At 41.2% G+C, this 144,179-nt stretch overlaps 2 protein-coding genes across 3 annotated transcripts in view; both read left to right on the top strand.

Moving 5' to 3' along the window:
- gpc5c (glypican 5c) overlaps positions 1-42,608 on the top strand; it is a 111,451-nt gene extending 68,843 nt beyond the window's left edge. For both annotated transcript variants that reach the window (XM_078264230.1, XM_078264229.1), the window contains 2 exons: positions 17,667-17,808; positions 40,267-42,608. In XM_078264230.1, coding sequence (XP_078120356.1) covers positions 17,667-17,808; positions 40,267-40,454 — 330 coding nt within the window. In that variant the 3' untranslated portion in view covers positions 40,455-42,608. The remainder of the gene's footprint in view (positions 1-17,666; positions 17,809-40,266) is intronic.
- A 16,206-nt stretch (positions 42,609-58,814) lies between these two features.
- Positions 58,815-133,056, top strand: gpc1b (glypican 1b). The gene is made up of 11 exons (XM_078263729.1): positions 58,815-58,900; positions 59,034-59,586; positions 97,893-98,051; positions 112,063-112,290; positions 112,500-112,663; positions 121,241-121,406; positions 121,566-121,696; positions 125,580-125,702; positions 126,028-126,161; positions 128,501-128,676; positions 129,583-133,056. The coding sequence occupies exons 2-11, from the start codon at positions 59,427-59,429 to the stop codon at positions 129,786-129,788; spliced, it is 1,647 nt and encodes a 548-aa protein (XP_078119855.1). The 5' UTR covers positions 58,815-58,900; positions 59,034-59,426; the 3' UTR covers positions 129,789-133,056.
- Positions 133,057-144,179: the final 11,123 nt, after the last annotated feature.

Genomic DNA, 144,179 nt, shown 5'->3' with positions numbered 1-144,179 from the left:
GTTAAAATGAGAATGGCTGAAATTCGGGACAGTGAAGTTGCAGGGTTGGCGGGGTCCCGCCAGTAATGCAATGTACTCCGGTACATTGCATTACATTCATTGTCACAGTAACAGTAAAAAAACGCGAAACTCAACACTAACATGTCTTATTTGTGAATATAATAATATAGTTCAGCACTTTTATGATATAATCATGAAGCTGTCTGTCTGTAATTAGGGAAAAGAAACACAATGACTGTGTTGTATACAACAGTGTGACGTCTGCGTCTCCTCGGTGCAAAATGCCAAATTCTTTCCTTCAAGCATTGCAAAACACTTTATTTGGATCTCGTAAGGAAGCAATGATCCACAGGTATTTCCCTCCCCACTCCTCCCGGTACCTGCAGTAACAGCTTTGCTTTTTGGCTGGATGTTCCCCAGGTCCCGCGATACCGGGCTCCATGTCAACATTGAATGGTTTAATTTCCTCTCCGTAAATGTTTTAATTCATCAACGGCATATGCGTAGTCACTCTGCGTAGTTGTTTATCAATTTCCGGCACTACTGTACACAGCTTTAAAAAAATCTCCAACAACCATAATTAATGTAGGTTACGGACATAACAGTGCTCGTATGTGGGTAACACTAAAATTGTAGTTTCACAATGATCAGTATTTCATGTTTTAGTAGGCTATAACTAATCAAAACTCAGGTTTACTCTAATTGTCAGGACAAACAGGACAGGATTCAGGATTCGGGACAACTGCTGAGAATTTGGGACTGTTCAAAATCTTTCGGGACATATGGTCACCCTATGGTCCTTAGTCAGATATTATAAATATAATATAAATAATTGTCAGTTTGACCTTATTAAACGGGAGGAAATCACAGTCCTGTCCAGAATGCTTTAATAAAACCCTCAAGACAAATATCAGCATAATGATGTCACCTGTCTTGTTGTCTACTTTTCCGAGCAAACAAGGTGGCCACTTGTCTTTTTTTATCCTTGCTACAGAGCCCTTAACAGATGTTCGGAGACAGGGCCAATGTATAAGAATCTTCCAGGTGGGTGAGTCAGTTTACAAAATAAGGTCCTATTCAGATTGATTTTGGCAAGCCCATCTGGATCCCTCTCCAAATTGCAAACTTTCCTAGAAAGATGAATTGCATTTCAATCAGGAGGGAGTAGTCTACAGCTATTAAGCTTTGTTGATCCATACAGTTTATGAAAATGTGTTTGCGCAGACTCCATAACTTGGCACTGACTTAGCTTTGTGATTGTGAACATGAGCTCCATAACTTGTAATATAAGTCTGTAATATAACCTTAAACGATATTGACAAATCAATAATAGAGCAATAATGAACAGCAATTTCTACGTGGAACCTGTGTGGATAAGTGAGAGGAGTATTTTTTGGCTTAGTGAACCAGAAAAATTGTTAAAGTTGTAGAATAAAAGAGGGAGGCAGGAAAGTCAATGTTTTAAGGCATCAAAATTTTTCAGAGTCCGCGTTAACATGCGACACCGCTCTTCTCTCTGATTTTTAAGAAATGAAAGTGCACTGCACACAGTAGGTAGTTCAGGGGGGGACTGGGAGTACGGAGAATTCCTAGCAAATATACAAAGCTGGTCCACACTTGAAATATCAGTAGCCATTAAAGTTCTTGGCTCTGATCAGGAACACCTGCAAGCCCCTGCTGATACAGTATGTCAGGGCAAGTTAGTGGAAAGAGTCGGAGAAGTATAACTGATTACATCTTTAAATAAATGTATTGCTTAAAACATCTGATCTGTTGTTATTAAAAGGCAGGACACTTTCAAAGTCTGGCAACCCCACACTGAGTATAAGTACAATACCTGACCTTGACTATAAGAAAAAGCTTAACAGAAAGGAACATTGTTAACTAATGCATTTGCTGAGATGTCTTCCATGGACTAATCAAACTAATGTCTCTCTACAGTTGTTACTTTTAGTTCTTAGAGTGTGTGTTTGTGTGTGTGTGTGTGTGTGTGTGTGTGTGTGTGTGTGTGTGTGTGTGTGTGTGTGTGTGTGTGTGTGTGTGTGTGTGTGTGTGTGTGTGTTCCTCCACATACTTTTATCCTTGCAAAACCACTTTGAGTTACAGATGTTGGACATGTTGGACACAAGTAGTGAAGACCGATACAAATGACTTATTTGGGGTTAAGGTTTGAATTGTCTGTAAGTGTTAGAAGTAAAATAGGGCATCTCTGTATGTTTGTCCTATCACCCTTGGAGCTAGTTTTGGTCATATTCACTCAAAGTAAAAAACATTTTTTTTTAAACACACTGGACTGATTTGAAATTGTTTGACTTTAAAGGTATTGCAGGTATGTCAATGAGTCCCTAATCTGAGCTTTTCCAGATTATAATAACTTCCATTTCTGGCGTTAGTGAGGTTAAGACGTTTATATTTTTACCTACTGGAGAGTAGTTAGAGCCAGAGCACTGTGGCAGTAAGAGGATTGGGAAACTACTGCTAATGTATCACAGACTCTGACTCAGAGCTGCATAGAGCTGCATCAGAGCTGCATACAAAATGTGTGTGTGTGTGTGTGTGTGTGTGTGTGTGTGTGTGTGTGTGTGTGTGTGTGTGTGTGTGTGTGTGTGTGTGTGTGTGGTAGACAGGTTAGAATGGTGCAATAGGACAGAGGAATCAGTTGTACATTTGCGTTCAACACATCTTCATGCACATAGACATACAATACATACAAGCTGGAAATAACACGCTAACACACACACACACACACACACACACACACACACACACACACACACACACACACACACATGACAAGCCTGATCTCTTGACCTCCTATAAAATGTATCTCCTCTGACTATCCTCTCTCTCTCTCTCTCTCTCTCTCTCTCTCTCTCTCTCTCTCTCTCTGCCTGTAAATATTGCTAATGTGGACAATAAATGTTTCAAAGTAGATTTTTGATTCCCGGCCATCAGTCCAGCTGTTTTTGGGTGGGGATCTTTTTCACAATGGTCTATCTGTTTCCATGTGAGTACTAAGGCCAGATCATTTGTCAGTTTGTCAATTTGCACTTTGGTTAAATGCAAAATCAGCAGTGCAGGAGAAATACACCTAGACACTTATTCTCACGCTTTATTCTCGTCTTTATTTACACACACACACATACACACAAACACAGAAAGTATCATTACCTCCTCCAAAGATTATGGAAAAATTACCAGACAGCTCTGTTTTCATGAAACTTGGTGGAGGGGTGTAGCTTGGGCCAAAAAAAAAAACATTACATTTTGGAGCGGATCCGAATCACAAGGCGGATACATAAAATTATGTTTCACTTTTGTTAACAATGTGAGATAAATACCATGCATCGTAAAATCCAGTAGATGGTCGTACATTTTAATAGTGACAAAACATACCCAGTTGTAGAAATATGATGACTCCATATCAACAACCCACATTCACGGGTACCAGTGATCCTCTGGGGTAGCCTACACATGTAGTTGCTCAGACTTCATACAGAAAGCAGTCGCTATGGAGCACTCAGGGACAGTGGTTTCATGAATTATTTCCCTATGAGTGTAAGAAAAATGTCTTCCTTGTGAACATACAGTTTTTGTAACAACAAGCTGCCATGTTCCTGATGTTATTTCCATTTCGTCATTATTTCCAATTTAGAAGTACATAATAAATGCACAGCTAAGATGATGACATAATTCAAATAGTTTTCCAGACATATATGGTGGTTGCGCTTGCAGATTTGAATAACATAGAAGACTGGACTATTGGGGTTGGCGGAGGTCTGCACTCTCCCAAGTGCCCTTTTACTCAGAAATGGTGAAAGCTGTGGTCGATGGAGTGTTGGAAAGACTCCAGCATAAAAATCCAGTACAGAGAAGCCAGTTGTATGCGTGATTGATGGGATAAACTACTGCTTTGCTGTCTGGCTTGGCCAGTGGCCCGGTCAGGTTCCCCATCAGAGAAGCCTTACTTGAGTTTAACACACACTCAGCATATCCCCTCTGTGGATCTAGTCAATCCTCAGATCTATCAGCTACTGCAGGGACTCTCTTGTTAGTGAGGACAGTTTGTGCATTATCTTTAGAAGACCATAAACAAAAACTAAATACAATGTTTTATGTTAATTCCTAAAAAGCATATAATTTAGTCATATGAGAAACCCCCAGTTGGTTTTGTGACTTCAATATGCCTTCACAGTATATGTCTCTTTTACTGTATGCTTTAGCAATGTCTGTGGCAGTCAGAAAGCGTTTGTGCTTTAAAGAGTTAGTGGAGTCCAGGGATGAAGAAAAAGTTGGGGTTGAGCTGGCAGCCTGTCACAGGGAGGGGAGAGATTCTTTCCACTTGAAGAAGATGATGGAGTTGGCCTTCACAGGAGCTCTGCTGCTCTTTGCTGCTGCTGTGGCAACGATACAGCAACAAGTCTTGCTGCCTACGGCTGTCTGTCAGCTTGGCAACCAAACTTCATGAACCCCGACTGGAACTTAAGTATACCATTTTTTTTGTACCATCATAATTAGATGCAAAGCTCATAAAAATCCAGTGAACTGCGACTATTTTTCCACATTGGGTCATATTCACTCTCCCCGTGGGTTTCACTTCCATACAGACAGTGATTCTTGTCATGTGGAGAAAATATGTGACCTGTTTCTGTTATTGGCACACAGTTGTGCAAATCCCCTTCTTCAATCTGATATGGTGTGCATTTGTTAAAGTAAAGTAAAACACCATGTTCCAAAGGCTCATGTGTCTTCACATATTTAGTAAACATTATTGAAGGAAGAAGGGGGTTTTAGTTTTTTTCTTCAATAAAGTAAAATATTCCATTTGGGATGATGGGCTACAAAGATGTTCTCAATTAGGGCTTACATTTCTTTTTATTCCAAAAGTAAGGAACTATCAACTTTTTATAACTTCTTTAAGTTTTTTTATTAGCCAAGCATAAGCCCTGGGATCATGCATTTGGTTGTGTGCGTGTGTGCGTGCATCTCTCTGCAACTCATTTTTTGTGCACATTTATGACTGTATGTTCAAGGGCCTCTCATGGTGATTCACAATTTTTGTAAAACCTATTTTATTGATGGCTCTGTTGTATACCGTCATTGACTGTTTCAGTAGCAAAAGGCATTTCCTGCAATCTAGGCTAGGCTAAAAACAAGCCTTACCTAGTCTGTTGCAGACCACATTTTACCATACCCGATATGTTATGATCAACTAAAGTTAGGCACGATACGAGATGAATAAATTCCTGTTTTAATTGTTGCCACCATCTTGACTGTAGAGCTGTTATGGGAGGCTGGAAATATGACAGTGGCACCTAGCCACCTCCGATGTGGTGGTGTACGTGCAGTTTGGACACACACCATTCTGCGGTGGTATTTCTTGGCCTTAATGTATTCAACTCTTCCTTATTTGGGTAGGGAAAGAGAGACACACCTGGCAGAGATCTGCACTCTACCGAGTGCATTTTTTTAGTTTGTATATGTTGTAATACATTTATTTTTTAATAATGGAAACATTTTGCACACTGGGAATCCCTAACCGTACCCTTTATAAAAAGTGAATAGTACAGTTGCATATAAAGACTGATCTTGCAATTTTAAGATCAGTAATGTACTGTATCACTCAACGTTTAACCTGAAAGTCGTTTTAGTTTTAGTTTTTTTGGGCAAAGTCCAGTTCTGGATAATTAGATAGTCCAAGGAAAGGTAACTTTCATATTCTTCTTGTTCTCTGTCTCACCTGCACTGTATTAAAGTTGTATGACTAATGCAGCACGTGGGTTGACGATAACCATAATGATGGACGTTCATGGGGAGTGACCTAGAGTGGCACCATATCACGGGGGCTCTTCGAACCTTTTGTGCTGCTGCCGTGTAAGGACTTATGTAGCCTAGTTTGAAGTCTGTTAGACTTTTGCTTCCAAGCAACACGGCAGCAGCAGAAGCCTTCACTGTCTGTTGACCCTCACATCTCACACAACAGAGGTTTCAGTAACCTGGTAGCTGTTGGGACATGCTCTTAGAAAACTGATGATGTCACTCAAACTGTCATACATTTTTTAACAACAGCTCCATCACTTGCCCGACAAAAGCCAAAGTTTATTCACTCGTACATATACATTACACAAACACAATCTGCCTCAGTCAGTGCCTGACAGGAGTAGGGTGTGACGGTCCAACGCCACAGCGTGTTGTTGTGATTGACTCATGAGGGTTACGTGAGGTTATGGCCAATAAAGTGTCACTAACTGTTGTTGCCTGTACTAGCTTGCAGTGCAGGGGCGTGTGGCTCTGCCATTGTTTAAAAAGAATTATCAGTATTACTCAGACCTCTTGGGTAAATGTGCTTGTTTATTTTCAAAAGTACAAGCAGATTTTTAAGATTTCACACAGATTTCATGAAATGTGGTGGGAAGTAAGGCCATTGGCTGTAGAAAACACAACCATGCGGCCATTTAAAAAAAAAATTGTTGTGATGTAGAGGCAACGTTTTCCTGCATTCCTTGGTTCAAGACAAATCTTTCAGCTTTTGTCCAGGGACATTTCTGCCTAAACAAATAATCAGCCAGTTCTTTTCAATGCTGCTTTTCTGTACTTCCCCTATAAATTATGTCAAACCTGCATTTTGTAATTGCAACCAAACTTAAATGACCAATGTATATTTCTACTTCAAGTGGTCTTGGAAAATGTCATTGCATATATCAGTAAATCATGAGTAACTCTTTTTGGAGACAGGAGTTTGGTTTGTGTAGCTTTGGCAGAGGTGCATGTGGTCATAGAATGAGTGTGTCCACGCATATGTTCATTGTTTTTTAACTGGATTGTTTTGACTGAGCTAATATTTTGTCTAGAGAGGATAACTGCATTAAGTCTGTATGTTTTAGTGTGAGGTGCCTGTTTTGTCAACAGATCCCTGACCACCAGTGATCTGTTGAGAATGAAACCTTTCACATCTAAAAGTCAACAAGGCAAAAGATCTGGCTGTCAGCTTTGGATGAAGGGTTTTTATTGGCTTTATCTCAAACCATGCAAAAGGACAACAGTAAAAAAGTACTTGGCTTACTGTGTTGGTACGCCTTTCGGTGGTGGTTCCCATTTGAATCACTTTCATGTTCATTTGTTGATGGCAATGCAGACATTTGCTGTAGTCCAGACTCTGACCGCTAGCATTAGTGTCCAGTCCAGAAGTAGCTTGATCAGACAGTTAACATATATCTGTTACTTAACAACTGTCTGGAAACTTGTTGGCCATAACATGCACTATTAATCTACACAAACAACTCGTCATATCTGTTCCAGAATCAATTGCTATAGTATGAATGGCTGAGCAGGGCAGCTAGCTACAGTTACTTTTGTTTGCAGTCGGTCACTCTTCCTGGAAGTCTCCATCTTTGTCTGTTACTGTATTTCTTTTTCCTCTCTCTCTCTCTCTCTCTCTCTCTCTCTCTCTCTCTCTCTCTCTCTCTCTCTCCCTCTCTCCCTGCCACGCTCCTATTTGGGAAAAACACTTCTTTTTTTTCTCATTTAGCCACCTTTTCTTGGTCAGGCAATCTGAAATGCAAAGAAAGTTGCAGCTTCTTCCTCTGAAGCCAGACCTATATTCACATAGATACAGTAAATGCTTACTCTCAGCTGATTTTTGCTTTTACACAAAAGCATTATGCGCCTGTAATGTATGTGAGAGAATGGAGAGAATTTTAATTTAAAAATTTGGGAGGACTTCTGCAGACTGTTAGCGATTACCACTGTCACTTTTTCCTTTAGTCTCCTCCAGGTTTTCCTTCCCCTCTCCTTTTCCCTGTCCACAGTTTTACCACGACTGCCCTCAATGAGGTGATACTGTTTCAAATTGTCAGGGAAGATAGAGAGCACATGTCTCAATGTGGGCATACAAAGGTTATGACTTATGATTTGGATTCACTACTTTGACAGTAGTATCCCACATAATACGCATGCACAGATGTGTGCACAGAAACACACACACACCCACACATACACACTTACACAACAACTGTGACAGTTGCAGTATATATATCCCATCCCTGGTGACCACATTTCACATTTATAAATTTCATAATCAGATGTTCAGTTTCCACATAAAACTGGAATGTGTATCCACAGTAGCTTCCTGGTTAAGCCACACACACACACACACACACACACACACACACACACACACACACACACACACACACACACACACTTACTTTTTTACCCCTTCCAAGTACCTTCAGAAGGTGTTTGGTCATTCCTGGCAGTAAAGATTTTAGATGCACTCAAATACATGCAGGAATTCAGCCCTTGATGCTCTCAAAACTGCTCCATCATCCTCTGACCGAGGAATGCTTTTGAAACTAAAGAGAGAGGACAATGAGTTGGCAGTGTGAGAGAAGAACTAGAAAATATTTCATGATTTGGGATTTTGTTCAAAGCCTTATGGGAATACCTGATTTGTCTTTGGATGCCAGGGTAATTTCAAGGCGAGCCTGAAGCATGAAGGCTGGCATCTTGTTTTTTTCATCCCCTCACCTGCTTGCACAACTAAAATCTCAGTCTTCCTGTCTGAATATACTCCTTTTTTAGTTGTTTACTCTAAATCTCTCACCCCTTCTGCCTCTCCTTCCCCCCCTTTCTCTGTTTGTGTCTTATCTGTCTTTCTTTCTCCTCAATCCATCACTATCTGTTTGTTTTACTTGACAGGTGCTGTTTCAAATCAGCTAGATGTAGATCGCATTTTTCTTGATTCTGTCCTCGTATTGTTAGTTATTATGAAAGAAAAATCCACCCTAAAATACTAAATCTAATTTTAAAAAAAAGTGCTTTGTACTACGACGTCAATGAACATTGTCATTTCACCTTGAAATATTAACATCGAAATAATGGTCTATAAATGAAGAAATGTTCAAATCATCTAAAATGTCAGATTTCTATGGCTGACTCTCAGCAGTGAAGAGAAATGGCTTCACTTTAAATGTGCTGTTTAAGCAAGAACAAATCATAAAAGAGGCTGAAAAAAGCCATTTGTCAACCAATAGTATTCTCAATATTCTCAGCTGCACTACACTTACATGTAACAGCAACAGGTTCTATCGGAGGACGAAAATTGTTTTAGAAGAAGTAGATTAGACAGGTACATTACAGTTCACCAGGGTGCATCGTATTTTAAGGAACATTTAGTTCAGACCGGTTTTATAAGTATGAAAATAAATATACCACTGTCAATTTTAATCAACCTTAAATAGCTTATGTTTATTTTTATTTTAAAGCATGAACAGCAAAGCTCGATCTAATGCAACAGCCGTGTGATAGGCTGCATTGTTTTACATGTCAGAGAGAGAAGAAGGCAGAGTCGTGTGAGAACAAAGACATCTGTCCCTGTAGGGTTAAAGGCACAGTAGATTTCTGCTTTGTAGGTTACATAAAGGCTGCTGCTATTGAAATATTCTGCCCACTTGCTCACATTTTCCATATGGTACTGTGTGACAGACCAGGAGGATGACTCTTTGATGGCATAAATGGACCATCCTTTGTTATGTTAATCGTACTGCGGTGTTCATCTATGTGTCCAATGAGTCATCCGATGCTAGAAAATATTGTTTTCAGACTTTAATTATCATTATTTGAAATTAACTTGCACAGCTTAGCATATAATGTGGGTTTTGCTTCTACTCTAAAAAAGACAGAAAACTGGACGAAAAAAAAAGCCAATTTGAGAAACTACTTAAGACAATCATTGAAACCCAGACCTGGTCCTCAGTGCAGCAATAGTCAATCAGAAAGCAGATAGGGAGAGAGAGAATATTCACCGCTTATTGTTATGCACTCAACAGTCTTTAAGAACAACTCATTTTGGAATATTATGTATCGCTCTTCCTTTAGATCCTGGGACAAATTAGATTTGCTCCAACCTGGTCTCACAGAATTCCGTGAAATGAACACGGCCCCTTAAGTCAAAATCTGTGGCAGTTTCACGGAATCGCCGAAAATTCCGTGATGGGCCCACGGATCCGATGCCTATGTAAGTCAATGACAGGCATCATCCGTGGTCTACGCACAGATTCAGAGACAGAGAGGCTATCATTACGTTAGCAGTAGCATGCTGCTGCTGGTCTTGCCGTGGGATTAACTGTACTAATAAAACCGTTGAAACAACGCAGCCACCCTGCTCTGAAAGCTCCCCGAACGTAATTTATCAAAGTCTGGTTGTTACCCCTCCCCGTGGCAGTCTTCTCCAATCCATATCTTTATAACGGAGCTAGCTAACTGGAGCTAACCGCTAATCAGAGCTAATCGTTGCTAACCGAGCCTTCAGTTCTGCGTGCCTGTATCCATTAACTGCATGTATGGACTCGAGCCCGAATAAAACCCTTCATTTTATTAAAATGGCTGTAAAAGTTTTAAACTACAACTCAGAGTTGTTTGAATGACAGAAATCTGCTCAAGGTACGGCGTAGCGTTAGCGTGCTAAGTTGATGCTTTCTCTGCGGGTGCAGACTGATTTGATCTTGCGAGTCACGTGACCAAATCGCAGCCTTTGCGATTAGGAAATCGCATATCGCGATTTTATCGCAAATGCAATTAATCGTTCAGCCCTAGTGTCATCAGATTTTAAAAATCTAACCGTTGAATAGGTGAAAATAGCTTATTACCATATTTGACAGTGCTTACAGTGGGTAAACTTTGGTGACCATGTCTACATGACAGCTGAGGTCCAGAGCTTTCTATAACAGCTGGTCTTATGTGTTTAGCACCTTCTGCCTTGAGTTCAAATGCTTCACACATAACACTTGACATATTGTTTTATCATACAGCTGACATATACTTACAATAAAAAAACATAAACAAAGTGATATGCAGCCAGACTGAAGCACATTATCAGCCACAATCTATTGCTCTTTCACAAACAGTGACAAGACCTACACACAACTCTATATGTATTATATCATGAAGCTATTCCACAACCAGCCTTAAGCAACATTATTTAAAGTTTTAATTGAGGTAGGTCCAAATAAGGCCTATAGTTTAGAAATATTTAGTTTACATTGGTGTGCCAGCAGAGGATAAGAGCTACTTGGCATGGAGAATAAAGATAGATCAGACCATATTCTCTGTGCTTGCCTGGAGAGACTGGTTTCTATTCCTCTCCACAACCTTCATGACAGTCACCTGACAACCAAACTTTAAATGAAATGTTTTTAGATATTGTCATGCTTTCTGACATATGAATATGCTCTGTAATGCAGCCTTGTATAACATAAACCCTCTGATTCACTGTGTGCTCTAAATGATAACACACACTTTGAACACGGGCCTTATAGCCAGGTGTTGTCCACATAAACACAAAGGTGCCTATAGGAGCAGAGCCGATTAATTGGTTCATCATTTATGACCTCTGACACCCTCTGACCCATGTCACAACCACCTCCTCAGTTTGTGAAACAAAGCTACATCTCTGTGAACAAAAACCTCAACAACAATCTGCTTATCCTTTTAATTTCCTGAAATGCTTCCTAAAACTAGTCCCTTCTTAATTTTGAAGGCTATATGGCTACAAGCTGTAACCACGGTGATTGATATGAGGATCATCTTCTGAATATAATAATTAATATGTTAGGCCTACCATAAATTGATATTTCAAAAAGTCAGTTATTTGCTCATTTTGTGTTTCTCTGTTCTGTGCACCATCCAATATTACCAGGTTCATATTGTGGAATCTGTTCTGTATGTCTGAATGATAAATGGTGCTAATACAAAATTTAACTAAACAATTTGTATTTAAAACAACTAATAATGCAGTGTGATGTTAAATCAAAGTAAGTCCCACACATACATATGCTCATGTTTTTTCCCCTTTAGTCTTTGCTATTAACATTCATCAACCACAAAATTTGAAAATTGCGTTTTTAAATAACGATGCATGGTAAATAAAATAAAAAATGCTTTTCTTTGTAAGTAGTTTATTTTTTTGTTTTTAACAACAGAACAAGTCAAAACAAATGCAAATAAGTCAAACATAAGCATAAAACACTATTTTTTTCATTATTGGTATATTTATTGTATATTTATTGTACAAATTCTCACGTAGGCTACAACGTGCAGCATACTTTCACAGACGCCGTGCGGTAATTACTACGTCACTTCTGGAGTCTCCAGCAGATTGTTTTAAACGTTATTACGGTGTATAACTTACTAGAACAAAATAGAGCAATGTGTTGTTGCTGGTGACTAAACCACTGATTATATATGTACATTGAAGCGATACTGGCGTTAAAGACCCGGTGATCGTTGTCTGATTCTCTGAAATGAATGCCCGCATTGCATTGTGGGAAATCGGCTTTGCATGCGCCCAGCTCGGATCATATTGTGTTCTGTCTTACAGCATACTGTAATATTTCACCGGTAATAAGACCAAAATAATAATATTAAAATAAAGAAATGTATACTATGATAAGATCTAAATAAATGTTGATAGATGTAGCATTATAGTTTTAAAAATATCAATAAACAACAAAGCATCCAGCTTCCCTGGCCGAAATAGACCGAAATAATAACATTAAAAGAAATACAAATAAACCATAATAAGATCTGGTGAATAAATGTTGATTAAAACAGCGGTTATTGGGCTAAAAATACCAATAATAGCAAAGCTATACAGATTCTCTGCGGCAGCCCGACTGGCAGAAAGAAACGTGCCGTGATCAGGGAATCTGTGCGTAGAACACGGATGATGCCTGTCATTGACTTACATAGGCACCGGATCCGTGGGCCCGTCACGGCATTTTCGGCGATTCCGTGAAACTGCCACAGATTTTGAGTTAAAGGGTCATGTTCATTTCACGGAATTCGGTGAGACCAAGTTGATTTGTTCAGTTGGAATACCACAATGAACTTCCCTTACTTTTGAAACAGAAACCCCTGGCTGTTTTGAACGTCAGTTGTCCTGACAGTCAACAAAAACTGAATTGGACAGCAGGCAACCAACAGTTCTACAATGGCTCGACTGTGGTTTCCACAGCAACGACTTAATTGATTCCTTCTCTAATTAACATGCTTTAAGGACAGCTGGGCCAAGCAGAATTGTGTTAAACATCCCCTGAACTGCACAGTTATTAGCTTAATACCCAAATGGTTATCTGGATGGTGTTGGTATACAACATTGTGCTGTTCAGCATAGCATTTCCTCCTAAACTCATTGAATGTGCATTGCGTTTATTGAGTTGCTTTACATAATCAAAAAAGGTTAATGGATTTGTCATGGATACTGTCCGGAGCCAAGGTAGATGTTTTCCATCTTTTGCTTGCTGTCTATCTTCCATTATCACTTATCTTTCCATTGCAAGCTCCTGCTATCATATTTGGACTGATGCAGAGGATAGATCATTACATTCTAGCTTACTCTTTTGCACACAACTCATTGTATTTTTTCCTGTAATTCACAGCAACAGAATAGTGTCCTCAAAGTGTAATGATACCTACCAGTACCACACAGTAGTGTTAACGGCTGAGGTAGGAAATAGGATTTTCACAGTGCATCCTCCAAACAGGCAGAAGAAGTACAGGACACACAGAAAAACCTGTCAACAGGTTGCAATGTCAGCCAATCCATAACTATAAAATGCACTACTGTAACCAGCATGTAATATTGTTCACATTTTTTCTAAGTAATCCTCTTGTATCTAACTGTACATCTATGGAAACTGAGCCATCCAGCTATTGTCAATGGCTTTCACTTGCGGTGAGCATAAGTGATATGTTTTAGCTGCTTCCACTAAAAGGCCCACTCCAGTTTCATGGAGCCCGGCCTTGTATTATGGTTGTACATGACTCATTTCACTGTAGCACTCATTTCACTCACTCAGGCCTGAGTGAGAGGGGGTGCATTCACATTAAGTAAAAATGTAATGCACAACCGATGTAATGAGTTACAATATCAAAAAGTACCTGTAATGTCAGGATCCGCCTGGTCTCCTCTTCCACTCTCCCTTGCAGACAATGGGAATCACTGCTCTGGTAAGAATGACAGAAAGAATACCTATATTATTCATTATTGCTCTTCTGATGAATTTGACAACAGTTGAGCTGCCACAGAATTACTGCTGACAATCAAACATTTATACTTCAACATCAGGGTTGAGTGGATTCCTCATTATTTCCCTTATTATTTGTACTTCAGTTCAAGACCTTGACTGTCTGAGCATCAGACACACAGATAGAAGGACAGATATTTACGGTGTCCAGACAGTACCTCTTAACTTCCTAATATGTGTGAGTGCAGGTAAAACCAGGTCAGAATTGTCCAATACTTTGGTTTATTACCAAATACTTGCAAAACTAAATGACATTCCCATCAGCCTCAGCTGCACTGTTTGAAGGACTATTTAGCAAACTTTAGCATTCGAAGACGCTAAACCTAGATGGTAAACAGGGTAAACATTATACCTGCTAAACATCAGCATGTTAGCATTGTCAAAGTGAGCATGTTAGCATGCTGATGTTAACATTTAGCTCAAAGATCAAAGTGCTACATGGTTGTAGACTTTTAGTCTTGTTTCAGGATTGTAGCTTACATTTAGTTTAGCATTTTCAGTATACATATAGTAATATATATAATACATATATATAGTATACAGTGTACCTAAGCCTGTCTGTTTCTTTTGGGGTTTTGAAGGCTCAGGAGTCTGCATTCACACAGCCTGCATCATCAGGCGGTGCGGCAAAAATGCAGGTCTTTCCATTCATTTTGAATGAGGGTAGTGCGTTTAGGCTGCGGCAGGGTTTGCCATGGGGGGGGGGACAGGCAAAAAAACAAAGCAGGCCTGCGGCGAAAAGTTGAGACCAACTCAACTTTTGGAGAAACGCCCCACGTCATGCTGCGGTGGCCAATCATGTAACCGGCGATCAGAGTTGTCAGTCAGTTTTAAGGTGATGTGAGTACAGTACAGTAAACAGGAAAAAGGAAATATCACTGCCTCTATCACTGCCACAAGAAAGTTTAAAAAAACGAAACACTGAAGCACTGAACTGCCCAGAGGTTTGTGTGACAGCTGATGCTCGCCAAACTACGAAGTCTCTTTTCTTTCTCTCTTTCTCGCTCTGAAGCTGCCTTCAAGAGCGGTCGGAAACATTGAGATCTATAAACGATCTGACGGTAAACATTAACTGTGAAATATAAAGTCTACTTGTGCTACATTGGGGGGTTAAAGAGCACAACAGGACGTCACACAAATGGGCCGTTTCAGTGACACTCCCACACTGCCGTACCACCCTGCGACAAATAGCCAGATCGCTGTTTCCCGGTCTGAACGCAGCATAAAGTTCACCGTTTCTGTCAGGTGTGTTGAGTGACAGACATAGTGTAGTGTCAATGGCAAGGAAATTAGTCATCCCTCAACACCCCAAAGCCCACCTTCCTTTCAACGTATCTTCAGTGGTTGTTCCCTCCAAATGAAGGTCAGCTGTGCACCAGGATTGATCTTGTCAGCTTTCTCATGAATGTTTAATTTTGTGTGTGTGTGTGTGTGTGTGTGTGTGTGTGTGTGTGTGTGTGTGTGTGTGTGTGTGTGCGCGCGTGTATATGCGTATATACAACCTAAAGGACGGTCAAAATGAGCAAGTTTGAACATGTGTGTGTCTCTATGTTCTACAAATATGGTATTCATGCCACTTTCTTACCCTCATACTCCAAAGGATCATTTGTTGTTGTGTCAGGAGAGCTTCCTGTCAGACATGGTTTGATGGAAGAAAGACCACCTTGATGATGGTGGACAGCAGGAAGAACCAGCAGGTGGTCTAATTAGTTGACCCCATGCTGAGAGGGAAGAACATCATAAGGAGCAGTGTTTCCCGCTCCAGGCTGAGAAAGTCTTCATGCAGAACTGTGTCATAGTTAGGGAAGGGTATCATTTGGATTTTTACGATTCTGATGCCGAACCGGTACTTTTAAAACGATTCCGATTCCTAAACCGATTCTTGAAAAACTGAAAAATGACATCAAAGATGTAATATGTTTACTAGCGATCGCGTGCAGTGAATGGTTAATATGCTTTTATGTCCGTTTTGTAGTAGCCTACATTTATGGTATCTAGCTAAAGGTACACTACAGAGAAAGTGTGATATTTTTACGTCCGTTTCGGAGTGACAGAGGGAAAATATTTCAATTAAGTGGAACCGAAATGAGGAACCGAAATTTGCATTCTAATCCGGTCCGATTCCTACTAGTTCCATAGTGGAACCAGTTCCGGTACCCAACCCTAGTCATAGTACAGCGTGATATGGTTACTATAGGTCCAGGTGTTGGTTACAGTTAGATGCAGAAGTGAAGTGAAAATACACATGACGATGATGCAGATGTTTGACATTCTAACTCCCATACAAAGAAACCACACACCTAAAAGATCAATAGTGTTATAGTAATTTATTTGGTTTCTTGTAAACTTTACCAAGTAGAGTATTATATAGAACTTAACCCCAGGATGGAAGAGTAAATTGAGCTTTATCCAACATTTATATATGTTGCTGTCCAAATTTAATAGTTCATAGATATAAAACATTCTGGGGCTCTTTCTCAACCTTGCAATCAATGCTGGTTGTAATTAAATGCAACGTGTCATCTTACCACCCATGGCCCTTACTGTACACCACCCACACTGCTCTTGTGTATGCTATGTATAATCTGTTGGGCTCTTGCTGACATTTACAGGGATTTTAATGTCAGAGCATGATGAGGGACACAGGAGACATGAGGTTTATAATGTTCCACTGGGAAACACTCTCCCGCTTATTGGTTACAACATCTATAACTTGCTTTGCAAAAGTATTTCACATGAGCATTTTAGTTGCCTCCGTTACATATGAGTAAAGGCCTAGGCTACATCCAAACGTCTACGCCCCTAAAACATTTGGAAACGCTGCTGATCCCAGTTTAGTTTGAAATGTCCGGGGTTGCATTGTAGTCTGGACAGGCAGAAACGGAGACATTTGGAAACTATGACGCACCTGTCCCCTTGCGACGTGTCCTTCCCTGATTCGTCACGCCCCTATCATGTGACCCTTTTTCAGAGGGAAACAGACGTCACCTCAACTACCAGCGGTAAATTCAACATGGATAACTAATTACAGGCGTTTCGGACCTTGTTGTCAATGTAAGCAGCTGTTGTGCTGTTAAATGCTGCATTTTATAATGCTACTACTGCTTACATGTGCAGAGGCAAGCTATAATTCGAGTAATTTGTGACAATTACCGTGTCCAGCGCAGTTACAGGTGTTGTTCCACATTTTTGCATCCCTGCCGAGAATTGCGCTTACAAGGAAAACTAATGCTTTTTAAGGCAAAGTACATTTTTACAACGATATAATCTTCTTTGTCATGTACATCAATGATGATAAATGATATGAAGTCATCAATGTTTAATCAGACTCAGTAGTAGGAGCTTTTCCTGTGCCAAAACGCTCTTGAGGACAGAGACTGTTTCAGTTTTAAAACGCCGGTTTAAGATGAAAACGTAGTAGTGTGGATGCAGCTTGAGCTCATATATGATAACCAAAGGGTTCTTGAAGACCACTGTTGTACCAGGTTGAGAATCAGGTTTGCTTGTAAACATAGTGGAATTGATTTTCTACATACACCAGTGTGTGATAAACTTTGTATTTCTGTGTTTGTGGTTCAGGAGACCCAGGAGAGGTTTCCAAAACTGGGCCAGATGGAGGCCTGGGATGAACTGGGCAGTGGGGAAACAGAGGAGAGCAGCACCACAGACTGTGATGATGAAGATGGATGTCAAGCCTCAGGAGATGGTCAAGACCAAACCTGTAAGTAATACATGCCCATGTCCACATGCACAAACACTTACATATACACACAGATCCTCTTTCCTCTGTTCATTGACCAATATTGTTGGCAAAAGTAATAGGTTTCATTCACTTGGCATGTAAGAACCCCACTCCTTAATCACTCACCTTCCACATGATGTCAACTCCAATTGTTGTGAGGATTTATAATAGCTCTGTTATAATCTTAATTGCGCTCTACCTTCAATCACCTGAAGGATAGATCTGCCTCTGACAAGGCGGTGTCCTTTCTCTCTTTAGTGTACCATAATGAGCCTTGAATAATTATTTACACCTTCTGCATGGCAAGGGAAATTCACTTTAAAACACAATCTCACACTCTGCCATCCTCACATGCTGTGTCAAATAGAGGCTACAACAAATGTGGTAGCACAGGAGGTTTCTCAGATCCTGAGACAACAAGCCAGTTTAGTTCAGTGGGCACACACACACACACACACACACACACACACACACACACACACACACACACACGCCACTGAGGAGCTGTTGGGGCTTGTGTTGGCTTTGATGAGAACCATTTGATCTCCTGTAGACACTTCTTGTTAATCATCCCTTATTATCATGTTGTTTTTTTCCACCTGCACATTTAAACAAAGGAGTCGGGTGTAAAGCATTGTCTTACTAGCATGGAAGGAGTAGAGGAGGAGCAAATATGCACTTATCCTTGCATACACTAGCCGCAGGTGCCAGGTTCGGTATAATGGTTAAGATTTTTTTCTGGTAAAAAGGCCATCAGGGGCCTGTTTCACAAAACCAAGATAAGGGATTAAGCCGGGATTTCCCCGTTATCCTGGATGAATTTAGCCTTGACTCGGTTTCATGAAAGCGGAGGCACATAGATCACCATGGAGATTTATTCTGTGCAGCTAGCCTGCTCCCGACCAGGCTAACAGACAGGATTTATTTACAGTTTTTTACAATGACTTTGCTACTAATTTCAAGACCTTGGCGTCATTTTTCAAAACTCTAGACACAAAACTCAAAACGATCATCACTTGTAACACAGGCTGTCCAATGTTCAAAACATTGCATTGTGCATTCATATCTTTAAATAAATATTGCACTTGCACAATCATTGGTTCAAAAAACAAATTTATTGTGAAATACCATTGAAACGTTACTTTAGATCACCCACACATAAGCTACCCATAGTTTCACTGGGTCATCGTTCGTACAATCATTAAATATTGTAATACAAAATAGGTGATACATGTTTCATAATGGTACTAGATGTAAATACATCCCTGTAAAAGTACTGCAGTAGTAGAGAGAATACTACAGACACAGTGGAATCATTGAACAAAACCTGAAATGTATTGATGAAGAACAATACAGTACGATCACAACATAGGTTCATTTGAATCAAAGCAAAATAATTAGCTACAAAATAGAAAAGAAAAGACAGTACTGTAAAACATCAAATGCAGTGTTCCTCAACTTGCTTGTACTGTAAAAAGCAAAACAAAGAAGTGATTACTGTACTTCTACATATTCATCAACTCTGTCTTGTGGATTTGGCCGCAGGTTCTCATCTACATTGCAATTAGCCAAACATCTTGGAAAAAACCTTCAGGCATGGCGAACAATGTGGTACGAGTATATATGTATATGTATGTATACAGTAAATATATATATATATATATATATATATACAGTATATATATATATATTTATTTTATATATATATATATATATATTTATTTATATATATATATACTGTATATATATAAAGTATATATCTCAATCATCAGTAACGAGTTGGCAGAATTGGACAAGCAATTCCAAGGGCCTGCATGCATACAGTGCAGTACTGTCAATACTGTAAATAGTCTCAAAGGTGGTACATGGGACCATAGAAACAGTGTCTGACAAACAGTAAGTAGTACATTACAGTAAAGAATGATGATGAAATATTACATCCATAGATAATGTAGTCTAATCGGTTCATGCTCCACACTAATTGGTGACAATTAATCTTAACTTTCATGATCTAAACATGGAATATTGTTTGTCTGTTTCCATACAACTATGCATTAAGAGAAATGCAACAGTTACTTATCATTTGATCTGATAGTTAGATCATTGTGATGAAATGAATAGACAATCATCTGAAATGTAATGTGTGAATTGCCTTTTGAAATAGTAGTACTTTGATGTTAAGTTGTGTCATATTGAACAGGTGATCTTTGTTAAATGAACAAATGATCTTTGGTTTATGTGTATTGTATCCAAGCAATTGACAAAAGTGTTAGAGTTTTGAAAAATGTGTATTTTGATTATTGGTTGTGAGTTTTGTGTCTAGAGTTTTGAAAAATGACGTCAAGGTTCTGAAATTAGTGCCAAAGTGATTGTAAAAAACTGTAATCCTGGAGCCTTTTCTGATCACCCAGCATTTTTTGTTATCAGCCTGGATTAAAATACAACAGGTGCATATTGCTGTTCATTTAAGTACTGTTATCATTTAAAGTTGGGAGCATTATTTCTTTTAATAGTTATTCATGTGACAGTCATTGTTACTGTTATATTGCTGTATGAAGACTGCTGTTCATATTGTTGTTAGAAGTTTGATGAATATATTATGGAAGTTGTTGAGATAATTAGAAAAGGCTGATACAATTTCAAATGTGTTTTAAATGAAGTCTGTTACTAAGGGCAATACATACAGTGCTGTACATTTCTATAGTTGACCAATGCACCTTGAATTATTTTAGTTGATTAATCTTTCTTTAATTCTTTAACAATAAGGATCATGTTTGTTCCGCTTCCATGTGCATTGTATTTGGCATTCTTAGCACACAAATTGTGTTGTCCAGTAAACTGGGACTATAATTTGGGAGGATTGTACAATTTAAAGAACATATCCTAATTGTACAATCCTCCCAAATTATAGTCTTACTTCACTGGACCAGTAACTATCTAGTGATGTAGACTACTGTACATTCATGTAACAACAGGGAGAGGACACCCCAATGGTTTCTGACCTTATATTTTGCTGGGGCAAAATAACTAATGAATATACTCTGTTCCATTCATGTTTACAGTGCGCATGGAATTTATCACTTAATTATCTTTATAGTTTCTAGATTTTAGAGTCCAATTTCTTCAGTGTCTTTATTTTCTATGTCCATATATACAAGGGAGCAAGGCATATAATATGTAGAGAAGGAAACTCGTCTCCTATAAAAAATAAAAAATAAAAAAACGCGTGGCAGATAATAGCGGACCGACTGAATGATATATCTAAAAATATACATTTATGAACTACTGCTCTTAACTGAAACCATTCAATGAGTCACTTGTCATTTGCAAAAACGAACAGTTGTACACTTTGCATTAAAAGCGAGCAGTGGAAGTTAATATGACTTAGGAAATTTATATTTTAGCCCATGAGAGAGAGGGAGAAACAGAGTGAAAGATATTTATACATCATATTCTAGCATTGTAGAAAATGTATCTTTTTTATCTTCTGCTTATTTTTAAGGCAAAGAGTACAACTGTTAATTTGTGCAAATGATTAGAAGCCTAATCCTTGAATGGAATGATTATGACGGTTTCAATTCAGAGCAGTGGTCAGTTAATGTATATTTATATATTTAGTCTACTTACGCATTCCTTTTGAGGAAAGCCATGGACGCGCATCTATCTGAATTACAGCCTGGCTCAACCTAGTCGCTCCTCCTCAGCCTGGCTTGGCCTTCATGATACGCACCATGCCAGGATGCACAGATTAGACTAGGTCAAGCCTCGCTTTTTCAGTTATCCTGGATTGATATATTCTGCTTTTGTGAAACAGGCCCCAGGAGACTGTGCACTGATACATGCAAGCAAGCAGACAAGCAAACACAATGAAGACTCTTTATCTTCCCTAATTCTTGTGCTGCAGAAATGCCAGATGCTGATTCAGCAGTCTCTTCATGCGTAACATGTACCATGTTTACTCAGTCCACAGAGGGCTAACTACATACATTAACAGGTACCTCAAGATGAGTACGCAACTGATATACAGTTGGCCTAGGTGTTTAAGATCATGTAATCGCATAGACCCCTATTTCAAATTTGGCCGAGGACATTTGTTGCATTTCATTCCTTCTCCTTTTCCCTTCGTTGCCTGTCACCCATCCACTCTCTGTTATTAAAATAAAAGCAAACATGTCCCCAAAAGATCCTTAAAAAAGATCCAAAAGGTAATTAAAAGTATTTTCACATACCAACAAACCATTTAACTCTATTGAGTTACTTGGGTTGCAGCATCATCAACTTTTGCCACATCATTTACTGTAAATGGCAACAATATGTTTTTTGCTTTTTCTTCATTTTTTAAATTTGCCCCATTGTGAGTATTGCTACCTAGACACAAAAGGCATTGCTGTTTTTCAACAGCCTCTCTTTGGCCACCATGAGGTCAACACTGACATGTATTAAGTAGTAATTTCACTTTGAATATGTTAAATATCTGTCAAAAATATTGTCCCTATCCACCTCCTGCTCCTATCCACCAATGCAGGAGAGGCAGAGATATTGGGAGGCCAATAGTCTCTCTTTGCCAGACCTAACTCCACAGTGCTGCGGAGGAGGGTCTGGCTAGTCCACACAGCATTCTGGGTTGGGAGAAAAACATGCTCTGGTTTATTGGCATATCTTTAAACGAATCACAATCGTCTTGGGTGGCGCTAAGACAGAGCCTCGGTGCCGCTGCAAAATAGCCTCGGGAAGGAACTTGTTTTGGTGGAACGTGTACGTTCAATGGTTGTTTTAGTCGTGCAACAGAAAACTCAGATTGGACAGATAGTAGAGTTTAAAATAGCAACACAAAGAAAGCGGAAAGTAACGGACATCCGGCCGAAAAGAGTGCATCCGGCGGAATTTCCGGCGGCAACAGACCAATCCCGGAAGTGGAACGTCGTGGATAGAGACTAGGAGGCCAACAATCCTCTGCAGCTCCCTAGCTCTGTATCTGTAGCCACTGCATTACACTGTACGTATGTGCAAAATAATACTCACAAGGCATTAGGGCTCATTCAGCATAAAATAGACGACTATGGCCACTGTGGCTTAGTGTGCTATCGGCACATCGTAAAACTACTGGTCTAGTTTTACAAAAGCGTAGCGAGAAGGCTATCCACACCACAATGCAGCTAATACACCAATCAATAGCCATTACATTCCTAGTTACACACAGCTCTGAACAGGTCCTTTCTGCCCTGCTGCTTGTTGATATGTGGATAAAACATGCCATCCTTTCTAAGAGCTCTGACGGCAGCAGTAGTATCCCAACAGCAGGGGATAATCAATCAAAACCACTGTCTGAGATTTACAGAACAAAACCCATTAGTCTGTCCTCAAAGTATAAATCCATATCCTGGTGAGCCCTGTTGCCAGAACAACTGTCCTTTAGCTTTCAAAAGAATACTTGTCATCCAGTAACAAAATCATATCTATAAAGAAATTACAGCATTGACACTAGTATTAAACAACAATGACTGATGCCATGACCTGGGCAACACTTTTTTGGCACATCCTTCGTTTACACCAGCCAAGCACGGCTTTTTAAACTCGGTTTGTGGGTATGTTTTAGCCTGACGTCGTCATGCTCAGATTTTAGACAGAATATGAGTCTGATACTGCTCCATTGGGCTGTGATCATGGGGCGTGTTTCAACCGAACCAGGAAAGAAAATGCCTCTGCACTCACTTGGATCTAGCTACAACCAATCAGAGCAACGGAGACAGACATCACAGAAGCTGCAAGTCAAAGGCAGGCTTCGACAGAGCAAAGGCAGAGGCGGCAGTTTCCGTGTTGTGTGGACGAGTGTGGCAATGTGTATACATACGTGATCGCGGTTCTCTGTTCCTCATTTAAAATTAATGCACTGTCGATATCTTCTATAACAAACGCGATGGCAGCCATCTTTGTTGTAAACACATTCAACCCAAGCGCTCTTTGGTGACGTGGTTGATTACGTTACTGTTGATCATCATCCATCATCGTATAAAGCCCACCCTGACAATTTGACTGGTCCGAACAGCATAGTTGCTCCACTACGGATCAAGTCCAGACCGAACTTCTCAACCTCAAATGTTGTGGGCGGGGCTAAGTTCGGCTGGCATCCAGGCTAGGTATGTTTAGCTATTTGGCAATTTCCAAAACAACTTTGGTAATAAGCATGCTTTAATTCCGTTTTACAGTCACAGGCTGTACTCATGCTCTCCCTTGTAGCTCTCTAAAGTAACCAGATTTAGATATAGTTTTTTTTTTTTAAACTGTTTTAAAACACTTTTAAAAGTTGGCATCCCAATGCACTATTGCCTTACTGGGATTCACATAATATTAAAGGGGAAGTCAGCTTAAATTAAAAAAAATGTTCATGCTCATTCTCTTATGACTTCATAAATATTGGTTAAACTGTCGATCCAAACATCAGCTTTGGTAACTGTCATGAATTGTAAGGGTAGGATGCATAATTTATCCTCCACCGCAGTCTGCCCTAGTTTGCCTCTGTGTAGCTGTGGCAGAGCTCCCAAGGTCCATGTTAAAAGGGGGCATGACCACCCACTGTTATGCTAAGAGAGATGTCATTACCAAGCTAATGAACAGCACTAATCTCCAGAGAACAGACTCACTGTCTCTATCCGCACTCAGATGTGATGGAACTCCAGCAAGTCCTACTTATGAGATACGATGCATGTGTATAGCCTCCTGCATGCTGAAAACATTTTTGAGAATGCAGATATGGATGCTTCTACATACATATCTAAGATCAGTTATTGCTTAAACGAAATAATTAATATATGCAATCATATACAAACTTGGCAGTTTGTTACTATTTGACAGCACGCCCACCGATAGGGGGGGACAAACGGGTCTGTTGTCCCGGGCCCAGGGTGGGGGGGGTCCAGAACTGGGCCCTCATTAAATTATGGAATAATTAAAATAGGCCTATTTGTGGAAAAAACAGCCTATGTAATATTTGAGTTACATAAAAACTTTTATTTGTTTTCTTCCTAATTGTCCTTGAAATAGTGGTCAAGAACCCCCCCACCCCCAACACAAAAATGGTTTGGCCACTGATCAAAATTTGATGTTGTCATTTGTTTTGAAATTCAGTACGCTTAAAATGTCCGGTCAGCACAAGTCCGGTAGTCAGAAAAGGAAAGAAAAGAGAAGAAGAGAAGAATAAAATAGAGGTCTTAGAGATTTTCTAAACAAAGATTTAAAAAAAAGGTAGTGACAGTGAAGCTGGAACTAGTAAAGTCAACGTAGAGCAAGGTAAGAAACAGTGCAGCCAACGTTTACGAGCCTTGTAACGTAACCTAACAGGCCAGCTCTAATGTTAACGTCCATTAGCTTGTATAAAAGCCGAAGCCACCCCAAAATGTTCCTAAGCTACCCCAAATAATAATATGTTTTATTTATATTTCACAAACTGTCAGCTGGACAAGGCAGAGACAGAGGCTCAACAAGCGCCCGCATGCACACCTAACGATTGTGGACGAGCGAGGTAGAGTGACTGAAGAGAGAGAGCGCCTGGCGGCATTAAAACAAAGCAATAAATCAGAGAAATAAAACGTTTTCGCAGATTTCTCACTCGAAACGCAACTCTAGCAAGCATCTCACTATCGCTCACGTTATCCACATTCATATTTAGAAACAACACAAAAGTCGAAAGTTAGACAGCTAAGTACAAAGAGTCAGTGAATATGAAGATGATACACCGTCTTGTCTCGTCTCATTGGTGTAAACAGCGTTGCAAGTACCTGCAGGATTCACCACATCGGGAATCTTTGGTCTGAACTTGCTACTGCACACACAGTGAGTGATGCAGAGTGAACAGGAGAGGAGAGGAAGAGCAGAGGAGAGGAACAGGAGAGGAGAGGAAGAGCAGAGGAGAGGAAGAGCAAGGGAAAAGGAGAGATCTGGGCACGAGGGGGAAGCATCTAAGATTATCTCGTCCCGGGCCCAGGCAAGACTGTCAACTGGCCTGTTTGACAGCGTCAGGCAGAGTGACAGATTACAGATGTAGTGCAAAGAACTACAAAACAAGAGTTGGAAAAGTCAGACTATTTTCACATACTCCAATTAGCTCTCCACTTCTAAAGGAAAGTGCAGTCTGATTGCATGATGTCAGGCATATTTAATCTTGGTTCAGATCCTGCTCCCCTTGCCTGGAGACATGCTAGTGTACTTTGTGTGCCAACTAAACAAGGCCTAGTCATGTACGAACTGCCATGACCACAGCCATGAACAGGAGGATAAATCAGTGACTCTTAATGAACCATATCATCTCTCTCCCCCTGCAGCTATGAGAGCCTCTTCTGTGGTGCATTCGGTGGCGTGACTATGGCTTATTAACTGTTTTAGCCCGGAACACTTATGGCTACTCCATCCAAAGAAGCTATTCATTTGTAGCTAGCTCGTTCACGTATTAATCTCTAAAAGACCCACAGTGGCACATTAGACCACTATCTTTCCATTAGGAAGAGAGAGGAGACTCCAAATGTCTGTGCATCAAAAGGTAGAACAGTACTTTATTGTCTTTATAGTCTGTCTGTGAGCCTGACTCTCTTGCAAAGTAGGCAAAGTCTTTTCTGCTCTGGCCTTTTGTGCAGATCTGGAAAAACAGACATAGGAAAAGAGATGTTTTTTTTTCAAAAGTTTGCTTTTAGTTTTTATGAAATCTTAAAGATGTTTAGGATGGTACGTTGGAGATTTAAAAGCTTTCCCACTGCTACAGTTCACCTTTTGAATTAAGATACACCTTTATTGATTGCCAGCGCAGAAAAATGTGGTTGTTGCAACAGTACAACAAAAAACAAAAGACATAAATGCAGGTAAGAACAGAAAGTAACAAAAAAAATAAGAAGAATAGAAACTATTCAAAAGTGGAGTATAGTGTTGTTTTGCGCTGCTGTTGAGGCAGTCTGCCTGACAAAGGTGTGAGAAGTCATAAAAACAAAAGGAGCAGAAAGCAGGTTATACACCTCAGAGGAGGAGGAGAAGTAAATGCATGGATAAACACTTCCTGTGATTGAGCCGCAGGGATGTGCTGTGAAGAAGTGTGAATCGCACAGCCATGAAACTACAATTCTCTTTTGGTAACAAACACCATCTGTCAGGAACACTGGTGAGCTCATCAAGAAAGTGAAGACACCCCCGGCATTGCTCACCCACTCTGCACTTCAGCGGCTAAACCTCTCTATTAGCATGAAGGAACATAATTATCTAAATATGACAAGATGGAAAGATTTAAGACTGGAGCTGTGTGCTTCTTGTTATTCTTGAGTCAAAGGACACATTTATTAACTTTTCTTGTCTCTCCTTGCATACCCCAAGGAAACAGCTGGCTGTAAATGTTTGTGTGGGCGGGGGGGGGCGTACATGTGTGTGTCTGTATGAGTATGTGGTGTGGTGTGTGTGTGTGTGTGTGTGTGTGTGTGTGTGTGTGTGTGTGTGTGTGTGTGTATAAGTGTAAACCTGACCCCAAAGGAAGTAAACTCTCAACACTATTTTAAATCCACAGCTGCTAGTTTTGTGTAGATGTTTTTCTTAGAAAATGGAGTGTCATGTAAGTGAATTTTACTCGTAGAGAGAGAGAGACACACACACACACACACACACACACACACACACACACACACACACACACACACAAGAGAAAGGTGGGTCCGTATGGCATGAGAAGGCTCCAATCAGCAGTTTTTAAATTTAAGGCTAAAGGGCACTGGAGCAAAATCTGTGCTCGACATCTATCAATGTCCAATGTAATATGCAGTTTATATTTTGCTATCCACGGTTGAATAAAACACTTCTGTGGAGATCTCGTTTCTATCACTTGACTTTTCAAAAGACTTGCATAGTATTGTATAGATAATGACCGTGAACCTGACCATGATACATTGATTCAACTTTGACATATATTGGCCTCATAATGTTCTTGGGTTGACGGTGTGTTTGTACCTGAATGTCAAAGGCCTGGAGAGAACTTCTCTCCAAAGCCAAAAAGGCCATAAAGGTGTGCGGCAGCTGTTCACCCTGGCAGGGGAAGCACATTCCTGAAATGAACGGCTGCTTGGGCAGGATATGGCTTACCTACACCAGTGTTAGCAGGATAACACTGGATCAGCCCCAAGACCACTACAGCCTTCTGTTGCCCTGGAGACAGCACACACCTGCCTTTCATGTAAGAAAGCTTGCATGATGGAAAGAGTGTGAGATTAAGAGTGAAGTGATGCCAGTCCGGATCAGAGAGAGAAAACAGGATCAGAGGTAGAGGTGAAAGTAAGTGGTTACAACAATAGAAAGGTAATACCATAGACCTATATGATGTTACAAGGTGTAACAGAGTAACAGAGGCATGAAAGTACAGCTGACATGAGAATAAAATGTTGAGGGCTGAGGTTCAGAGAAGACAATTGCAACATGGAAACCAATGATTGAATCTACCGTGAGAGAAGGCGGTTAGGAGAGCGGGTGGGGGACTTGGTGCTTGTGTACTCCGCCAGGTTGGGTAGGACCAATCCCAACCCCTTGATCTTCCCATCCTAGGTCCTGGACTGAGCCGGGGCCCTTTGGGACTGGCGTGCGTAGAGGCCGGCTGGCCAGCAGATGTAGTGGCTGTGTCCCGGTGCGGATATTACCAGTAGGACTGCCATTTCCCTTAGCCTTTCATCTGGAGCTCAAGGGGCTGAGAGAGAGCTCCACAGGGCAGAGTAGGGTTGGAAAAGAAGGAACTAGAGGATCAGAGATGGCTTTGCTGGGCAGGAACATGGTCTGGTTTGCGGATGGATGTAAGATTAGTGAGTCACATTTTTACTCAGATATGCAGAGTCATCTATTTGTTCTATATGACGTTGTGACATTGCGTAATTTTCTCAACACTTGACTTGCTGTGAATGATTCTGAGACATTTCAGTATCATTAGCTATGAAAGAAGTATTGGGAAAAACACCCTACAAACAGGGATAATCCTTTAGACTAATATGTACCCAATCCCATTTGTTAGCACTTAAACTACCTCACAGATATTCTGTTTTATTATAATCCCTGTATCACAACTTTTTATTGTACATATCCGCATTTGTGATCAACTGTCTTACATTTCCTGCCCATCCGTCCCTTGTTATACCATCTTACCACCTTTCTTTTCATTGGTATACTTTTTCTTCCTAGCTTGGCATATTCTGCCCTGTGGTTTTTATGGCACTTTGAGAGCATATTAGCTTGAAGGGCTCCCTAGGCACACAGTCATCAGAGGAGAATGGTTCTCATTAGCCAGCATCATCATTTCCTTTCTAAGCAGTATCAGTGAGGCCTTTATGATTTAACCTCTCCAGCACACCTTTGGGACGTTTAGAAACACCAAGAATCTCTGGTGGGGCAACAGGTTATAAATGAAGTTTACCAGCAGAGAAACAAGGACTGCAAGTGACTCAGTGCTCTCATACCGTAGCCGCATAAAAGTTTTAACTACACTGTCGCAGAAGGAGCTGTTATTCACTAATATAACAAGAAATCCTTACGACATGTGCAGGTTTCCAAGCAGTAAATGACATTTTAAAGACGGTGTCCAGACTCATAAAGTTTTCTTTATTGAAAGCTGCAAATTCAATGGATATGATTTGAATTTTATTGTGTGCAAAACACTCTTGCACACCACTCTTCCACCCCTGCCCCCAGTCAGGCTATGACCAAACCTTTTGGTTGTCATTGGAATTCAATTTAATCAATACTCCATGAATTTGTGGAAATAATCAGTTGCTGGCTACACACACTAACAGGCAGACCTACAGATGAGGCGACTTAGTGTTGGCACTAGTTTGTTTGGGCTGCTTTATTAATGCCCATACCTGGGCTTCTCTGCTGGGGGTTTGGGATGGGGATTGGTGTGAGGATGGGGGGGGGCAAGAGTTGTGTGAGTGACCCCGTTGACTTTCTTGACTCGCCTGGAGCCCAACCCTGGCTTCCAACACATAAACTGGCATTCCTGCTGTAACACAGCACTGAGCAAATAAAAGCAGACATTCCACTGATATTGAAAAATACAGTAGAAGGATAAGCAGGGATGAGTCTGATCCTCTTTGTCTCAGCTCAGCCTGGTATGCAGGGGGAAATACAGACTAGGTGAGGGGAGAAGGAGAGAAAGCATGGGAGGACTTGGGCTGGGATTTTCCCAGACAGGCACTTCTATCTCAAGCTCAAAAGATGCAAACTTTTGTTTTAAAGGCAAAACCTCGATCAGAGTATCTGTTTCAAATAACAGAGGTGCTTTAGGATTGCATGAGTGCGCAGATAATGAAGGTTGGTAGCAATGAGCCAATTTTTGTATTGACTACCTGCAGTCCAAGTCTGTGTGCAGCTTTATATATGTGTATACATCAAAGGGACGTGCATGCAGGACGAGTCACTACATTAAAGGCCTATCCTATTGACCAGGGTTGAGAGCGACAAAGCCCTTCTCCTTTATCCATAATTGATGTGGCAATTAGAGCTGAACCTGGAACAGACTGTCAGGCCTGAGGGAAGGAAGAGGACTGACCTCTCCCTGCTTCAGCTGATTACAGCTCAGACTAGGATAGGGTGACCAGATGAGAATGAGTAAAATTCAAGACAGGACGAGACGGGGGGGGGGGAGGTAAACATGAATTTCAAAACCAAAGTGATTTATTATTTTTATTTAGGAATTGAACTGTCTGTCATGTAAACCCGAAAATACAAATAAAAAAATCATTAAAATCATGACCTCAAGTGTCATTATGAAAACAAATAAAAATAAACACAATGACTGCGCTTTAACATCAGCAACATCCAATCCAATCACTCCTTCTCGTGGCTGCCTGCACTTAACATGAATTTCAAATGATTGATTATTTATTATTTTTATGTCTGCACTTGCACTTTCCCTGGCCTCATGGCTGCAACTTGCAGCCATGAGGAACTTGCAACTTTGCTCTTCATCTACTCTATAACATGAAAAGGGGACAAAAAGGTTGTATTTTCTTTGTGCGTATAAAATAACAGAAACAACAAAAGTTTAAATGCACTAAAGCTATACCTCCTAAGATTGGGTTGCGCTGGAGGCCCGGCGCTGGCATATTTCGCGGAGGATTTCACTGCTGCCGGCACTCTCGGCTTTCTCATGATGAGTTTGTGGAATTCTGCACAGCGCATTTCATTTTTACTTTAATTTCACTGCGGACCAGGTTAAATGAGCATCTGTTTCTCACATCAGTCCAGGCACCCGCAGAGACGTTTTTGCTTTTTAGCTACGTGTTCATCGGGTCCCGGGACACCAGCCTGATCCTCCATTTCAACAATGACTGAATGAATGAATGAAAGATAGCAATGTGTGTTATCAAAATGTGCGCCTAGCCGCCTACGTGGGGCCTACATACTGTTGCAGCCAATGTGCAGCTGACGGGAGCTGGCTGCAGGACGACTCAATCACCATGAACAGTTTTTAATGTTCTATCAGACTATAACTACTCGAGAGTCTGCTCTCGAGACTTTGCTCTAATTTTCGGGACAATTAGGGCAGGATTCGGGATTTCGGGACATCTGGTCACCCTAGACTAGGAAGGGCCACTGACAGCGTACTTTGTGCGCCATTCTGAGTAATTTGATTCTAAAGTCAGTTATGCAACCAAGAGTTTACATCAAAGTATTTGACTCACCCCCACAAAATCAAACATTTATAACATATAACTTTCTTTTTTTTAATCCCACACAGATTTCTGGCTTTGAAGTTGAAACGGCAAGTATCACTTAGATCAGTTTAATTGAGAGGGGGCTAATCACATGGAGCAACACACGACTTCATTCTATTTTCTGCATTTTACTTCTGTGTGGGCACTGCTGCTGCTCCTTGGTGTCACTGAGCAGGTAGCACCCTAATCATAGTTTGCATACACTAAAGCATCTTTTCCGTACTCCAGGCCGTACAGCCCTTAGTGTCACTTGAACATCAACAGCAAGCTCTGAAGGGTTGAATGTGTCATTTTTCTATTCTCGATACTCAAGGCAAGACCACACACAATATCACAGAGAGAAACCGTGTGAGAACAGGTGAAAGCATGCAACTTGAGACTTGTGTACTGCTTGGCTGATTCCAGTGGCAGGGCGGAGGGATCCATGTGTGAAATGTTATGTCAGGAGACACACGTTGACAGCGTCTCTTGACTGCTACCTGATTAGCGGTGTGTGTGTGTGTGTGTGTGTGTGTGTGTACGTGTGCGTGTGTGTGTGTGTGTGTGTGTATGTGTTCTTGTTTAACTATATTCGTGGGGTCCAAAAACCAGTATACTTGTGGGGTCCGAACAACTTTGTGGGGCCAAAATGCTGGACCCCACAACTTTAAAGGGCTGTTTGAGGGTTAAGACTTGGTTTTAGGATTAGGGTTAGAATTAGGTTATGGTTAGGGTGAGGGTAAGGGTTAAGGTTAGGCATTTAGTTGTGATGTTTAAGGCTAGGGTAAGGGGCTAGGGAATGCATTATGTCAATGACGGGTCCCCACAAAGATAGTGAAACGCACTGTGTGTGTGTGTGTGTGTGTGTGTGTGTGTGTGTGTGTGTGTGTGTGTGTGTGTGTGTGTGTGTGCACTGATATCAAAAATCTGTGTTCTGGTGGGGAATGTGATGTGCGTGAATCTGTGTGTGAGACTGAGGAGTTGTACTGGGCCTTTAACTTCTCTACTGCATAGGAGCTGCTTTCTCGTCAGGATTCCCCTCCATCTCGAGAGTCTGTCACATTGACTGGTGGAGGTCACTGTCCTCCCAGGGCCCCGTTCCCTATTTGTTTCGGTGTGTATGTGTTTGTGTGTGTGTATAGGGGAGTAAATCTTAATCTTGCAAAGGAGCTTAATAGTCTAGTACAGCCAAGAATCGCACTGGGCAGATTCCATTCCACTGATCCCTGCTCTGGAGTTGCCATGCTGCTGTGCCCGTTGCTAGGTTAGCTGTAGGCTAAGATGTGTTCCCTACTGGTGCCCCTGTATTTTTGCCCCTTGAGTGGCCTGCCAGAGACCCTGGACCAGTCCTGGATTCCCTATATAGGTTGCCTGTGAACCAGAGGGACAGTTTGTGTGTGTGTGTGTGTGTGTGTGTGTGTGTGTGTGTGTGTGTGTGTGTGTGTGTGTGTGTGTGTGTGTGTGTGTGTGTGTGTGTGTGTGTGTGTGTTAGAATACGGAATAGGGAGATTAGTTTGACGGGGCGAGGAGCCCCTGCCTGACATGGCACCACATAAAGAGTAAGTCGTGGACAAAAACAGCACAGAGATGGATGGCTAGTAATGAACTGTGTGAATGCATCCTCCCCTTTTCTTCACCCTCTAACCTTACCCCTCTTTGTAAGAAAGTGTGTGAAAAGAGATAAGGAAATGTGTGAGTGCTCGGGAAGGTATATATCTTTGTGTGTGTGTGTGTGTGTGCGTGTGTGTGTGTGTGTGTGTGTGTGTGTGTGTGTGTGTGTGTGTGTGTGTAAGACAGTGAAAGAGAAGCCTTGGAAAACATAGTGACCCAGAGAGAGTGTTAGCATTCTCCAGCTGTACCAAACAATGTCAGGACACCCGTGATCCATAGCCACCAAGAGCAGCATCAGTCTTTTATTGGTGTCCAAAGGTCTGATCGGATCAGACTGATAGCTCTGTCTCCTAGTAATGCTGGCTTTACCCAAGAATGAAAAGAGGCTTGTGCATACCCCTTGGTGTGTATCGGACTCCTCATGCATTCAAGTCTTGTGTTGTGTGAAAATGATGATAATGTTGCAACCAGAGAGTCACTGAATGGATGCGTGGTTTAAGTCCTCTATGTATCAGTATTGTATAACTTAAAATTCTTGAAAAGCAAATAGGGGCCAGCACACAGTCTGTCTACACAAAGTGGCATACTTGTATGAAATTACTTGAGTATAATCTACCCCGAAACTTTAAAACATCTTTGAAATATGTGCTTATACCAAAAGGGAGTAGTGGACCACATCTGAGTCTCTTCTCTCTCTTCACTTGGGAAACAGAGACCCTCTGGCTCTCAAAGGGATAGATGGCAGGTAGCAAATATCTGGCAACAGTGAGCTGGCACCCACGCTTCACAGACATATTGGCTATTGCATAAATATCTTGTTTTACAGCAAATAAGGATTGATCTAGCAAATCAACAGTGTCACTATTCAGCCCCTTGGCAGAGCCGTCTCAGTAGAGGAACAGTTGCTCAATCTCACAAGTCTTTAACTGGAACCGAGCACAGTGTGGAGAGGGGTGACTTCCCAATCACATATTGTCTCACTGCTAATTTCAAACACCACGCTCGTCAGTGTGTGTGCATACACCATGAGCATGCGTAAATCCATGATTACATTTATGTCTGCCTGTGTGAGTGGTGAAAAAAAATGGTGTCAAAGGTCTGCCTCGCTTAATGAAACATCACTGTGAGGCAGATCAAGTGGCCTTGTCAAATCCCAGGCCCATGAGCTGCTTTACAACCCCACCCCCCAACCTTGCATATGTCTCCCATCAACTGCTTAGCAAGGAGCAGACCCTGAAGGTCCAAGACAGGGAGAGAGGAAGATAATGAGAATAAGAGTGAGGAGGAAGTTACTGACCTCCACCCACCTCCACCACACTCCCTTGATGTGCCATGAATCAACCTCAATCCACCTTCTGGCCATGTTTATATTTGTACAGAGCAGGCAGACGAGTGAAAACTGCCACAGGAGCTTTGAAGCATATGATAAACAGGTTAAACTCTTCTATTTACAGTACACATGTAACTTCTGCGTGGGGTTAAGTTACACTGGACAGAAGTAGGTTACATTGTAATTAAACTAAGGCACTACAACACAATTCTGGGCCGATCTTATGTCAGTGAAATAAAAAAAAGAAATGAACACAATTGAATTGAATAGAACACACATTGATGTTTGTAATGGATATAAGTCTGTGTTGAGCCTGGAAAAGCTGTCTTGTCATCTTGATGGCATATATTGTGGCAACTTGCTAAGCCCCAGTATACAGTAGCACCATTCCTCACTGGATTACAGCTCTGCAGCTATGTGTTCAGTCAAGAGTCCCATGCAAGCTTGCACAACACACCAGACACACACACACAGCCATGCACAACACATGTGGACCATAGTTTCCAAGGTTGACTCATTGGGTTTGTCCCCGTTGCCCTAGTACTGCTTCTCCGGAGTGTATGAGCATGCTTTCGTGTGTACATGTATATTGTGTACATTTTTGCTGTCTCTGTGTGTATTCTCGTCTACAGTGCAGTATGTATGACGCGCTGAGGAAAAGAGAGATTACATCTTATCAGTTGAAGACAGGGAGGATTGTTTGCTTCTTCCCTTTGCATAGGTTTGAGGATTTAATCTGTGTGGCAGCAGTGGCTACGTGCTGGCTAACCAAAAGAAGACGAGAAGAGAGAAGGAGAAAGAGACAGAGAGGGAGGAAAGTAGAAGTAAAACAAATGTACATGGTTGCCCAAAGAACCATCCTGTAAATTTCTGTCCCTCAGAATTGTTCCAAAGAATGATGGCCAAGATGTTTATCATTCCTCCCACTCACCTTCTAACCCTTACTCCTCCCTTCCTCTCTCCCTCCCTCCCCGCCCGTCCCTCCTTCCTCTTGGCTAGAGCCCGAGGTCCACCTCTTCTTCAGGGCTGTGGCCAGGCTTGTTAGAAGCAGCTGTTGTTGCTCCTCAAAACACACAAATCTGCCCATCTGGAGAGGCATTAGTGGCAAAGGACACTATGAACCATTTCTCACACACTTAGCCAACAAAGAGTTCAACAAGGTGGCAGAAGACAGAACATCCCTCTAAAACAAGCTACAGGCTAGGGTTGAGCTGTGTTGCTTTCTTGGACTGTGTGTAGTTACTATACAGTATATCAGAGTGTTGGATGTGCAAATGTAAAAAGTGACATGAACCCCCATCCTCTTCCTCTCTGTGACCACTGCAGGCTTTGATGAGAAATGAAAGATACCACAACCCATTCTTTATGCTAGTATTTGATTCACACACACACACACACACACACACACACACACACACACACACACACACACACACACACACAAATACACATTACACACTTCTTCCCAGACATACTGTAAAGGTCTGTGGTCTTGTTCAGACCTCTTAGCACTCCAGTTCTATTTGTCTCTCGGGTTTCTGTTACCCTGTTTTTCTCTGTCACTGTTTGTCACCTATTATAAAGCTTTTTACAAAACAAATCACATTTGTCTTTTACTGGTGGGAAACATATGATTGACTGTTGTTGTAATGGGAGAAGCATGTCGACGTGCCATCGCGTAGCCTTGAAGTTGCCCGGGGTGATTGATTCCATCTGTTTTGATACGAGTGACGATGGATCTTCATCCTCATACTGAAAAGCCAATCTAACCGTTTCCTTCCTCTTCTAACCCTCTCTGTCATTTTTCACTCCCGCCCGCCCTCTGTTTTTCTGTCTTGCTTGTTCTCCCTTTTTTTTCCCTCACTATATTTGGGGAATTTACACATGAGCCAGCTTATGAAGCACAGCTTATGTGCTAACATTGTCTCATTATGACAACAACATCACATTCCATTATCCTCCTGCCCTCCTGGTTTTTCATTTCTTTGTACCTCAAGTGGTTGCTTGCTTTTAGGGACTTAACACAATGCAATATTATTTTTCTCAAGTTTCTACTGCTTCTACTTTTTTTTAAACAATTAAATTATTTTCAACTTTTGCTGGTTGATATGGTTAAACATTTCATGATGATAAACATATCCATATTATGTGATAGATATTATAATCACATAACTTTCACACTTATCGCAATATATAATATTTTTGCTAGATCTCAAATACAAAAGAGACCAGGCATATATCATGTCAGTAAATGTGTGTGTGTATATATATATATATATATATATATATATATATATATATATATATATATATATATATATATATATATATTAGGACCAAATAGCTGAAAAAAAAATAAGACAACAAATCTTGGCCTTTATCAAGTGTGTGACCTCTGTGTGGACATCTTAGTTTTTTCCTTGACCTAAAAAAGTAAAGAAGTTTGAGGCTTGTCCCACATGTTTGGACAAACAACATCTGGAGAATTGTTTAATGATTTTGTGTTCATTAAAAGTAATGTATCCACGTTAAAGTGCATTATTGCATTACATACGCAATTAGTATAAAGTGATACTTGTATCTTAAACTTTACGGCATCTGTCAATGGCAGGGCAGAGCTCTGTCATGGAGCACCCAACTGTCCCTATTTCACAACAGATGTCCAATCTGTTTTCAATACCTCAAACTACTGACAATCTTGCAAACAATGTCGTCTTTAAGAATGGTTTAAATCTATTTATAAGTCTTATCCTCATTCTCAGTGTAAGACATACTGTATGTCAAACGGATCTATCACAGTACCACTGCAACCTTCATCCATCTATCGAATTCTGGACACTTCTTGGGGTCCAGGTCACAACAGCAGCGTATATGACAGTTCAAGCGTAATTTTCCCAGGCATGTCCTCCATCTCATTGTGGGGGATACTAGAACATTTACTGGTTGAGATGCATTATCTTTTGTACATCGTCTGGGTCTTTTCCAAGGTCTCATCCTGGTCTAATGAGTTCAGAATACATCTTTACACCCCTTTGTGTAGTGTTCTGTGAGCTGTGGTTGGAATAGGCGTTTAAAAGTAAATTAAACGGTAAATGACTCAAATATCTTTTTCATTTTGTTTCTTTTATGCCCCTCCCAGCTGGTGGCATTCTAGGCAATCACCTAGTTTTGCTTTGCCTTAAAATGGACCTAGTTGGATGATTACTAGTTGAATGGGTATACTAATGTAACTTCATATTATTGCATCCAATTTTATTTTATTTCAAAGATCACAAAGCAGTCCAACTTCATGCATTCCAAAACGCCTACCTTTATATACATATATATTTATACAAAAACACGTTAACAAGTTGGCAGGGCTGTTGTCTCTGTCGTTATTGGTTGTTCTGGCAGGTCCTGCTCCATTAATTAGCCAGTTGCTTAGCCTGCGGTGGAGTAGTGTTAGTGTTGTGTTGGCCCATTCAAATGCTGTTTTCTGACATCTCCCTGATGAGATGCAGCCCATTTCCATTGAAACAATAACAGCAATCTGATTTGGGATAAATGATGTCTTTGTCTATTGTCTACTGGAACAACAAAAACCATTGGCACGGAAAACACAACTCTCTCTAGATCCCTGCCTAGCCCTATTCACACATGAATACACATGCATACATACAAACCCAAGTGTAAAGTAGGGATGGGTTGATATGCATTCTCAGTTTTACAAAAGAATACATTCTTAAAAATTAAATACATTTGATCATGGAAGGTATGAAAGGAAAAAAAAAATCTTATTGGATGACAGCTTTAAAAGAGCAATACATTGTCTACTTTTATATCGGTGAAGAAGTGGGCATTAAAGCTCTTGCTTGGAGTGCTATATATTTTCACATTTCATATGGATGAAATATCTTAAAACGTATCACACACCTGGCTGTCAAGTTGCTTGACAGTGAAGTCAACTGAATGCTAGACAGATCAGTTTTACACACACTGGTGAGAATCACTGCAGACTTGGCCGTTTTTTTGTGACAGTGACAGCTTAAAAAGACATTTTGACACAGGGCTTTGGCACTGTCAGTACTTATCACAACACACAGTCACAGTCAGTATCCTTCACCCCTGTCTCTATTGGTTTCTTTCTGTATCCATTGGGACCAGGCCTCATTGATTTCACCCTGTCCCTCTCCAGGAACTCACACAAGGTATGCAAAGCCCCTAACTCTTGCACATGGGCCCATACTAAATGTATGACACCTTTTAAGGTCTTAGTGATGCAGGTTAACTTAAGTGGTGACTGAGAACGTGTGGTGCACTCTGCTGTGCTGAGGGTTGTAATCTGTTTAATTGATGTACATAGCTTGGGCTGGGTTGGGTCCTTCTGGGATTCATGAAGAGGAATGGAAAGACGGATGGGTAATGAGCAGAAGGAATAATTTCCTTTTGATTTTTTGAACACACTCTCGCATCCCAGAGGGAAGTGAGATGAAGAAAGTAAAGAGATGCGTTCAGAGCCAGGGTGATGATGAAGTTTGAGAGAGACTGTAAGAACAGCAAGTGGTAGAGACATGAGTGAAGTCCTCTTTAAGGGAAGCTGGGATTTCACCGATGTCAGCAGAAAAGCGTTTGTGTGTGTAACTTTATATGTGTTTGCGGGGGACTGTGATAAAATGGGTGCTTAATGTCTTCCCTACCCTCATCGCCCTGATTTATCTCTGATTGGCTGTAATGACACAGTTAGGGCTGTCCATCATCCGCTGCTGGAGATTAGACACCCAGTCAGTCCTCCATCATGATATGTGGGGAGATGACAAAGTGGGAGTTCAGTTTTTATTTTATCATGTCTCATGGGGCAGAAGGACAGTGGTACAGGTTTGTCGCGTGTAGCTTAAACAAAAGGATTTAAAAGTGAGCTGGTAGCTGAACAGTAATACAGTAGCATTGCATTTAAATGCATCCATTCCAAATATTTTAAAGCACTCTTTGAAATAAATAATTGGTGCTTTCGACTGAAACACCCACAGCTGTAGCCTGACAAGCCAGACCCACATCAAGATGTTGGGTCTGGGAACTCACCAATGGTAGGGCTCAATCCGAGGGGCGGGATAAACGGTTGTCTTTCAAATTCCCTCTGCACTGATAACCAACCAGAGCAACGCTAGTTGATAGATAAAGCTTTTGCCATATCCGGTCGGCAAAATTCCGAACACATCTTCCTTTTTTAAGAATGACTTCAGTGCTTAACTCCAAGTCTTCCAGAGTAGCGGCTAAAGCCGATTCGAAAGACCGCTGTTCGCCAGCAGCAGCAGCCATCTTCTTTGTTTTCAGGTAGCAGGGAATTCACGCGGAACCGTCACAACTCTGCCATCCTTATGTTAAGCCCGCCCACCGACTCTATACACTACGTGATGGCCTGACCAGAATTTGGTTTTTCCAGCTTGCAAGCCAACGGAGAGTTGCTAGACTGACCCTGGCTGCAAATTACATTTGCTGCCGCTAGGGTGCGTCTAGATTTCTCTGCTACCACAGCTGTACTTCTTCTGTATGAACTCATTTTGAATCTGTAACACACATAATCAGACATCATTTCTATTTTCTGATTGTTTTTGAAAACCCTTGGAAGGAGATGATGGGTGATGATGAGATGATGGGTGATTGGATGATGATGAGCCCCTTATGTACAATTTTACAAGCCTAAAGGACTTTAGGACATTAAAGCAGATTACCATGATTACAGCAATGAGCCAAACCATTTATCTGTGTCTGTTTCTCTCCTCCTGTTTCTCTCTTTCTATCTGTTTCTGTTTCTCACAGCACATACAGAAGCTTCCAGTGAAGGAAAGCCCATTGGGAGACAGCCTGGAGGTGACAGCCCACATGAGAACCCTTCCAAGCCCCCCCCAGTAAAGGTGATAGGGGGCTCGGCGTCTGCCAGCTGGGCACGGCCCTGGAGCCTTGCGCTGCTCTTTGCTGCACTTTGCTTGCAGTGGACCCTGTTCTGATGCCAGCGACCTCTGTGAATCCACCGCCGACCCCTGCCCCCTTTAGGAACCACATACATGCACAGAGACACTCATATCATATACATATCACGCATAGTATCCTTACTCCTGTCCTCAACGTACTTGAATGGATGGTAATGATGGAAAAGCAAGGCAAGGTGTGGAAGAGAAGAGGACAACGTTGTAGGAGACTGTAGACGGGGGCCTCTTGCAGCAACTTGTAGTCCTGCACCAATGTGGGTGTGCGCACAAGCTAATCTCATGCACGCTCATCTACGAAGATTAGGCCAGCTGCTTCTTCTTGGCCGTTGGGGCTAGACGTTTGTGTATAAAGACGCCAATACAGCCCCACCACTCACACAATCACACCCTTTGTGGTTCCTGAATGGGACTGCATCATTCTGTTTTTACTTAAAAGCGCTTACACATATACAGACTCATATTTTGTTTCATATATAACGTTACAGTAAAAATACAGCCATCTTCTTTTTCTGCTGTACTTATCCTTTAAAAAAACTCCTCACGGCCACTGCACCATTCGCCAGCCAGGCAGAAGAATTCAGCTCATTTGAAAACTCAACTCATTTTCTTTTCGAGGATTAAGGAATGCATGATAGATTGATAGATCAATCCCAGGTGCCTGGCCCAGAACAGACGATTTGATATACTCTAATGACTGTGTACCTTGGCGGGGGATTAAAATGTAATGAGTTCACAGGTAGAGCACGGGCGGGCACACTTGCACGGCTGAACACATTGTGCAGACAAACTAGGTGTGTATAGTATGTAACTGTATATAGGTGGAAAGATTTGATGGAGTGTATGAGGTTCTGATTCAACAAAAAGCTCTTAACTGATTGAGCTGAATGGGGGTTTCTTTTCCCTTAGCTATGAACGGACTGTGCTTGTCTGCTACATATATAACGATGCAAAAAAAACTATAGAGATTTAATTTCTGTAAGAAATAAAGCAGGAATTCACATCATTGTCCAGCTCAAGCCATTGACATAAATGGATACATTTTGGATGTAGCCTGTACATTGTTGATTTTACTAATGTTTATTGTGCATCCAGTTTTGTGTGTTTGCTCATTGAATTGCACAATAATGCATGAATAACCTACCGAGTTATCAAAAAATGCTATAGTAGGATCAGGCCCTTCTTCGGAAAGCATCAAAAACGTATATATTGCCTTTTCCATTACATCTCTCTGATAGTGTAACGTCAGGTATTATCTTCATCTCTCAAAGGACGGTTTGGAACTTGAAAACAAGAGAAAGGTTGGGTTGCAGATCCAACACATGGAGATTCAAATACAAATTAACACACGCACACAATAAGACATACGTAGAATATTTTTTTACAAAAGTTGGGTGCATCTATTGTCCAGTATGGTGGTAGCCACTGTGTCCCACAAGTCCCTCTTTGTGGATTTATCATACATTTTGCCAAAGAGCTCTAATGTCTCTTCACTCACTGTTAAGCAGACCATTCCTTGGAATTCCAACAGAATACATCCTTCTGTGTTTTAAATGATTCCTCTTGGGGATAGAGCAAAAGGGAAGTAAAAAAAAAAAAGCTGTGTGACTATAATAATGGCTTCCTCTATATACCTGTTTTCTCTCTTGTGTAGAAGTGAATGGTTTATGTACTGGTACAGTCAAGTACCTGTGTGAATGAGAATGAATGCATGGTCACTGCTATGCAGATACAGTATTAAACCTGATAATGCCTAAAAGCTACACAGATACAGTATCTAAGCTAAATAGTTCTATACACTTACATGGGTCTATGTGCAGTGAAATACCTCTTCCAATAACAAGCCTGTGTTGTAAACTACTCTTCCTCTCCCGACTGAAAAGTAACTCACCGTTGACTCTGCCTAAAAGTGGAAGAAAGATGCTTAACTACTTGCATATAAATATATGGTAATTATACATTAAAGCATGGCAGTAAATGAAGAATGGAGATGACTGCAGCTATGTAAGGTTTTAGCAGTTTTAATGTGTCACATCTTGTGTTCTGTAACCACATTTGTTTAGTTCATATGATTTCCACCATGTATGTTTTGTTCATGACTGTCGTTCATTGCACCCACAGATCACTTACAGCCCTTTACCCTCGCATGTGTATAAATGTACATATTTTAAGTCACTCGCAATTTGTTTTGTGTCTCATTTCGTCTCTTTTGTATCAGTATGATACAGTGCGGCTGAGCTCTATTAAAGCTGCTCTGTTTCTTTGCTTGTCTCCACAGCCTCTCCTTAAAGAGTATCCGTCACAATAGACATTGATAAAAATCTGATCTGAAAAATTGATTAAAAAAAAAAGTTTTGCTTGGAAAATATCCTACACACCTATGGCACTATGGTCCTCTTCTTATGACTGTGTGGGCTTGTACAGACTGCTTGATTGACAGCTCTAGGTGTGCAGGCTGTTAAATATTTCATGCTGACATCACTCAAAAAGCCCCTGTCCTCAAAGTGGAATATTAAACAGTGAGGTGGCCACATTATGCACATCCAGTGATACTTTCTGAGCCTTTTAAAAGAATAATTTCACTCAATTTGAGAAGTACACTTAATTTGCTTTCTTGCCAATAATTAGCACCTCTAATGCACAACACATTGTATTTCATTTGAGACATAAGACTCCAGGAAGTCACTTGCGTCCAGCCAAGAAATAATAATTACAGCATGTAACGCCCTGTAAAATCACAAAATGTATTTATTTTGTTATATTGTTGCATATTTGTGTATGGATTAAAGAAACAATATCAGCATGTTAGTGAGCATTAGAGGTGCTAGAAAGTGTATTTTTGAACTAGAAAGAGCCAGCCATCTGTTTCTCTCTGCTTTAGTCTATATGCTAAGCTAAGCTAAACACCTCCTGGCCTGAGATCCATGGTTAGCTAACAGACATGAGAGTGGTATTGATCTTATCATCAAACACTTGGCAAAAACGTGAGTGTGATATTTTCCCAAAATGTTGAACTACTTGAAACCGAGAAGACCTCGTAACGATGATTACATTTCACTGGCTTGCTTCCTGTCCCTGAAAACACATCACTGTTTCATTGACCATACTGGACTGTGAGTTATGAGGGCATAGGCAGGGATAGCCTTCTCAGTCTGACCTTCTCTATTTGCATCCAGGAAGTGCTCTGGCTAAACATATCAGTCCATGTTTGCACCAGGAATAGAGGCAGAGGGGAGTGTGAGAGTGCAGAAGACGTGAAAAAGTTTGCTGCTGGAAAGGACAGTCAGTCGTGATGACAGCGGCGTCGACAGTGACAGTTTGCTGCCTCAGCTGATGTGTGGCTGACCCGTTGGCTGTTCCTGCAGGGGAAACTTTGCCTATTTGTGGGCTATAATTGCCCTGAATTAGTCTGTGCTGTCAGCTGCAATGTTAGCACCAGTATAAGCCTAGCTTAGCTACTGTAGGACACAAAGCAAGCATGAAGGGGGCCACTGTTGGTGAGAACAGACACATGGTTGTGGGGTGACACACAAACAGCTAGAATGCCCACAATGAGATTCAAACAGAGTGAGGTTATGGCCTAAATCAGGTGTATGCTATATTTATTGCATTAGCATCACCAGACAATGCCAGATACTGTACGTACTAAAGTCTTGCAATGGGACTGAAGCAAAGTAATGTTTATAATTTGTCTTCAGGGCAACACTGGTCTTTTTTTCTTCCACAGTGATTATAAAAGCATTTGATGGCAATGTATCAGGCGACAGTGGCCCTCCAAGTCTCACCACACCTCCCACTGTTTTAGCCATCAGCCTGGGAGCACATAACTAATAGCACTCTTCTGGCTAAAGCACACAATGTCCATGAGCTCCTTCTCACTCTCTTTGTCTCTCTTACACATACACACACACACACACATGCACTTTTATGAACACAAAAATCATCACAAACACACACCAGTGATCTCATTCGCACACCGTCTCGCACAGTTGTACACTTCCAATTGCATGCAGTCTGTATTTGATCCTTGGAGTCTATTTCATGCTTGTTGCTGTGAAACTGAGTGTCTGGCTGGCTGCAGACGAGAGCAGAGAGAGTGCTCAGTCCAAGGATATCGTGCCTTCTCTTTGCCTGAGCTGTAATTGGACTGCATTGTCCCTGCCTGACAAAACCAAAGCCGTCTGTCGTCCTTTAATAACCTCCACTGACTGACACAGAAAGCCATGAATGACTTAAAAATATAGACAATAATGGGAGCACACTCAGACACTGAAAGAGAGGTAGTCTAAAAATGACTTAACTGCTCTTTCTCTCTTTAGTTAAACTTTATAAAGACAGTGTAATGGGAAAATGGGTATGGATGATTCAGTGTATCCTACTGTAGGTACAGACTTACACACATTGCAAGGAGCAGTGTGGTCAGTGAGTGTAACTGAGAGTTCCGGGGACCTCAGGTCACAGCTGCTCAGCTGTCTGTCTGGGCTATTTTAATCGGTAGCACACATCAGCGCTTCTGTCCCACTGGCTTGGCCGAGTCCACAACTAAGCGTCCTCTCACACACACACACACACACACACACACACACACACACACACACACACACATAAATATTTCTTGCCTCAGGAAAGAGTAAATCTAACTAAGTCTCACAGTCAGAGATGAGCTACAGTCTACAGCGTCACACAGCGTAATAAGAGCCTTAAGATGCATAACTGCATTTTCTAACATCGTCTCTGAAGTCAACCTGTGCTGTAGCTGGGTAACAGCAGTGGAGCACCCCCCCATCCACAGATTGTCTTACCTTTTCAGCCTGGGATCAGGGTGACAAGCTTGAACATGGGCTCGATGGTGTTTTAAACCCCCAACGTTTCCTTCCAGGTAGTGCTGCGACCGTTGACTTCAAGGCACCTAACCCTAACCATAACCATTGCCTAATCCTAGGAGACGTTGGGGGCTTAAAACTGCTATAAACTGAACTAGGAGGAGGGAGGCACTGGAAATAGCTTTTCAAAGTTGATCATTTGGGGAAGGTATAGGGTAAAAGGAAGGGAGGACCTAGGTCTTCTGTTAACCACAGCTCTCCTTCTTGAGTTTCAAGTTGTCAATTGTATCCATTCCCCTCTACGCAGAGCTCCCTATGCCCTCACAACAGGCTAACACAAGCTGTCACTTCATTCTACTTTCGGTCACCCTGTTCCGCTGGCCAATTAGCTAATTATGCACAATGAGCTCTTGAGCTGACTAATTTAGTCCAATTAAACACATTTTCGACATGACAAACCATCAAGAGGAGCCTCAGCAACACTGACAGAGATCAAATCTGAAATAGGGACACAAGAACTTTTGCTTGATTCCTCCTACTTACTGATCGGCCTCACTTGTCAGTTCTGTTTCCCATCATGCACTGTGCTGCTGGCAGAGGGCAGGTAAACAGTGTTAAAGAGGTGTAAAGAGGTGTTACCTTCCTGTCAGCTACTGTGAGGTTGTTGTCATTTTCTGTCTGGAAAACTGTTGTGGGGCAATGCACAGTTTGTTGCTGACTGAGGACTGTAATATTTAAAAAAAAAAAATACGTATAGAACTTCCATGCGTACCAAAAATTGTAAAAGTTTAACATTGCACAAGTCATCCTGTCAGTAGACAGCTCCCTCTGGCAAGTCCTTCTGGATGTGTATGAACAGTGCCGAATATAAACGCAATAACGCAGAACAGCCATTCAGCTGTGCAATAATCTCAGCTCCCACAGGAATCCCAATTTATTCTGCCTGTTATGAAAGAAAAATAGAGGCAGACATGAACCTCAACACCACAAGCCCGAGGACTGGGCGTCTGGCATGGACCCTTTTCTAACTACACTGAGGTGACTCAAAGGTGAAAAGGTTTTCTGGATTTCACTGCCCACCACTTACTGTCAAAATCATACAAGGGAAGGTGGAGGTCAGGTAAAGGGATCTGCTAACACATGTATCTAACATGTCTCAAGTAGGTGAGAGTGAAGCATCTTTATGGCAAGCTACGGAACATCACATATGCCCTATATCTTTTACTGTTGGGGGTACAACAGTAGCAATGCCAATACAACATACGGACGATTGTTTATAGGGCATCACTGTGTTCTCATTTGCCAGCTCCTTATACTCTACAGACTAATGCAGGTTCTTGGCAGAAGTAAACATGCCGCCATTACTGCGGTGGCATCTCACTTGTAAACCTACCCAATAACACTGAATTTTATGCAAAGGATCTCACTTTGTAATTTGTATAGCTTTTGCCAAAAAAAAAAAAAATGAAAGGGAGATCATGTAGAACCTGCTACATGTAAAAGCTATAATTGTCAAAATGCAGTTGAAATACACTGTATGTAATCCAGATGTCAAAAAACATTCCCCATAAAATTAAGCCCAGTTTTAAAAGACACTTATGTCTTTTCACCTGCAAATACCCAGAAAAGCTTACTGGGCTGTGCTGTCGGCTGTAGCAATAATAAACTGTATTTGTCTGCTCTGTCTAAAATTATACTGTACTCTATGCGTAGTTATGTTTCCTGCCGCAACGAAGAGAATTCCACTTCCAGATTAATTTTTTTTATTACTGTATGTATTTCATTTATTTACAATGAAATAAAACATGCATTGCAAATTTGTGGAATTGTAATCATAAACTACCAAATCCTGAAAAGTAATTTTGGATAGGGCTTAATTAATTTAGGCATTATAACAAAAGTATTAATGCTAATGTTGTTTTTCTCCCCAGTTACTTTGTTACAACAAAATGCAGACAACATCCACATTAACATGCATTTGAATGGACGATTGCTGACAGTGACCAGTCCCAACCATTACTATGTTTGCTGGGCCATTTGCTACTGCAGTAATAGTGGCATTACAAGAGAGTGCAACATATAAATCAACCTGCAGATTAAGTCTATATGTTTGACCAATACATGCAAATGATTGTACACAAAGTCAACAGACAAGTCAATAGTCATGCACATGCCCACACAGACTCAAGTTAATTCCTGGCCTGTAAAAGAAACAGAAGTGCTGGGCGAGGACGAGTTGTCATTAGAATGTATTGTGTCTTAATAAGGCCATGCAGAGGGGCCTGAACATTAGTCACCATGAAAGTCTGCCTGTTAGGAAAACAGATTAACTATGTCACCACATGACAATAGCCAGCCGGAGAGAAATGTGGCTGCCCGCTAGTATGAGCCCCCATTCCAATTAGACCGGTGGGGTCTGCATCGGTGTGTGTGTGTGTGTGGTATGAGGCGTCATCGAGGAGTTTAAGAAGGAGTGTGTGTACGTGCGTACACGTGTGTCACACATGTTCAAGGCTGGCCAGCATCTGAATTCTCTGTCAGGCTCGCTCTGTTTGGCATGCTATACAGGCAGCTTCCTTCATCATGTCGCGGAGATGGATGAGCACTGGTGTGAATGTTCCATGGTTCCCTTGGGTGCCATTCCACCTTTCCAACTCTCTCTGCTTCTCTTTCTATCTCTATCAGGCTGGAACAGAATTTACACATTCTCCTGTGTGACTATTATATTAGTTGATTTTATTTCATCCTACTTCCTTTTGTCCCGTCAGGATTTTTAAATTGTCATCTGAATACCTGATATCAGTGTGTTGTATTTACATGAATGAATGAGCGTGCTGGTCGACAGGAGCATCACTGATTGGGACTCATTACAGATTCAGAGATACCTGCTGCTGTTCAATTCTGCAGATCATGAAAGAGAGGAAATCAATGTTGCAGGGTCACTAGGCCTTCACCCTCATACCTACGGTATAACACATATCCTCCCTTCCTCATACCAAACGGGATTTGGATTACATGAATGACACTAAAAACACATTGCTGGTTGACTTGACTACTGTTGGACCAACAAAAGTCCACTGCATTAAATAGGCTACAGTTGACCTGGCACAGTACAACCTGGAGAAAAGATGACCACACAGGCGTATTCTCGTGTATTCTAGTTTTGCTTTGAGTAGCCTATTATGAATGCCCGAATGTCTGCAGCAAATGATTGATAAAAACATAAGCATTTCATAGACACTGTAACATATGAGACATGTAGGCTATGCATTGAAATGGTTTGCTATTTTTTGTAAATAAACATTCACTTAACGTTAGTTCCGGTCTCTGCACGCAGTTTACGACTCCTCCTCTCATGTGCTTGGTCCAACTCGGGCCAAAACGAGCAGGCCTGTATGTAGGCTTAGTGACTAATGTTAACGTACGTGCTTACTAAGAAGCCACAATATAACGTCAGCGGTATGAAAACTTTGTCGTTTACCCGGGAGTCTCATCTCTTGCTAACCGCCTCCTGTAGTCCCAAGCTTACACACTCGGCTGGTCTCTCCTCAACACAGAAGCCCAAACTGCTGTCAGTCATCCATCAATCTCCCGGTAAGACAGCGAACATGCCGACCTCCAACAGTCAAAGTAACGCAGTGTTAGATTACAGGAATAAATAACTTTTAATAACTATTAATTACTGAATTTTTTTATTGTAATCCATAACAGTACCTCGTATGTTGCTGTAATTCTAATGGTAACAGGGATGTGGTTTTACTTTATTTTAAAGTTCGTAAACCTATTTTCAATGAAGCATTTTTTTTTTTTTGCTAGTTTTCTTCACAGCAGACGATTTGTCATAACAGGAACACCACAGGTGTAGTTAATGACATTAATTACTGTATGGCTGCATGTTAATTGGGTCTGCAGTTCCAGGGCCCTGCTGAATTCTGGCTCACTGGAATGGCTTCCTGGGATATTATAGTGCATTGGAGCTGTCGTTAATATTAAAAATTACACAGTCTGTGCTTTCCTTCTGTTACAAGTCGAAATGTCTATTGTTCAAAACTTGCTCAGGGAGCAGAATATGAATGGTGTAAATTTTCACAAAACAGCAACGGCGATAGCACTAATGCTGTGCTGATATAATGTGCAAGTCCATTTTGAATCCAATGGATTTGACTTGACCTGGCTTCCGATGTTCTAATTAGGGGGGAAAGGTCTGTAAATACTAATATGGAAAAAAGTTTGACCTGATAAAGATCTAGGAGTCAGAATTTCAGTTGAATAAATGTTGAAGACTTTGTCAATGTGGTCTCGTCTAATGGTAGCCTATTTCAAATATTCAAAGTTCTTTGCATATAATGATTACAGCCCTTTCCTTTCTGATGCCCCTCGAAAAAAGCCTCTCACTATAGGCACCTTGTAAAACATGCATCACTGATTCTGACAAAGATACATGCTACCCACAACCTTGTTATATTTGCTGCTGTAAACGATGCACCAGTCAAGAGGATATTTTACGTCAATGAGCACACAGCATTTTTCTACTTTGGGTTGCAGGAAACGTACACACAGCATTATAGCTTCATTTAAAACCCAACCAAAGACAGACTGTTTCTCAGCCGTCAGATTTACAGGCTAGATTTGTTTTACAATCCAGTTTACAATGCCATATGAAAGCAGTGCTTAGAGAACCATCCGTCTAAATAGCAATTCCCCATTAGCAGCTTCACTCTGATCAGAGAGGGGTGATGGAAACAGCTTGAGACTAAACCATGCCAGGACCAAAGCTGGGCAGCTTTCAAAAGTGGGTTGTTTAAAGTAAAAAAATAACTGCTTGTGAAAACTGGCAGTCTATATCAGTGGTAAGAATAATTACTCACACAGTCATTTACTGTATTTGTATCTGGTGATTAAACTGAGTCAGCACTGATACATTACACTTTTTATGCAGTCTCATTAAAAACAAATTGGAGAAGTGTGAGGAGGAGTAATGTGATAATGTGCTTCTGTACAGGGGAGGGCTGAGGAATGTTGAAAGGAATGTGTGGATATTGTAAAGTGGCAGTGGGAAAATAATGAAGCACTCCTCATAGGGGGCTGAGAACCACACAGAGACGTGGCCTCCCACTGTTTCCAAGGTCCACGTGGAGGGAGACGCTGCCAATCTGTCTGAAGATCTGCCCTGGAACCACATAAAACCTGAACAGAGTTGAGGTTAGTTGACTCTGGACCATTTGCTTGCATCGGAATTCAGAGAAGACTTGTGGCCAGTTTCAGTGTTTTCATTTCTGTTATAATGCCCAGGTCACTGTCAAGGTTGCTCTCAGGAAAACATTATCCAGCAAAACTTTTTATTATTTATGTAGCACAGGACAAGGAACTTACCGCCACAATTTTAATGATTATATGGCTATACATATTAATGCTCAGCAAATTACTGGTGTGAGAGATGGTCATAATAGGTCATCTGAGCTTTTCCTGAGGAGAGTGGATAATTTATCCTCCTAAGACATATGACATGGAATATAGGAGGTGAAATATTTATATGAGACCAGCATGCAGGCAAATGAACAGAGTAATTGGATGAAATTGGTGCAGAAATAAGGAGAGGCCACAGCGAGAGGGGTATGGTCTGCCATTGTATATGAGGGAAAGAGTGATAGAGCGCAGTCCTCTTATTTGATAATGATAAACTGTACATAAATGAGAGATCAGTAGCTACATAAGCTACCGTAAATGAATTCATATTAAAACACAGCATTCAGTGGCTGTTATTGAAAATTAAAGGGGCGTCTCTGTTAGATTTCTTGCTCTCCACCCCGCTCCATTATGTGGTAATGTCTGAGGAAGTAGTTTGTAGTGTTTTTGTATTCGATTTCACTGTTCTTTTTAAGATGGACCTAAGACTTCTTCTCCTCCTGTGTCCATGCTTGGAGAAGACTGGAATGTACGCCGATTTCACAACAGAAAAAAAAAGTGCCAGGATGCCCACAGAGATGTACAAAAGCACAACACAGCACACCACAGGGGGCATTTCTCCTCCGCGACAGCGCCTGCTTGCAAGAACAACCCCAAGAATTCAAAGAACAGACCACGTTGGCCATCGGTTGTTTTCACTCCTCTCAACTGAAAACTCTTATCTCCAGTGCTTTATCCTTTCCACTTTGAATGTACACTACCTCCCTGCTACTCCCCCCCCCCAAACTCACTTTTCTGTCATTCTCTCATGTCATCCATCATCATATTCTCTCTCTTCTTATCTTGCCTCATAAGCTCACCCCACCTCCTCCCAGTTTCCCTCGCTATTTTCTCATTTCTCTCAACAATACTGATCTGTTTGCTACCCTTTGCTCTTACCATCAACATTTCTCATTTTTCTGTCATCATCTGTCTCTGGCAACTGGGGAGACATGCAGATTGACTGTTTGTGGGGGCTGTGTTTGCACAGACAGACACTGGGGCACATGTGATCAAGGGTAGATGTAGCATCGCAAAATGGCAAACAGGCAAGAAGGGAAAGGCAGGCTTTAAACTGACTCTTACGTGTTATGCATGACTGTGTTTTAACAGGCAGTGAAGGCATGATGATGTGTTCTCATGAGGCTAAGATAGGAAGTGGAACAAGAGACAGAAAACCAGAGAGTGTGTGTACAAGGGAGAAAATAGTTACAAGATGGACTGAAGAGAAGACACAATGAACGAGGAAGGAGAAAGGGAAAAGAAAGACCCGTTGAGCAATGTTTACACACTCGAGCACCCTGGTGAATGTGCTGAACTCAGGCTAATAGTCGACATAAAACCCAGAAAAGAGGCAGAATCGATGCTATCTGTAAGAGCCCAGGATGAGGCTGGTTTTGGGGAGAGGACACACTGATCTCCCTTGAAAGGCTGATTACATCTGTTGAAACAGCACACTGATATTTACATAGAAACCCTGCTGAGGCCCGGCAGTGGGCCCTGCACGCTGGCCAAGCTTGCTGCTCCTGATGCATCACTAAGTGTGTGTGTGTGTGTGTGTGTGTGTGTGTGTGTGTGTGTGTGTGTGTGTGTGTGTGTGTGTGTGTGTGTGTGTGTCTGTGTGTGTCTTCTATCAGATCTGGCTATACCCTGCTCTTTTTGTCATTAATGTCTTCATAAACTGTACTTGTGGGTTTGATGGGTGGGAGCACTCTGTACTTGTGCATTTCAATGCCACATGAAAATGATAATGACAAAATCCTTCTTTGCACCATTTTCATATGCTTATATGAGCTTAAAGCTGGGGTAGGCAGTTTGTTTTAGCGTCATTGGGCAAAAGTTCCATACTAAACTTTTAGCATATTGTAATTCAAGTGGTCTTAGAGAAAACTAGCCTTCTACACCTCCTTTTGGCATTTTTGTCAGGCTTTAGAAAATCTAGCTAGCTAGAGCCTTGAAAACAGGACGGTAATTGTCATAGAATTGCCGCTGTGTAACTTTCCTTACACAGGAGCTGGATTCTCGCGACATCACGGCGAGATCTTACGGAAATCCATCTTGTCAGGCATCAAGTAGGCTTCAAATGCCTTTGTGTCCGAGCCACCAGTCAGTGTCCTGTTAGGACCTACTGGCAGCCATGGCTGTGGTTTAGGTGTGTGTGACAACATGGGAGAGGCGACTGTAAAACAGCAATGGCGGCTCCTAAAGAGGTTAGCGTAGATGCTGCAATAGCATCAGTCATATCAAAACTGGAGAGTATTTCTTCAGTGAAAGCGGAGCAAAGAATGGCACTGAAGGCTTTTCTCAATGGAAAAGATGTTTTCCCTCTCCTGGCTTCTGCAAGAGTTTGAAAGACAGAGGGTTCATCTAATCGTCTGACAAGTATTTTTTTGCCCTATTTCCAAACAGTTTTCAATGCCGGTTTCTCAGATGGCACAAGGTTACTAAATAGCCATATTGGGATCAGAATCATGATTGGGTTGATTAAAATTGATGACTCGTACTCATACAGGTTTCTGTATGAAGCACGTGCATATGTCGGTGCTTGTCTGGTGGGAGGGGCTAAGGACAGAGAGGGGAGAGCTGCAGAGGAGGGCTGTGTTTTCAAATTTTGGCAGTTGTTTTGCCTTTTCCACAAAAAACTGCCTACCCCAGCTTTAAATAGAAGGATGTCATCTCTCTATATATGTTTGTATTACTGTAGAAATGACGTAAACGTTGCAGAATGCTCTAATGTCAAATTTCCATATGGGGTATCTGTCCAAGTGATTCCTACAGTATATGACAGGAATGACATCATAAAAACTTTTGCTATCACCTCCGTGTGTTAGCATCTGCTTTTGCCATTCCTCCCAAGAAATATCTCAAACTGATCTGAGAAAAAAAGTTGTCCAAATCTAGACATGCATTAATTTTAATCAACAACAAGGTTCCAGTCCTTGAACCTTCCCTGTAGCTGCTTCACAATAAAGGCATTCCAGTGGCTAGGGAGAAATGTTCAGTTGATTTATTTTTGTATTATGTTTAATACAGTAGGTTTCAAAACTATTCTGATTGCACAGAAAAAGAGAGAAAATGAGAAAACACTGAAGTCTTTACTGTCACAGCAGTGAATTGGTGCAATTAATCAGCCAGTGCGACATTTGGGCGGAAATCCTGCTGAGTTTATGTTATGAATATTTTCACCTGTAGAATATTCTACTGATAAGGAGTAAAATTACAGTTGATGTATATCTGAAGCCTTCAATGCACAGAAACAATAATTAATGTGCTTAATTGTTATGTCGAATTTGTTAAAGGTCCTATGACGTGCTGCTTTTTGGATGTTTTTATATAGGCCTTAGTTGTACCCTAATACTGTATCTGAAGTCTCTTTTATATAGACCTTAGTGGTCCCCTAATACTGTATCTGAAGTCTCTTTTATATAGACCTTAGTGGTCCCCTAATACTGTATCTGAAGTCTCTTTTATATAGGCCTTAGTGGTCCCCTAATACTGTATCTGAAGTCTCTTTTATATAGGCCTTAGTGGTCCCCTAATACTGTATCTCAAGTCTCTTTTATATAGGCCTCAGTGGTCCCCTAATACTGTATCTCAAGTCTCATTTATATAGACCTTAGTGGTCCCCTAATACTGTATCTGAAGTCTCTTTTATATAGGTCTTAGTGGTCCCCAAATACTGTATCTGAAGTCTCTTTTATATAGGCCTCAGTGGTCCCCTAATACTGTATCTGAAGTCTCTTTTATATAGGCCTTAGTGGTCCCCTAATACTGTATCTGAAGTCTCTTTTATATAGGTCTTAGTGGTCCCCAAATACTATATCTGAAGTCTCTTTTATATAGGCCTCAGTGGTCCCCTAATACTGTATCTGAAGTCTCTTTTATATAGACCTTAGTGGTCCCCTAATACTGTATCTGAAGTCTCTTTTATATAGACCTTAGTGGTCCCCTAATACTGTATCTGAAGTCTCTTTCCCGAAATTTAGCCTTGGTGCAGAATTACAGCCACTAGAGCCAGTCCCACAATGGGATTTCCTTAGGATGTGCCATTTCTGTGTCTGTAGCTTTAAATGCTATTGAGGAGGAGAGAGGGGGGGGCAAGGTGGAGGGTTGGGGTGTGGCCTTGACCAACTGCCATGCTTCGCTTGTTTTCAAGCCATGATGTCTCTCTCTCTCTCATGGGCGGGCCAAATTCTCTGGGCGGGCAAAGCAGAGAAAGGGGAGGTAACCTTCCTCCTTATGACGTCATAAGGAGGAGATTCCAGATCAGCCCATCTGAGCTTTCATTTTCTCAAAGGCAGAGCAGGATACCCAGGGCTCGGTTTAAACCTATCGCCATTTTTAGCCACTGGGGGACCATAGGCAGGCTGGGGGAACTCACATTAATGTTAAAAAAAACTCATAAAGTGAAATTGTCATGCCATGGGACCTTTAAATAAGGAATAATGTGAGATCATTTAAAGGTGAAGGAGACGTGTTTATTTTTAAGATGCTTTTGGACCCAGTGTTTTTCCTTGGATTACCATTCTCTTCATCCATGTGTTAAGAATAATAATAATAATAATAATAATAATAATAATAATAATAATAATAATAATACAGTGGTACAATGATTGGTTAGTCATTTGTAAAACACAGTGGAAAAGCAAGGCAGCACCTAGAACCAAGATCTCACTGGTTCTTATAATTGAAGGTTTTCTTATGGTTATGTTACAGGTCTTACGTCCCTGTAGTGTAAAATTGGGACCCGGACCCCCTGTTGAAGATCTCTGTGTTAGATTCTACATTTTTCTCCCTGCCTTGCCTTCCACTCTCTGCCATCTGTGCTGTCTGACTTACTGTCAAGTACACAGAGGTTGCTTCTTTTTTCAGGTTGGCAATCAGCGTTAAGGTGCATTACCACCACCTAGACTGCATCTGTTGATCTGCGAGGTAGCTTTTAAGAAACCCCATTGACAGAAAAAAGGAAACCCTGTGAAAGTTCTGATATTGGTAAGTTCTTACTTCCCCTCATCTGGGGAGAAGAGAACGTGTCATTGGTTGAATTATTAAGACCGAGATAGGTGTAAGACTATAGACATTGTTGAAGTGTCTGAATGTGCTGAGTGTTCCCTGATGACATACATGTAGAAGAGCATAGGCCCATGTGCCAGGGCAGAGCCCCGGACAGCACTGGCCCACTTTAACCCGTGCGTAGTGGAAAACAGCTAATAGAAATTAGGCTTACAATACTTAACCAACAGCAAAGGCTGTCATTGTTGTAGTCAGCACCAGAGGAACACAAATCACTGCATGTGAAGGTCCGCTGTGGTGACCAAGCTGGAGCAGGAAGAGCAGTACTGAGACTGAGAGCAGTCTTACTGACGAAGCTATTCTTGGCTACGTTAGAGTCACTGTCACTAAAAGTACTGTATGTGGATAAAGAGTGGAGCAGCCACCCTTTAGAGTTAGGCAAGTGTTGACTGAGCGTATCCTGTTCTCTATCCTTTATCCTGGCTGAGTAACTTTTACAGATTACAAACTTTTAGTGTGCAAAGTTGTATATAGTATATAGTATAAGTGTATAGTGCATTTAGAGGGAAATGGCTGTTACTGTATATTACATGTTCTTCCATCTATCTACATTGAAACTAAGTGTGAGTGTTTTTGCCTGAAAGGAGTGGTAGAACATGAACATCTGTAGTATTTCTGTATAGAAGCAATGTCATTTTCACTAGAAACCCTCATCACTCCCCCAAAAAATGCTCACCACATAATTACGACATGTTTACACTAAAGTGACAGTTTCTTACCCCGTACTCCCCTCTCTCTTTACTACCATTCAGCCTCCCCTCTTTTGCTCTCTTCGGTCTCCCTAACTTCCCCTAGCATCCTGCTCCTCATTAGAAGGCCTTTCATGGTCAGAGCTAATAAAACTTCAATGGGAGGAAGCCTGATGAAAACATGGCTGTTCTGTGGCTTTACTGAGCGTTAATTACATGATCTTCACACCAGACAGTGGAGGGCCAATCAGTCAAACAGAACTGTCAACCTATAGCCACATGTGGGACACAGTCAGGCTCATAAACACACACACACACACACACACACACACACACACACACACACACACACACACACACACACACACACACACACACACACACACACACACACTAACTGCCTCTGAAGAAATGTGCACAGACACACATACATATAAAGGTCATACATACACAATCCCATATAAAATACCAACACATTTTATTACACACACACACACACACACACACACACACACACACACACACACACACACACACCCCCGCTTTGAGGCCACTAGACTTATTAACCTCTGGCCACATGTGCCCTGTGTTCCCCCACAGCAACAAGAAAAGTGAAGAAATGATAATAGCGTCCATAATTAGAAAGTGGTTTCTGTCTGCTCTGTGGCACAGTTACACAACTCTCAAGTTTAGCAGAATAACCGATGGTGTTGTGCCAGAGTTGCCCAAACGCATGCGCAGGATGAAAATTACACTTGACATTGCAGAACGAAGGTGTAATTCACTACTCATTTCAGAGCAGTAATAATAGGGAACAATTGTAGCCATTTGTCATTTAGTGTGAGATGCTGTCCTCTTTGTTTGGACTCATCCAGTCATGAGGAACAGAGTAATTATAGAGTAAGATTTCCTAATGTATTCATAAACAATGTCTGCCTTCATAAAAAAGAGTAATTGGGAGGCAAGGATATGACTGTTCTTGCCATGTGGCTCACTCCTCTCCGTCTTTGCTTATTACTTTTGTTTGTCTATCTGTCGTGTGACGGATGGTTATTTCAGGCTGGAGTTTTTCCCATGTGTCACTGTGATAATGTGCGGTGGCATCTTCTTCCGCAAACAATCCTTAAAAAGCATCTCCCACAGGAGTGACAACATCAAACACTGTCTGATTCAATTTCACACACTGATATGACTAAATAGAGTATTTTCAGTAAGAGAACTGACCTGGATGTCTATTGCTATAACACAAATGTACTGGATAAAAGGTCCTCTACACCACAGAGTCAGTTTGGGGTTTGTAATGTAACATGAAACATGTAACACTTTTCACCTAAATTTATGATTATGCGTGTTCATATGCATGGCTTCTACAGGATGCATGAGCCATGCACTCATGAAACCACTGCAATACCCAAAGTGTAATCAGCTCGCTCATTGCAGCATATGACTTCAAATGTTGCCTCAAGCAAGAGCGTCCCATCCTGAACTGAGTGAACTTTCCCCTCTCACAGACAAAAAAAGAAAAAGAAAAAAATGCATTTGTCGTGTACATATCACTGCTGCAGCTGGGAACCGGAAGTCACTGATCCTTTATCAATTTATGTAAATATATCCTGCTTTATAAACATTGCATTTCCTTTAGAGATGTAAGAAGAAATAGAAATGGCGTTTGCCAAACGCCATATAGGTAAAAATCCTTTATACAGGAAAAGCTACAGTAAGACACTAGGTTAGTAGAGAGACAAAAACAAAGCGAGGGTTGCGTAAGACCACACGTGCAAACTTATTTCATACTGAAGGTGAGCATAGTAAACATACAAGTACAGTAACTCGCATAATGAAGGCATTCAGCAGGTGACAGTTAAACTCGCAGCACTGGGCAGGTAGTGACTTGTTTAATTGCACCTTGAGGAGTGATATGGCGCATGTGTGCAGCCACACTGCGGAGTGGAGGAGAGGTTTTCAGCATTGACCTGTATTAGTGGGTGGGTGCGTGGGGGTCGAGTGCACGCCCACGGTTCACCTGTGACACCTGGCTGGAGGAGATCACGCTGTCAGGACGCGTAGGGCACATTCTTTCACTGAGAACCAGACCACCTTATGATAAAGCAAAACACCACATACAGTACAGTACACACTTGGACTGATAAATGAAGATGACAGATTTTTCCAAAACCTACGATTCAAACCTGTTAGTAATGTTATTCTGAAAAATGTCTAAAAATACTATTTAGATGAGACAGAATAAAACGTTAGAGGAACGCGAAACCTATACTCTCTCACACTCTCACTTAATATCTCTCTCTCTCTCTCTCCCTCCCTCCCTCCCCCAGCCTCCTTCTCATTTCCAGAGTGGCAGCGCTGGCATAGCATCGTTCAGAATATCCTGAGCCGGGGACGAGCTGCGGTAGCTGCCTGTGCGCACCCCATATATCCGGTAGGCGTGTGGCGAAAGAACCTGGCTGCACAGCGTCAGCTCAATACAGTGCTATTTTCTGACACAACCTAAATTATTTCCGCTGTAAACGCGTAACCTAATTCTTTCATGTCTTGCTTCTCCCTCTCTCTAGGTGAGCCTAAACCCACGACAGTGGATATATCAGACAGGGGGTCTGCTCTCATCTTGGGCACAGCGTGAGAAGATTCAGTTGTTTGCGGGGAAATTAATAAAGCTCCTGTCCTGTCCACATCGGCCCCTAGGAGTGGGAAGACACGGGACCTCTGCGCTTTGAAGAGTCGCTCCTGTTCCGTGCGCGGAGAGCAGCCACAGACTCTGCAGACGCACCAGAAAGGGCAGCAGGGATATACAGTAGGAAGGTGGAGGATATTTTACGCACAGCAGCACTCAGTAGCCCTGTTTCACACGCGGCCACTTACCGGGAGTCTCCTGCTCCGTTTCAACACAGTTGCTTCGTCGGATTTGCACTTGACTAAGTCAACATAGCTTATAGCAGTCGGCTGTGATGGATTCCTTCATCATCGCGGCTCTGGCAGTGTGCTCTCTAACGGCACCAGCCTATGGCGACAAAGGGACCAGCAAAGCCCGGAGTTGTTCGGATATCAGGCAGTTTTATAGCGGGAAAGGATTCGCTCTGGATGGTGTCCCTCAGTCTGAAATATCAGGTAAGCTCCTTTAAAATACCGCCTGACCAAAGTCTGCTGCTGTCATGTGCGCACTCTTTCTGTGAACAAAATATTAAGATATTTTCCCCTGAAACCAAACACTTTCAGGAACATCTACCTGTCCAAATACAACACACCATTTTGTTCAAATTATGCCATAACATGTTCAGCACACTGTGAAGCCCCATACAGTTGCTATAAACTCATTGCCACTGAGAACCCTAATCCCTTTGCAAGTCCCCCTCGGAATGTTAGTCTATTTTTGGGCCAAAGTGGCACCTGCAGTAGCAGTGTATAAATGAATGATTGTGGGTATGTGTGCATTTGGTTCACAAACTGCACACATCAGTGCAGAAAACTCTAACTTAAACATTTGACTTGTTCACCACAATCTTACAAGGATGAATTTTTGTATTTTGTTTTGTCGTGAGAGTGAGTAAACCCAGTTTTCTATCTTTTTAGCTTTTTAAACCTGCAGTACACTAATTTCAGGTCACATGGTGAAGTAGAGGAGCTCTAGCTCTCGGCTGTTTCTCAAGATGAAACGCTGCTTTGAAAAGATATTGGGACAGTACAGACATGTCACAGACAGTCTGGCTGTTTGATCCCTTATCAGAAATATGAGAAAGCCCCTGCAAATTCTCTGACATGTGACATTTTCAGAAACACAGATGCAGGAACAGCAACTCTGTTTCTGTTCTCATTTCTGAGTTTCCCTCTAACTATAACTCTAATAAACAAAGGTGCTACTTTCTGAAGACACTCCCTAATCTTTCCCCTTCTTTAAGCTGTCTGGTCTTTGTGTATGGGATTCTTCCTCATAGATTGCCAGTCAGTCACTTGACCATGTGCTGTACCCACGCAAATGTGATATTATGTTGTTCACGGTGTCATTCATGGTCTGATGTCAGATAGTCACAAGCCCCACTGCAGTTCAGATGATTACACGTGTGCCTCCTCTGGAATTCAGTGCAACATTTTCACACACATGAACACACACACATGAACACACACACACGCACACACACACGCACACACACACACACACACACACACACACACACACACACACACACACACACACACACACAAACACATGCAGTTACTGCAATTTCAGGTTCTACAGTTACAGCATAGTGCATGCATGGACAAGACAGGAGATCGTGATGCTTACACAACCACTTTTCTGTGCCCAGATTAAAAGGATATAAAATCACTATTTTCCAAAAGTAAAGGAGCAAAAAGTACAACACTATACAACAGTACACATTTGAAGTAATCTACAGTCTTTTATTAACAATAAAGGAGCGTGGACGTGCTCAGTGATTCTGACTGTAACATTGCCACAGTCCCTCCCAACCTGATAACATAACCCTTTCCTCGAAAAAGCCCCTCTAGACTCTGCGTCAGTTACCTTCTCTATGTTGTCCAATTCATTTTCCACAGAGTGCCACACTACTGTGACAGTAGATAAACTCTTCTCCCATGTGAAGACAGAGATGTCCATTAGCACAGGCCGAATGGCTCTGAGAAATTCAAGGGTGACTCTCGGCAGTATTCACCTAAAGGTCACACACACTCATAGTGATCCTATAGTAGAAACTGCTCTATTTTCTGAACACATATGGGCTTTCACACAGCACGGCACGGTAGCAGAAAGAGCATTGTGTCGTGACAGAAATGGCACATTTATAACGTGATGTGGGTTTTGCTTTTCGCCCTACAGATTTGAGGTGTTTTCCTCGTGATTATCTAAAGCTGCGACTAAGATGCCTTAAATGAGCTTTACTGTAAGAGTAGGCTTATGAGGAACATGATATCCGATGCGAAGGCATTATACAGTAGATCTTTCCTAGTGATTACACTGATAGGATAGGAGAGATTATAAGATTTGAGGGTGGGGCAGTAATGTGATGAAACTGTTAGCTCATGTCATCACGCTATACATCATAAGGTAGTGAGTGCCAACTAGTAACTGGACACTTCTAATTTAATTGATGGACCATACTGAATAAATCATATGACAGAATTAACGCCAGCCCCGGCCCCTTAAAAATCTTCTTTTCTTCCAAATGTCTGTAATCCATAATGCTTTAAAGATAGAAATCTGTCTTGTCATGACACCACCTATTCCTCTTGTTTCAATCAATGATGTGGAGCTTACTTAAGTCTGGGGTAAGAGAAAAAATAAGGGAGTTGGACAGACACTGAGTGCCAGGAAGAGATAGAGAGCTGAGAGAGAAAAAGAGAGATGCAGCAGTGGGTGGATGTGAGACAGAATAAGAGAGAGAGGAAAGGGGAGATTTGGCTTTGACAATATGTCTCCTCGTGTCCCTGTCTCTCTTGGCTCTCAAGCATAAATAACCGCTCATCCGCTCCAGTCTGGCATATTAAACACCTTAGTAAAATATGAAAGCTTTAATTTATGCCTCCAAATTATGAGCCACCTGAATGTTGTGCATGATCCCTGACATTTGCAGAAGGATATTTCCTGCTGTGACACCAGAGCTTGATCAACTGAATATATTGGCTGGCCCTGACTCAAGGTGACATGCTGAGAACAACAGCCCGATTCAGTACGGGAGGACAATGAGAGATGACCGCATCCCCAAGTCTAAAAATGATGTCCAGTCGCAACCCTTTCAAATGCTTTTCAATGCTGCGGCACAATATACTGTACGAGGTTAAATCCCTTGGCACACAAGGTTGCAAATATACTTCTGAACTTAATATTAAAGTTAATTTCCAGATGTACAAGCATGTATACTCAAACATGACAGCATATGCAATTAAAGTCTCAACAAGGTCTGCAAGTAATATGCTCCTAAACTCATTTGATTTGTTGTTCTCATTAAATTCAAAGTGTTTGAGTTTTAAAGATATACTTTTATACATCTGCTCTTTACATTTGAATTAGGTACATTGTAAACACAACAGCTTAACAGCCCCATCTCATATCACAGTTCCTGTTTGATTATGCTCAGTCAGCGGCAGAAACAGATTCCTATATGTTGCTTTCACATGGATACGCCTCATATAACAGATTGGATAGTCCCCCGGCCTTAAGTCATTTGCCCTAGAGAAAAAGCCACGTGGAAGAAAGCTATTGAGTTAAGGGTATGCTGTTTTGTTATTGTGTTAAAGCTGTGTTTACTGGACCATGGGAACAGCATCAGTTGAGCAGAAACGAAAAGCGATGGTTCGCAAGTCATCAAGTGTGATGATGCTAGTTTAACTCTGTCTAGTGTAATCAGTTTTGGAAACTACTTTTTTGTTAGTATTTACTAAAAAATGGATGATTGATTTTTATGAGGCTCATCTGTCTCCTCCCTGCACTGCCCCCTCCCTCTCCCACCCCATCATTACAGTCTTGATGACAAATCTTTTTGTCTTTCAGGGGGATGACATTCTTCATCTCTCTGTTTCTCTCTCTCTCTCGTCGGCTCTTAAAGGGAGAGGCGCCAGACGCTCTTTGAAAGCAGCTGGCAGCCAATGAGTACGAGATGCTCAATGACATATAAGTCTATACAAAGAGACAAGCTGCATGAGACATCTGCACGAAGGCTGGTAACATTTTGGTACGGCACTGGCTTTTCCCATGCTGTATTTGTGTTGTTGTTGATTGCTGGTTGCTACAGGCTGACTGTGTGAGTCTCTCCGTGCTCTGAAGTGTCATCTCTAACCAGTGTTTGGCTAATGATACAGTGGGAATGCTGCTCACCAGGCTTGCTAGGAACTGTTGTTGACTAAAGACGGGCTTGTGGCTGGAAATATGGGCTGATCAGTATGGTAGCCCACAGCGAAAAAAAAGTATGGGAATGTTTTGAACTCAACAGCTTGACTGTGAATTTGTGTACGAGTCTTGGAATGCACAGTATACAGTAATAGCAGCACTGTAGCTAAAATAGAGCATGAGTTTTCACACACTGGGTAGGAAATCTCCCCGGGCAACTCTCTCACCTCTTTGACTCTGGGTAATGATAAGATAATGGCTGCTAGTGGGTTTGCTGCCCGCTACAATACTTTCCAGCAGGAGGTTAAATGGAGATAGGAGTCCACTGCCAGAATACAACATAGCTGGCCAGCCAGGGAGAGGCTGCAAAACCAACAAAACAGCAAAAATATATGAAGGAGTCATACTCATTTGACTTTTTATTTCACTGTCAGTGGTTTCAGAATCTGCATGATCTGCAATTCAAATGGCCCATCTACTTGAGTGTTCATGGTCCAGAGTGAAATGCAGACCATGTACACTGTTGTATGTGTTAAAGCTCTTAATCTCTGTTGAGTTTTACAGTATCTCTATAGCTACCACCAATTGCTGTAAGCTTAAGACCCTCCAGCTCCCCTGTGAGGCTGCTTGACCTGTGGTGGCACCTCATTATTTTCCCCTCAGCAATGTACTCTAATGCCAGTTAGGATTATAAAAAATATATTCACAGTGTTATCAATTATTTAGTAACCTTCTAGTACTGGCATAACACTGTTAACAGTGTCTCTGAGCTAAATTGTTCACTCCATAGTACACAGAGTAGGGCACAGAGACTTAATCTGTGTCTCATTTCAGGGAGGCATGTTAAAAAAGTCCCAACTGGATGTGAACCTAGGGCACCAGGACACCCCTGCCCAGGGTCATTTTTATGTATAAAGCAATATCGCAAGCTCGGACATCATAGGATTTTCCACAACACTCCAACATGGCAAAAGTCTGAATGTCATTAATGTACAGGCTAAACCAGAATGAGGATGAATAGGACCAAAAAGAAAACCACCGTAATAAATGAGTCACTTAATTATCATCTGTTATGCACAAAGAAAATAAAAATGGTCTAGTCCCACAAAACACAAAACAGACATTTTCATTCATGCAAGCCGCATGGATGATTGAATGCTTATTTAGCAAAACTCTAAAGCCATAACAACATTTGCAAATTGCACACCTACTGTATGTCCGACTGACAAAAACACATTACTTAAAACGCATAAAGCCAGCAATGTTACGTATTCCATTTTTGAAAAGGGCTCTTGACAGATAAAGGGACAGACCAAACCTAACCATAAATAGTAAATACTGTGTGTGTGTGTGTGTGTGTGTGTGTGTGTGTGTGTGTGTGTGTGTGTGTGTGTGTGTGTGTTGAGATAAGCTTGCAGGGTTGTCATTGTGGGCATTCTGGAAAGAAGCCTTATCTCCATCCCATTAATAACCCTGCTGATGTGGGGTTCTTATTCTCCATGTGGTGGATAGCTAATTGATCACACTGAATTACACATTGCCGCCTTTGTGAATGGAACTAATTAAAACCGTCTTGGAGATAAGAGGGCCAGCGCTTATTTGAAGGTTAATGTCAGCATAAAGTCCCATGCATCTGTTGGTCTTCCTCTACAGATTAAAGCAAAAGCAACAGTTGTTTCTGTATCACAGTGTGCAGGCCCATAACTCTCCTGCAGTTAAAGTGTGTGAATCCCTGCATCTGTGCTCCTGTCTGTGCCTGTTTATGCGTTTCTGTGAGCGTGCATGTCTCTCTGCGTACGTGTGTTTGCCTACCAACTGAATATGCTAGAGTTGTTAAAACGCTGAAGTCAGTAAGAAGCCTCTTGAAGCATTAAGCCATAATGGTCTGCAGGGAGCATGAAACAGACCACAGTGTGTTTGATGTTCACCAAAGAGAGAGGGGGGGAGAAGAGGGGGGATAGCGCAGGCTGATGGACTGCTGACTGTTACTTGGGCTGCCCTGCTCTGCTTGGTTTTTTTTCTAGTCCCTGCTCCGCCCTATGACGGCTATATGTACTGTAGGAAAAAAACAACACAAAGAAAAGAGAAAAGATGGAGCTAAAAAGGCTCCATTTAAAAACGTGCTCTGCGCTGCATTTCCTTATGTAATCGTTTTCAGTCGCAGGCCTGTTAGAAACTTACATGGAAATCTGGAGGACAGTCTGTCCAAACATGTTTAGTCGCTCTGAACTCTTCATAGTGTGTGAACAAGGACGGAGAAACCTTTTCACATATTCCACTCTTAGCTGTTTTTTGAGTGAGGGCGATAGTAGTCGTCGTCTTAATCTAAATCATTTTTGAGCAGACAAGAGGCCACTCTACAATTTAAAAATCACAAGTCAAGAAAATAGTTACTCATTTTTTGACAGAAAGACGTAAGGGCTGACAAACATGTCACTATTTTACTTTCTATTTCCTGTGTTTAATTTAAAACTACAGCAATTTACCTCAGTGTAAAAGGTAGGAAATTGAGGCCCAAGAGACATTGCTTTTTAGAATACAATGCAATACAATACCTTAGCAAGTATCAGCTGCTTCTTCGCGGACCAGCATGCACTTCAGCTGCTGCCGCCCCTCTCTTTTCTCTCTTTTCTCTCTTCTCGCACTCCTCGTGTCTTTTGTTCCCTGTCACTTGTCTAATGTGAGAGTAGGAGTTCACACGTACACCTCTCCTTTGACACGCACGCACGCGCACACACACACACACACACACCCACACACACACACACACACACACACACACACAGATGACTGCATAGTCCAGTCTTTTTATGTCACCACAGGGGTATGCAGTGTCATTGCAACAGGTGTGTGTGTGTGTGTGTGTGTGTGTGTGTGTGTGTGTGTGTGTGCGTGTGCGTGTGTGTGTGTGTGTGTGTGTGTGTGTGTGTGTGTGTGGTAGTGAGGGGGATGTGTGTTGTTCCTCTGAGAGCTGCAGTGTGTTGGAGTATGACTCCTCGTTTGTCTTCAGAGGAATTGGTTGTGTCAAAGGAGAATTATTCCCTCGTCACAGCAAGCCCCTTCACTGTCTCTCTGCCCCATACATTTGTGTGTGTGGCACAGATGTGTGTGGACTCTGCATGACTTCTAAAGCCATACTTTGAATGTTATTAAACCGCTTCCTTTCCATTTGCTGTCATTGTCATACATTTGGATTGGATTGTGTGCAAAGTGTGTGTGTGTGCATGATTGCCAGTGTTTTTTTGTTTTGCCCTTTCGTCAGTTATGTAAATGCAAAATACGTGTGCCATGATGGCAAGCTGTTGTTGCTCATGTTCCCTCTAGCAGCGCTTTCTGTAGACTAGGGGGGTATTTGAAGTGACAAGGAACTGGCTTTAGCTCTCAGCGGGGCTTCGCTTCTGCTCCAGCTACCTCTCCTCTTGCCGTCCCGCTGCTTGACAGATGGTACAGACCCAAACCTACTACCATATTAAGTGAGGGCACCCAGTATGACATTTACATGGTGACACGCCCTACACCAACACACACATACGCACTGTGTGCAGTTGTGGACTGGAGTATTTGTTGGGAAATCCTGTGGCTCTGGCACTATGGCAACAAATTCAGGATATGGGGTTGGGTATTCCTTAAATGTCATTGATTGTGATAATAAAAATATGTAAGTAAATAAGATGTGAATTGTCTGGCCAATAGCCCAAAACTTGAATATATTTGATTAAAAATGAAATAAAGCAGAGAAAAGCAACACATATATACTCAAAAATACTGTTATTCAAAAGAATCAGCAAATATTATGCATTATGCTTGACAAATAATTTTGATGATTAACTGATTGTCAAAATAGTTGTGGATGAAATTCCCATCAATCATCTATATCATCTAATCTAATCAAATAATGGACAGGTTTTTATTTTGTTTTTACTTAACGTGCCAGGATCAGCTGATTCTGGGGCATTACGACTTGAAAATACTGTCATGTCTTCAATGATTGAAGCAGTTTGTGTACAGCGACTACATTGTCCAATGTCTTATTTTTTTAACGTTTCCCCATCTTCTGATCCAGCTCGCAGATATAATTGCCAAAATAGATGGATATTCTCTGATGGAGACTGCCTTCAGGTTCCTATCTCTCACATATGATAGAGATGAGAGACTGGGCCTGTATATAAAACGATTGGAATAGATGATAAAATCAGTAAGGTGCCGTCTAAGTGTTGAATGCCTAAAATGTGTCCAGCAGCTCGCTGCTCAGATGCCTGGCACACACAAAACAGATTTAATAAAGATAGGACACACAGGCGCAGCAGTACACCCATCCTTCCACTACACACTTCCCTTTGATAAGCAATCATTTCTGTTCGGCTCTGTTCAACAGTGGCCCTTTCTTCCACACATGGGTTTTTATTAAAAAAGCACTACAGCTCACATCTGCAGAATAAAACAGTGCAGGATTAGCTGTGAAAAACTGGACTACAAGTTATCAAGCATGATGGCGTATGTGTTTCTGCATGTGGGTGGGAGGCAGATATCCCAGGTGTTTCAAGACTTATGAATATCTTCTTTGTCTCCAGTTTCCCCTCCTATCTCCCCAGAGGAGTCAACATTTTTCTCCACAATCTCTTCCAAACTACAAACATGTTTCCACACTTGGGTTGCAGAACAGTTGCCACTTTCTCTTCATCTTCATCCAATCTGCCGCTCTCTGACACCCTCTTTGGCTTTTTTTTTTTAAATTGGTCATTTTGGAGGATTTAGTTTTTTAACCGCTCCAGGCAAGTGGCTCCACACAATAGTTATTTTGCTTTATTGTTACTTGACGTTCATAATTTCATGCAGGTTTTCTCTCATCGAGATAAACTGTTTCACACTAGTTTCCATTATCGTAATTATTTTCTCCCCTCGTTTTCTCTCCCTAAGTAGTTTCTGCCTTTGAGGCTTTATCTCTCATTCTTCCCCTCCTATCTACTCCTGCAAACCAAGTTGGGAATTCATTAATTCTTCATGTGAAATTTACTGCATGCTCACAGATGCTCTCCAAAGACATTGCTAGTTTGTTTCTGGTACTTGTCTGTGTTTTATATGACTCCATATTTTAGTTTACCACCCATTTTATAGCCTGAACAACAAAAACATATGTTTGAAATCTAAGAAAATCTTCATTGTTTATAGAGCTACACACGATGGCACCCGGGGACTCCTCTGTCTTCTGGGCCTTGGGAGAGAAGTGTGGTAATAAGATAAATAAGTTCTTAAAATGTTGCCATTATGGAGCATCCTGTTGTTTTTTTTCAAATCCTACTGTGGGAATCCATTTTCTCACACTCACTTTAACCGTCCCCCCAACTTCCTTTTCTCTGAGTTTAAATGTAATTACAGTGAAATCTGTGTGTTGTTTTATTGGCTTCCTGGAGGCCTAGCAAGCCCAGTTTTTTTCCAGGCTTTAGTGCTCTGTGATCCTACTGCATCTCTTCCTCTCCATCCGGTACATTTTCGGGATCTCCACTGTATAATTGGCTTAAACGGCCGAGATCCTTGGTCCCCCATAACATTAGTTCTTCTAGCAACCAGAATACCCAAATTGGTTGTTCGAGCTGTGCACTGCAGCCTCTTTATATCTCTCTCTCCCAGTTTGTGGCGAAGCAGCTTTCTTCCGTTCTCTCTGAGTCCACTCCAACTCTCATCTCCTGTTGGATTTGCTGCTTTCTAAGCAAATTTTTCTGTAATTAGATAGTGAGATCTGGTTTAATGTGACATCATTTCTCATAGTTATTTGTGGCTAAGGAAAGCCCAATGTACTTAATGGTGGTTTGCTTATTTGGCTTGACCACGCTTGGCTATTTAGATCTGGAGGTAGAGTGACTGTCTGAAGATGGAGGAGCGGGAATGACCAGAGGATAAGGCCTTATGAGAAGAGGGGTGCACAAAAAAAGCTCATAATTACAGGGGGCAATATGTAATTACTGTCAATTGTCATCCTGTTTGCTGGTACAGGATTAGCTTTTTATTACCTAAATCCTTATTATGTTTTATTTTTTCCACTTTCTCTTTAGCAGCCCCTTTCACTAAGTCTAGTCTGCTTTTTAATGTGTCCATTTCTGGAAACCATCTATAGATAACCCTTCTTTACATCCTATGTAGCATCATGTCCTCCACATACATTTAAACCAATTAATAGCAAGGTGCTGGTACTCTCTCTAAAAATATGGAAGAATAATCGAAGAGTAAAGAAATGTTGTTTCAACATATACAATTTGGTTTGTAACTTAACATTTCTTGATACATTTGTTTTTGGCTACACATTTATTGCAGCAATTGACTGAATTATAGATAGCCGTGTTTATGGAACTGGAAAGGCTACAATGAAGGATTTGCCATTAAAAAAGTGTAATCGCTGAGTTTTCTTGTGTAGAAAAGGGAATATTAAAAATACAAGCTTAAAACTCATAAAGCAATCTTCAATATGAGTTTATATTCCATTGTACATAAGCTCAGTTTTTTTTTGCTACTGTACAAATATACCTTTCCCCCGTCTCTCCGTCCTCCCAGGAGGGGATGGCACGCAGTGAGCTAATGAACTTGAAATGACATTGACTTATTTAGCTTGCATTTCTTCCGCTCAGCCGTAACAGAGGACATTTGAATTGGGCTCGCTTGTCATCGTTTCATTTGTCTCGTTATTTGCTATCCCTCCGTTGCTCCCTCACTATTTTCATCTCTTCTTCCTACCCTGCAGAGTCTTCCCTCATAAATATTTTACATCTTCCGAATGAACTCCGTCAACTCAAGCTTAGCGCATGGCTGGCTGCCTTGTGCGTTTCTAATCCATATAATGTGTTTATATATAGCGTGTGTATTTGAACATATACTATGTAAAAATGTTGTTCATCTGTGTGAGTGTCTTGCTGCGTTGCTCTACTGCGCTGTTTCTGCGTGCCTGTATGCACATGAGACGTGTTTTACATAATGTTTATCATTTGATTATTTAACTGTTATTCCACCAGACAAGGTGACTAAGAACGTGCTATTTACAGCAATGACCTGCTCTCTTGTGCAGGAGTACATAGTTGCACATACTGGATACATATACTGGGAGTATGCCAATCAGCGAGCGCTACAGTGTAATTATAGGCAATTCATTGAAATAGTTGGATGCTAACTGCTTCGTTCAAGCTCAGTTCGATAATAGCTGGTGGGGAAAGACGAAAGCTTTTACCGTGAACGTTCTCCACGTCAACCTGTCTCAGACCAAATGTCTGGATGGCCAACATTATTGTTGACAGTGCATGTCTTAACCCCTTATACATGTTTAGATGTGTCTGAGCTGCACTTGCACAAGGCGGTACAGTAAGTGCAGCATCTAGCAGCACTGTATTTCAACTGTGAACTCAACTAGGGCTGCACAATATTTATCATCATCATCACCATATCAACTCGTGCAAAAACCACATCGTGATAGGCTGCGACATATCGCAAAAGACACTCAGAGATTTTTTTGTGTTAGTTGAAAGAAAATATCAGTAGAAAACAGCACTTTAAAATGTAACTGTCATTCTTTTTTTAGTGGTGCCATTCAATTCAATGTTCAATTTGTTGTAATGTGTAATGGTGATTTCCTTTCATTTGTTTTAAATTCCACAAGCAATTTGTTGTATTTTAGCAGAATACTGAAAGCAGAAGAAATGCAGAACGGAGTACACTTTAATTTCTGTTTATGTATTGCTATGTTCAACAACGTTATCGCATACTTTCCTCATGTCGTGCAACACTAGACTCAACACTGTCATATTAGAAGGATTTTATTGGGCCTGAGGCATACTTGGTGTTAGCAACTGTCTATGTGTTTGGATGTTACAGTTTTTACCCAGGAACTCTATCGATATTATATTAACAGTAAGCTTTATAGCCCAGTATTTCAGTCTTCTCTGTCCTGTGTCTGAGTATGCGTCTTCGAGCCAGGCTCTGGTTTAAACTAAAAGCCTTCTCTTTAAATCTTTCATGCTCTCGCTACCTCCCTGCTGAGATGAAGTGAGAGACAGAGATGACGCGTAGAGCTTATAAAACAATAGTAACTTACATCCACTTTGTTTTCCTGGGTCTTGCTTTATCTGCGTTTCACCTCAGCATTATTACTTTTACTCTTACTACTCCTCCTCCAACCAAACAACATTAAGTCTAAGCTAGCTCTTAATTTTTTTCAGTGTACAGTACAGTACTTATATCACAGTCAGTGCAGCATTTTCAAAATCATTGTCCATCTCTCGCATCTATTTTTGTATGTCTGTGTTTATGTCTGCTGGCATGCTTGTGTCCTTTGATAAACTGGCTACGCACATCTGCAATATGTGACTAAATCTCTTCCTCGAGCAGTGCGGCAGCAGTAGTGGGTGCCCCTGTTACACTGTCTCCTGTGTGTCCCTGTTCCCTGCACCCTACTTTCCCAGCAAACCCCAGTAGCCTTAGTTCTTGCCCGTGGGGGGGGGGGAGGGCAGGACATCACTCAGTCAAATTGAATCACAAATCCTGTTGGGCAGACTGTGAGGCTCAGGATGAATGGCTCGGGTCTTGTGAAGCCTGCTGATGAATGGCCAGGGTCTAGAGGACAGGATGGACTGAACCAAGGAAAGTAGATCTGGTGTAGGTCTCTTCACAGGAGGATTTGTAGTGTCGAATATTTAACAGAAATGTCTTGATTTCATCATTCAAACTTGATATTACCATATCAAAAAAAATTTAATATTTAAAAAACTTTGAAACACACATGTTAGGGCTCCCATCCTGTAGCATTTTATATAATTGATGCTCTTCCCCATGGAATAGATGTAAGAAAAGCAAAGCACACTGCTCTTCTTATTGAAACTACAGTGGGTTGATTGAGTGGAACAACAACTCCCTTTCCTTGTCTTGGTTCTGGCAAATGTACCCCTCTTAGCAGGGTGGTGGTGATGCAAAAAGAGAAGCATCAAAGCTTTCATGCTTCATATGTGGGGTGTTTTGTCAAGAGAGTTTTGCGCTCACAGGGTTGAACTCTCCGTGCAACAGCCCTTCTCTTCTTAAATCCTCCACCCCTTTTTCAGGCTCTCAGTGTTTGAAATATATGGGTTTGAGAGTTGAGACTTTGTTCCCTTTCAACAGTCTTATATCCCATCTTCCTCTTTTTCCCCGAGCTCTCTCTTCCTCCCTTCAGCTTTCTTCACCTTCTTTCAGGCCTTCTGTGTCCGTTCACATCTCTCTTGGCTTAGTTCCTGTGATTAAGCACAGCTGTCGCGCTCATCGCAAAGCCCCTCTTTTTTCACATTGTTATATAAATTGGCTGTCTGTCTTTCTCAGGCCCTTGCACTGTTGATTTTGCATGACGTCAATAACTGTTGTTTATGCCTTGGACACAGTGCCAATTCTGCTTTCTCCTTTGACTGCTTTGACTCAGGTCATTCAACCAATACATAAATGTGTGTGTGTGTGTGTGTGTGTGTGTGTGCATGTTTATTCGAGTTACAACGCGGCATACTCGTTAAATTACACAAATTGCTTACCAAATATCCCTCCCCTCAATTTCTTATAACTGACTTGATTATTATCTTTCTATCTTTAGCAGCCAAATGAAATCAAATTCTTATTAATGGTAGTGTCTGCTGGGTGGATGAGTAGGAGAGCAATACATCTGACTGGCGCTGGAGCACTGCTCAGCTCCTCTGAATCACTGTGTGAGGCAGAGATGTGTACCTGCAGGGTACCGAGGCAGTCGGGCCATGGCAGACTGGGCTGTGACATTGAGGTGACGGGAACTTAAATCATTTGCCATTGTCTGTGTTTTTCCGCTGCTAGCTGGGCAGGGGTAGAGCTGAAGGGTGAGAGGACCTCTGGAACGGGACAGTATGCTGTGGCACACACACACACGCACACACACACACACACACACACACACACACACTTGCACTTGTTGGCCCTCAGTTTTCTATTTTCTATACTCACTGAGCATACCAAATATGCTTCAACCCCATCTAGGCCTGATAAAACAACTAAACATTGCGTTCAAGAAAGCATGTTACTAAGATGAAAAGGAGTGGTTAGTTGTATGGTTTTGCCACTTTCTAAGACAGTTATGTGGTGCCATTATGTAGCTGATATGGGTTGCATAAAATACTTTTTGTGGTGTAGTATGCAGGATATGGTGTATATGTTTTGAAGCATTTTGTTAAATGCTAAAATGATAAGTCAAAGAATAATTAGTTAATAACGAGAAATTTAACAGATTTACTATTCGGATTATTGGATAAAATCTTTGAGTAAGTAAACCTACCAAACATTTGCTGATCACATGTTGATGTTGATCACAAATTTGACGAATTAATAACCAATTATTTTTTAATATTGATTGATCTGTCTACTATTTTCTAGATTAATAAATTAATCATTTTGTCTGTACAATTTTTGAAAATAGTAAAAAAAAGCGTTGGGCAGTGGTGGCTTAAGGTTAGAGACGCAAGCTTGTGACCAGGAGGTCGTCGGTTCAATCCCCAGACCGACAGGATAAAATCTGGGTGGGGAAAGTGAAAGAACAGCGCTTGTCCTTCCCTCATTACCACCACTGAGGTGCCTTTGAGCAAGGCCCAACCGCTCCAGTGGAGCTGCTCAGTGGCCAGCAGATCAGACTGTGTTGTACTGGGCAGTGTCCAGGTATGAATGTGTAACTGTGTGAATGTGATCAGGGTGTTCCTGCAAAAGAGAGGCTTCCTCTCAATGAATCTGAATAAATAAAGGTTAAAAAAAAAAAATGTATCTCTGACAACCCTCCACAGACATTGCTCCATTTTGATAAGAAAGCACTTCAGCCCCTCCTGAGATTCTTCTAAGATCTGAGATGCGTTAACTGTCAAGCTGCAATATCTGCCCCCCCCCCCCCACCCTTTTACCATATTGTTACCTTTTCTAAAAGCACTTTGCTCTTTTACTCTCAGTTTGCTTTCCTCTAACAGGCATATCAAGTTATTCTATGTGACGGCCTACCAGCTCTTCTGTAGCTAAATGACATGCAGCAGTTGTTAGAAGAGGCTGCTTTAACTGTTCCCACACACCTCACCCATTTTGCAAATTGTAGCTAGGCCCCTTCTCTCTTGGGAACACAGTTCCTAATGCACCATTACACTGCTATAAATACTCTTTTCCATAGACCATGCTCACACTTCCATTGTTATTTGATTATTATTTTATTTCCACCTACTGTCACAGGAGCCATGAGAGTGAAAGTGGAGTCTTGCTGTTCAAATTGTAGACAGGCAGTTAAGTTAACTAATTGTGTTACTAACAGTAAGCAGCGCTCTAGTGTGAAAATAAAACGTTCCTCTTATTTGTGAAAATAGGCATGTGACCCGTTTCAATTCCATCCCTCAAAGAATCGGAATCGAGAATCGATAAGAACTGGAATCGAAAGGAAGAATCGGAATTGGAATCAGAATTGTTAAAATCCAAACGATGCGACCCTACCAATCGGCTATCCTAACCTTAACCACTCCAGATAAAATGCCGGGTCTTGGCATGGCCATAGCGCGATTCGTAATATCGCCGGCAGGTTGTCGTTTCAATGAACGTTGGCTGGAAGATGAAAAATACAAATTATGGATTAAACGGGGACAAACCCCACGAGTTGCCTCTTGTAAAGTCTGCAAAAAAGACGTGCAGCTTTTCACAATGGGCGAGTCTGCGCTCTCGAGTTACATGAAGGGTAAGACATAGACTTTTAAAGTTAGCCAACTGAAGTAGCCTACGTACACGTTAGCGCCTATTTGTTTACGCTAGTGACTGAGAGTACTTGGTGTGATAATGTAACGTTAGTGTAACCAAAGGTTTCTTATACCGTCTAGACTCAGGTTTGGCTGTAAAATAAAGACACAGGCTTCCAATGCTGGAACCAAGATGGCACTGCACATCTCACTTTATTCAACCCCGACACAGTCAAATGTCAGAAAATACAACACTTTATCCACTTCCGTTTTTCTTGTCACAATAAAAGCTCTATGTTTACTGTAACTTCCTCTTAATGGCCGTTTTATGGTTCTGCGGAGGCGCCACGCAGAGCTTTCGCTGTAGCCTACGTAAGTGGCCTGATGTTTATACTTGTGCGCTGGTGTGTGCGTTGAGCCGGCGTGTGTGTGTGTGCGTTTGTGTAGGGAGTGTGTTAGAGCGAGGGAGAAGTGAGAGAGTGACGGCGATTAGCTTCGGAGCGAGTACCGACTCTAGAGTCATAGTGAGAGAAACAAAGTGTCTCCCCTGTGTTTTCTGACCAAGGTGGGAAATCTGTAGCAGGAAAAGTTAACCCTCTCCTTGATTTCATGTTGTTTATGGAGAAGAAGAACCAGGAAATGAGTCGGGAAAATGCAACGCTACCAAGCCACGGCCGATCCTTCTGCTATTACGAAACACAATTTTGGCTGTTTATAGCATTATCTCTTTTAATGTGATAAAAACACAAAATAATAATTTTGACTATGTATTGGTATGTAATTCACGCGGTGTAAGGTGCTGGAAAAAAGCTTTAAAATGGACCTTGAAAGTGGTTAAAAAGTGCTTGAATTTGACCTTGGAAAAGGAACCCTGTATACCAATTGATGAGATTTTTTTTTTCCTAAGATAATGGAAGAGATGACCTGAAAAGGTGTTTTTTTTGTCATGGCACAGGGAGTCATTTTCCTCGTATTCCACACGTACATTTTGGACTTGGTAAAGCTAGTCAATCATCGTTGTTATTGGCTGGGGGTAACACACCCACATGGCCACATGTGGCCAAAAGGCTCTTTGCTGACGTCATAAACGTCCCACACACAGAAAAATAATAAGAAAAGAAAAAATACAGGCAGAGGGCAGAGTATTAGAGACAGACACCACCACACTTCTAGTGGGTCATGAGTGATGATCGAGAGGAACTACTTTTGTATTAGTCTATACATAGTTTTTAGTAAAATTCTGCATATTATGCTCGTCTTGTGCCAATGTATTCTGCCTTCTATCACTCTTGCAGTCAGATTTGTTTTTAAAGATTGTTATCCCGGCGAGATTAATTCACGTTTAATAATAAAACCATGATGTTTTCGTGATGATGAAATCAGCATTTTAATCTGTTTTTTTTTTTTCTCGTTTTAGGTCCAGTAAAAGTCCTAATGATATTTACTCTCTATCATTTCCGTATGAGTAAAAGGATTTGCACAATTAGTTAGCGACATTAAGGCATCATCAATTGCAAACCCAGCACAAGGTTAAAATTCTGATGTTTAATTGTGGCTCATTCTAGGGCTGCACAAGTAATCGCAATTTTATCAAAATCGCAATATGGACAAGTGCAATATCCAAATCTCAGGAGGGGGCGCAATATTTGTTAAAGGCAAACTATGTGTCAAATCATTCTGAATTAGGTATTGGTCCTGCAGAGACGTTCCATCCTGCACATCATATCCTACAGACTAATGAAAAAATCTTTGTTTGGTATAGATTCTCGCATAAATCACACTATAATCATTTAGAAAAAATATTTTAATATTTTTCAATGAAAATGAGAATAATGATCCAAAAGCGATTATTCTCTCCAATATCGTGAATCATGTCGCAATCGCAGTATCAGTCAAAAGAATCGCAATCGCATATTTTCCTCATATTGTGCAGCTCTAGTTCATTCTAGTCAGGAAGTAGAGTATCCTCTGTAGCAGAGGTGGCAAATCACAGATAAACAAAGCAAGAAAATGAAAGAAAGCCAAGGAAGCTGCGGCTCTACTCTGGCCAGCGATTGTTTACTCACAGATTAGATCCCCATCTCCTCTAATTGAGTTCCCTGGGATTGGCACACTCATAGCATGTCTACAAACACAACTCTAGTCTCCCAGCGTCCACATAAACCCGTGAGCATTTAATGTTGTTTTTTTTCGCTCGGGAAAGATGAAATGTATGAATGAAATACAAGGCCGTTCGTTGTGCCTCTGTGTGTCCTTGTGGAGATACTTCAGAGGCTCATCTGTCTTCTTGTCAGAATTATATTGTCTCTGTCTTGTTTAGCAAACAGAACCTGTCACGGTTTAAGATTTTTTTTTATTGTACCTCAAGGTGTTTCTGTGGTCTGTATGCAGTGGAGGAGATACCTGTTTTTATGAGCAGGTCTGCCCTTGTAGTTAAGCCAGCCTGTAGCACTTGGTTGTGTACGGCAGCAGTATTTCGTGATACAGACATCTGCCCTGGCAGTTAACTGGCGACTACCCCTGTAGTTATTATTGTACTCTGTAAAGGAAACCTAGCATGCTGTCTGGAGACAGCCACCTTAACAAGACTCTGTCAAGTTCATGTTCCTTTCCTTTTACCTTTTCTCTTTCACTCATTCTCTGTCTTTCTTGGTAGTGAGTGACCATTGGCTGTCAGTTCTCGCTGCCTCTCCACCGTCTTTTCTCTTCCACTATATCTAGCCCAAAGAAGACTTTGATCTTCATTGTCGTTACTCTGAAATAAGCCTGTTCTGCTAAAAAAGAAACACCCCATATCTTCTTCTTCGTCTCTCTCTCTCTCTCTCTCTCTCTCTCTCTCTCTCTCTCTCTTTCTTTCTTATTTTTTTTTAAACACTGCAGGTGAAAAGAAACCTGCTCTTCATACCCTGGAACTTTTTTTTGTGTTCAGCCAGCTGTTAGATAGCCGATGTTTCTCTCTGAGTTAAGGTGAGGTTCTCCTTTTCGTCCTAATTTTCTGCTTGAGGCGTGAAATCTCGACCTGGCTTGCGATTCACACAAAGCCAAGGAGACAGGTAATTAGGAGAAAAGGTTGTTTCCAAGCTCCCTTTATTAAATTTTCACCTCCAGTGACAGAGGGTAATAAAAATAACATAATACATTAAGGTTAATACAGTAGTAGCACAGGACCAAACACTAAACCAAGTTACTGTAGACCTGTACCTTTACTTTCGGTTCTATTTTAAAGCACAAAAGACAGATATTATACTGTCAACGCTTTTTTCCACCCCCAAATCTGTCATATATGAACTGAAGCTTGTATCGTCATAGCATCCCGGACTTCCTTTGATTTCTATAACAGTTTGTACGATTTGTCCATAAACAACATTTAGTTGGTCTTCATTTATAAAAAAAAACAAAAAAAAACTGGTTAGATCAAAACAAAATCTAACATCTAGACAGATTTAAAAACCCATGTCTTAGATTAGCAGTTGTAAATACGGGGTTAACATCTTGGCCTGTTCGTCCTTTTGAGTTTCAGAGTTTCAGCGATAAGAGCTGTTAGACCCATTCCTCTCTAGTCAGGGCATGTAGCTTAGAAGCTTACTGTACACAATACCTCAGACACAGACACGCGCACACACACACACACACACACACACACACACACACACACACACACACACACACACACACACACACACACACAAACACCTGTTGTATAACTGCACAAGGGTGTGTGCATGTAAAAGATGAAAGGGGACTTGTATCTCATGACGTCTGTTTGCTACTTGTGTAAATATCTGCTAGTGTTCTATGTTGGCTTTTTGCGCTTTAAATTTTGGGAGGAAAATCCCCATAAAGATCAAATGGGGCATGATCTGACATGTCTGCTTTGGCATGGCTCAGTGGTAGCTGACAGATTTGAAGTTAATTAAAAGTGCCCTTTTGTCCGTTGACTGATGCCAGTGCAGTGGGATCTGGGAGGTGTGACGGGCGTGGGTGGAGGCCACACAATGCTGGGCTTTGTAGGTGGCTGTGATGTAGGGAAAGGCTACATGATGTCAGGCAAGTGCTGGCTTCAGTCCAATGGTTCTCCTCAGAGCATTTATAACACCTTCACACAGCTGGATGAGGAGGAGTGGGAAGAGCAGGTGGTGGAAATCTATCCTGTAGGAGGAGCTGCTGTACAATGGACTGCATTCCGTGTGAATAATATGTATTTTAATAAGTAGTTCAAAGAGGATTATATGTTAGAGGTACGCATACCCTTTGCAGCTGCAACAAAGAGCCAATCATTCAACTGGACTAAGAAATCAGTAGGAAGACTTTAGCTTGTACACAATGCAGCTGCCAGAGTTTGAACCAAAACAAGTAAAAGAGAGCACATTACCATTTTAGCATATTTGCACTTCACCACTTTCTCATTTAGAGCAGATTTAAAAATATTATTCTAGTTTACAACACTGAATAGTTTAGCACCTCCTTACTTAGTTTAATATTCCTACATCTATATGCTAAATATGTAGCTACCACCAGAAGCCAGTTAGCTTTTCAAGCTTCCAATACTGGAAACTAGGGGAAACCTGGCTCATCAGACTGCCAGAATATTCTGGACTATTTCCTGTACTGACTGTGTCCTGTCTTTGCAATACACAAAAATAACTGGCTGCTAGCAGCAGATTTATATGTTTCCTACAGACATGAGAGTGATATCAATCTGTATCATCTAACTCTCTGCAAGAAACAAATAAGCGTAAATCCCAAAGTTTTGAACTATTCCTATAAATGAAACAGTTGAAGAGGTCGTATGTCATACAAAGAGCCAATCTTTTCTTATTATCGACCAAATGTGTGCAATAGCTTGGCCATTAAAACTAATTATTGTGATTATGGGGACAATAATGAAGAAGAATGCATGTGTATAATAAACCGATTTTCCTCTTAAGACCTTTTAAGGACTGATAAAATTAATAATAGGCTCACATTCCAATAAAGATGCCAGCTCTGCAAATTCAGTAGCTCACGTCTCTGTGTACCATTAGCCTGGAGGTTGTGCAGTGATGCTGCTGACTCAAAGCCATCCTGTGTCTGTTTTTGGCTGGCGTCGGGACCACAGATAAGACCCCGAGTCGCAGAGGACTGGCATAGATAACCACGGAGAGCCCTTCAGTCCTTTTCTCTGTTTCTCTGTCTCTTACTGTGTGTCTCTCTCTCTTTCTGCCTGCACCCATACTCTGTAAATTCTCAATCTCTTTTTCTACTCTCAACTTCTCCCCCTCCCTCCCTGGTTGGAGGGATAACCATCTAGCCTTTCAGCAAAAGCCAGTGCCCTATCCGTCTCCCTGTGGCCTCGCGCTCAGCTCTCTCTCCCTCCTCATTTGCCTTCATCTCGCTCTAGGAGGATAACCATCTAGCCTTTCAGCACAGCCCAGCTCTTTCTAATGACCGTTTCCAGTGAGGGGGGACAGTGCAGAAGCTTTGTCTTACTTACTCTGGTGCATTTCAGCAGCGCGGGGGAAAGGGGAAGTCATACCATTTTTTTTTTTTGATTTGGACAGCACCACAGAGAAGGACATTTAATTTAATGTGTTGGCAAGATGAGATGAGATAAGATTGCTGCCTCTTTAAATCTGACCCTTGCTTGTTGAAATGATATATCAGCTGATCTGACACCAGTGCTTACATGGCTCACTATGTTTGCTAATTTGATAGTTATGTGAACCTTTTTTTTCAAGGGCCAGCAGGTCAAAGGTTTAACAATCATAATCCACTTCAATTAAAAAGAATTTAAAGTTTGACTTCACGCAAACAAAACAGATGTCAATGGTCCTATCAAAATGGAAAATGAGTAACACAACTGCCAGTGTATCGGAGCCATCAGCACAACATCATCTCTTCTTTTCTTTTTCTTTTTTTTTTTGCACCAAATGATGAAATGCCGTGTTTCTCATCAGACCAAGCATTAATCTGCAGACTGAACACACTGCAGGTGGGAATGTTTTGACGATAACAAGAATGAGGAGTCAAATTTGGAAAGAAGAGAGAGTCAGAGGTCTTGACAAAGAACAAACTAAAAAAAAAGGGATGTTTGAGAAAATCTGAGGTTTGTTAAACTGATAAAAGACTAACAAAATGTGTGGGATAAAGGAACCTAAAAGTACCAAAAAAAGAGTTTCAAACTCCATGTTAGCTAGGCAGAAAACCAAGAAATCGTGACAAGTGACTTGTAAACATCTGAAACTTTTGAAATCAACAGGCACATGAGCTCTGAGAGGAAAAACATTAACAGAGGTTATGACAGAGCAAGTGAGTGAAGGAATGAGAGCACGACAGAGGCAGACAGAAAGCAGGACAAATGGAAGGCAAGAAGCAAAGAACTGCTGCACTTCCAAGTTCAGGAGTGCAGATTTGACAAGCATTTAGGTTTTCTTTTTTTTTTCCAAAGAAGAACCCATGAAAAGCCCTCTTTCAGAAAAAGACTGAAAGGGGGATTAGACAGAGGCGTAGCGAGTGAAAGACACAAACATTCCTTTACACGTCTTCTGCATTTACCTGTCAGAGCGCTGCAATAAAGCTGCACCCACATGGGCAATGTGCCAACATTTTGAATTCAAAAAGACTTATAAGCCTGTCTGTGAAAATTCTTAACACCAGAGTGGTTGTGTGTCTTTGTTAAGGGAAATCATTGTAAATTATAGCCAGATAACACTAATATTTCTATAATGTGCACACACCTAATGTAAATCACAAGTAGAGTAAAATCATGCGAGTCTTTGGCCCATAATGCATATCTTCTCCTCTTCCTCGGACTGTTACATTCTAGTCTGACCTTTTAGCATCAGAGTTGTACATCAGTTCCAAGCCCTTCTGGATGTAATTTCCCTTGCAGCTATGGTGAAGAGTAATTTGCTGTGGTTGTCGCTGATCTATCTGCGAAGAATGCTTGGACTGTGCTGCGTGAAACATAAATTCTCAAACTGCACATAATCTGCACATAAATGTCAGCAGAGAGAGAACTAATGATTTTTTTTTTTTTTTTACATCATTAAGCTTGTTCCAGCACTTGAGGGGTCATTGTGTGACCAGTCAGCCTTGCCCTGTCACGCTAACAAGTACTAACCCATGATAAATTCAGCAGTATTTGGAATTTTGGCTATCAGAAGTGAAAAGTTTTTTTTTTTTTTTGTTTTATCTCCTAGTTTGATAGAGATCAAGTGGACCCTCTTCCAGAAAAGGACTTTATTGTTGTTTCCAGTCAAAGATTATTACACCACCGTGAAAGCATTTGTAAGGCCATAAAGGCCAACCAGCATAGCTACTGGACACTATACTTCAGTGCAAACACTGCAGCTATAGTGTAGTCGACATTTCACATACAGTGTAGCTTAGTTTTCTTTATTGTAAGATGTAAAACATCTGCTTTACTTTACTCATATTTCATTTGAATTTTGTTGTGGTTATATAAAGTATACCACAGTTGAAACATTTGTATTTAATTTAATGTTTAATTTAACAAGTAAATAATTTAAAACGCACAGTACAGGGTTAGCGCCTTCCCCACAGCCAACACATTCTCACTCCTATCTCGTAAAATACGGACGCTTGGTCAGGTGCCTTTGTCGTTGTTATTGATGCTAAAAGTCTCCTTTAGCGTCATATAACGCGCTTTAACCAAACGCACTTGGTCGGGACTATTGTCGTCCCTTTTGACGCAGTTAGGTTAAGGAAAAGCTCATGGGTTGGCTTACGTTTCCATGACTCATGGGAAGAACGGGACTGTTGAGTTTAGGAAAAGGTCGTGGGCGGGCTTATGTTTCTGTGACTCATGGGAAGAACGGGACTGTTGAGTTTGGGAAAAGGTCATGGGTGGGCTTACGTTTCCGTGACTCACGGGAATAACTGGACGGTTAAAGACACACGCGGGACACGAACCCCGGTCTCCTGGATGAAAGTCCTGTGTTTGACCCATCCACCACCCCGACCACCCTCATGACGCGGAATTTCCCCCTTACACTCTGTAGACCCCGTGTAGCTGCTGCTCTCCCCGGTACGTTCTACAAACACGCTTTTTTTCGTCGCTTCAGACGCTGATAGCCACTGTCCAAACGTCCGTATTTTACGAGTTCGGAGTGAGAACGGGTTGCCACAGCGATAACAGTGGGACATTTTTAGTTGACATTAATTATGCTCCCAAACAGTCAAATAGCAAGCAAGTGGCAGTCAAAGGTTGTACTTGTACATTTAATTTGAAGTGCAATGCTAGATGCATAAATAATGCATAAAATATATATCATGTAGTGGAAAGCTAATTGTCTAATATAACCAAGTATGGAGTTAACTATCTCGGTTAAATAGGCATTTAGCCAATTTACCATCAAGCTAAAACTCAAGGGATGGTTATCAGACAGGGTTTTGGAGTGATGACAATGTACTGTATTGTATGTCCGTATGTACTGTGTACTGTACTGTAATGCTACTATGTAATGTATGGTACCAGTAAGTCAAAAAGGAGCCAAAAGGATTTGTACTCTAATTTGTTGTTTGATTCCAATATGAGTTCCTTGTTAACAAGTTGTTTTCAATGTAGGCACAATCAAATGCCAAGAAATATATGTCTAATATATGTCTGTATCTAAATAATCTAATATCTTAACATTATTTTTGGTGCACAACTAAGATCCTGAAAGTGACTAAGCTTCCCATAAAGCCCCTTTTTTCCCAACAGGCACAGCTGGGGGCTGTGGTTCTTTAGTCATTATTTGTAAATGGTCAAGGCCCATACTGTTTTGCATCAGGCAGGAGAAGTTTGTGACATCACCGACGGTGGCCTACATAGAACAAAGATTTGGTGGCCTGGTTTTTGAAATGAACTACTGTGGCGGATGGTGCCCTGTGATGTTGTCATTGTGGTTTGCTGAGAGAACAGGCTGGTTGGAGGCGGGAAGAACAACAGAGACCACAGACTTAATAGTTCTGACATTCTCTAAGCGTCTTTATCTTCGCCTGTTTGTGTATGTGTTGACTATCATCTCCATCAGTCTTTGCTTGTTGTCTCTCTGCCTACCTGCCTGCCTAGCTATAAAATGTCTTCCATTCTGTTTACTTGCAACCCATTTGCCATGTGACTTTCATGTTTCTGTTTGTTTGCCTTTCGGTCTCTCGGCCGTCAGTTATCCGTGTCTGTTGTCAAGACATTTCACTGACTCACAGTGACTGAGTGAGGCCTGAAGTGCTAGCCTGTTCTGACCTGACTTCAAAATAGACAGCTTGGCATGCACACCATGCACACACACACACACACACACACACACACACACACACACACACACACACACACACACACACACACACACACACACAAACAGCCAAGACAGGGCTTTCCTTGTACAGCGCTAGTTCCCATGTCAGCCCCTGTTTCAGTTCTGGCTTTTAATATGACTCAGTGGTTATGAGACTTATGAGCGATTGTTTGAGAACAATCATTGAAGCCCACAGCCATAATGTGTCTGATTGTCAGTTAACGGGAACACACGCTGAAATACACATCTCTGTCTTTTGGTTCACTGATGAAAGTGCTCCTGCTGGTTCTTTATTAATTGATCAGATCAAAGCTAGATTGTTTATTTTAATGCTTAAACGCAGTGTACAAAGAAGAAACCTCACTACATAACCAGTAAGTTGTGCAATTTAATTCCCATCAAACCAATAATGCCACAAAATGACAGATGATTATACTTTTTTATCTTGATTTAAAATGTAGACAAATGGCAAATAATACAGATAAGAGAACCCCCCCCAAGGTTTCTAGGCTCAGCCATAAATAAAACATGCCAGTGTTTGAGGATCTGGGCAAGTGTGGATCTGCTCTTTGGAAGCCCAGATTCCAAGCCAGAGGCGAAGGAAGGAACGGGGGTGGGAGAAGGGAGGGAGGGAGGGAGAGATGAGTGAACTAAGGGATGGACTGAGAGACTTGTCTGTGCTTTGATCTGATCACTGAGGCAGAGATATGTACTGATCTAGAATCAGATCACCCAACATTTAATACTTATCTGACTCATTATCGAGGATTAAAGAAGGTCTGATTGAGCATTCGACAACCTTTCAATCTGGCTTTGAAAACGGTTGGATGGGAGTGGCAGGGGTGTGTGCCTGTGTGTTAAGTGCAGATGATTGATGGCTTTTTGCGAGGGCTTTTGTGCTATGGCAGCAGAGAGAAAAGAGACGGATTAGATAGTAGCATTACATTCTAGGCTCCCATCACATGTGCCATTTGTGTTCTATTAAAAATGGATTTCTGTTTATTTCTATCCAAAGAATGAGAGTGTGAACGAGTCAATTCTTTCTGTGGAGTGGAAGCTGGAGGCATCAATCTTAGCTGACAGTATGTAAATGCAGGAGGTCTAAGTGGTTTAATTATTATCATTTTTATTGTTATTCACCTCTCTATAAAGAAGAACAGTAAATATCTCACTCTGTATTTTGTTGGATGCTGACTGTGAGATTTGGAGATAAGAACGTGATTTTGCACAATGCACAAAATGCACTGTTCTGTATATTGTGCGTTGTGCAATTTCTGTGAGAAAGAGGTTGAGATCAAAGCGATGAGCTCGTGAGAGTCAATGGTCCTGACAGGTAACAGCTGTGTGCAACTCATTTGCAATACTGCTGAAAATATTAACTGTGTAATCATTTATCAACTGGCAGGGAATTATTAGATTGCAATTTTATATCCAATTGTTAAGTCATCTGACTGAATGATGGATCTTTAATGTTTAAGGCGTCAAAGAGACTTGCATGCTTTTGTTTCAGTATAATATTGAACACTTTTGTGGCTGTTTTTGGCTGCTAGTCAGGCAAAGTTGGCAATCTCTAAACATTACATCAGGCCTTGGTGTGCAGTGATGGGGATTTGTCATAACTTAATGGAGATGATAATGTGAATTTCTTCACAAGCATGTTGCCTAGTTACACATCTAGCATACGTGGAGGGACATCAATATGTATTTGGTGTCCACCTGACAAATGTAAATCTAAAATTCACTCTAGTTCTGTTTCCAAAGCCTGAGAGTTTTAATTGGCTGTCTAGTTCACCAGCTAGTCGCTAACTTTGTGTGTCTGCCGATTGGTGCTGGGCAGGTCGAGTACGGTGGGTTTTTAAACTTTATCCGCTAAAAACAGCTGCCTGTCGATGTTGATGAGAGCCAAAAGATTGAGCCAAAATAATAAAGTAGCAGGCCGTAAAACCAAAATGGTCAGAAATATGCTATAACGCTTTGTAGATAAAAATGGATTATAGCACAACAAAAACAGATCCCCAACCAACCCACAACCAACGCTCCCTAATATCCTCTTGTGGTTACAAAAAAGGAAAAAATAATTTTAAACCATTAAACAAATAGACAAACATTATACAGTACACCTTATCCAAAAAAAGAAAAGAAATTAAAAAGAAGAAGAAAAAAAAAGCTACACTTAAAATCAGCTTTCTATCTTTCTAAGTGCGTCAGTGGTTGCTTTGAAAACTTTTTCAATCTTTCTGCCTTTTCTTTCACATCGCGGCAGCTCTTTCATGTCCTCACCTTTCAATTTTTCTCCTACGTACAGTACATCTCTCTCAGCTGCATCCCCCACCACCTGCTGTGTCTGTGGGTCTGACTCAGTCCTGGCTGAATGTGTTTTCTAGCTCTTGTTGCTTTGACAGGCCTTGACAACAGCAGGTCAGCTCCTATCTGTCAGCCTCTGCATCTCTTAGCAGCACAGAGCTGAGGGGAACTGGCCACTTTGTTTTTTCTTTCACCATCAGGAGACCTGCCACAAAGGGAAACTTACACGTTTAGGAGTCAAGCTATGAGCTCTCTCCCTCACACACATGCACAAATACCTGTCCACGGGCACAGGCACATTGCACTCGCTCTCCATTTCTTTGTCTGTGTAGCCACTTTCACCCATGCAGTTTTACATGTCAACGTCGTTCTTGAAAGTAAACCCATAGGGTTTTTCCACAAATGTTGCTCTGGTAATTTGCAGACTCGGGACCTTGTAACACTTCTGAGCTCTTGACTATCGGACACTTTAGCTGCTAAAAGCACCGCTATGTTCATCATATAGGTACAATTCTCAATTAATGGCTTGGGTATTGTCTGATTATGTAAAATAGGCAACATAAGTCAATGATGATAAAAGCGTTGAGCATTAGGGGCTCAATATGGAATCTTTGACAGAACGTTGGAGAGCTGAAGGGGGTCTCTTTTCCCCACCACCACCAATGGTCAGCAATCAATCTGGAGATTTAAACATTCACCAGCAAAATAAATTCATCAATAAGGCAAACTGCAATGTTCTTCTTCTTTGCTGTTATTATTTTCCAAATTCTTCCTTCTGCTGTGTTGCAGCCATATCTATCCTGAAATGTCTTGTGCTCTGTTAAAAAGACGGAACTGTTCCTTTCTGGGAAACTGTAAATGCCAAGAAGTCTGACACTGGCTCAAGGATAGTTGGAAGCCCTCGATGTTACAGGTTTCTTGTGTGAAAGGGGCTTCTGTTATTTCTTCCTTATCCTCTGTTATCTCAAAGACTTTTTGTTCAGCTCCTAGACGTCATTGCATACAGTTCTACAGGATTCAGAAGCGTCAGTCCGCATCATGTGAAAGGATGTTCTGCCTGATGTGTGTCAACTGTTGACACTTCCTGTCAAAGACCTAGATCATCTGTGGAAAACTCACCCGAACACACGCACTCCAAATCAACACATCACATTCCTACGGGCACGGAAATGAGGTCAGCTCTCTGTGCAGTAGTTACTCCTTTTTATTTTGAGATGGCCTACGATACAGTGTGTCTAAGATATGGTTCAGATACACATCAACAGGATAACTTTCTTCAGTGTAACTTTTTCACAGACTTTATCCACTCCCTTATTTTTTTTGCTCACACACATTGAGATTCAGCAAGTAAATCAGCTCAAGTTGAGACATGTCTGTAACAGACGGGAGAAGGGTGGGTTATAGGCTGTAACTGGGACAGTGTGTGTCTGTATTGTCTGTTCAGTATATTGTTGGACGTATTATTCTTGTTAAGTCTAAGTAAATTACATTCTCCTACATTCCAGGTCAGTCCAATTTAATCTCAGTCAACATACAAAGCAGGAAAAAAAAAAGTGGTGGGAATGGATAAAGAGTGGGAATGACACTGAATAAGGCAGGACATGGTTGAGCAAGTTGGCAGGCTGGTTGGAAAGCTACCAACACCACATCAGCCTCTTTGACAGCGCTGTGACTGTACCTGCTAAATGAATGGGACAGGCCGCTGCCACCATTTAAAGCAGCTGGCTCTCACACTCTGTGGTTATTCATTCACCACTGGGATTTGTGTGCGTGTGCGTGTGTGTGTGTGTGTGTGTGTGTGGGTGTGGGTGTGTGTGTGGGTGTGTGTGGGCTTGTTTAACTATATTCGTGGGGTGCAAAAACCGGGAGTCCAGTATACTTGTGGGGTCCCGACAGCTTTGTGGGGCCAAAATGCTGGACCCCACAAGTTTAAAGGGCTGTGTGTGTGTGTGTGTGTGTGTGTGTGTGTGTGTGTGTGAGAGAGAGAAAAGGAGAGAGTCAGAGGGAGACAGGACAAAGAGCAAATGCCGTTGTGCGCATTTGTGTGTGCGTGTCACCCTGTGCCTGTCTTATCGAAGTGTACATTTAAGCATGTTTCTCAGGGCTACGACAACTTAACTACAAAACCTGTTGCAATCCATCATGTTCCTTATAAATCCCAACTCGCATGTTCTGTCCGACCCAGCGTAAATGTTGCAGCTTAACGATCATGTAATGTCATCCATTTTCTTCCACTTAACTGTGGCCCTCCAAATAAAAAAATAGAGTTTCAGTCTGGGTTGTCTCTCTTGCTCGCCCACTCACATTCTCCCTCTTTCTCTCTCTCTTGTAATGTTTCGAAATTGCCATCACTAATCCATTTTAATATGTAAACATTGACACGATCACTCTTGTTCTCCAGTCTGATGTTCCAGCATCTGGTTCACATCTGTTGCTATGGGAGATGATATAAACAGGGACACAATCCATAATGATTTTGTTCACTTTTAGATCCCACTGCCTTATACTGAAGCCATTTGTTTTTACTTTAAAAGGTCACACCTTTGAAACGAGAGCTAAGTAATTGTTTAAGCATTTTTTTGAAAATAGTAATATGCGTGTTTTATTTTCCTTTGGCATAGGGCGACAGAAAACTGTGAATGGTGCATGAGCACACAGTTATGGTAAAAATAAAGTATCATGTCTCTTCCCATCCTGTGCTTTGCTCTGCTTCCTTACTCCACTCCATTTCTCTCCGGCCCATTTGTTAACATAGACTGACCACTGAGTTAATCACCGCCAGAGATATTTAACTCTAACTAAGTAATCTTCTCCCAGTGGACCACATCATTACGCTATCACATTATTCCTTTAGCCATTCCTCTCTCCAGTGAGTAGCTGTCAAACTTTTCCCAGCCCGTTAATGTGAGTCTGATCCAAGTAAGAGCACCTGTTTAGTGTGACAGTTCAGAGCAGTATTTACATTAAAGTAGACATATAAATAAATAGCTCTCTGGTCAGCCAGCAGTACAGGTATAGTCAGATGGTAAGTTTGGGCTTGAAGAAAGCAGCATGGAGATCAGTCACCCTCAGTAGTTATGTGTTATCAATGTGTTGTGTGGCCGCCACCTCGTCTGGCTCGAGGAAGCTATTTATGTGACTTTCTGCTTGGATCACATTACCAGACTGGTGAGCGTCTAGGTTAAAGCCTGGGTCGGCCGTAGGTCGTTTTGTGTGGGTGAAAGTCAGGAGCACCAAAAAAGACGGACGAGTAGACAGGCTAACAGCTAACAGGAATGCAGGGTGGTAGCTGGTCGACAAAGACCATAGTGTTGCCTGTAAAAGACCATAGTGTTGCCTGTAAAAGACCATAGTGTTGCCTGTAATAAGCATTTGTTTGTTCGGTATGTGAAAATGTAATGTGTACAGTTAGTGGATGAGACATGTAAAACTCAAATGCCAAATAGCCCTGCTATTTAGCCCTGTTATTTTTCATCTGTTTAACCCTTATCCACTGCTCAAGTGTGGGTGTGGGTGGGTGTGTGTGCATGTTTGTGATTCCTGGTGTCCATGGGCATTTTCCTTGGCACTGGAAATAATCCACCTAGCTGTGTGGACACACACAAACACACTGGATTAGGCTGCTAATCTCCCAGATCCCACAACATGTGTGCACATTCATGCATTCATGCATGCATGCATGCGTGCAAACCCACACACATTCGAAACAGTGTCAGTTATGCAATGTCAGTCATTACCAGGAGCCATCAGTAATGTGTGTCAGCATATCAGTGTGGTCGCAGTCATGCTATTTTGCCAAATGTGCTTCAGAAGTAGGGATATTTACCAACTGTTCACATCTAATGTGTCCTAAATTCCAATATGCATACTTCTCCAAGCAGTGCCAGCAGTGTCAGACAGAAAAAAATAAAACCAGAACTCTAGTCTAGTTAGGTTCACGGGGAAGACTAGCATGCATTCCCATCTTCTTTATTGATACAAATGTGTGGAAATATCATTGGTCTTATTCAGACCTTGATTTAAAACTACATTCTGTAGTATATACTCTCTAATCTGGCTTGGTAAACCTGGGCGTGGTCACCTTCACGTTATAAAATAATTCTGATATTGACATAGGTAGAAACAAAAAATAATAATATTAATAGATGCCAATAACAAATAGGATCTACAAATTACGAAAAAAATCTGAAGATTACCTTAGTGACATATGACACCACTGCAATTGATGACGTTATGTTGTGCTATTTCCATATTTATGTGCTTAGTCAAAAAATCATGAAATTAAAAGGATTAAGAAAATATTTAAATGCTCAGTTCAAAAGATGCCCACTGTGCTCAGGCTAAATTGGGGCTTGATTATTGAGCTCTTTTGTGAATTTGCAGAGCAAGATCAAGCAAAATGCAATACCCTGGTTATCTCCAGGTAATATGCAACCTATTTTTTTTTTTATCTGTCCCCCAATGTCTAACCCAAGAACAGTTTCCACATATTGGTCAGGGTGTAGAATGCACAAGAGAAGAAGTCAAAGAAAAGTCATAGGTGCCCATAGGTCTAACAGTCAGTCTAGAATGTTTATGTCTAGACAGTAACACCTACAGTATGGGCATGTTCTCAGTCTCTCCAGTCTACCTGAGCTTTATGCACAATCTTGTTGACGCAGGAAATCATGCAAACTTCACACAAAAATGGACAGGTTCAGAAAGCCTTTTTTTCTGTGAGGCACTAGCTACCGCTGTGCCACTGTGGTAATAGTTGAAAAATTCATTTAATATACACGGTGCTGAAAGCCAAAAAAGCCAGTGAAAATAATAATAATTACAGCCCAGTTTTTCACCTTATTATCGTTGAAGGACAAAGACACCGAGGTTTTGAATAAACTTTGCATCAGGGGGGGGCATGCTCAAATTCCTCCATGAACACACTTAATAGTCAAAGTCTTAATTCCCCAGCTCAAAATTGGATATCTCAATCATCTTAACACCTGCAAATTAGGGCTGAAACGATTCCTCGAATAACTCGAATAATTCGATTACAAAAAATCCTCGATGCAAAATGATTTGCCTCGAAGTTTGGTTAAATCAATGTTACCAACGTTTTATTGCTGACGGACGGTGTTTCCACACGGATCATTATTATTGTCGCACACCAGACGCTGCTAAGTCTGCGGGCGGCAAACAGCCAGAGCGTAAATAGTGAGGGACTAGGAGAAGAGACAGGCTGGAGAAAACGACAGAAAGTGTCCAAAGTTTGGAATCAGTTCAAACGTAGTTAAAATGAGAACTATGTACAGTGTGTCTACTGAAAAACCGAACTAGCTTACCACAATAATAGCACGACGTCAATGCTTCAGCATCTCAACAGAAAACATTTCTCATCCATTCCACGAAGAGGACCCGACTAAAGTAAATCACAGAGTTGTATGGACGATGAAACTACACCAAACACACCAACTACCAAAAACAAAGACAAGAAAATACGTAGCAGTGACCACAATTTGATCTAAAGAGCCGACTTGTTGACTATCCCGTCGGAGAAACAGCTTCTCTCACTCTCTCTCTTCACGGAGAAACAGCTGATCAACGATCTACTAGCATAAGTGTAACAGAGCTCAATCTATTTTAATTTATATATTATATATAAATTAAAATAGATTGAGTATAATTAATATTTATATATACATATATTTACATATAGGCCTATATACAGATCAGTCTCAGGATGGAACTTGTAGTTCTGAAAGTTAAGTTGCACAACTTAAGGTCATGTTTATGTATGTTTAATGTATGCGTTAGTGTGAGGTTTTTAAAGAAAGAAAGAAAAGACTTAAATGCACTTCATATGTTTAGTTTTTTGAGAGATGAAATTGTAAGCAATGTTGGCAACAAAAATGTTGCTTTTTCCGAAAATTGAACCAAACTATTGTTTATTATTGCTCTTCAATAAAACAAAAGTATTTCTTATCCAATTACTCGGTTAATCAATGGAATAATCGGTAGAATACTTGATTACTAAAATAATCGATAGCTGCAGCCCTAATGATGAACATAGCGGTGCTTTCAGCAGCTAAAGTGTCCGATAGTCAAGAGCTCAGAAATGTTACAAGGTCCCGAGTCTGCAAATTACCAGAGCAACATTTGTGGAAAAACCCTATGGGTTTACTTTCAAGAATGACGTTGACATGTAAAACTGCATGGGTGAAAGTGGCTACACAGACAAAGAAATGGAGAGCGAGTGCAATGTGCCTGTGCCCGTGGACAGGTATTTGTGCATGTGTGTGAGGGAGAGAGCTCATAGCTTGACTCCTAAACGTGTAAGTTTCCCTTTGTGGCAGGTCTCCTGATGGTGAAAGACTGCAAATGTTAACATATTCTGAATTAATGGAACTAATTTTGTATCAAAACTTGCCACAGGCGTGAAATTGTCTGAAAGGACGAAATAAACTGCTACAATGGCTGTGCATTATGTTGTAAGAGTGTTTATGTGTTATCATGTTTTTTAGTTCCTGTGGACCAGAAATAAACAAACTTACACTAAATAGTGACACTGTGATGGTGACATAAGTGAAGCATAAGGCCAGCATTTTGACTTCTCCTGTTTTGTTCACAGACTCCCAGACATATGACGGAGACACTTTGGCTTTGAGTCATTCTTCATTTCCTGTTGCCCAGTCCTCTCTCTGTGTTTCCCACCATCTCTAAAAGCAGCTGACTGTCAGTCTCTCCCATGCTTTATCACAGTGTGCACAACATTATTCTGCATTCCCAGATTGCTGTTTAATAGGAGCCTTCCTCCCTGGTGAACAGTGATAAGCTAATGGTAAGGGAATTGCTCACCATTTAGCAGCCGTGTGTGTCAAAAGAAATAGGAAAGAAGTGATGGAGGACTTTTATGGAGTGAATAGTTTCCCTAATTTTGCTCCCACGCATACATTAATTGTTCGGTGGGTGGGTGGTTTATGCATGTGTGTAATTTTAGGAGAGGCCAGATAATTGACTTCCTCTGTACTGATTTGCCTCACAGAAAGGGGTTGATTATTGCAGAACACCTAACCTGTCAATTTGAATATATTTGAATTGATCATTTAATTTTAGCAATCTTTTTTATGTGTGGTTTTGTTTCATCTCTGTGCGCCAACTGCACAATCAGTTTAAACTAAAGCTGTTCATTTTCCCTTGCCGGACATTCAATTCATTTCAATTTTATTTATAGTGTCAAATCATAACAGGAATTATCTCAGGACACTTTACAGATAGAGTAGGTCTAGACCACACTCTGTAATTTACAAGGACCCAACAATTCCAGTGATTCCCCCAAGAGCATGCATGAATGCGTAAGTGCGACAGTGGCGAGGAAAAACTCCCTTTTAGGAAGAAACCTCGGACAGACCCACGCTCTTAGTAGGCGGTGTCTGACGGTGCCGGTTGGGGGTGTGATGAACAATGGCAATAATAGTCACAATAAAGATATTGTAATAGTTATAATAGTTCATGAATCATATTATTATTATGACCTTATTTTTCAAGTTTATCTTGCATTCCATTAAGTTTATTCAGACTGCCGGAACTATTCAGGAACAATTGAGACAGGAAATGGTGAGGGCAGGCTGGAAATCGGTTAATGCAAGACCAAATCTCAAATGTACAAGGAGTGGTCATGTAGTATGTAATGAAAAGATGTTTTTTTTTAGCCATCTCTAAGTACAGAAAATGGGATGTGTCTGGTAGTGGAAGAACAGAAAATTGGATGTCTCAAGCAATAGCTGCCCTCTCTGTTGTGGCCCCTTAGATGGTACTGTTGGAGCCTCCCACTAAAACAGCTCTTCACCAGATTGAGCTGTCCTCCTCTGCTGATTACTCTAGTATCCTCTGTCTATGAGACTGAAGTGTGTGTGTGTGTGTGTGTGTGTGTGTGTGTGTGTGTGTGTGTGTGTGTGTGTGTGTGTGTGTGAGAGAGAGAGAGAGAGAGAGAGAGAGAGAGAGAGAAAGCGTGTAGGTGTAAAAGTGAGGCCAATGGTCTGCTTGTTTAGGATACAGTTCCTCTTTATCATAGCGTGGCTGACTGTCACAGATTTACACAATCCCACACACACATATACGCTTAGTCCAGTTTACTGACTCAAATGGAAGAGACTGCTTTGGTTGTAACATTAGCTGACTGTTAGTTTAGCCAACTGGAAACGTAATGCTCTGTTACAGGTGACCTTTCCTGCTGTGTCGCATGTGTTTTAAAAACTGCATGCGTGTGTGTGTGAGTGTCCACTCTGCAGATGTGAGTGTATACGGAAAGTCATCCCATTGTTTTTTTATATATATAAAAAAATGACTGTTTCTGCCTGGCTGCATCTAAAAGCCTCACACCTCCTACTGTGTGTGTGTGTGTGTGTGTGTGTGTGTGTGTGTGTGTGTGTGTGTGTGTCTGTGTGCGTGTGCGTGCGTGCGTATTGTGCTTCTAAGTGTGTATTGTTTTTTGCACAGATGTCCTTCAAATGGCAGGCAGCAAGCAGATTGCACTGGAAGAAATGGCCACAGGCCCGTAACACACATACACACTAAAACCAGTCCAGGCATTTAAACAGCCGTCCCAGGGGCTGACAGATTGCAGCTGACCCCTGATAGTGCTGTATGCTATTCCTCCATCAAGCTTTTCTCTCACACTTCCTATCCTATCCGACTCCCTTTTTTTCTTCTCCCCTTATTTCTTTGCACTCTTGTCTTCACTTTCTCATCCTCTCATTAAATTTATTTTTCCTCTCACCGGCACGCACAAATCGCACAGACTTTACATACAAGTGCCTTTCTCCAGGTCCAAACTTTCTCTCTCTCTCTCTCTCTCTCTCTCTTTCTCTCTCTCTCTCTCTCTCTCTCTCTCTCTCTCTCTCTCTCTTGGTGTATGGATGTGAGTCACACCATGACTAGTGAGATGGTATTGAGAGATACTCAATGTCACCTTCTCCGATCTGGGCAGACTGTCCTCCACTTTCGTGTTCGAAGAGGAAAATCACCTTTAATTGCTCCACTTTAGAGTTGGCCGGGATGAGGCACTTAAAGGACAGTTACAGAAACTGTGTTTAACATATAATCAGTAAAGTGCGTGGATTCTTGTCATACACACATTGACTGTAAAATACAGCTGAGATCACGGACTGGATACGCAGTGATTAACTCAGCCTACAACTAAAGTAAATGAAGTTGACATGCTTGCTTGTAATCGTTGATCCAGTGCACACAGAAATCATTAGCTTTAACGATGAAAAGGATGGCAGGATCAATCTTATTGATGGCAGCCCTGTGCCTATAGACTTGCCCTGAGCTGAAACACCACCAGCTGCATGCTAATCACAGCCTGAGGGACATCAAATCATTAATCCCGTACTGTTTACTATATGCCTTTGTGCAGGCTATGTAAAGCTCAGTGATGTGATATTACAGTACAATAAGTTTAGTCATCTCCTATTAGTCTCTCGTTGATGTAAAGTTTTCGGTTCAGTTTGTTTGTCTGTGCTCCCCAAGTGCCCTTTTAGTTGTTATTGTGCTGTTGAAATAATTAAAAGACATGGCAATGGCCTTCTGCTCAAGTATTGCCTTGAAACCATTTTTTATACCAGTTTCCAGTTTGTAGAGGATCTCATCAAGGATGCCCTCTCTCCCTGCGGCTATTTGCCTTATCACTAGAACCCTTAATACAGGAAATACGGCCGTCACAGAATGTAAGCCCCATTATGGTGGTGAATATATGCAATTATATTTCGCTGTATGCAGATGATACTTTGCTATACCTGAGTAATGCAATGTGTGATCTGCCACAGGTTATGGAGTTGGGGTTTGAATGTGATGTTTGAAACCAAAGATCACATATTCTAATTTGGAAATTTCTTTTAATGAACGAAAGTAGAGGTTATCAACCCTCCATGTTTTGAGAAATTTTGATCAACAGTGTGACGGACAGTTGGTTAAATTGACTAGAGAAACGGAGGCGGATCTACAGAAGAAATGTGTGTGTGTCATGGCTGTGGGGAAAAGGGTTCCTAAACAGGCCCACAGTGACACAACAATTGGATGCTTCTTGTTTGCAAAAAATATTTTCTTTATTAAAATGTATACCCCCACAGAAGCAACAGCACGTAGATAGCAAAACATGTGACCTTGTTGCTGCCTGAGGAAGAGCACAGAGTTCAAAAAGGGCTGCCATCCTATCTGCATACTTGCTACAGCCTTGTTAATGTTTGTCTGTGCACTTTTAGCTACGTGGACGCATCAGAAGCTATAATAAATATGTTCATGTGGACAAGAAAGGAGTGTTCTATCTTTATTGTCTTTAGAAGTCCAACATAATAAACTAAAACCTTTATTCTTTCCTCCTCCCACCACAAATGTCTCAATGTGATTTGTTGTGCGGTTTATTTCACTGTGGATTCATTGTGTGTGTGTGTGTGTGTGTGTTTGTGCGTGTGCTTGTGTCTGGAAATAGTGATAGTGGGGAGGAATCTTTAAAAGTGTTGCATCACACATTATCTGCTCTATTCACCTGCAAATTACCATCACCCACATGAATTTTGTTCGCCTTAGGCTTTGTTGCGTTGATGTGGAGGATGGTTTTTCCGTTTACATCATTTCTTCTCATTTCAGCAGCAAGTAGCAGCTTGACTGACGTTTTAACCAACTTTGAAATTTTCTCATACGGTATTTGGTTGTGTGTGCGTATACTCACACAGAAAGCCTTTGCATACAGATCCTTTCTACTTTGTAGTGTGTGTGTGTGTGTGTGTGTGTGTGTGTGTGTGTGTGTGTGTGTGTGTGTATGTGTATTTGGCAAAAACATACACAGGCATGTGTGTCAGGAGTGCTCATTAAAATTGCATGGGAGCTGATGCTCTACTCCTGCTCCACTGCTCCCATTTCCACAGAGTTCTCAACATCTTGCCAGGTAATCAGGGGGGGTGGTTGCATGCAGCCCTGCCAGCTCAACTGCCAACAAGCTGGTGTTTAAGGCCATAAAAAACAGCCACTACAGCTAATTCACCCTGTCATGTTCATGTTGAGTATGCTATTCAGCAGCAACATAGGAACTATTAATCTCAGTGATGCTGAGTGCTGCCTGAATTGATGGAACCTGTTAATGCTAATACCATGGTTGTTCTTCTCTGCTTTTCTTCATCCCCTCATATTCTCCTTCTTCCCTATTGGTTCTCTTTTCCTCGACTATCCCTGCATTTTTCCTCCACCACCTCCCAATCCTTTCTCCCCCTCTGTCTCCACCTGTCCTCCTTGTAGGGGAGCACCTGCGCATCTGTCCCCAGGGTTACACCTGCTGCACCAGTGACATGGAGGACAACTTGGCCTTGCTAAGCCGCAGGGAGATGGAGGGACTCCTCAAAGATGTTGGCCGATCCTTACAGGCCTCACTCACTGGACAGTACAAGGCCTTCGATGGTGAGTTTGTGTATATGCAATAAGTGTATGGGTGAGGGAATTAGATTTAAGAAAAAAGATAATCAGCTCATCCGTTTGTAGTATTCCCATATACAAGGACTTACATACACCTACATTGTATTGCCAATAGTGGTGTTTTTACACTTACACACAGGCTGACAATAAGTGTAAGAGATTATTATACAGTCTGCAGATTGATGAAAAGCATTGATCTACTGTCATGATTCAACAGAGGAGGTTGGTAATGCCTTGCAGTGGTGTTGTCAGAATGCCAAGTTTTTTTTTACTTTGGGACCAAGTTTCCTAAGTCAGTGAAGTGGATCCTACTTATCAATACTTGCCTATTTCATTGGAGGAGTTGAGCCTATAGTATGTTTTAATTTCTATCAACTGAATCAAATAAGGCTTTACATACAAAGAAAACTATTTCAATTCCTGACTTCAACTCTCATGTCCCATGAGACATTGCAGACAAATTATGTTACATTTTCCAGTAAAATGTTAACCTATATATATGATTGTAATTGCTGTGTTGTAGCGACATGCACTGGAGCAAGAGTCTGAATCACTAAATCTAATTTGAGTCTGCACCACAGCAACATATTGTTTAAGCTCTTAATACTATGAAATAAAATCTGGACTTAATTGCAGTGCTCCGAGTGTGAAAGAAGAAGTGAGAGAGACAGAGAGAGGGAGAATAAGAGAGGGATTTTCAATCTTAGAACATTGGCGCACCAAGGCAATTATTTGTGTCTAATGACCTGCTCCAGTTAATAGAAGGGTGTCTCTGTGCTCCACTTGTTCCCCTTGGCCAGTCGGCGACAATGGCTCTGTCAGTCGTGGCTCTGAGATGGCTAGTTAGCCTGACCTTTTCAGATCACGGTGATTAGTGGCAGAGTGACATTTCTTTACTCTTCTTCTAGAGCTCTGTGTCCTCTGTGCCTCTCTCATAGTCCCTCCTTTTCACTCAGGGGGGGGGCTGTTGGCTGTGCCAAAGGGATACAGTCACCCTGCCAAGCACGCATGCACGCACACACACACACACACACACACACACACACACACACACACACACACAGAACATACAAATTCTCCAAGTTTATGTCATCCTACAGTTCTTGAGCTTTCACATTCTTCAAGCAAGCACTTCATTTAGCACAGCATGCCAGTAAACAACACAGACTACAGACACACACATTCCTGCAGCACTCAGCTCCGACCTCTAAACATACTAATGATGTGCATCCAAAAACTGTAGTTAAATACACAGACAAACGGCACAAATGTGGTAATTTGTGTTGCTTCAGAATTAAGTCATTTGTAGGTTGTTTTGTTCCTGTGTGCTTTTACAAATTTCTGAAATTCCTCCCCTCTCCTCTCCACTCCAGCTCTGTTCAACTTTATATATATTTTTTGTCCCTGTTTCTCATGTCCACTTGTCTCACTCCAATGAGCATCAGATGGCGATGGCAGAGCTGACAGAGGGAGGAGAGAAGTATGTCTGTGTTGAGACCTTGAGGTCTAAAAACCATCTGTTGTTGACTGCGTCCTCTGAAGGCGAGAGCTGAGCGATACACTGGTGTTAATTGGACTATAATACTTTACATTTGCTGCCACATGATCAGCGCAATTTTGGAGGATCTAGCTTACTAAAGACATCCTGTTGTTATCTTTTGCTGTTGAGAAGTGCAAAGTATGATGAGTTACTTTTGTTTCAGGCTTTGATAAACAACTTTTAGAAGTGGATTGGTGTTTGGATCTTGGAAAAATATTCAGTAAGGTTGATGTTTATGTTTAAAAGTAGGTTGTTCATATAATAATAATAATAATAATAATAATAATACATTGTATTTATGGGTGCCTTTCATAGCACTCAAGGACACCTTATGGCTGAAGGAGAGTACAGTGACATTGTACCATGCTGACAGCACCCTGCACATCTGGCTGTGTTTAGCAGGGTGTGGGCTAGCTAGCGCCATGTGGCTAAGTGTAGGGTGTTACAGTTCCAGCACAGGCAGACTAGGCCTTTTTAGGTCCAGGGACTTTGGAAGAAGCCACAGATTAGAGGACCAGCGTGCTCACATACAGCTGGCTCTGGGTCTGCGAGTGTGTACGCTGTATATATATGTGAGCATGCAGATGTGTGTTTATATGCATGTGTTTGTAAGTTTGTGATTTGGTGTGTGTCACTGTGTGACTGAGTAAAAATGGTCTTTGTATAAAGTATGTGGGTTTGTGGTTTGCACTTGGTACTCCCAATCTCTTCATACTGTGTAGAGAGGTAAGAAAGTAAATGATATATCACATTAAACAAAGATGCTGTGTATAATGCAGAGGAGGGGGGAAAAAAAAGGGGGGGGCAAAGGAGAGGATGGAGTGAAAATGAGACAGATAAAAGATACTGAGAAAAAAGGGATGTGTCGTTAAAGCAAGGACGAGGGTGAAAGATAAACAGGTGGAAATGAAGAGTGGTAGCTAGAGAGAGAGAGTGAAATTAACAGAGAAAGAGAGATGGGGTTACATATGAAAGTGAGAGGGAAAAGGTCAGAGCGGACACAGAGAGTGATGGCACCAAAGGGAGCTGTGTGTTAGATGGCAACCAGGTGTGTTAGACAGACGGAAGCCTTAAACCTGGCAGGTGGTGTTTGGCATACTGGTGCCATCACTAGCATCTGGATTCACAGTGTGTGTGTGTGTGTGTGTGTGTGTGTGTGTGTGTGTGTGTGTGTGTGTGTGTGTGTGTGTGTCACTTGTACTGCTGCCACATATACTGTACATCATGCAATATTAACAAAAGGCATGCCTGTTACTTTTGAGAGTCAAATTTAAGATATGCAACTATGACTCTCTTAAGGTAGCCAAATGCCTTGTCATCTAATTAGTGACACGCATTAATGGATGAACGAGATTCCCCCTGTCCCTACCTACTATCTAGCGAAACCACAGCCATGGGAACGTGCTTGGCAGAATCCGCCAACAGTACATTTACATTTACAGTATGTAAAGCACTTCATGGTCCTGCAGTATTCTGCATACAACTGCAAACTCCTGTCCTGGTCCCACTGCTTACAAAACTTGAGGTCCTCTAACACCAGGCTTGTGTCTGTGCCTTGATTTAAAAAAAAAAAAATTGGTACAGAGCTAAAAATAAATAAATATGAATAGAAGCCCATCCATGTTTCTATTTGATTTTCTCGGTCATTTGATGTTATGAAAAAAAAAAAAAAAAAACACATTTTAGCTGTGCCTGACCTCTTGTTTTAAGTGTGTATGACTATGGCAGCATGCCTTCAGAAAAGGGCTGAAATGATTAGCCAGTTTACTTAAACTATTTTGATAATGAATTTATCATCAAAGTACATTTTTAATAATAAAAAGTCAGACATTCTCTGGTGAATATGTTGGTGAAGTTTTATAGCTCAAACGATTTATTTAGTGTTTTGTTGTTGTTTTTGACAAGACAGATGAATATGTAGATACAGAGAGTTCGGGTCAAAGAAACTTAACTCAGGAATCATCCATACACACAGACTACACACACATTTGTGCACTGGCACACAGTATTTATGAGCAGCCAAATACTTATTGGCCAGTGTGTTCCAGCCCATTTCAGTTCAAGGCAGATCAGTGGTCATAGAGCTTAATCTGATTTGAAGAGTACTGACTGGCTGGCTGGCTGGCTGGCTTATGGGTACACTCATTTCTAAAAGGCCAAGCAGGACTTGCTTATTTATTCATTTAAGTAGAGCTCTGAACATCTCCCAGCTGGACTGTTAAGTAATTCCATCTCCTCCCATAGAGATAGACTGAGGAGTAGCAGTCCACCAGAATGACATCAAGCACTCTCAATTGTATTCTATCAGATTGAGGAAACAGGCCCTAAACGTGGATCAAAGGACAAATCTATATCACCATCAGCCGATAGCAAGCGGCAGCCTGCGGATTTCTTTTCCGCGACTCGTCTGGCAGCTCACTTGGGAGTTCTGATACACAGAAAACACTGTGCTGTAATCTTAATAAGAATAGATTTTGGTAATTTGCAATTGAAAAGACATGCATTTCTAGGTTAAAACTGGAATACATTTGAGTTTATGACTATATTTCAATGTGTAGTTGAGTTTTTTTCTTTTCACCTCCAAATCACTAAACCCAACTAAGATTGGACACTAGTGGCACATTCTACATCTGTGTTGCAATATTCCCACAATTAAGCTACAGACTTGATTCACTCCCACCTCCCACGTCTCGCTGCCCACCTTCTAATTTCCTGCTTTCAGGGTCACCTCTGATGATGTCATGAGAGACAAGGACATCTGCTCCCATTGTGGTGCTTGGCTCATTTTATCTGCATGCAAATCACGTCGGTGGGGACCTGGAGTACACTGGCCTAATTATGCCAAACACATTACTCACTAGGAGCGATGGCGCCTTGGAAGGATAAAATGAAAGAGAAAGAGAGAGGAAAAAGAAAGAGGAATGCAGTGTTAGAAAGGATGGCATTGCGGTGGAAAGTAAGATGAGATAGAGGGAAACCAAACCAAATGAAAGTGAGGGTAAGGAACGGTATGGAGCTTGGGAGGTAACAAGCATGGGAAAACAGCTGAAAAAAAAGAGAACCAGATGGATAGAAAAAGAAACATGCATGGGTAAATGGTGCATAATGCTAGCAAGGGAAAATCAGAAGAGAGGATGTGGAATACAAGCTTCCACAGAGAGCCTGTTGATAAATGACATGCATTATGTGATGTGTCAGCTTGTTTAATATAAGGGACCTTTTAATCGCATCTAAATGCTGGCTGAGGGGCTTGCAGTGCTCCTGGTGCACAATATGTGTGTGAGAAGTGTTGTTATTGATGGAGAGTCAGACTGACACTCAAACAGTCTAATGGCTCCCATATCATCATTTGTGCATTCAGAGCGCCCAGGACAGCAGTGTTTGTTTGTGCCTGTTGTGTTTATTTATATTGTCCTTGCACAGGTAGGGAACTAACAAAGGGAAGGGCTCAGGATCTTTGTGCCTGTGGATTGGTGGTGTGTGTGTGTGTGTGGGGGGGGGTGGGGGGGTAGTACAGACTAGCCTTGCTGTGCCTGAAATATTGCAGCTCTGTGCCTCTCAGTAAACATAGAGGATATGTTTTGGGTCCTGTTAAACGGATATCTCAAAACCTTAACATATTTCTGTTAAATTAAGGAGGAAAGTAATTAAGCCTGTGCCTTTTAAGTTAATTTGTTGTGCGTTTTTCGTGCAAATTGGACCACCATATTGCCAATGATTAAACACTTTGATAATTTCCTAACCAGGAGAAGATGGGAGTCTATCCGTATATGCCAAAAATGATTTTCTGCCATTGTCATTTCTTTTGCCAAACCATTCACTACAGTTACACATTTCATGCATGGCCAAATGCCTCTTGAATACATTATGTACTTTTAACCTTTAAGTGCAGGTGACAGTCTGAGCAAACCTGGCAAATATGACATTTAGCGTACAGGTGGCAACATGAAGTTAATCAGCCGTAACTCATAATAATTCCCCAAAAGTCATTGCAGCTGCCGCCCAATCAACATGATTGTGTATTTTGATGCAGATCGGATCCAGATGCAGCTTAAAATGTTCCATCATTAAAATAACAAATTTAGAGCAGTGTACAGGCTTGGCGAAGGTACTCTATGTGCTCTTGGAGTACTTTCTAGTTTTATTTTTTAATGCACCAATGGCACCTGATTTTCTCCTCCTCGCCTCTCCTCTTGGCATATGCCTCATGTTTTGCTCTCTGTCTCTATCCTCCCTGCCAAAGAACCATCTAGCTAATATGATCATCCAGCACTTGCCAAATGGACAAATAGAATTAAGGCTGTCCGATATGAAAGAGATATTCAATTGTTGCTTTTGCAGCCCTGTTTTTCTGTCTTACTCCCTCTCATTATTTTACTGATCTTGTCAGTATCTGGCACACTGCTAGAACTCAGTTAATCTGTCATGTTTCTTAGCTAGTTTTCTATTTATGGCCAATAACTATGTGAGTGAGTGCATGCATCTACAGCACACTTAAGCATTCATGTCAACATCAGTGTACAAGTATCTACTTTCATTTGTCTTCCATTTCAATGTGTGGGTAGTATTTTCCTGCAAAGAACCATGTGATTTAAAGATCAAGCTTTTCCCAGGATTACATATCTTATACATTTTTGTTAGTCCTTCGGCATAGTCCCGAGTGCTTTGAAACATTTCCTGCACATGCAAGACAATGTTAACTGCCAATTGGAGGAAACAAACACCAACATGAGATTTCACGGGAGACCTGAGAGTTTGGTGAGAAAATACAAGTCGTTAAAGGTTCAGTGATTTCTTGTCAGCCTGTGATTACTTAATCACCAACCTGTTTTAGATCAGATTAGTCAAGCAGCTGGTGTGAGCTGCAACTTTATTAGACAGCGGCAAATGTTGCCAGACCCGCTAAGCCCTCTGTATGAGAACCTTGAATCTGGATTATCCTGGAATGAGTAGCACAAGCCTTGGTCAGTTAATACCTCTGTGTAAGAAGGGAACAGCGAGAGTGATTGGCTGCTGGAGGAACATCAATAGTACCTCTGCGTTACACAGAATCTCTTGTCACTGTCAATAACACAACTTGACACAGGAGACAGAGTGAGAGACCCCAGGGAGATAGAGACACTGCACGTGAAGGTAGAGGCCACTTGTCTGGTTTGAGATTAAGAGTGTAGAAGAGGGGGAAATACTTTAGAGTCATTTTATGGTATATAAGGATTTGTGTGTACACTTTAGAGTTTAGTGTGTGGGCGTGTGTGTGTGTGTGTGTGTGCGTGCGTGCGTATGTTTAATCAGGTTTAGAAGCAGTGGTATAAGTGGACGTAGGAATATAGTTAAAATAAGCCTCTGACATGTCAAGGTGGCCTGGATGTGAAGCTCGGAGTGATTACAAATGAAATCATTAACTCCCCTCTCACCGCGGGAACAAAGTCATTAAGACACACATGCTTCACTTGGCTTATTCTAAGTGTGTGTGTTAGAGAGAAGGATGAAAAAAAGAAAAGCAGAATGGGATGGAGGTAGAGTGGCGAGAGAGATTTTCCTAATCCACTGTCACATTAAAGAAAAACTTTTGCTGTTCATTTTGAGAGTATGGATTATCATGATTTAAAAATGATATTCTCCCATATTTGTATACAACACACTATTGATGTTTAAAATAATAATATAATGTCCCACTATTACAGTATGCATCACATCAGACCAAACTCAGTAGCTCATTTTGCCAATTTTGAAACAGCTTGCTTAAAGTTATTCATTTGCGCAGCAGTTATGATAAGGTCATAGAGTCACAATATGAATCCACTTAAACTTGATACATGACAATTGTGAATTATAGCCCAGACCTACTCTGTTAACAAGTATTATCAGTCTGGTATGGTTATGGACAGAGAGAGTGTAATATGCTCAACAGATTGTAAAGCCTATTGTCTCTTTTACTGATGGTATACTTATTAATAATATTTATTTGTGAATTTACCGTGTCAGTCTGCTCGAACGTCATCAGGTATAACTGTATACTGTAAAGAAATTGACTTTGATTTTTTTGAATTTTTTATGTACCAGTTTATGTTATTTGTGAATGATTTGATCAAATATTTGGATCAGACGACAATTAAGTATCCTGATGCAATTCAAAATGACTAAGAGTTACCGGACAAGATAGAGTAGCTACAAAAATAGTAATTATCGGTCCTTACAACTAACTGACATAACCAATGTTAAGGTTTGTGTACACTGAGGGGTAATAAAGTCTCCTCCCGACTACTACAGTGAACGTGACTAAAACTATCCAGTCCACGCCCAGTGTGCTGGGATATAGAGCTGCAAAGATGAATCGATTAGTTGTCAGCTATTAAATTAATCACCAATTTTGATAATCAATGAATCAGTTTAAATCATTTCTTAGGAAAAAAAGTTCAAAATTAAGGTCAAAAGGTAAAATAATTCTCATATTCCAGTTTCTTAAATGTGAATATGTTCTAGTTTCTTCACTCCTCTATGACAGTCAACTGAATATTGTTGGGTTGTGGACAAAACAAGACATTTGAGGACGTCATCATGGGCTTTGGAAAACACTGATCGACATTTTTTTCACCATTTTGTAACATTTTATAGACCAAACAACTAATCGATTAATGGAGAAAATAATCGACAGATTAATCGACAATAAAAGTAATCGTTAGTTGCAGCCCTCCTGGGATATCAGCAATCAGGCAGCCCTCTCCCATCACTCCTTCCCCTGGAGACCAGACGCTGGGGGAGAGAAGGTGGAGGTTATGCTTTATAGGATGATAGAAGATTGAGGGAGAGCGTAAAAAGAAGGGGTGAGGGAAGGAATGAGCTTGTAGCTCCCTGTATCTCCCTGTATCATGGAAACACAAACAGATGAAGAATGAGAAAGGTCATCTCCACGCACAAAAGCACAGGCGCACACACATGCACAGGGGGCTTTGTGTCATACTAATGATGCTCATTATTCACTAGAGCTGATGGCCAGAGGAGAACTGGACAGCATGATACCATTTACCAAGATCTGCCCTCCACATGTGGTGATCCCAGAGCACTTCAAAACATGCCCTAACCACATAAAGGGCCCTATCTTGCACCCGGCGCAGCACAAAGCCCGACGCAAGTGTCTTTAGTTAAGTATAGTTAGTTAAGTAAACTCATATTATGTCTTGTGTTCTGAATAGGGCTGTCAAACGATTACATTTTCTTAATCTCGATTAATCGTTGAATTTCTATAGTTAATCGCGATTAATCACATGTTTTATCACATGATAAAAATTCTATTATTTTGCATTTCAAAACTGTTTTTAAGTACATATTAACAATGGAAAGCCATTCTTACCAGTGGATCTTGATTGGGAATCAAATGAATGCAAAGAAAGTGACTTTATAAACTTGATTTTAAGATTTGTATTTGTTTATTATATATTTAATCTAGTCATACATTTGAATTTAACAACAACTTTGAATGCACCACGAGGCTGTAAATTACCAGTTTCATTGAACGCACCGTCTGTGTTTTTCCGACAACAGCAGCTGCAGATTGTTACATCCCGGTGTACAGTGAAATACAGTCACACTTTACACCGTTTAGCGTTAGCTGTCAGCATTTTAACCGTGTTTAATCCAGCTACTAGCTAACGGTAGGCTAACGTTAGCTGCTGTGATGTTTCTGTTGCCTGTAACGTCTGTTTCAGAGCAGCAGAGAGAAGTGCAGGCATATCAGTGGCACTGGAATGAGGCACCGAAATCCGCGTTGCTATTCCTGCAGCAGCAGGATGTGTTACGAGGAAGTACGGCAAAATAGTAGTAGTAGTAGTAGTTAGGAACGACGCAAAACCAAGTGAAGTGAAAATAAATTAATAAATGGCGGCATGCGATTAATACGATTAAAAAAATGTAACGCATTATGCTCGACCCTTAATCGCATCGCGATTAACGCGTTAATGCTGACAGCCCTAGTTCTGAATAATAATAAAAAAAGTTGAAATGGTAAAAGTATTAAGGGAAATTTCCCAGTTCAAGGTGTTTTCACTGTTGATTTGTTTTACTGTTTTTGAAGTTCAAGAATTGCAACATCTTTCCATAAGACAATGAGTAATTGTGTTCAATAATCGTGATTTCAATATTGACCAAAATAATCGTGATTATGATTTATTTTTTCCATAATCGAGCAGCCTTAACTTCATTTAATGGCGAAAACAACTACACTCCATCACCTGAATGAAACTATGTCTGCTGAAACTCATTTCATTTAGCCAGACCTGAGGCAGTTTTACAGTTTTTTTTATGGCTGACAGTACACAGCAGGAATGAATTCTAATGGGGATTAAAAGCAAAACTGCACCTGTCATAGCAGCTCTCCGTCCGTCTGTCTGACTGCCGCTGTGTGTCTGTGTGAGGGTCTGTGATCCTTCTGCGTCTGTGTGTTAGAGTGCAGATCGGGCCGCATTTTTCTGTCTGAGCCCGGCCCGCGTCCAACAGCAGTAACCGAGCCCAGCGCGAGCCGAGCCCGACAGGCATTAAGATATTTATATCTGAGCCCGACCCGAGCCCAACACAGTTAAAATCAATTCTCATGCTAATTTACGTTTGTAGGAAGGCATTCGGAAATGCCGCAACAGATGAGCACATCAGCGCACACGGGGAAAGAAGCGCACGTTAACAACAGGCGCGCACCTACATAATAAGCTTTTTTAAATTTAAAATGTTCAATGCTTTATCGCGCTGATGTGACCGAGCCCGACCCGAACCCGAACATCATTTTTAAATATCTGTCTGAACCTGGCCGGCTGGCTCGGTTCGGGTATCCATCCTCTACTGTGTGTACACGGGAATGTGTCACTTTGAAGATGGTTTGTTTCTCTGCGTACATGTGTGTGCATGTGCTTTTCTGCTGACTCTGGATGTATGTCTTTGTGTGTTGGCTTGCATAAACGCATGTGCTTGTGTGAGCGACACAGATGCAGCTCTCTTGGTACTTTGAGGCTGGTCCAGAGCTGTGTTTCTAGATAGTTTAGAGTGACAGGATACAGGGGAATGATGTGTCATCCAGCTAGGAAGTCTCGCTACTAAACAAACCCTGGACATACGGCCGCTGCGTGTCAGAAGCATTTATCTCACCAAGCATTATATTCTAAGAAATGTTTTACGCCACACACAAAGACACAGGCTACACAGCATTCATTAAGTTGCCATTTGCTCTGCACTCTGAGAGCTGTAGCTAATAAGGAGCTTACTCGTCAAATTGTCTGTATCTTGTTGAAAACATGTACATCAGCTTTTAGAAAATAGACTTGTTTGCCTTTACACTCATTTATTTATAAAGAACATATATTTGAATCCGCTCCCCCATCATTCTTGACATCTTAAAGTAGGCCTTAAAACCAAATAGTTACTTGGTTTGGTTTGTTTCTTCCAGTGCTTTTAAAACATAATGTACACATTTAGTAACACAATAAAACTGCCACATATCATTAAAATAATTGCTTGTATCACACCAACGAGGAAGAGCAGGCCAATAGGTTAAAAAAAGAAGGCATTTTGTCTGAGATATCAGTACTCCGTTGCATTTTTGAACCCCTTAGAAGTACACATTTATGCCCAGAGCTCATTGTCCCAACATTACTATAACTCAGATATAATGTACACTGACATACATTATTTTGGGCGTGAACACAACTGAGGGAAACTTCAAAGGGCAATTGGTTGTGGCACCGAACAAGACTATGGTTGTATGAGAAGGAACGTGACCTGATGTGTCAGAGTGTAGAGCTTTTTAAACCAAACCAAAGTTGGATACTTGGAGAGGTGCCCCTTGATGTTTCCAAGATGACTTTTAGGTACATTTCTCAGATATACTGTAGGCCTTTGGAAACACTCACTAAGCATAAAGAATTCCCATGAGAGTAGACGAGGGCTGCACAATAATTCGCAAATTTATCGAAAATGCTGCATGAACTAGGGCAATATCCAAATCGCAGGGTGGCGCAATATTTGTTGAAGGCAAAATATGTGTCAAACCATTCTAAAATAAAGTATAGTGGTGCTGCAGAGACATGCCGGCCTACAAATCATATCCTACATTTTTTTGTTGGGTACAGATCCTTGCAAAACAAAAATCACACTTCAATCATTTAAAAAATAAATATATTTTTCAATGAAAATGAGAATAATGATACAAAAATGATCATTCCCTCCAATATCATGAATCATATCGCAATATCAGTCAAAGTAATCGCAATTAGATATTTTCCTAATGTCGAGCAGCCCTAGAGTAGACCTTTTTAGCCCGGAGTCTGTGAAAGTGCCAGACAAAAGCAGCAAATAAGAGCAGCGGTGCAGCAGGCCGGCTGGTGTTTATTAATGAGTGGGAAAGAAGAACAGAGATACAGTATTCAACAAGGCCAATGCTTGGATAATGCCACGCAGATGGGTCAGGATGAGCTTAGCATTATTCAAATGTTATGTAACTCCAAGTGCTGTGATTGTCTTTGGGCATGTGGGTCTTGCTACTGTATACCGTGGCTTTTCCATATGCTGGGTGTGTTTTTATTTAGTTTTAAACATGCTGGTGTGTGTGTGTGTGTGTGTGTGGTAGTAGTTTGTGTGTGTTATGATGTTTTTAAAAACTGCTTCGTTAGGGGAATAAGCTAACTCCAGGCAGGGGTGTCCCCTGTGGAGGCCACAACCGGCTCTTTTCTCGTCTCCTCCCGCTCTGGGGTGGTGGCGGGCAGAGATAAGACACCTACAAAGTAAACACTGCCGCAGACTACAGCTTCCCATCTCCCTGCCGCACAAACTCGCACGCATACACACGCAGGCAGACAGGCAGACAAACAAACAAACAGATAAACACAAACACACACATGCACCAGGTTTGAACCCATTGTATATGTGGCGATGCAGAGCAAATGTTAATCCTGAATGGATGGATGGTTTGGTGTCATTGTGCTGCACATTCTGATGCCATACATTTGTTAGAACACGGGCCTCATTTATAAACATTGTTTACACACCAGACAGATGAAAAAATGTGTATGGCACTGGCCACAGAAAGGCCGAGGGTTCATGAAAACAAACTTGATGTGTGAATGTATGCACCTTGACGGAAACTCACCCATGACCCAAAAATGCAGTGCAGTGAGTCATCACTTTTAGCTACACCTGTCCAGTCTGTTGCAGTCTAATACAACAGTTTCATAAGCTTAAAATGTTCAGTTTTTGTTATTTTTCTGAGGCTGTGGAGTATGGGTGCACCGATCCGATATTAAGATCGGAAATCGGCCCCGATATTGACAAAATAGCTGGATCGGGGATCGGAAAAATTAACAGATCCACGGGCCGATCCAGGTTAAAAAAAAATAAAAAGATAGTTAAGAATTTAAGATTTTGTTTTTACATGTTTACAATGTTTGGTGTGTTACTATTGTATGTTTGATCAATACACTAGTTTGTTTCTACTGCTACATTTTATTTATTTAAATTTATTTTAAGAAGTTTGATTACATTCTATTTTCGATTTGAATGCACAATTGTTTTTTATATAACAAATAAATAAGAATTCAATACATTACATCTATGTTATTTTGTCTTAGTTAGGAAAGTAATGTTTAGTTAGGAAAGTCTGGTGCCTTTAACCTCTTCCACATGGTGGAAGGAAGGTAGAAGGTAAAAGGTATACAGTGTATTATTAATTCAACAACGGTATGGGATCGGTATCGGGTATCGACAGATACACAAAGCCCAGGCATCGGTATCGGGACTGAAAAGGTCGGATCGGTGCATCCCTAGTGTGGACATTAGTGAAGTTGTATCCCTTTGGGGTTGTAAATGGTTTGGATGAAACATTGAAAACGTTAGTGTAGGGTTTGGATTTGCACTCTGCGTGCAGCTCTGTGTTTCCATTTGCTTTTTTTGTTTCTTCTTGTCTCAATCAGACTTCAACGTTCTTCAACTTTTTTTTTTTTCCAAGTCTGCCTCTGTCTGTCTGTCTGTCTGTATCATATATCTGTAAATCCTCACTCGGAACAGTATATACTGCACCCCGAAGCGCTGTCAATTCTCTGACATCCCCTAGAGGGACTCTCACATACATCAGCTTTAGGTTTACTGAGGCAACGTTGATATGCAGCACAAATCAGTTAGAATAAGAAGGAAATTGTGTAAAAAAATTTTAAAAAAAAAAATGAATCTGTGTGTTTGCTGTAGTGGTTATCTGTAAATATTAGAGACATTTTTATGGCTCTGAGAAGTAGATACATCTTGTGTTAATGACTGGCTTTATACTGAGCAGCACACAGTACATAAGTGGGTGGGATAATGTGAGGTTACGGGGAAAGAAAATAGCACAGAACAAAATAATAATGTGCAGTGTGTGGTTGCTGTACACTGTAAATATGATTTAATATGAGATTTAAATCATTCATTTTCTAAAACTGTTTTTAGGTTCCTTCCTGGAGTTGCTGAACCGCTCGACTATTAGTCTACAGGAGACTTTCACTCCAACTTGGGGCTCCATATACTCCCAGAACTCCCAGGTCTTCTCTGACCTGTATACGGATTTGAGGCACTATTACCGCGGCTCCAATGTCAACCTGGAAGAGGTGCTCAACGAATTCTGGGCCAGGCTGCTGGAGAAGCTCTTCTACCAGGCAAACAAGCAATATGTCATAGGTACATCCAGCTTTTTCTTAGAGCAGCTTTATTGCCTGAGACCAGTACTGATATACAATATACTGTATACATAAGACAAAGAGCAGAAAATATCAAGAGGCTTTGACAATGTCAATTTATGTCCCATTTATTCATCTTATTTAAGCATAATCTTTAGATGTGTTCTCTACCTAGATAAAGATTTGAATGGATGTGTATGCTGGTTGCAGGTGAGGACTACCTGGAGTGTGTGTCCAAGCAGATAGAGACACTGCGGCCCTTTGGAGACACACCCCGTGTGATGAAGATGATGGTCACGCGCACATTTGTGGCGGCACGCTCTTTTGTTCAGGGACTGGTGGTCAGTGGGGAGGTGGTGCGCAAAGTGTCCCAGGTAAAAACCTCTCTTCCCACCCCGCAACAGTTTTCTCTCCCATTTTCTTACCTTTTCATTTTCAATGGCATCACCTCCGTCCAATACCTGTGTCTCTTTCCCGTAATACTATAGTCCCATTTTCCTACTTCGCATGCTGGTTAGTTTGATTGTATTTGATGAAAGCGACTAATTGCCTCGCATACCTTTTTACTGGTGTCCCACATTGGTATTCTTCTGTTAAGGGGTCCGTATTCATCTCTTCTTGGTGAACACGCGCACACAAACGCACACAAACGCACACACACACACACACACAGGCACACAGGCACGTTTTTATCAGTCCGTGTGCATAGTATAAAACAGTGGCAGATCAATGTTGGTGGAAACGAGAGGCTCCATGAAGTATGGCCCCCGGCTCAGACAATCAGCCCCTGCAACAACAGTTAATGTCAGCCTCACGCTGAAAAATGTCTCCCTAGGCCGCGGGGAGGGTTAATATCTCCCAAGAGAAATTGTCCCCTCTGTGTATAAGACAAGAGTAAGGTTAAGATCAGAGCAAGACTGAGAAATCATTTCAGCTCCTGAAAGGGAGGTGGCCAGTATTGACGCACCGGGGGAAAAATATCTCCCATCAAACACTGGGCAAGGAGGGAGCAGAGTGCAGTGGCCCCATGAGAAATATAAGCATATTTTTCGAGGAAACAGATGCTGCGCCAGAGACGAATATTACAGTACAGTTCAGTGCAAGCATGAAATAAGGACAAAAGAAAATGACAAAATAGGTTGTTGTGCTACTACATGACTGCAATGCCGCACATTTGGAAACATGTCAAAGAAAGAATCCATATGATCCTTCTGTGTTTCGCTCTGATATATGTGCTCTGGCTCACATTGCGGGTGGCACATGCAGTACTGTATGCATACAGAGTGAGACAGCCTGGCCTAGCATATCTCTCTCTGCATCTCTTTGGCCCAGAAAGCAACCGCAACGTCTCACACCTACACATAAGGACCTGATGTCTCAATTAAGTGCCTGCACGCAGCAAAGCCTAGCACAGCCACAGGGGAGTAAAATCAGACATAATCATGAACACAGCTACTCTGGCGTAGCTAGTGAAAAACAAGACAGCGACAGCGACAACTACACCTGCCTGACCTGGATCTAAGGGAATCATGCAACTAGTCCAACGGAGCTAGACACAGTTACTACGCTTTGACTCAAGCAAGCAAACAGGGAAGTAAGGATCAGAGTTAGCATGGGCAGCATGCTGTGTTGAAATTGCTGTTCATGATTTGCGTCCCATGGGTGTATCCTGGGGTTAAATTGGAATTTGTTATGTGGGGGGGGCTCTCCCTAGGGTGGTCTGGGGGTATACCCCCCAGGAATTTTTTTTTAAAAGTAAACCATTAAATGGCACTTTCTGGAGAGTTTTGTGCAAAGAAATGGAGAATCAGAATCAGAAAAGGTTTTATTGCCAAGTACGTTTTTTAACACATACAAGGAATTTGTTTTGGTGTTGAAATCAAGTCTTACATGATATGTGCAAAACTGCAAGGTAAGAGCCTTTGCATTGTTGTAGTATCAACAGGTATTAGGGCATTTAGCATTTACATTACTGTTAATCAGTCATCACTTGATTACACATTGTAATACCTTGTTATGATATAAGACGTGACCCATACAATGTGCCACATGAAGAGACAGTGCAGCATATGACAGTAGCAACAGCCGAGAAGATTTGGGTCTGTGGTGACCAGGTCCACCTCACACAAACTTCCTTCTCCCATTCTCTCTCTTTACTACTACAACACACACACACACACACACACACACAGCGCCGAGTGGGGCTCTCTGATGCTCGGAGGCGAGCCGTGGCCTGCTTGGAGCCCTGCCGATGGAGGAGATGCGACGGCGGGGACCGGTTCAACAGCTTGGTCAGCGACATGAACTCGTAGCGGCCGTTGTAGCTTCTGAGCACCGGGCTTCCACCGCTGCGAACGGGGTTTTTAGCTTTAGGAGAAGGAATTGTATCTGTTAGTTCTACTGACGTAGACACTTGTAGTTGACCAGCAGTGGTGAATTGTCTGCAGTGCTGCGCGGGTTGTTGCCGTGTTCCGATTGTTCTCATCTCATCTCCGCCGAGACAAAATAGACATGCCATTTTAAAAATCCTTCATTTATTGTCAGAAATATGTTTTCAAAAGCATCACTTTCATCAAATTGTATGTGACATATTTCCAGTAGGCAAATGACTGCAAGCAGGCACATCCGGACACAAACGAGCAGGCTCATGTGCCGGGGCTGAGCCCCGGAGAGCCCCAGCCCAATTTAACCACTGGGTGTACCCCTGGACCAGCCAGAGTAGCTTATGATCTCTGCAGAGCTCGGCCACTGCCAGCAGGACTCTAAACTGATATGCATCTCTCTTAGACAAACATTCGTGTACACACGGAAGTAAACATACACACACACACCTCCTCATTCCATCATTCCGCTCCAACAGGGAAGCACATTTCCCCCGTGTGGCTACTTCCTAATGCACATTTCCTGACTGATGCCATTTTGTTGGTGCTGAAAGACAGTGACCGATATGTTCATTAAACAAGGCTGGCTGGGGAAAATGTGTTAATAATTAGCACAGCTTTTACAAAATTACAAAATGTCATCACCAGCGCTAATACCAGTGCACTGGAGCGGCTGCCACTCTGAATAAGGTCATGGGCTGCCTTCTATTATAACACACTTATCAAAAGTCTTAAGAGAGAAGGCAAGAGCGTATTGTGAGAACAGGCGCTACACTTGGTCAAACTATGTTAACGAGAATTCCCAAGCCAGGTCCCTTGAACTGTGCAAGAAGACAGAATGTCTAATTTGTCGTCCAAGTCGAGGCCTGTTTGGTACAATTTGACTGAAAGAAGTAAAGACTTCAACCAACTGTTTAATTTCAAATTCATAATTTGTGTGTCAGTCTGTGTCCCTGTCTTCCCCGGCACACAATCAGCACTGTGCTGTACTTAAGCATATTGGAACAGCACTGTGCTGTGATGGGAACAAATGAGACAGTGAGAAAAAGCAAGAAAAGGGAAGAAAAGACTGTGACAAACTCCAGCATCCTCTTTTTTCCCTATCTTACCGCTCACTCAATCTTTTTTCTCCTTCCTCACCCAGTAAACTGTACTTAAACATTTCTGTTTTATATTTCCCCAAGCTGTGCCCTGCGCACTCCTTTCAGTGTGAACAGCATGGTATACAAATTTGGATCTTATCTTTCCCATCCTTTTCCCTGTAATTCTATCTTCGATTGATTGGGCCCTAATGAGACAACCGCCCCTATCTATAGGTGAGTGACTGAAGATGTTTACCACACGCTGCTCAGGGAGGTATCACACTGCTTGAGTGTGAAGCTGGAGAGAGTAGTATACTCTTTGTGTATGTGTGTGCTTCAAACGTCTTTCAAGGAAGTGTTTGTGTTTGCTACCAACATAACAGGCATCCCTGCTATGTTCGAGTTAGATTAGCCTTGAAATAGGAACTATGGCGAAAAGGTCATGAAAGGAATACAGCAAGAGACCAAGATGCGTGGAGAAAACTGAAACATTTGAGAGATGTTTTGTGAGACAGAAAAGGAGATCTCAACAGTAAGACGCAGTCATTCTTTTTGGTACGATATTAATTCCTCCCTTGCTTCGCTCGGGGCTGCACCCGTTGCTGTGTTTTATTCCCTCGGGTAGGGGAGTGGAGGAAGTAGGCCACGCGCCTCATGGCTCACTCTGGAGGCAAGGAGTCTGGATTGTCTCGCACTATAACACGAGAGGGAGAGGTCGCTCATATATCCTTACTAATTACAGAGGAAAGACAAGCAGAGAGAGGGGGAGAGAGAGACACAGAAGAGTCTCTATTGCCACTAGCACTATACTTTAGAAGGTTCTGACAGGTGTGGGGAGCATGCTGTGAAGGTGACGCAGGGACAAGTAAGGGCATGGGTGTTTAAAATGTAACACAGTCATGTCAAAGAGCTACACGTGCAAACATCAAAGAGAGTATTTCACACCTAAAACTTTCTTTTGATATCTCTCGATAGGCCAGTGTGGAGATGATTCGAATCAGGTCAGATTGTGAGTGACTCACTGCTTCAAAGATTTATTTAGCACTGCTGTCAATCCATCTCTCTAATGGGCAATGGCATCCTTTTTAGTTTAGGTGGTTTGAAATTTTCTCTTACGGTATTTGGTTGTGTGTACTCACACAGAAAGCCTTTGCATACAAATCCTTTCTACTTTGTAGTGTGCGTGTGTGTGTGTGTGTGTGTGTGTGTGTGTGTGTGTGTTTAATCAGGTTTAGAAGCAGTGATATAAGTGGACGTAGGAATATAGTTAAAATAAGCCTCTGACATGTCAAGGTGGCCGCTTTATTAAAACAAATGTATCAGTTTATTAGACAAATAATCAATCGAATCAGTGATAATGGAAATAATTCTTAGTTGCAGCCCTAAGTCTATGAGTCCTATTACCAGGGGTTAAATTGGGATTTGTGATGTGGGAAGGCTCTGTGGTTTCAGGGTTGCTATGGGTGCATGAGTGTGCGCATAGATTACAAAATCTGATTGATGTCATTTAACAAACTGTAAACTAAAGTATAACAAGGTAAGACAACCCTCTGCTCTGAAAACTAAAAGGCTAATCAAAGTTGTAGTATCCTTTTGTAAAAGCGAAACATCGTTTAAGTAGCCTGACGTCGTCATACTCAGATTCTAGTCAGAATATGAGTCTGATACTGCTCCATTGGGCTGTGATCATGGGGCGTGTTTCAACCGAACCAGGAAAGAAAATGCCTCTGCACTCACTTGGATATAGCTACAACCAATCAGAGCAACGGAGACAGACGTCACAGAAGCTGCAAGTCAAAGGCAGGCTTCGACAGAGCAAAGGCAGAGGCGACAGTTTCCGTGTCGTGTGGACGAGTGTGGCAATGTGTATTGTTAAGAAAATTTAAAAAGAACGTGATCGTTTGATTTCTGAGGAGGAAGGAGAAAGGCTTGCTCCAATTGAAAGTTAAGCAAAAGGTTTAATAAACAGCATGATGTAAACGACAAAACAGAAAAGCAAATGTTACACTGCAGCTAACAGCGGACTAAATCATGCTTCTCCTTGATGGAGTCACATAAAAACAGTCTTGTGACATGACAAAACAATACATCAATAAAACACTGCAAGCAGTGGACTGCAAAAACACATTCAAACAGTCCTGAATCCTTCTCAGTATTCCAAATTTATCCTAAAGAAGTTGAGGGTGGTTCCACAAATGACATCTCTCTATATTGGTCAAATGTTTTCTCACAATAAGGTCCCACCTCTGAATTGTCAGGTTACTCCAGGTCAAGACAAAGGTCATTTATCATGGTAGTGCCAATTCTATTCAAGTTTACAGAGATATGCATTTCCTTTGTTCTAATCAAGTCTGGCCCAACAGTGGGTGGCTCTCAAACGGCTGGGAAGCAGTTACCTTCCCTGTGGGGACAATGAGTCTCCTCTATTATGCAAATTGACGGTCATGACTTTTGACGGCCATGATTCTTTAGAAGCTTGGGTTGGAATGAGGCATGTCAAATGTTAATTAAGGCTAGTCAGTTGATTCAATCTGGCTGTAGACAGGAACATTATGTACATTTAAACCAAAAGTACATTGTTTTCATAAAATAAGTATTGTTTTAACTTTTTTAAAACCCAACAGTATACATACGTGCTCGCAGTTCTCTGTTCCTCTTTTAAAATGAATGCACTGTCGATATCTTGTATAACAGACGCGATGGCAGCCATCTCTGTTGTAAACGAATTCAACCCAAGCGCTCTTTGGTGACGTGGTTGATTACGTTACTGTTGATCATCATCCATCATCGTATAAAGCCCACCCTGACAATTTGATTGGTCGGAAAAGCTGTGGTTCGAGCATAGTTGCTCCACAACGGATCAAGTCCAGACCCAACCTCCCGACCTTAAATGTTGTGGGCGGGGCTAAGTTCGGCTGGCATCCAGGTTATCGTTTAAGCAGCATATCAGAACAATTTACATACAGTCAGTTTCTATATTTTTCTCCCTACCTTGCCTTCCACCTATCACTCTCTGCCATCTGTGCTTTCTGACTGACAAGTGGGCTGAGGTCTTCTTCTTTCCCGGACAGTCCCAACCCAATTTAACCCGTTTATTACATACCTGCAAACTAGTCGCTTTTCGGTGAAAATCGCCGTTTTGAATGGGAAAATGTCATCCACGTGAATCGTGTAGATCCGAAGAGTTTTTATTTGGCGGGAGGGGTGGGGTCTGAGACCCGGTGCTAATACGGCACCGGTGCCTTAACGACTATCTACCAGACCGAATAGCAACGCGGATTTCGGTGCCTTATTTAGGTGCCACTTAAATGCCTGCGCTTCTCTCTGATGATCCGAAAACGGACGTTAGAGGGAACTGAAACATCGCCGCACGGCACGCAAGTTGGTTAACACTACACTCGACAGCAGGTAACGTTAGCCTACCGTTAGCTAGCAGCTGGAGTAAACCTTATATATATGTCAATGGAGTAAACACGGTTAAAATGCTGACAGCTAAACGGTGTAAAAGTGTGTCTGTATTTCACTGGAGAGGAATGTAACACCAGACTGTAGCTGTAGCTGTAGCTGCAGGAATTTACTGGTGAAATAAGTTATTGTTATTACATTTTTAAATATATATATAGAGAGAGAGAGAGAGAGAGAGAGAGACGTGTCACCTTTTTCAGCCCTTCTGAGTTTGCAGGTATGTTATTACATTCTAAGTTGACAGACCCTCCCTCACAGTGCCTGGTGCACCACAGCTCCAAGGTTACAGAGGAAGTTGTCAACATCAACCTCCAATTAGCACCACAGAGGAGTTACACACTGTTTCGTGCCTGTTGGGCCTGGCCTGGGATTTCCCAGCATTAATACTGTTTGGATGATGTAACAGAAACAGAATTAATGACTGTCTCCCCTTAATAAGTATTTCAGTAACATCACCCTGTGTTTTATCTACGCCCCTGCCAACGCCCTTGGTGAATCTTGTTGCTTTTTTAACATCCCCCTATCTCTCGCTCTCTCTGCTTTTTTTTCTCGTTTTCTTTTTTTTCACTTATCCCTGCACACTCCCTTCCCTCACTCTTCTCTCTCACAGAAGAAGCATTCGTCTGACTCATCCCTAGCTAATGAGAGGTAGGGTAAGGATGGGAGGAGGGGAGAAAAGGAGGGCAGAAGTTAGGATCTGACTCATGTCTCATATGACTTGAGATTAAGCCTGGGAATGTGGTGGGGTTATTGCTTTTCTGTGTCACTTATTTCACTTTATACTGTCCTCTTTGTGCAACTGGAAACCTACTGTAATTCTATTGATCTCTTTTACACATCAGAGATGCATTTACTAATGTAGTCCTATTTTTGGTATGTGGTTTATGATTTAATTTGGAGTTGAAGCATTGTCAAAATACATTACTTTTGCCCTATGTGCATGTCCAATGATCCTTGTGGGGAAACTGGGTTGATACAGTCATAAATAGACATTGAATACCAAGAAAAAAAGACTAGCAACAGGACACATTGATGGTTGTTTGAAACTTTACAACCACATTTTTAACATTAGAACTGGTGAAAGGATGTTTCTAAAGCATGAGAGAAAATGTGGATCACTAAAGAAAATCTGTAAAGAGCTATAAACTACGTACAATACTAAGATGCACACACTAATTACACCATGAAGCACAAGTGCTACCGAGGATCTGCGTTTGTTAGTGCTGATTATAGTTATCACTATCGTCCGTGGCCTGAGAATGATCATTTGTATGCCCAATTATGCCGAGCAGACTATTGTTACCACTGACAGGTCTGCAGAGTGTTCAACGCATCTATGGTTTGTTTCCCCACCTGATCCCTATTGTCCTAGTTCCACTGTATATTTGTTAAAAAGCTGGTTTTAACTGTGACTTTGCTGTTGGAAGAACTGTTTCCAGGAAAAGCATCAGGCTGGCCCAGATGTCAGCTTAGAGGAGCTTTGTATGCGTAGCTGGGCTCGTTCCACCTCTCTCTCTCTCTCTCTCTCTCTGTCTCATGCACACACACACTTCCTGAGGTTTTGTATGCATAGCGGTACTCTCTTGTGAACAGAGCTTACTGGTATTAACCCAGTTTCACTTTTCACGCAACAAGGCCCTTTCCTGGGGGAACAGCCTTGTGGGATCGAGAGAGAAACGGAGGAAGCTGGAAGGATGGAGTGAGGGACTGAGAATACTTGTATGAATGTCAGGGCCTTTTCATCGCATGTGAAACAAAAAGCGAGTTCTCCCAAAGTGGTTTCCAAGGAAACTGTGTTGAATGAAAGACTGGTGCAAACTGAAAAAAGGTCATCATGGGAGGTGACCTCCCACAGTTTTGCGACAGCAGGGCTTCGAACAGTGAACCTGGTCAAATGTACAGTTTGATCAAGTGCTGCTGTCATTTGTATCTTGTAGACTATTAGATCATATATACTTGACAAAAACAGTATTTTTTTTTATCCAGGTGGTGTATGTTTATTTCTGTCTTTGCCCTACCACAGGTGCAGCTGAGCACCGAGTGCACGCGGGCCATGATGAGGATGACTTACTGTCCCCACTGCCGCGGCATGGCCTCTGCCAGACCATGTGCCAACTACTGCAGCAACGTCATGAAGGGCTGTCTGGCCAACCAGGCTGACCTCAACACTGAGTGGAGACATCTGGCAGGTGGGGAGCACACACACATTTACACATGCATCCAATTCAGCCATATGTTTGCTCAAACCCGACTTTGTGCAGTGAATACATCAGAATCCTTCTACCAGCGTACAACATATGAAACAATTCACAATTTTGTCACGCTAACTGTACCTCCTGTCTTTGTAGAAACAATGATGCAGGTGGCTGGTCGCTTCGATGGTCCATCTGGTGTGGAGAGCGTGGTCCTTACCCTCCCCAATCGCATATCAGAAGCCATGTCTACCATGATGGAGAATATAGAGACCATCAACAGCAAGGTCAGAGCACACATTGGTACACAGATACAGCTAACTAAACCATACAAGCTACACAGAATACAATGAAGAGTTCATGAAAAAGACATCAAATGATATTGTGAGTTAAACCACCATTGCCACTGAATTACCCCGGTATCAAAATATTTGAATAGTACTGATCACAAACAAAATATACACTGTACTCCCTTGTGATTTGAAGTAGAGAGCTGTGCAGGCCTGTAACATACAACACACCGTCAACATCATTGGAACATACAGTATTAGTAAGTGTGCTGGTCTTGCTTCAGCCAAGACCAATCAAATCAACCATTTCCTTGATTATTATATATGTGCATCTTAAATATGTGTATCTTATGTTCCTGCTTGAGGGAAGTAAATCAAAGTCAAACTGGCAATCATATATCCATAAAATGGTTGGCACGATATTTTAAAAGGCCCTGAAAACCTACTTTCTTGCTTCTTTCTATGAGGCAGGTATTCGTACATTAACACACACACAAACACACACAACCCTCTGCCAAAGTTTTATTTTTCACACAAGAGCAATTTCTGTATTTGTGTTTGTGTCTGTGCTCTTCTCAGTGGTTCACCGTTGGAAATAAAAAAATGACGTCACACACTTCCATGTACCAATCAGGATTTAGCAATATTGGACTCAAAATGAGACAGCAGTTGTCCTTATTTGCTTATGTAGCCAGACAACTGTCAATCAAATCTGTTCAAAGCACTCCCACATAGTCTTGCTGAAGCCAATGGGGTAAGCATGCATCTGGAAAGTGTACCTCAAATGAGGAGATGCAGGCTAACATGAAGCCATCACCTCCCATTAGCATCCTATCGACTCCCATTCATTTTGACGTCACTTTGACAGCGAATAACTTTACATCTGAAGCGTTTAAAGACTTTATTTGTCCATTGTTTATTTCTAAAGAAACACGACAATGTATAAAAGGCTCCATTACCTTGTACCTCACGTTATGGCTCCGTAGCAGACGTTTTTGTAAAAATAGGCTAACGATTGTGTCACAACCACGCGACTTACTGTCGCAAAGTAGAGAAATTACCATACAGTACAGGAGAAGCTCGCAGGCAGTTTCGACTTACATTAGCTGTTTAAGTTTAATTACTAATGTTAACTAGCATTTTAATTAGCAATAATTAGCCTGTGCCTATGTTATCTCCTTACGTATACCTACGCTCTCCGTCTCTGTAAGATTGGGAATGATTGAGATTTCTCTTGGCACAGCTACCAGAAGACTTACAACTTTCAGACAGGTTGCTCACGTCACATCTACGTCGTCAAGCTCAGTTTGAGTTTGCGCAGCACGCTCAGCTATCACCGGAAAAGTGACTTCACTGGTGTCCATAGAAATATATGGTGTCGCTGTGTCCATTCTTTTACTGTCTATGGCTGAAGCACATTAGCTGATTGTTGCCTATTTAGTTATGAATATTTAATGTTAAAGAGAAATAGATTCCAGGGGCTGTAAAATATTCATACCACTTGGTAAAGCAGTAGAAGTAAGAAAGTCAAAAATCTTGCAAACTGATACACATACCCCGGATCCATCAGTTCAGAGACTGTGTCCCCTATTGCCCTTACATTTATTTGTTTGTACAATTAACACCTATCCTACCACTACATTAATGCTGTTGATTTAAAATAAAAAGATGTGAGTCATGACATTGCCTGCGGGCCAAGCGTTTACTTCACTGTTTAATGGTGTTTGAGCAACAGTTTTATATGATCCTTAAAAGGCACTGGCAGCAATGGAAGTTGTTTGGTGAGGATGGAAAACAGTGGAGATGGTGAGGGAAAAGACAAAGCTTCCCCTGTGCTGGTTTGCTGTTAAAGAGCCTGGCTGGCTTAAGGTGAGCCAGAGTCTGGCGGACTGCCTCTGACCCGGTTTGGTATGGTAATCACACACAGCCTCAGCTTCTGGTCTTCATCTCAGGGGAAAGTGCCGTGTTGATCCCTCAGAAGTCAATTCAAGTCTACGGCCTAGTATTATGGTAGACACTGTGTAGGACAGATTATCTCCTATTTATATAATCTGTTGACACCAAAAGCCATATGTTGTGCATGTATGTGTACTTTCCCTATAAAAACATGCCGCATACATAAATGTGCTTTAGGTCTATCTGCCACTACTCTGTTGTACAGTAACAGAGTCTATGCCATGTTTTTTTATCACCATTATTCAATCTGCTGTTGCTGCACAACACCAACGAGTTATGCTGACAGACATGACTGGAAGCTTAAGAAAGGATTATTTTATAGTTATGTGTGAAGGTTCAAAGGCTTGAGGCTCCTCTGAGCAGGCCAGATTGGATGACAGATTGACTGCAGTCTTACTGTATTCCCTGGTCTCCATTTATAAAATGTAAACCCTATAGGGACAAGTAGTGCTTTCTGAGCTGTGAATCATTCTGCTGCAGCGACATGATTGACACTTGGGGTCATGCAAATAACCAATACCACTCGTCGCTGTTGGCTTTCAAAAGGTAGAGATTTGTGTGTACTAATGTGCTCAAAGGTTCTTTGTGTACAAGTATGGGTTTATTGGATTCTATTCAGAGAGCTGGTTTCAGCAGCATCAAATTTCAGTCTTGTTAACACCAACACCAATATGAACCACATACACTAGGAAAATAAAGTTTATTACCAGAGTCTGAAGCCTTACAGTTTAAGTTACTAGTTGAAGATGAATTAAATGATATAGCACTTAAATCTCTTTTGGCTCTAGCTGTGTTTTGAAAGCTGAGTAAACTGTAAACATTTTTATGCCTCCGTGCCAGAGACAGCCGTGGCTGGAGGCAGTATGTTTTCAGGTTGTCCGTCCCATTTTTGTGAACGCGATACCTCAGGACACCGTGGAGGGAATTTTCCCGCCTGATCCCTATTTTCACTAGACTGGGTAAACCCAGCCCGATCTGCCGGGGATTTGATTTCGCCCTGCAGCTCAGGCTAGAAACCCATACGTTTATCTATCCTGCTTCCGTTACAAATCTGCGGGGACCAATCACAAACTGGCTTATCCACCTGGCGCGCTATTGGTGGGTTTAACACGATGACGATAGAGAAGCGACCAAGCAGCTTTTTGTTTACATCCAACAAGCCGGCCACCGAAGCGCAGCAACCCGTTGATGCCACTGTCACTGCTACGTCACCTGGATCGTTGGTCTGATTGGTTGAAGGACTATCCAATTGTGTACAGAATCATTTGAACTATGCCCGTTGATCACACCTCTTGTGCAGAGAAAATACAGAGCAGATTCCCCAGACTAATGTTCAATCTTAAAAGATTGAGCTTGGTCTGGTGATAGCCAGACTATATTTTCACTGTATATTTGTTAAAACTGGTTTTAACTGTTACTTGGAAGAACTGGTTTCCAGTAAAAGCATCAGCCTCCCTCTCTCTTATTCTTTCTCTCTCTCTCTCTCTCTCTCTCTCTCTCTCTCTCTCTCTCTCTCTCTCTGTCTCTCTCACACACACACACACACAAACACACACACACACACACACACACACACACACACACACACACACACACACACGCACACACACACACACACACAAAGATCTTCTGTGCTGCCAGGTTGAAGATGTGTGTGAAACATCTATGTTTTGCCAAACAAAATACACTTAATACCTTTTTATTAAATTCCTTCAAAGTCTTCACTGCATTATATTATGAGTCTAGACAGACATGGATGTAAACTGCAACTTGACTGGTTGGCGGAGGCATACAACCGCAAGGCGGTGATTCTAGTGCTGAACAGAACTGAGTTAATTTCCTCATTTCACCCTTTTTATTAACCTCTCATGTGTCCTCTCTCTACATTTCTGTCTTGTCTTTCCTTCACTGTCTCCTGCCCCAGTTGTTCCAGGCATGTGGCAACATCAGAGGAACCAGCAGCACGGGACCCACCGACACCATGAAGAGAGGGAAGGTTACAGTGGAGGACAAGTTGGGAACCAGCTCTAACAAAATGGACAAACTGGTTTGTATTTACCTGACTGAATCTGTGTCCTTATTATTGCTCTCTGATGGCCTAATCTGGCCCATTCATAGTAATGGTTTATGACCCAAGAGCCATTGCTCATCATGGGCAATTAAACCCTTCTTGCTGTTGATTTCACCTTTACTATGGGGTGTTTAGGGGGGAATGAATGCTCGGATGGATCAGTGACTCAGATGACTGAGCACTGCAGTTGGTTATTGAAGAAGCAGGAGTCTTTCTTACTCTCCTGTTTGAGTGTACCATCATGCCGTGATGTTGAACAAAGTATAGAAGCTCATGAATTTGCTCGTCAACTCTGCCTCAGGTGTCTGATGTAACCGTGAGACTGAGGGACATGCAGCCGTACTGGGTTTCTCTCCCAGGCATTCTCTGCAGTGACAGAGTGGCCACTGGAACAGGGGCCGAGGATAAGTGTTGGAACGGCATGAACCGTGCCAGGTAAGGCATATAAACCCTGTAAAGAAATGTATTTTCTTTATAGGATATTTTTTATAAGATATGAAAGTACAAAATGTACTTGATATTTTACAAAATAATGGTGTTTAATGCACAATGTAACGGATACTGTATGGTGCTACTGAGGTAATATTGTTTTTCTTTTCATTTATGGAAAACTGCCTCAGCCACCAAATATATTTTCCATCATATATACATGGTATTTGTATTGTATAGTAAAGCTAGACTGAGTAAGTTTTGAATGGAAGACATTTTACACTATTCGAGCAACTAGAAGGGCACTCAGAGAGCCTCCACCAAGGCCAATAGTTCAGTCTTCTATGCTATGCAAATCTGCAACCACAACCACTTTATGTCTGGATATATTTTGAATATATTTTCGAATATATTATATTTCAAAACGATTAGAAACTTTAATTTATTTAGCCCCTTTCCCTACAAGCTAACATGACGTGATACTCATACCTTCACTCTAGCTTTAAAACTGAGCCTGCTGCAGTGTCTTAAAGACAGTAATGTCAGAGATCGCCGGCAGACCCAGGGTGTTAAAGTAATGTTTTGACCACTATTTAACTATTATTATAATTATAACTATTTATCAGAAGAATCGTTGAGTAATGCTAATACTTTAAATATAACATCATAATCAAACAGGCAAACTAAAACGCGCCATCTAAATGTCGCCACTGAGTGTCTGTCTGTGCCGAGTCGCAGCTGCAAACATAACGGAGACGGCCAAAATACACAGAGCTACCTATAAAGCCGCAGCCCCACCTAGTGGAAAAGTCACGCCACCATGCCCGTGAAAAAATAATTCTTGTATCCTCCCTGTGTTTCGGATCCGCTCCAAAATGTAATGGGTTGTTTCTTGGCCCATGCTACACCCTTACAGCAGGTTCCATGAAAATCAGGCTAGTAGTTTTGCTGATGCAGCCTCAACTCCTGGCTGCTTGGCAACAGTAAACAGAAATTCTCTTGTGCTACCTTCAAGCACGTCTTAAAAGTCACTTCAGAGGTATTGTTAAGTCACAAGAACAATGTTTTTGGATTTAAAAGCATTTATTTTCTCAATAGAAGTAACAAAATATATGAGCTAAAATGCCAAACATATCAGATATATACAGAAATACAATGTCCTGAAGCGTTTCCGCCATCTTGAATTTGAACTTGATTTGATTTTAACTTGATTTGAATTTGAATCGACTCGAGCAACCAACGTACATACGTCACGCTGCCCTCACGCTGCCTCACTCCGATTGGCAGTCGCTTTGTCGCATCACTCAGCATTTGCATAAAATAGACTTCTTGTCTATTTTGGCCCCGCCTCGCTTGTCGCTGGCAAACGGCCACTCCCATTGAAAATGAATGGCAGCCTGTCGCTTTGTCGCTGTCTCTTGTAGCTAATGTGACTGTAGGGTTATTTGTTCTGGTATGACCAGTAGCTCATGATAGGTAATGTTAGCAAACTTTAGATATATTTTTGCGTACGTTATTGAGTCAGTTTGCTGACTTCCTCTTTACTTACGCTACTTTAGCTTGTTACAGATAAACATTTCAATCTTTTTTCACAAAGAAGAAGTAAACACACTGCATCTCACCAAGAGACATATTAGTTGTTTCCTGCTTGTGGTCCCATTCCAAACACACTCTGCGTGGTTTTCTACTTGTTTTAAAGCCGGCTGGCAACCAGCATTTTACAGTATAGGCCACTGTCAGTCACCTAATGATGATGTCTTTAAAGCAGCAGATTCTACAGAATCCTGGGAAATGAAGAAAATTCAATGTGCTTTTATCCTGCCATTGCCACTTTTGGCTACCCTGGAAATCCAGAGTTCTTGCAAGAGCACAATTTGAATTTGCTCAGCGAGTCACTCTGGCATTGAGTAATGATGCTCATTAACTATGCCCTTGTAGCCCTGCTGCACCAATCACATGGTGTATCTGATATAGGCGGGCCAGAGGCGAGCTAAGCAGATGACGACAGTTTAATCTACCAGTTAGTTCCGCTGGTAGCTAAGTGTATGGGGCTCTGGATACGTCACCCCGTGTATTGTTTTGATTGGTCGTAGTGTTATCCAATTGCGTACAGTGAGATTTTCAAATGCATGCTTGGTGCCGCCCCTCGAGTTGGGCCATTTTCATTACTCAATGCCAGACCCTTAATCTTTCGGATTTGGGTCTGGATTTTCAGGCTAACTTTTGGCCACAGTGTCCCGTTCAGCAATAGTAATATACTGTATAGTCTCCAATTAACTGTCACGAGGGGATGACATGTTTTAGACTAGGTGCTTCCATGTTACTCAAATGTTAATGTTTGCCAGGTACCTTCCCGAGGTGATGGGTGATGGCCTCGCCAGCCAGATCAACAACCCTGAGGTGGAAATCGACATCACCAAACCAGACATGACAATACGCCAACAGATAATGCAGCTGAAGATCATGACGCACCGTTTGAAGAATGCTCTCAACGGCCAGGATGTGGACTTTCAGGACACCAGTGAGTACTTCTACCATCACAGCCCACAAGTTTCGAAAGAACATTCACAAGAAACTTCCTCACAGATGGCTCGCCGATGATTAAAAGCTTTTTTAACAAGTTCTAGATTAAGGGAAGTAACTCTATTTCTGTTTATCTGAGGAGGCGGTAAACGTCTATTAGCGTGTACGAGCTCTAGCAAAATGGCAAAAGGCAGAAAGTTTGGAGTTAAAATGAAGGTATAAAAATGCATGGCCTAAATAAAGGTGCCTTTTTTGAATAATTGAGGTCATATTTTCCTTCCACATAATGTATGTAACACAAGGCAACATTCTCATCCGTTTTCTGGGGCCTGCACCTGGACAGTAAACCTCAAAGTTCTTGCTAGTAGTTAAGCAAATTTTTAATATGTTTTATGTATATTTGTTTAATATGTATGAGTATATGGCAGTGGTCTTAATATGGTAATTCTATGAATACATAAGCAACACCATTTGTACCTATTATATTTTTATTTTTTTGATAATTTTTTGATGCATTGAGCAGTTTTGCACTTGGGCATTGTGCAATACATAAGGTTTTGAGCATAGCATGATTTAATGGGAAATGTGCAATCTGGGTAGAATTAAGTGCAATATTAGGGGGAGGATGTGCTGTGGGTTCTTTCTCTTCTGTGAGTGTGGGGGAAGGTAGCGGGGTCCTGCGTGAGGTTTTTATCGGATGTTTACTAAACGCATTCGGATGAGATGATGTATGCTTATGTTTTACGTGGGCTTACTGTATGTTGACCATGTTTATGTGCGATGCGTCGCCATTTTTTGTGTTCTCTCGACTGCCCAAGACAAATTTCTCCTACAGGAGACAATAAAGGCTTAAATTGCATGTATGTCGTACCATTAAACTCATGTCCCAACCCTTTGTTTGTAGGTGATGATGTCAGCGGTTCAGGAAGTGGCATGTGCGCCGACGATATGTGTTCCCGTGGCCCACGCCTTGTCCCCATCACCGACCGACCCAAATTCTTTCAACCCCCTCCAGTAAACGAAGGGGTGAAAGGAAACCACGCCAAGCAGAACCTCCCCTGCATTACCATTTACCTGCTTCCACTGCTTATTTTGCTGCTCCGGCGATAATTGACGGGGAATCTACCAACTGGGACTGAGTTTGGGACACGGAGGTTGGGGAGAGTCTGAAAGGGGAGGGAGGAGAAGATGGGGGTTAGTTACTTTGCCAAAACTAAATACTAAGTATAAGGAAACAACAACAAAAATCACTTGGATGGACTTTCTTTTGGTTTTGGATTAGAACAAAATGGAATTATGAGTATTCATGAATGTTTTGGTTCTGCTTGGATCTTTTCTTTTATTTCTTGCTATATTATGACACCATTAGAGCTGGTCTTTTCGCATCGTCTGATGTTTTGTTTCTGGTTTTTGGGTTCTCTGAGATTATATCTGTACCTAAGACGTGTAAGACTATATTGCTCACAGTATGTTGGTGTTGACACCACAGGGAGAGGGAGAATGGGGCTTTGCAGTGGCGCTTAGATACGTATATTTGTTATTCCACTCCTTTTTTTAAAACAGCACTTGAATTATTTATTGATCAATAACCCATAACAGAGCCCAGAGTGGTTTAATCACTCCCCAATATTTATAGAAAATATAGATGAACCACAAACTTAAATGAAATACAATATTGATGACTTTTTAAAGGAGGATTATCTGGACAGCATGACCCAGCAGACCTCTTAATGCATTAAGCCTCTCAATATGATTACACTCACACACTCTCTCTCACAGCAAGGATGCGAGCACTCGGCGTCAGCACTTTTTTGCCATTTCATCATGTAAGCTGTAATAATAGCCGTGATCACATTCACACTGACATGATCGTCTAATGTGGGAGTAACGTGACCCGTCCACCACTCCATCCACCCGCTCATCCCTACATTCCCCCTGATGGGGCAGATCTCCCCCTCTCTCTCTCTCTCTCTCTCTCTCTCTCTCTCCAGACTCTGCTGGCTGTGTGGGATCAACTCGAGAGTCTGGTGTAAGCAAAACACATGCTGGGCCGGGCCAAGTCTCAGATGACAGCATCTTCCCACTATAGAGCACTGTATGTGGAATGGGGGTGTCAGTTTAAGATTGCCATCATAGCAAAGGATTGACAGTTCATGATGTTGGAAACGTGTAGCAGAACAGAAATGTACACAGAAGCAAAAACACTACTGTCATGTAGCGCTTTTTTTTTTCAGTATTCTTTTTATGTGCACAGCAGAGCAACAATATAATATGCATAATTGTGTGTTCCCTGCAAAGGCCCAATGCTTCTGTGATTAACACCAAAATTGCTGCTTGCGTTTTTGTCTCATTGCAGCAACGATCCATATCACAGTAACAGCCACACCATGCACGTCTTTGAATCGTACTTACCTATTTGTATGGCAGACACAACAGTGTAAATGCTTTTGGTTTCTTCTTTGTCAGAATTTTTTTCCAGTTAGAAAAAAAAAATGTAACGGCCGGCATCTTATGCTATAACTCTTATTTCATTCATCATCTGTCATCGCGTATCCATATCTGCCTTCCATTTCTCTGCAACTTTTCTATATCAGTGCCTCTTTATTCCCACCCCCCCTACTCCCGCTACCCTCCTCCCCGCTCATCAGTTATAATGACCTTTAAAGCGTCCCTCATGCTTCTACAGTACATGGTGGCAAGGCAATATGACAATGACACAGTGTTTCATTATGTGTCAACCTTATTGGGAATGTTGTGGGAACACCGTTTTAAGGCTTTTCCTGATGAGAAGCTTGTTGGGGAGGAAACATACCACATGTGTACAGGATGATGGGACAATGCTTGCATGTGTGTATATTTGTGTGTGAATGTGTGGACTTGTCTTTGATTGATACAGCAAAAGAGGGACAGCCAATGGAGCCTTTATAAATCTTGTTTGGAGGCCACGGAAATGTATTAAAATGTATCGGACTAACATTGTCTGACTTAGTGCGATACAACTGACAGCAACGGGAGATTAATATAGCTCATTTTCCCCCCAAAAAATTGGATTTTCAACCTACTACTGGAGTAACTCCCAAACCGTATTGATGGTATCTCTGCTTGTCAGTATTGTATGTGACGGATACATGGAGGATGGAAATTGACACATAGTTTTAAAATACATCACTGCTTTAGTTGCACGTTGGGACAATCCACCATGATTCATTTAATGAGAACAAAAACTATATGCATCTGAGAGTTGATAATACTGCAGGTCCAATTAAGTTGTTGGAGGCTCTGTCAAATTTTGAGAACCACATCTGTTAGATACTTGGTTAATTACTGCTCTGAAAATAGGTGAGTGCAAGTGTTACCTGACATGTTACTTTGATATTTTCTTTTTTTCCCCCCTTGGCTTGCTTAATTAATGATTGCTATGTTTGCTGTGCGTATGTGTGTCTATGTGTGGCTTGTGTCTGTCTTTCTTTTAGTCCCTGGTTAAAGAAATCTGCCTGTGACTGCCTTTGACACTTTGTCTAGGGTTGGGGTCCATTTTTAGATTAAAAAACAGAGATATAATGATATTAGAAAAATACACATATTGAACAATTAGTAAGAGCACTGCATTAGTCTTCTTTTTGTGACCCTCTAGACAAATCTGAATTTGAATGTGAAAGTCCACATTAAGCCCTGTAAAGAATGAGAAATGACTCCAACTGTGATGGTGACATTCCAATTCAAAGACAACTTGCGACTCACAACTTCAGTTTCAATGACTGCCTCACAATGTCATCGGCTGAAATTTGCACAACACCCTCCCCCCTTCTCTCATCCACCTTTTGATCTCATTAATTTGTTGCTCAAAGCCCCCCTCCCTTTTATAAAACCTGCACTTTTATGAGGCCAATGAATGGCATTGTCTGCACAAAAACATCACAAGATGGTCGATCAATACGTGAGTCAACACCTTCCAAAAACGACTATTGATTGGGGATGTGCGTATTGCAGATAGATATGGCCCAGCAAGACGTCTCCTGTTCAACTATGGTGAAACAGTGTAAAAACAAAGCGGCAGGAAGAAAGGTTTGTCCGGAGCGCTGATCTTAAATCAGTGTGTGCACCTTAATCCTGCACTCATTCATTGGGTGGAAAGACGGCTTTATTCTACACTGTTTGTTGAATACGAGGAGTTTCTTAAAGGTGCCAATTTATGAGGAACAAAGTACTTTTAATTCTCGTTTTTATGTACTTTGGTTTTGTTGTTATCAGAAATCTATGGAGAGTTTGTGCTTATGTCGAAGATAGATGCCAGAAAGAGGTTGAAAAATACAAATGTCTCATTTGCTGTTGTACCTGAAATCTTGTGTCAATTATATACATTGTAAGATTTTCAACATGCCAGTGTCCTGTTTCTTTAATTGTGTGTCTGTGTGTGTATTTACCAGGGACAGTGCACATTAATCAAACTTTCAGTTTCTACTTGTAAATGAGATTGCTAATGAGCTCATTTTCATCTGTCATCCCTCGGCAGGTTATATATACTGTAGTGTTTTATGCAAACATATGGATGAACTATAAAAGGTTTTCAGTTTTATTCACAAACCATGTAACTCACACAAACAACATTCAGATCCATTGTATCTAGGATTGAAGTGTTTGCTCTTCTTGAAACTGTCCATACCATCCTCCCAAAAAAATACGCAGAGTGCACCGGGGCACACTGCCACCTAAAAAGGGCCAATGCACTCCAGTGATGATGTCACAGGTGACAACTGCCACATGCTCAGAGCACACTAAGTGTTCTGTCTTGTTTCTGTATGTAGACAATGAAATCCCCCCGCCCCTCGTCAGAATGGTTTTAACAAGGTGTCGGCTACTTGACCATCATCCTGTGGGAGACTGAAATGCCACGCTTCACATACAGCTCTGCTTTGTACAAAGTGCTTCTAATACGTGAACAGAAGCTTAGGACTTTGTGGTTCTATGGTGCAGAGCTAAAATGTTTGTCATGAGGTAGTATAGGAGCGAAGAAAGCCAGGAGAGAATTGAACATGCAGTTGGGTCAGAGCAGCAATATTTAAAGTGCTCATATTATGCTTATTTTCAGGTTCATAATTGTATTTAGAGGTTGTACCAGAATAGATTTATGTGGTTTAATTTTCAGAAAACACCATATTTTTGTTGTACTGCACATTGCTGCAGCTCCTCTTTTCACCCTGTGTGTTGAGCTCTCTGTTTTAGCTACAGAGTGAGGCATCACACTTCTGTTCCATCTTTGTTGGGAATCGCACATGCGCAGTAAGTACTGCTAGCTTGTCAGTTGCAGAGTATGAGGGAGTGTCACGCTGTCAGCTAGGCGAGCATTATAACTTGTGTTACAAAATGACGTTTGTCACGGAAGTAAAGGCTGGACTACAATAGAGCTGTTTGGAGCAGTTTGTGAACAGTGTTTTCTGTTGGAGATGGTAAGTCCCTTTGGGGTGGACTTTGGGGTTTTTCACTTTGTAAACCTATAACATGCACAAAAAAAGATATATAGCACAATACAGGAAAGGGGAAAAGCCAAAAAGCACAATATGACTACTTTAACGAAGATTATGAATATTAAATTATGTCACAATAAGTCTGCCATCCTATCTGCCTCTGAACAGTGCTAAAATACGCAGTCTGTGCTTGTAGGTCGACCTTCTTCACACCAGTGTCTGTTTGATGTCACAACATGGGGATTCAAAGACAAACTGTGTCTGAATAAATTTACCAATCCCAGTTCTCAAATTGTTTTTAAAATCAATCTCATACTTAATATAGCTTATTTCTGCTCATAGGTAGGGTGCATTTCTCTCCCGACAGTGAGACAATTGTATTATTCAATTTCACTGAAATTATTAGTCAGTCCCCTTCCCTGCTGCAGCTGCTTCTGTACAAACATACAGGGAGACGCATTCACATTCTCAGCTATCGATTGTGTCTGAAGCTTTTTACCTTCTCTCTTGCTCACAGCTCTCGCCCACTGCACAAAATGCCCTATTGTCAGCCTTTTGGCTTTCAGCTTGGCCTTTGGTTCAAAGCACTTTTATGAGTGATTGCTTTACAACCTTACATGGTCTCCGTATTTGAAATATCCGCTCAACAGGGCAAAAACACTTGTCAATAAAATCTCCTCAGCTCAGTACACCTTGAACTGCTTTTGCCCCCGGGCTCCATCGTGCCATACGGTAAACACGCAGGATTGTGCACCTAATATCTCATGGAACCCATTCAAATATATTATTCGCAGAGATGTAGCCATGCAGGGTAATGGTGTACTCCTTAACATTTTGAAACCAATACCATTTCAGTATGAGAGCAACACATTGGTTAGCTGAATTAGTTCAAAATTGGCTTTCTGTCTGATTCTCTCCTCGGCAGCAGGTGCTAGGGTAAACCTACCAAATCTTTTATCACTAAAGTAAGGGAATGTTTGATAGATAAAACATGGCATTTTAAGTAGCTATCCTATTGTCTTAGCTGCTTTGTCCAATATATTTAAATTTAAATTAAACAAAGAATGCATGCAGGTCTTAATATAAAAATGCCAAAAATTCAAAGAGAGATCCCTGTCTTTTTTAACATCAGTCTTGAAGTTGAGCTAAAAATACTTAGAGGCTGTTCTCTATCTACCTCTTCCTACAAGGCTGCAAATGTGTGCTGTGCACTTTTGGCTGATCAGACATATTCTCTCACCTTTTTTCTCACTCTTTGATCTGCCTTGTAATTGAACTAAAGCCTCCTGCTCCCTCTCTGATTCTCTCTCTCGCATTCTCTCTAGCTGCCTCTGAGTTTTTAGATAATTTTACATGGGTACTTATAGTTGGGATCAAGGGCTTCACATCATTGCCTCTGTCAGGCGATTAAATATGAGATGGTTCAAACTACAAAAAGGCTCACGCAGCTACAGTTGTCCCTTAGGTTGTACAGTACAAATGCACGTACTGCCACCCAGCGGGGAAAGGGTCTCATTACATTTTAAGGGAAAGGTCTGGCAAAGTAAGACCAAAGTATAACTGTACGGTATATAACGGTAATACCAGCTCAACCTCTTATGTATGTCGACCTCCAGTGGTTGAAGGTCCCACCTACTGTGGTGTAGAAGTGTCATGGTGGGTTTAGTGATGATGCTGGGTGTGGTCAATAGAATTGATGTAAGCAGAAAAGGTTTGTAAATCAATACTTTTAGCTTGGTTTTAAATTATTGTTTAAATGAGGCTGAGAAACGTTTATTGTAACAACTGCTACACTTGTAATGCCGGTTGCATACACATGCTAACTGTTTGGTTAGATGTTGTTGCATACGATTACTTGTCTTCTATTAATTCAAGGCCCACACTGATTTTCTGCAAATTTTACCGGACAGAAATCTTGAAAACTTGAAAATCTTGGTTTTACCTCACAAATTCAAAGTCAAGTCAAGTCAGCTTTATTTATACAGCACATTTCAGCAACAGGGCAATTCAAAGTGCTTTACATAAAACATTAAAAAGCAGTTAAAAATGAATACAAAATTAAAATTCACAGTGCAGTACAATAAATTAAAGAAAGGCAACGTCAGAAAGAAATGTCTTCAGCCTTGATTTAAAAGAACTAAGAGTTGCGGCGAACCTGCAGTTATCTGGGTGTTTCTTCCAGATATGTGGAGCATAAAAACTGAGCGCTGCTTCCCCCTGTTTAGTTCTGACTCTGGGGACAGCAAGCAAACCTGTCCCAGATGACCTGAGAGGTCTGGATGGTTCATAGTTTACTAGCAGATGAGAAATGTATTTTGGCCCTAAACCGTTTAGTGATTTATAAACCAGCAGAAGTATTTTGAAATCAATTCTTTGAGGCACAGGAAGCCAGTGTAAAGACTTCAGAACTGGAGTGATGTGATCCACTTTGATTGATTGATTGATATCTTTTATTTTGAACATGTAAATAAAATAAAACATCAGAAAACAATAGTAATAAAAAAGTTAAAAAATAAAACTCCATAATTTCCAGTACTTAAAGACCTCTATTTACACATGCATAAAGGAGTAGGAAGAAGTAAAACTTATGTACTCCTACCCATTTTTACCCTTTCTATCATAATAAATGAGTTAGCTACAAAATAAAAAGTCTATAGAGATAATAAATCTGTAAACAATGAAAATATATTTTCAGAAGTTCTATTCACATTCATATATTTACCCATACACAACAATAATTATACACATACCACAAATTGTTCAATATAAGACCAGGTTATTAATTGCACTGTGTTTCTCTGTACCTCTGGAATATAATTTCTTTGAACATCTTTTTGAATTTGAATATGTTTAGACATTGCTTTAATTCATTTTGTAGTTTATTCCATAATTTAGTGCCACTGACAGATAAACACTTTCCCCTTAATTCGTAGCCCCCCTCTCTTTCAGAAAAATGTTTCTGTATATTGCCAGGCAATAAATTGTTTCTCACCTTGAACATAATTACTGCTGTTTGAAATTCGACTAGGTCAAGTAATTTTAATGCTTTAGACTGTGAAAATAGTGTATTGGTGTGTTCCAAATATCCAGTGTTATGAATTAATCTTATTGCTCTTTTTTGAAGTATAATTAACGATTTCAATGAATTTTGATATGTGTTCCTCAAATCACAACTTCTATCTGTAACTGAACTTGATTGCTTGATTTACGATTGCCAAATATCATGAATTTGGTTTTACTCACATTTAATGATAACTTCTTTGTGTCAAACCACTGTTTTATTTTTCTGAATTCTGAAGTGATCATGTCCAGGAGTTGCTGTAAATTCTGACCAGAACCAAATATATTTGTGTTGTCTGCGAATAATACATACTTTCTTGGTCTTAGTGAGGACTTGAGCAGCAGCGTTCTGAATCAGCTGCAGCTGTCTGATTGATTTTTTAGGGAGACCTGTAAGAACACCGTTACAATAGTCAAGTCTACTGAAGATAAAAGCATGAAGTTTTTCCAGATCCTGCTGACACATAAGTCCTTTAATCCTTGATATATTCTTGAGGTGATAATAGGCAGACTGTGTTATTGTCTTAATGTGACTGTTAAAATTCAGGTCTGAGTCTATGACTACACCAAGATTTCTGGCTTTGTCTGTTGTTTTTAACATTGTCGTTTGAAGCTGAGCGCTGACTTTCAATCGTTCCTCTTTTGCTCCAAAAACAACCACCTCAGTTTTTTCTTCATTTAATTTAAGGAAGTTCTGGCACATCCAGTCTTTAATTTGTTCAATGCACTTAGCCAGTTTTTGTATTGAACTATAGTCTTCGGGCGACAAGGTTATATAAATTTAAAAAAATTATCGTCGGCATAATTATGATAACTTATTTTGTTGTTTTATAACCTGAGTCAGTGGAAGCATGTAGATATTAAACAGAAGAGGCCCCAGAATGGAACCTTGAGGAACTCCACACATCATATTTGTATGCTCAGATGCATAATTTCCTATAGACACAAAGTAGTCCCTATTCTTTAAATAGGATTCAAACCACTTTAGTACTGAGCCAGAAATGCCAACCCAGTTGCAAATGCAGCACTGACATCAAGTAATAATAAAACTGTAGTTTTGCCACTATCTGTGTTTAAGTGGACGTCATTAAAGACTTTAACAAGAGCTGTCTCAGTGCTGTGGTGTGGTCGAAAACCCAACTGGAAGGCATCAAAACTGTTGTTTAGTGACAAAAAAAGGTTGAGTTGTTGAAAAACTGCTTTTTCAATGAGTCTACTTAAAAATGGAAAGTTTGAAATTGGCCTATAGTTGCTCATTATTGACGTGTCTATATTGCTCTTTTTTAAGAGTGGCTTAATGACTGCCATTTTCAGGGCCTGTGGGAAGATACTTGAGAGAAGAGATGTGTTTACAATCTGTAGAAGATCTAAAGTCAAACAATTTGAAACATTTTTGAAAAAGCCCATTGCTAGAATATCAAGGCAACAGGAGGAGGTTTTCAGATGTTATATAATGTCCTCCAGGTTATTATGGTTGATCGTATGAAATTGTGTCATATTGGAATTCATTTTAGCTGGACAGTGTGACAACGCATACCCTGTTGTTGATGGAGGCACTGACTGTCTAATTTTCTGAATTCTTTCTCTGAAGAACATGACAAAGTCATTGCAGGCCCTGCTGGATAAAAGTTCAGATGCTACTGGTACTGGAGGGTTTGTTAACCTGTCGACAGTAGCAAACAAAGCACATGAATTATTATTGTTTCTAGCAATAATGTCAGAAGGACCGCCTTGCATTCCTTAGTTCCAAATTATAAATGCAAAGTCTCTCTTTATAGGCTTCATAATGGACCTGGAGATTAGTTTTTACTTTTCGACACTTTCTTTTTTTGGATCTTATCAGTGTGGCATTTCTCCATGGAGATCCTTTTTTTACTAGAGACAGCTTTGACCTTAGTGGGAGCAATGGTATCAATAACATTTGTGATTTTACAATTAAAATTATCTACAAGACAAGCTCAGTGACTGAGGCCCCAGAGAGGGCGGGTGTGGAGGAGAAAAGCTGAATGAATGTTTCACTGGTGTTTTCAGTGATGTACTTTGTTAGGACACTTTTGTGCACAGAGATATTGCCATTAAATAATGATTAGAGAGAGCAACATCAGCCACCACAACTTTGGAAATGTTCAGACCCTTGGAGATAATAAAGTTCAGAGTGTGCCCCTTATTGTGTGTGGGCTCTGTCACATGCTGAGTCAGTCCATAGTTCTCAAAAACACAACACAGTTCTTTGGTCCCTCTGTCCTGGAGGTTGTCAGCATGAATGTTGCAATCTCCAGCAATAATTACACAGTCAAAGTTAATACAGATTATAGACAGCAGTTCAGTAAAGTCATCGAAGAAGGTTGCACAGTATTAAGGTAGCCTGTAGATATTTAGAAATATAGCTTGAGGGGAGGATCTTAGCTAAATAGCCACATATTCAAAAGAAGCAAAATTTCCATAAGAAATTTGCGTACATTGGAATGAGTATTTAAACAAAATGGAGACTCCACCTCCTTTCTTATTCTCTATTCTCGCTCATAAAACTGAAGTTAGGGGGAGCTGACTCGATAAGAACAGCAGCACTGTTATTATGGTCTAACCAGGTTTTAGTTAAAAACATAAAATCAAGATTGTGTTTAATAATAAAATCATTGATTAAAAATGATTTTCCAGCCAAAGACCTGACGTTTAGTAGGGCTATTGTTAGTGTACTAAAAGAATGATCTGCCTTATTTTTTGGGAATGGCTGTGGCTAATGGGGAATTGATGCTAAATTGACTATGTTTGCAGTTAAGTTCTTCTTATTTCTTAGCAGAATCACCACTTTGTTTGGTCTATTATTGATTATAACTGGAATGATAGAGCTGATCTGTGGGCTATCAGAGTTATTTGTAGAGGAAGAAGAGCTTATGGGAGAGTGTGACTGGGAAGTGTGCTTGAGCACGTGTCCATGAAATGTAAACAGTCAATCATAATTCAAATATATTGTACGTGCTGATATCCATGCCTTCTATAAAGTTTGCTAGGAAAAGCCTCAGACTAACCCTGAAATAAATAGTGGAATATTCAGACAGTTAAAGAATATGCGGCTCCAGAACATCTGTAGCATGCTGTCAGTGCATGAACAGCTTTATGTAGTGGGTGACTAGAGGACTGTTGGCATTGATACAGCTTTATCACAATATTTTCTTTGGCAATAGTGATACACAGATGCCAAGTCTCAATCTTTTATTATATATGTGTCGGTCAGTTTGTCTGCTTGACAAAAAGATGGTGGAGAATGGATTAAGAAGAAAATTGCAAGAGGATCAAGATCCAAACTGTTAATGCAACAATAGAATATATATTTTTATATTAATTTTAAATGATGTGATCCCAAAACTATGCACTTCAGAATGGATTCAGTTCCTGCTTGTCGCCAGCAGGGGTCAATGTTACTTTGTCTGATTCAGGGTACTACACTGTTCCTAATAGTGATACTGTATGAGAAGATATGTAGTGAGTCAGAGACCAAAGCTAATTCAGCACATTTTTCAGCACAAAGTTTTAGTATTACTTGGCTCTATGAAGCACTGTTTTTTTTTTTTTAAAGCATTGTTCCTGGAAAGGCTGACAGGGAAACAACTGAACAGATACATTGTCATACAAAACACACACAGTGTAGAACAGGGGTCTTCAACGTTTTTTAAAAAAAATTAACAATAATTTTGAGGCTCCCCTGCATTGACTCTGAGGACCCCCCAGGGGTCCCGGACCCCCTGTTGAAGATCCCTGCTTTAGAATACACATGCACTAAGTAACCCTTGGCACTGATGGAAGAGTGATTGGAAGTCTGGGAAGTGATCATGCTAAATCATTCTCATTCATTTTTAAGTAACCTTTCAGAACATTAATAATAATAATAATAATAATAATAATAATAATAATAATAATAATAATAATAATAATAATAATACATTTTATTTATAATGCCCTTTTCATCAAAAGATCTCAAAGTGATACAGGTAAGAAACAAAAAAGATGAGCAGTTTGAAAAAAATAAAAAAATAAATAAATAATATTATCTGGCTTTCAAGCCAAGTCAACATCTATAAAACAGAAGGAGCTGGCCAGACCACACAGATAAGCAGGTTTAGGTGTGTACGTTTTTATATGCTAATTCTTTAAGAATTGTAGAAGAAGAAGAATTCTGCCCATATGATGTGCAGTCCTGTCACACACACACACACACACACACACACACACACACACACACACTTTTATCTACAGCAGCACACTCCACTCCAGTAGGTGGCGGTATAACAGAAGAAAAGAACGTTCAGGAAGTTGTGAAACTTAACAGTACTGCAGAGATGTACAACAACATGTCAAGGTATGACCCAATCAATATGTTCTACTACCCGTCATAAATAGGCTACATGCATGTATTTTAAATCACACTCTTACAGTTAATGTCTTCCCAACCATTGGCATACATTTCATGATGTTGTTATACACTGTAAGTTAATATGTCTAGTGCTCCGAATTCTCCATACTACATAAAATAGCCAACTGTGTTTTCCTCTATACATATAGATGAATATGTGACTATGTATGGAGCCCCGAAACTGACAAGAGGCATCAAGCTTCTTGTAAACAAATAAAAGTTATGTTTACATTCAGTGTTACTCACCAAAAAACATTGTGTGTGCATCCTTGAGGTCTAACCAGGGCTGGACTGGGACAAAAAAATTGGCCCTGGCATTTTTGGTCCAGGCAGGGGCCCAGCACAATCGATCGGAAACCACCCACCAGTAGGCCTACACCATCCTTGCAGTCTGTACTGTAGCCTACTCTTCCTCCAAACTACTACAAGGCTGTCTAGTAAGTGCCGTGGACAAGTGTCCCAGTGGAAGTGGAACAGGTGACAGTCTCACTTTATGATAGCGTTACAATCAATATCTCATTACCCTCAACATTAATTGGATTAATCATCATCATCGTCATCTTGGATGGCACACACACTCTATCCCTGCGAGTCCCTGCTGATCATGAAGCTACTCCAAGGTTACCGCTTCAACTACACTCGCCTCCTGTCATGCTCATTCTGTCCCTCCTCTGCATCCCTGTCACATGCCTGTTCCTCTGCCAGGCAGTAGCCATGGTCAGCCTCCTCTCCTTCCAGTTCCACCTGTTGCTGCACAATGTCGGGCACTGTAAATGTTGAAGCTACTGCAGCACCTGCAGCAAACATGTCTGTTTATTTTTGCACATTTGGTTGCATCCGCCTCTAGATTATTATTATTATTTTTTTGGCCCACAACTTTTCCGCACCTCTCTTGCGCTTTGGTTTATCCATTTTGATGTCCTTATCGATCGACACATTTTGGGCTGGGAGCCATGGCATCTGACATGAGAAACAGTGGGGACAGAGGGGGAGGTGTGGGGCCTAGTAAGAGATGTGATTGGGCCAGCCCAGTGTCAGTATAGAAAATGGACCAATGGGCAGCTATGCCTGCTTTATGGGCCAAGTTGTTTTGTGTTTTTAATTAAAAAAAAGATGAATTAAATTATATTGTTCCAAGGTGCATCGGCCCACCAGGAAAAAGCCTGGTATTACCAGATTACCAGTCCAGCACTGGGTCTCACTAACGTGTTGAATGCATTTCCTTCCTCTTTAAATAAAGTCCATCCAAATCCAATGTTTACTATCTTACAATCTTCTTCTTCCCTGTCACTGCAGGAAAAGCATAGGTGTACAATTAAAAAAAAATAATGATAGCTGAGTTTGTGCCAGTGTGTAACGATAGTGAAAGGTAGCTTACATATCTTATAGTATTAGCAACCCAAACATGCCAGGCAGTCTTAGATTACCTTTAAAACATAATCTCTGGTGTAAGATGTTAAATTGTAGTACCTAATCTGGAAAGTGTAGAAATAGTATGTTGTTTGTGTTAGGCTAAGGAGAACAACATATTCTGACTAAATTTCGCTTTTACACCTCAAGTTCAATAGGTCAACAAAGAATGTAACCTGATTAACTGCCACACTGAAATATCTCAATGAAACACTACTTTAAAAGGTAATTCAACAATTCACAAATTGGTGGGAAACAATAAAACACGTCACATAGGCAATACAATAAAAGATTATGTTCTTTCCACATTGGAAAGGCATTTAAATTGAGTTAAAGAATTGTAATGAGGTCATCAACATTAGCAAACTACAAGAAACTGAAAACTGACTTTGAGTTTGTGCCAGAAAAATGACAACAGATTGTCTTTACATTTTGTCAAGAAACCTTTGTTTTTTTTCTGCATTATTCCACATCTATCAGTTTGCTTTGAAAAATACAGCCCATCTATCCCAAGTAAGAATTTTGAGCATATTCTTTGAGCACCAGCCTCTGAGGGCAAGCTGCAATAACGTGTGTGTGAAGCCATGTCTAATTGCAGTTGCACATTTTGATCGTTAGATGGCGCTGTGGCATCACCGTAAGGCTGATCATAGCAGTAAAAAAAGTGTTGCGTGGCACCACAGGATGTTTTCACTCAATGCTGGGAAGTGGCAGTGCTCCAACAACAGGCATGCCTTCCTCATGCTGCACACAAAGGGAAAAAAAGCAACACAAATATATAATTTACACAAAGGCTACAGTGCCGACACACTTTTCCAGCAGCTTGGAACGATTCCTGATGACACTTCATCAGTCCATCTGACATTTGAGCAACCCACGGGGACTGAAGCCATCATCAGTGACCTCAAACAATCCATAATAACCTCTGACCCCCTGACCTTCTCAGTTGTCATGTTGCTCTTGGAGTTCAGCTGGGAGTGGCTGGAGCTGCAGAGAGAGGTCAGTCTGCTGAACTTGTCACTCTGTCTGTCCTGGAGGACAAAAGAAGAGGACAATCCACTTTGTTAAGTCCTGTAAGCCCTCAGATGAAGTGCCACAATTTATCTCACGTTAGTACTTAAGTATGTATCTCATTAGTCATCACAATATATTTGC

The sequence above is a fragment of the Sander vitreus genome, chromosome 12, assembly GCF_031162955.1.
Source record: "Sander vitreus isolate 19-12246 chromosome 12, sanVit1, whole genome shotgun sequence".
In the NCBI taxonomy this organism is placed as follows: domain Eukaryota; kingdom Metazoa; phylum Chordata; class Actinopteri; order Perciformes; family Percidae; genus Sander; species Sander vitreus.
The sequence above is the reverse complement of the archived record's forward strand: the minus strand, read 5'-3'. Positions and strand labels throughout refer to the sequence as shown.

Excerpts from the sequence above, each read along its gene's own strand:
- gpc1b (XM_078263729.1), top strand. The coding sequence starts at position 59,427 with ATGGATTCCTTCATCATCGCGGCTCTGGCAGTGTGCTCTCTAACGGCA. Across the intron at positions 98,052-112,062 it reads ACAGTACAAGGCCTTCGATG|GTTCCTTCCTGGAGTTGCTG; the intron begins GTGAGTTTGTGT and ends AACTGTTTTTAG. Across the intron at positions 128,677-129,582 it reads TGTGGACTTTCAGGACACCA|GTGATGATGTCAGCGGTTCA; the intron begins GTGAGTACTTCT and ends CTTTGTTTGTAG.